The sequence below is a fragment of the Leucoraja erinacea genome, unplaced genomic scaffold (assembly GCF_028641065.1).
Source record: "Leucoraja erinacea ecotype New England unplaced genomic scaffold, Leri_hhj_1 Leri_168S, whole genome shotgun sequence".
In the NCBI taxonomy this organism is placed as follows: domain Eukaryota; kingdom Metazoa; phylum Chordata; class Chondrichthyes; order Rajiformes; family Rajidae; genus Leucoraja; species Leucoraja erinaceus.
This window is the reverse complement of record NW_026575990.1, coordinates 92,578-236,756: the sequence shown is the minus strand read 5'-3', so window position 1 is coordinate 236,756 and position 144,179 is coordinate 92,578. Positions and strand designations below refer to the sequence as shown.

Below are 144,179 nucleotides of genomic sequence, written 5' to 3'. Positions count from 1 at the left end.
CTCTCCTCTCCCCTCCCCTCCCCCCCCCCCCCCCCCCCCCCCCCCCCCCCCCCTCCCCTCCCCTCCCCCCTCCCCCCTCTCCTCTCCTCTCCCCCCCCCTCTCCCTCTCCCCTCTCTCCCTCCCTCTCCCCCCCTCCCCTCTCCCCTCCCCCCCCCCTCCCCTCTCTCTCCTCCTCTCCTCCCCCTCCCCCTCTCTCCCTCCTCTCCTCTCCTCCCCCTCCTCTCCCCCTCTCTCCTCCCCTCTCCTCCCCCCTCCTCCTCCTCTCCCTCTCTCTCCTCTCTCCTCTCCCTCTCTCCTCCTCCCCCCTCTCCTCCCTCCCCTCCTCTCCCCCCTCCCCTCCTCCCCCCCCCCTCCTCCCCCCCCCCTCCTCCTCTCCCACCTCTCCTCCTCTCTCCCCTCCTCCCTCTCCTCTCCTCCTCCTCTCCTCTCTCCTCCTCCCCTCTCCTCTCCTCCCCCCCTCTCCTCTCCTCCCCCCTCCTCTCTCTCTCTCCCCTCTCCCTCCCCTCTCCTCCCTCCCCTCCCCTCTCCTCTCCTCCCCCCCCTCCTCTCCCCCTCCCCCCTCCCCTCTCTCTCCCCCCCTCCCCCTCTCTCCTCTCCTCTCCCCCTCCCCCTCCTCTCTCCCCCTCCCCTTCCCCTCTCCCCCCCCTCTCCCCCTCCCCCCTCCCCTCTCCCTCTCTCCCTCCCCCCTCGCTCTCTCTTCCCCCCTCCCCCTCCCCCCCCTCTATCCCTGCCCCCCCCTCCCTCCCTGCTCCCTCCCCCCCCCCTCCCCTCTCCCCCTCCTCTCCCCCTCTCCCCCTCTCCTCCTCTCCCCCCCCCCCCCCCCTCTCCCCTCTCCCTCTCCCCCTCCCTCCTCTCTCCTCTCCTCCCCTCTCCCCTCTCCTCCCCCTCCCCCCCCCCTCCCCCTCCTCAGCTCGTTTCTCCTCTCCCCTCCTCTCCCCTTCTCCCTCCCTCCCCCTCTCCCTCCCCCCCCTCTCCCCTCTCCCCCCCCCTCTCCTTCCTCCCCCCCTCTCCCCCTCTCCCTCCCCTCCTCTCCTCCCTCTCCCCCCCTCCTCTCTCCTCTCTCCCTCCCCTCCTCTCTCTCCCCTCCTCTCCTCCTCTCCCTCCCTACGATGAGAGGGGGGGAGAGGAGAGGAGAGAGACCAATATATCTCTCCTCCCCTCTCTCTCTCTCCCCTCCCTCTCCCCCCCCCTCTCCTCCCCTCTCCCCTTCCTCCCTTCCCCCCTCCTCCCCTCTCCTCTCCTCTCCCCCCTCCCCTCTCCCCTCCTCCCCTCTCCTCTCCCCTCCTCCCCTCCCCCCCTCCCCCCCTCCCCTCCTCTCTCTCCCCTCTCCCCTCCTCCCTCTCTCTCCTCCTCCTCCCCTCCCTCCCCCCCCCCCCCTCCCTCCTCTCCTCCTCTCCCCCCTCTCTCCTCCCCTCTCACTCTCCCTCCCTCCCCCCCTCTCCTCCTCTCCTCCTCCCCCCCTCTCCCTCCCCTCTCCTCCCTCCCCTCTCCTCCCTCCCCTCCTCCCTCCCTCCCCTCTCCTCTCCCTCTCCTCTCCTCCCTCTCCTCTCCTCCTCTCCCTCCCCTCTCCCCCCTCCCCTCCTCTCCTCCCCCCCTCCTCCCTCCCTCCCCCCCCCCCCCACCTGGCCGGGGCCTCTGCCCCCTCCTCTCCTCTCCTCTATCCCCCTCTCCCCCTCCTCTCTCTCCCCTTCTCCCCTACACTCCCCTCCTCACTCCCCCCTCTCTCCCCTCCCCTCCTCCTCTCTTCCCTCTCCCTCTCCTCTCCCTCCTCCCCCTCCTCCCCCCCCCCCCCCTCTCCTCTCCTCCCTCTCCTCTCCTCCTCTCCCCCTCTCCCTCCCCCTCTCCCTCCTCCCTCCCTCCCTCCCCCTCTCCCTCCCTCCTTCCCTCTCCCTCTCCCCCCCTCTCCCTCCCCCTCCTCCCCCTCCCCTCCCCTCCTCCTCTCTCTCTCCTCCCCTCCCCTCCTCCCCTCCCTCTCCTCTCCCTCCTCCTCTCTCCCCCCTCCCCCCCCCCTTCCTCCCTCTCCTCTCCCTCCTCTCCCTCTCCCCCTCTCCCCTCCTCCTCCTCCTCCCCTCCTCTCCTCTCCTCTCCCCTTCTCCTCTTCCTCTCCCCCTCCTCTCCCCCTCCCTCCTCCTCTCTCCTCCTCCCTCCTCCTCCTCTCCTCCTCTCCCTCTCCTCTCTCCTCTCCTCCCTCCCTCTCCTCTCTCTCCCCCTCTCCCCTCCTCTCCCCCCCTCCCCCCTCCTCCCTCCCCCCCCCCTCTCTCCCCCCCCTCCCTCTCCCCTCCTCCCTCTCCTCTCCCCCCCTCTCCCTCCCCTCCCCTCCCCTCCCCTCCTCCTCCTCTCCTCCCCCTCCCTCCTCCTCCCCTCTCCCTCCCCCTCCTCCTCTCTACCCCCCCTCCTCCTCTCATTCTCTCCCTCCTCCTCTCTCCGTCTCCCTCCTCCTCTCACCGCCTCCTCCCCTCTCCCCCCTCCTCTCTCCTCCTCCTCCTCCTCTCCCCCCTCCCCCCCTCCCTCTCTCCTCCCCTCTCCCTCTCTCCTCCTCCTCTCCCCCTCCTCCCCCTCTCCTCTCCTCCCCCTCCCCCCCCTCCCCCCCCCCCCTCCCCCCCCCCGCCCCCTCCCCCTCCCCTCTCCCCTCTCTCCCCTCTCCCTCCTCCTCCTCCCCTCTCCTCCCTCTCCTCCCCCTCCCCCCCTCCTCTCCCTCCCCTCCCTCCCCTCCTCCCCTCTCTCCTCCTCCCCTCCCCCCCCTCCCCTCTCTCCCTCTCCTCCTCCTCTCCCTCCTCCCCCCCCCTCTCCTCCTCCTCCTCCTCCCCTCCCTCCTCCCCTCCTCCCCTCTCCCCTCCCTCTCCTCCCTCTCCTCCTAACCTCTCTCCTCTCCTCCTCCCCTCCCCCCCCCTCCCCCTCCCCCTTCTCTCTCCCTCTCTCTCTCTCCCTCCCTCCTCTCCCCCTCTCTCCCTCTCTCTCTCTCCCTCTCTCTCCCCTCCCTTATCTCTGCTCTCCCCTCACCCCCCTCTCCTCTCCCCAGCCTCTCCCTCTCCCCCCTCCCCTCTCCTCCCTCCTTCCCTCCCCCTCCCCCCCCCCCCCCCCTCCTTCTCCCTCCCTCTCTCACCTCCTCTCCCCCTCCCTCCCTCTCCCTCCTCATTCCTCCTCTCCTCCCCTCTCCTCCTCTCTCTCCTCCCTCCTCCTCTATCCTCCTCCCCTCTCCTCCCTCCTCCTCTATCCTCCTCTCCTCCCTCCCCCCCCCCCTCTCCCCTCCTCTCCTCTCCTCCTCCCCTCTCCTCTCCTCCTCCCTCTCCTCATCTCCCCCTCCTCCCCTCCCCCCTCCCTCCTCTCCCTCCTCCTCCCTTCCCCTCCCCTCTCCTCCCTCTCCCCTCCCCTCCTCTCCTATTCTCCCTACTCCTCCCTCTACCTCTCCTCTCCCCTCCCCTCCTCTCCCTCTCTCCTCTCGTGCTCTCCTCCCCTCCCCTCTCCCCTCCTCTGCCACTCTGCTCACCTCCCCCCCTCCCCTCTCCTCTCCTCTCCTCCTCCTCCTCCCCTCCTCCTTTTTCCTCTCTCCCCTTTTCATTCCTCCTCTCTCCCCTCTCTCCCCCCCCCCCTCCCTCCTCCCCTTTTCTCCCCCTTCCCCCCCCCTCCCCCCCTCCCCCTCCCCCCCCCCCCTCCCCTCCCTCCCCCTCCTCCCTCCCCCTCCCCCCTCCCCCTCTCTTCTCCCCCCTCCTCCCCTCTCTCTCCTCCCACCTCCCGCTCCCTCCCCTCTCCTCCCCCCTCCCCTCTTCTCCCTCCCCTCCCCTCCCCCTCCTCTCTCCTCCCTCCCCCTCCCCCCTTCTCTCTGTCCACTCTCCCCCTCCCCCTCCCTCTCCCCCCTCCCTCCCCTCTCCCTCCTCCCCCCCCTCCCTCTCCTCCCCTCTCCTCACCCTCCTCCCCCTCCCTACTCCTCTCCCCTCCCCTCCCCTCCCCTCCTCTCCTCTCTCTCTTCTCTCCTCCCCCCCTCCTTTCCCTCCCCCCCCCCCCCCCCCCCCCCCCTCCCCCCCTCCCCTCCCCTCCCCTCTCCTCCTCCTCCTTCGACCCTCCCCTCCCCCCCTCCCTCCTCCACCTCACCCTCACTCCTCCTCCTCCTCTCTCCCCCTCTCCCCCCCCATCTCTCCTCCTACCCCCTCATCCCTCCTCCCCCCTTCCCTCCCCCTCCCCCCCTCTCCCCCCTCCCTCCCTCTCCCCTCCCCCTCTCCCCCTCTCCTCCCATCCCTCCCCTCATGACATCTCTCTCTTGTCCCCTCTCTTGTTCCCCCTCCCCCTCCCTCCCCCTCCCCCTACTCCCGCCACCACACCTTGAGGGGTCGCTGCGCTCTCCCCTGCCCCCCTCCCTCTCCCCCCCCCCCCCCTCCCCTCTTCCCCCCACCCCCACTCCCCCCCTCCCCCCCCCCTCCCCCCCCCTCCCCTCCCCTCCCCCCCCCCTCCCCTCCTCCCCCCTCCCCCCCCCCCCCCTCCCCTCCCCCCCCCCCCCCCCCCCCCTCTCCCCTCCCCTCTCCCTCCCACCCCCCCTCCCCCCCCCCCCCCTCTCTCTTCTCCTCCCTCTCTTCCCTCCCCCTCTCCCCCCCCCCCCTCCCCCCTTCCCCCCCCCCCCCCCCCCCCTCTCCTCTCCTCCCCCCTCCCCTCCCCCCCCTCCTCTCCTCCTCCTCTTCCCCTCCCCTCCTCCTCCTCTCCTCCTCCCCTCCCCCCCCCTCCCCTCCCCCCTCCTCCCCTCCCCTCCCCTTCCCTCTCCCCTCTCCATCTCACCCCTTCCCTCTCACCTCCCTTCCCCCTCTCTCTCTCCCAACCCCTTCTCTCTCTCTCTCGCTCTCTCTCTCTCCCCCCCCCCTCCTCTCTCTCTCGCTCCCTCTCTCTCCCACCACGTCCCCACCCCCCCCCCCCCCCCCCTCCCCCTCTCTCTCTTCCTCCCCCTCTCCCTCCCCCTCCTCCCCTCACCTACCCCACCCTCCTCCTCTCCCCCCTCCCCCCCCCCTCCTCCTATTCCTCCCCCTCCCCCCCCTTCCCACCCCTCCCCTTCACCCTCTCCCCCCCCCTCTCACCTCCCCCTCTCCTTCCCCCCCTCTCCCCTTCCCCCCCTATTCCCTCTCCCCCCCTCCCTTTCCTTTCCCCACATCACCCGGCCCCCTCCCCTCCCCTCTCCCCCACAGCCTCCTCTTCGCACATCATCCTACCCCTCCCCTTCCCTTCCCCTCCCTTCCACTCTCCCTCACTCTCCCCCTCCATTGCCTTACCCAACTCCTCCTCCTCTCTCATCCTCACTCCTCAACCTCCCTCACCCCTTCCCCGTTCTCCCTCCCCACACTAACCTCCTCTTCTTCCCGTACCCCTTCCTCATCCCCCTCCCCTGTGGCAATAACCCCCACAGATTCCCTCTTTAACCTCCCTCACCCTCCTCCCCCTCCCCTTTCCCCCTTTAATTCTGAGACCTCCCCCTCTACCCCTTGACTTCCACCTCACCCCCTCCCCTCCCCCTCATCCGCTCACCTTCAAGCCTCACTATTCCACTTTTCATTGAGATCCCCCCCTCCCCTTCACCACCCCGTCCCTCTCCCCCCACCCCTCTCCGCCCTCCCCACACTCATCACACTCCCCTACCCTCACCCCTCCCTCAACCCATCCCCGCTACCCTTTTCCTTCTTCTAAACCCCGAGGTCCCTCTCCTTTCTGCGGCCATGGGCGAGACTACAGTACGGTGTGTTGCTTATCTGGTGCCAGATCTGAGCGGACACAGGACATTGGGTACTTTTCATAATGTCAGGCAGTGACTAGCGGAGTGCCGCAAGGCTCAGTGCTGGGACCCCAGTTATTGACAATAGATATTGACAATGTAGACAAAGGAATCAAATGTAATATCTCCGTTTGTATATGACACAAAGCTGGGTGGCAGTGTGTGCTGTGAGGAGGATGCTATGAGGCTGCACGTTGACGGATCGGTTGGGTGAGTGGGCAGATGCATGGAAGATTCAGTATAATGTGGATAAATGTGAGGTTATCCACTTTGATGGCAAGAACAAGAAGGCAGATTATTATCTGAATGGTATCAGGTTTGGGAAAGGACAGGTGCATCGAGACCTGGGTATCCTTGTACATCAGCCACTGAAAGTAAGCATGCAGGTACAGCAGGCAGAGAAGAAAGCTTATGGCATGTTTGCCTTCATAGCGAGAGGATTTGAATATAGGAGTAGACAGGTCCTACTGCAGTATACATGGCCCTGGTGAGAACACGCCAGGTGTATTGTGTGATTTATGTTCTCCTAATTTGAGGAAGGACATTCTTGCTATTGAGGGAGTGCAGCGGAGCTTCACCAGGATAATTCCCTGGATGGCGAGACTGACATATGATGCAAGAATGGACCGACTGGGCTTCTATTGACTGGAATTTAGAATAAGAGGGAATATGAAAGATACATATATATTTCTTAAGGGATTGCACAGGCTTGATGCATGAAAAATGTTCCCGATGTTGGGAAAGTCCAGAACCAGGGGGTCACAGTTTAAGAATAAGGGGAAGGCAATTCAGGACTGAGGTGAGGAAAACCTTTTTCACCCAGAGAGCTGTGAATCTGTGGAATTCTCTCCCACAGAAGGCAGTGGAGGCCAATTTACTTGATGTATTCAAGAGAGTGTTAGTTAAAGCTCTAGGGCTAACAGAATCAAGGGAGATGGGGAGAAAGCAAGAACGGGGTACTGATTTGGGATGATCAGCCATGATCATATTGAATGGCGGTGCTGGCTCAAGGGCCGAATGGCCTTGTCCTGTGCCTATGTTCTGTGTTTCTATGTTTCTATTTTGAAAGGGGGAGGTGAGCAGCCAGAGCTCATAGTCCATATTACTAGCAATGACACAGGTAGGGAGGGAGATGAGGCAGGGAGTGAGACAGGTGGTTAAAAGTAACTCCATTCTTATAATCTCACTCTGTGTAAGAAGGAACTGCTGATGCTGGTTTAAACCGAAGGTAGACACAAAATGCTGGAGTAACTCAGCGGGACAAGCCCCTTCTTCAGACTGAGAGTCAGGAGAGAGGGAGAGACGGAGATAAGGGATCACACAACCTGTGCCCCGTGTACAAGAGACAAGAAAGAGGAAGACAGTGCAGATCAGTAGGTGACTCAGGAGCTGGTGCAGGGGGTGGGGGCTTCAGACATAGAGTCATACAGCATGGAAACAGGCCCTCTGGCCCAACTTGTCCATGCCCATGCCCCATACACACGTACTACCAGCCTGTGTTTGACCCATATCCCTGTAAACATGAATTACACATGAATGTTCAATGTGACCATAGACTGCATCTTTGGAACTGATGTGTTACAATGCTGAGAGATACATTCTGCAATCTGTATCTTGCACTTTACCAGGACGCATGCGTAATGACTAAACATAGTAAGATTAGAGAAGAGGTACCAGTTAAGTATATGATCAGGGTGGGAGCGGAGGGCACGTAATCCCTCATCGTAACTCCTCATAAAATACTGATCAAACTTCAAACTGGTAAGTTCTCGTTTAATCTTACTATTTTACTTCGGAGTCACGTGAGTGACTACGTGAAGATTTTAAAGCTCTGTGATTTCATGTCGTGGAATGAGTCCATGCATCACGTCTGCCTTGACTGTTGGGAGGAATTGTGTTAACATAATTTGGACATGAATTCGACATTGAAATAACATTTTTTAACACAAGTTTATAACCCCTTTATATGGGTTTAAATTAATTTACAGAACTTAAATTGTTTCTGCAAACGTTTCAGGTTTCATTACTGGTTTATTACAAAATAATTGGAATGTTTTCCCCTCCAGACCATCTTGCTGCCTTGAGGATTTGGTCCATTGGTACATCCAACTGTATCACTGCTGATGTAGCTGCAGCCCTGGTGGAAAGAGATTTTTTAAATTTTAGTGTCCACCCTAGCCTGTGTTAGCAACTGTTTCAGCCATCTTGAGATGGTCTGGACCGTAACTCTTGGTGTGGTTGCTAGTGGCTGACCAAAATGTGCCTTTTCATTGCCTCTTAGGATATTCGTTTTCTCCATGTATAACGACAGATGTTTTATTATACACAGACGGTCATCTGTTGGGTATGACCTAATTGTATATTGAGGCCTGCTGATCCCTTTTCTGTTCTGCTTACTATCTCATGAATATGAAACGTAATATTTTCTGTTGAGAAAGTCATGTTGTCCAGTCTAGTTTTTGCAGTGACTGTATCCTCTGTGCCGTGACCAATACCATTAGCATGACTGTTTTAATGTCAGTCTGTGTAGGGACAGAACTGTTGCTGGAGACCAATTCCTGAGCATCTTCAGGATTATTCTCACATCCCATATATGGGAGTATCTGGCTCCCCTCATAGGTTTTGTACCAGTGGGTGAGTCCCAACAGTGTAATGGTCTGTCCCCTGCCATAGGTAAGTCGATAGGGCACTTCTGGAACAGTTGGTGGCACTGTAACTAAGCCCCTCACCATAGTGAGGGGCTTATAGAGAGAGAGTACAGAGGATATTTACTAGAATGTTGCCTGGGTTTCAGCAACTAAGTTACAGAGAAAGGCTGAACAAGTTAGGGCTTTATTCTTTGGAGCGCAGAAGGTTAAGGGGGACTTGATAGAGGTCTTTAAAATGATGAGAGGGATAGACAGAGTTGACGTGGATAAGCTTTTCCCACTGAGAGTAGGGAAGATTCAAACAAGGGGACATGACTTCATCAAAACTGATCACCAAACTCGGTAACCTGCGCATCGACCCTTCCCTCTGCAACTGGATACTGGACTTTCTAACCAACAGACCCCAGTCTGTTAGGTTAGACAAGCACACCTCTTCAACCCTCACCCTGAACACCGGCGTTCCACAGGACTGTGTGCTGAGCCCCCTCCTCTACTCCCTCTTCACCTACGACTGCACACCTGTACATGGTACTAACACCATCATCAAGTATGCAGATGATACAATGGTGATTGGCCTCATCAGCAACAACGATGAGTCGGCCTACAGGGAGGAGGTCCAGCACTTAGCAGCATGGTGCGCTGACAACAACCTGGCCCTTAACTCCAAGAAGACCAAGGAGCTCATTGTAGACTTCAGGAAGTCCAGAGGCGGCACGCACACCCCCATCCACATTAACGGGACGGAGGTGGAACGTGTTTCTAGCTTCAGGTTCCTGTGAGTCAACATCTCCGATGACCTCTCTTGGACCCACAATACCTCAACCCTGATCAAGAAGGCTCATCAGCGCCTCTTCTTCCTGAGGAGACTGAAGAAGGTCCATCTGTCTCCTCAGATCCTGGTGAACTTCTACCGCTGCACCATCGAGAGCATCCTTACCAACTGCATCACAGTATGGTATGGCAATTGCTCTGTCTCCGACCGGAAGGCATTGCAGAGGGTGGTGAAAATTGCCGGTTCCTCGCTCCCCTCCATTGAGTCTGTCCAAAGCAAGCGTTGCCTGCGGAGCGCGCTCAGCATCGCCAAGGACTGCTCTCACCCCAACCATGGACTGTTTACCCTCCTACCATCCGGGAGGCGCTACAGGTCACTCCGTTGCCGAAACAGCAGGTCGAGGAACAGCTTCTTCCCGGGCGGCTGTCACTCTACTCAACAACGTACCTCGGTGACTGCCAATCACCACCCCCCACCCCCCCCCCCCCCCCCCCCCCCCCCCCACTTATTATTATTTATTCAAATCAGTTGCTATGTCGCTTTCCAGGGAGATGCTAAATGCATTTCCTTGTCTCTGTACTGTACACTGACAATGACAATTAAAATTGAATCTGAATCTGAATCTGACTTGAGAATTAAGGGACAGAAGCTTAGGGGTAACATGAGGGCGAACTTCTTTACTCAGATAGTGGTGGCTGTGTGGGATGAGCTTCCAGTGAAGGTGGTGGAGGCAGGTTCGTTTTTATCATTTAAAAATAAATTGGATAGTTATATGGACGGGAAAGGTATGGAGGGTTATGGTCTGAACGCAGGTGTATGGGACTAGGGGAGAATACGTGTTCGGCACGGACTAGAAGGGTCATGATGGCCTGTTTCCGTGCTGTAATCGTTATATGGTTATATGGTTATAGTGGAGGCCTGCTAGATATTCCAGAACAGATGGGATGTTCATGTCTCTGATTCTATGTTTGATTCTGCCCTAGGGTCTGGTTCCTGTGTAACATAACTCGATAACTGGAACCTGATGTCTGCCACTGAATTTAGTCTTCCTGGTAGATAAGTGGTTGATATCCAAATATCTCTCTGGATACACCATTGCCAATTTGTATAGCAAGATTGTCACATGATGTTGATTTGTTTCTAATGTATGCTACCACGGTGGTATTGGTAATTGGTATTGGTGGCTCCGCACCCAAGTGTACTGGCATCAGTTTGTAGTACCATGGAAAGGTTACTGACAATGCTTGGATAGGAACAGGGCCAGATGTTATCTCTACACCATTTTAGTTCCATTTTAGCTTGATTGGTAGCTTCACAGATCTGTGAAAGTGACCTGCATAATTTAGAGTGCTTGTATTTTGCTCTCTGTGTGTTTTGGTAATGTAGAGGTCCAAATTGTGTGGCTGGAAAGGCAGCCATCATTATGCCAATTACTTTAGCTACCGATCTGATGGATGGTTTGCTGATGTCGGTGAGGTTATTATAAGCCTCTATTAAATCTCTAGCCTTTCCCTTTATGCAGAGTCACCTACATGTGAACTGAGTCAATGGTGAAACCCCAGGAAGTCCATAGTAGTGGAAGACGTTAGTTTAGATTTAACTGGATGAAATGAATCCCAGTTCCCCAAATAACTTTTTTGTGGCTGTTACAGTTTGTTTGGCCAATTCCAAAGTTTTGCCCATAATGAGTATGTCATCTAAATATGCCTTGACCATGTGTATATGTTTCCGTAGAAAAGCTAGGGCTGGTTTCATTTTTTTTGTGAACAGCCTGGGCTGATGATAACCCTTTTGGCAGTGCTTTATACTGTCAGAGTTGTCCCATCAAGTTGAATTTTAAGTAACATCTGTGGTCACCTCGTATAGGCACTGAATAGTAAGCATCTTTTAAAATCGATGCTGGCCATTGAAGTAACCTTTGGGAATTAATTGTTAAGCAGTAACAAAGGTATCTATTTTGTCAGATCATTGATGATGCGATGACCATCATTTTTTTTGTTTTTGATAGATATATTGGACACAAATTTTAATGGTTCGTGTTGAGTTTTCTCAATTACAACTTTTATGTGAAGCCGCTTCAGTTCAGCTTGCACTTTTGATTTCCCTTTATCAGAAAACACGAACATTCGGTACAGTATATGTTGAACTGGAGGGCTGTACTTGTGTATATCTTGTTGTATATCCCTGGATACTGCTTAAGATATAGATATCGGTTGTTATCATGCTCCATGTATTCAGAAAAGAGTGTAATCTCCACCCAATCTCCGTGCCCACTGTTTGTAGGGAACCAGACCCACTTACCTCCATAGTTACTAGTGGCAGGTTTACCTTTTTGTAGGTTCTTCGCTGTTGTTGTAGGGCTGGGGTCTGGATTTATGGTTTTGGTTGGCGTTGGAGGTCCCGCATCTTCCAAGAAGGCCGGCCTGGGCCATGGCCTCCTGCACACTTGTCTTTTCTTCTGCGGACCTCTCTTCCAGGTCAGCCCAGAACTGACCCGCAGTGCTTCCCTCTGATGGGGTAGAAGCACTGTGCAGCCCTGAAAGAGGTACTGCTGTGGGTTTATCATAGGGCCCACAGTGACCCGACTCCATCTCCCAGAGTCTGTCTGAGCAAAGCTCCATACACTGCTTCCTCCCGCTCCAGCGCTCTCGGGCACTTGCCGCCGGCGGTTATTCAAAGTCGGACTCCACGACCACGACCTTGTTTGTTTTGTGTCTAGCCTTTCCACCCGGCCGTGTGGATCTGGCCGGTGGGGAGGCGACATCGGGCACAGCTGATCCCACTACGGGTGATCCAAGTGCCGCTGGCTGCTGCTGGCTGCCCGCTGCTCCACAGTCCTCCTTCTCCAGCTTTGTCCTTACTGTCCTTCCGTGGAATGGATCTGGCCGGTGTGGAGGACATCTGGCACAGCTGATTCCATCTAGCCCTCCAGCTTTGTCGCAGCCTGTTGTTTCTGCACCAGCAATCAGCATGGTAATACAAAAAAGACCGCAGCTCTTACCTGCAGGTCCAAGTTAAAATTGTTGCTACGGGTGAGCGTCGTTCCACCCCGTCTGCTGCCGTTAATGACTGGTCAAAAGTCAACAGCCCCATTTGAATAGTCTCCCGCCCGGCCGTGGTGTTCTGGCCGGCGCGGGACCAAAAGTCGGCACTGCTCTCCTTATTACGGGAGATAAACGTGCCTTCAGCTGCTGCTGCCGGCTGCCTGCGATTCCGCTGTCTTCCCCAGCCAGCTTAACAAGCAGCACTTGTGGACACTCCTTTGTCCAGCTTCCCCTCCTGTACAGAAACATTAGTTTTTTCTCCCTCCCCCGCCCGGCCCGGTGCAGGAGCGAGTCGGGAGCGAAAGTCGGGCACAGCTATTCCCATTACGGGAGATTAGCGTGCCTTTGGTTGCTGCTGCCGGCTGCCCGCGAATCCGCGGTTATACCATGATGTGCCGACTCCGGCCACAGCCGTTTGTCCCCTGTTGCGCTTTGCTCCACCTGGCTTAGCCACGGCAGGAGCGCGGCGGTTATCCTTTGGTTCTTGCACCAGCTTTTCTCCTTTTGTCCCCTAATTTCAAAAAGGGGACAGAACACAAATACAACCCACTGTCTTGTAGGTTGTTGGCTCCGTTTTCCTCCACCCGTTTGGGGTGAAGTTTGGCACTCGCTCCCGTTATGGGAGATAGTGGTGCCGACATCCATTGCTGGCTGCCTGCTGCTGTTCAGTGGCAGCTCGGCAGCCTTTCTGCAATCAAGAAAAAGGTAAGGAAAATCTCTTACCTGTTGTTGCTGGTTCTCAACCTGCTGTTCGGGAGGAACGTCCTTCCTCCCGCTGTGATTTCCGCAGCCCCACAGACCCATGTAGCGTAGGTCCTTGGGGCTGTTGTCCGAGTTGTCGGACTGACGGCTCCGGAGTACTCCCTTGTCAGCGTTCTCTTCCCGGAGCTGAAGTCGCACGAACTCCCGCTAAGGGAGACTGTCGTGCCACCGGCTGTTGCTGGCTGCCTGCTGCTTGCAGACTCCTGCCCCGCCAGCTTTCAACAGCCTTCTGTAGAGAAAAGGTAAGTAAAGAACGATGTTCCCTTACCTTACTGTTGCAGGTTCGAAACCCTGCCGTTTGGGAGGAACGTCCTTCCTCCCGACAATGACGAGTTGCAATGCGTGTAGCGTAATGACGCGCATGCGTCCTGGCGGGCTTCTTAGTGGAAACATCCTCTCCCCATCCACTCTATCCAAGCCGTTCATTATTCTGTACGTTTCAATGTGGTCCCCACATTCATCTAAACTCCAGCGAGTACAGGCCCAGCGCCGATAAACACTGATCATAGGTTAACCTACTCATTCCTGGGATCATTCTTGTAAACCTCCTCTGAACCCTCTCCAGAGCCAGCACATCCTTCCTCAGGTATGGTGCCCAAAATTGCTAACAATATTCCAAATGTGGCCTGACCAGAGTCTTATAGACCCATAACATTATATCCCTGTTTTTGTATACAAGCCCTCTTGAAAAAAAAGCTAGCATTGAGTTTGCTTGTATAGACTTATCTGATAATATAGCATGCAAAGTAAAGCTTGACACTGTACATCAGTACATGGGCAGAGCATTAAATAGAAAAGGTGCATTCATTCTGATGGGATTCTGTAGGTTTCCCAAAAGCCAGCTGAGGAACAGCAGAGGAACTGTGACAAGTCTCAGGTGATGCTTTGCTATGTCATGAGCTCAGTAAATGATGGAGTCTAAATGATAGACCCGTTTACATCGGTGACACTAAACGTTGACTGGGCGATGGTTTTGCTGAACACCTTCACTCAGTCTGCCTGGACCTACCTGCTCTCACGGTTACTAAACAGTTTAATTCTCCTTCCAATTCCCACACTGACCTTTCTGTCCAAGGTCTCCTCCATTGTCAGAGTGAGGTTAAATACAAATTTGAAGAACCCAGTGGTATGAACATTGATTTCTCTAACTTTAAGTGACCCTTGCTTTCCCTCTCTCTCTATCCATCCCCCATCCAAGTCCCAACATGCAGCCAACAATGGCCAGTTTATCATCGTTACTTTTGACATAACTTTTAATTCATTGTTCTTTATTTCTCTAAAACATCGCCTATATTTCTCTCTTTTCTTATCCCAACCAGCCAGAAGAAGGGTCTCGACCCTAAACGTCACCCATTCCTTCTCTCCCAACATATGTAGCATATTTCCTACACCCTGCAGTGACTAGTGGGGTACCGCAGGGCTCAGTGCTGGGACCCCAGCTGTCTACAATATATATATTAATGATTTGGACTAGGGAATTGAATGCAACATCCTCTTTGCGGATGACACGAAGCTGGGGGGCAGTGTTTGCTGTGTGGAGGATGCTAGGAGGCTTCAAGGTGACTTGGATGGGTTGTGTGAGTGGGAAAATGCATGGCAGATGCAGTATAATGTGGATAAATGTGAGGTTATCCACTTTGGTGGCAAGAACAGGAAAGTAGACTATTATGTGAATGGTGGCCGATTAGGAAAAGTGGAGATGCAACGAGACCTGGGTGTCATGGTACACCAGTCATTGAAAGTAGGCATGCAGGTGCAGCAGGCAGTGAAGAAAGCGAATGGTATGTTAGCATTCATAGCAAAATGATTTGAGTATAGGAGCAGGGAGGTTCTACTGCAGTTGTACAGGGTCTTGGTGAGACCACACCTGGAGTATTGTGTACAGTTTTGGTCTCCAAATCTGAGGAAATACATTCTTGCCATAAAGGGAGTACAGAGAAGGTTCACCAGACTGATTCTTGGGATGGCAGGACTTTCATATGAAGAAAGACTGGATAGACTCGGCTTGTACTCACTAGAATTTAGAAGATTGAGCGGGGATTTATAGAAACTTACAAAATGCTTAAGGGGTTGGACAGGCTAGATGAAGGAAAGTTGTTCCCGATGTTGGGGAAGTCCAGAACAAGGGGTCACAGTTTAAGGATAAGGGGGAAATCTTTTAGGGCCGCGATGAGAATTTTTTTTTCACACAGAGTGGTGAATCTGTGGAATTCTCTGCCACAGAAGGTAGTTGAGGCCAGTTCATTGGCTATATTTAAGAGAGAGTTAGATGTGGCCCTTGTGGCTAAAGGGATCATGGGGTATGGAGAGAAGGCAGGTACAGGATACTGAGTCGGATGATCAGCCATGATCATATTGAATTGCGGTGCAGGCTCGAAGGGCCGAATGGCCTACTCCTGCACCAATTTTCTATGTTTCTATGTTTCTATCTACCCAGTCCAATCCTCGAAGAGTTTTACATGTGTCTACAAGATACCCGCTCATCCTTATGAATTCCAGCGAATACAAGCCCGGTCGACTCATTCTTTCATCATATATCAGACCCACCTTCCCGCCAAACCTGGCGAATCTATGCTGCACTCCCTCTATAGTAAGAATGTCCTTCCTCAAATTAGAAGGCCAAAATTGTACACAATACTCCAGGTGCGATCTCACCAGGGCCCTGTACAACTGCAGTAGGGCCTTCTTGCTCCTAAACTGAAAGCCTCAGACAGAGTATTGTGTAGAAGTTGGGAGGTCATCGTACAGTTGTATAAGACGTTGATGAAAGTACATTTAGAGTATTGTGTTCAGTTTTGGTCACCGTGCAAATATGTTGTCAAACTGGAAAGGGTGCAGAGAAGATTAACGAGGCTGTTGCTAGGATACGAGGGTCTGAGCTATATAGGGAGATTGTGTAGGCCAGGACATTATTCCTTGCAGCGCAGGAGGGTGAGGAGTGAATTATAGAGATGTACAAAATCATGAGAGGAATTGATCAGGTAAATACACAGTTAGACGAGGGAATTAAATAACGAGTTAGATGAGGGAAATGTAAATGACGATTTAGATGAGGGAATTTAATGTAACATCTCTACATTTGCGGATGACACATACTATAGCTATGGGACAGTGTGGGCTGCGAGGAGGATGCTATGAGGCTGCAAGGTGACTAGGATAGGTTGGGTGAGTGGGCTGAAGCATGGCAGATGCAGTATAATGTGGATACATGTGAGGTTATCCACTTTGGTGGCAGGAACAGGAAGGCAGATTATTATCTGAATGGTGTCAGATTAGGACATGGGGTGGTGCAACGAGACCTGGGTGTGTTTGCACACCAGTCACTGAAAGTAAGCATGCAGGTACAGCAGGCAGTAAAGAAAGCCAATGGCATGTTGACCTTCATTGCGAGAGGATTTGAGTTTAGAAACAAGGGGTCCTACTGCATTTGTACCGGGTCCTGGTGAGACCACACCTGGAGTATTGTGTGCAATTTCGGTCTCCTAATTTAATTTGAGGGAATGCAGCATAGGTTCACGAGATTAATTCCCGGGATGGCGGGACTGACGTTTGATGAAATAATGGGTCGACTGGGCTTGTATTCGCTGGAATTTTGAAGGATGAGAAGAGATTTTAAATAAACATATAAAATCCGGAGAGGGTTATACAGATGGATGTTTTCAAGATAGAGTTAGATTTAGCTCTGAGGTCTAAGGGAATCAAGGGATAAGGGGTAAAAAGCAGGAACGGGTACTGATTTTGGATGATCAGCCGTGGTTCTATTGTATGGCCGTTCTGATTCAAAGGGCTGAATGGCCTACTGATGCAACTATTTTCTATGGTTCTTTATTTCTATCTTTCTAGTCAGGAAACTTACAAAATGTTTAAGGGGTTGGACAGGCTAGATGCAGGAAGATTGTTCCCGATGTTGGGGGAAGTCCAGAATAAGGGGTCACAGTTTAAGGATAAGGGGGATGTCTTTTAGGACCGCGATGAGAATTTTTTTTTTCACACAGAGAGTGGTGAATCTGTGGAATTCTCTGCCACAGAAGGTAGTTGAGGACAGTTCATTGGGTATATTTAAGAGAGTTAGATGTGGCCCTTGGGTCTAAAGGGATCAGGGGTTATGGAGAGAAGGCAGGTACGGGATACTGAGTTGGATGATCAGCCATGATCATATTTAATGACTCATTCTTTCATCATATATCAAACCTGACATCCCGCCAAAGCTGGCAAATCTATGCTGCACTCCCTCTATAGTAAGAATGTCCTTCCTCAAATTAGAAGGCCAAAATTGTACACAATACTCCAGGTGCGATCTCACCAGGGCCCTGTACAACTGCAGTAGGGCCTTCTTGCTCCTAAACTGAAAGCCTCAGACAGAGTATTGTGTAGAAGTTGGGAGGTCATCGTACAGTTGTATAAGACGTTGATGAAAGTACATTTAGAGTATTGTGTTCAGTTTTGGTCACCGTGCAAATATGTTGTCAAACTGGAAAGGGTGCAGAGAAGATTAACGAGGCTGTTGCTAGGATACGAGGGTCTGAGCTATAGAGGGAGATTGTTCAGGCCAGGACATTATTCCTTGAAGCGCAGGAGGGTGAGGAGTGAATTATAGAGATGTACAAAATCATGAGAGGAATTGATCAGGTAAATACACAGTTAGACGAGGGAATTAAATAACGAGTTAGATGAGGGAAATGTAAATGACGATTTAGATGAGGGAATTTAATGTAACATCTCTACATTTGCGGATGACACATACTATAGCTATGGGACAGTGTGGGCTGTGAGGAGGATGCTATGAGGCTGCAAGGTGACTAGGATAGGTTGGGTGAGTGGGCTGAAGCATGGCAGATGCAGTATAATGTGGATACATGTGAGGTTATCCACTTTGGTGGCAGGAACAGGAAGGCAGATTATTATCTGAATGGTGTCAGATTAGGACATTGGGTGGTGCAACGAGACCTGGGTGTGTTTGCACACCAGTCACTGAAAGTAAGCATGCAGGTACAGCAGGCAGTAAAGAAAGCCAATGGCATGTTGACCTTCATTGCGAGAGGATTTGAGTTTAGAAACAAGGGGTCCTACTGCATTTGTACCGGGTCCTGGTGAGACCACACCTGGAGTATTGTGTGCAATTTCGGTCTCCTAAATGGATTTGAGGGAATGCAGCGTAGGTTCACGAGATTAACTCCCGGGATGGCGGGACTGACGTTTGATGAAATAATGGGTCGACTGGGCTTGTATTCGTTGGAATTTTGAAGGATGAGAAGAGATTTTAAATAAACATATACAATCTGGAGAGGATTATACAGATGGATGTTTTCAAGATAGAGTTAGATTTAGCTCTGAGGGCTAAGGGAATCAAGGGATATGGGGGAAAAGCAGGAACGGGTACTGATTTTGGATGATCAGCCATGGTACTATTGTATGGCCGTTCTGATTCAAAGGGCCGAATGGCCTACTCATGCAACTATTTTCTATGGTTCTTTATTTCTATCTTTCTAGTCAGGAAAATGTAGGTACAGCAGGCAGTAAAGAAAGCCAATGGCATGTTGACCTTCATTGCGAGAGGATTTGAGTTTAGAAACAAGGGGTCCTGCTGCATTTGTACCGGTTCCTGGTGAGACCACACCTGGAGTATTGTGTGCAATTTCAGTCTCCTAATTTGATTTGAGGGAATGCAGCATAGGTTCACGAGATTAATTCCCGGGATGGCGGGACTGACTTTTGATGAAATAATGGGTCGACTGGGCTTGTATTCGCTGGAATTTTGAAGGATGAGAAGAGATTTTAAATAAATATATCAAATCCGGAGAGGATTATGCAGATGGATGTTTTCAAGATAGAGTTAGATTTAGCTCTGAGGTCTAAGGGAATCAAGGGATATGGGGTGAAAAGCAGGAACGGGTACTGATTTTGGATGATCAGCCGTGGTATTATTGTATGGCCGTTCTGATTCAAAGGGCTGAATGGCCTACTGATGCAACTATTTTCTATGGTTCTTTATTTCTATCTTTCTAGTCAGGAAAATGTAGGTACAGCAGGCAGTAAAGAAAGCCAATGGCATGTTGACCTTCATTGCGAGAGGATTTAAGTTTAGAAACAAGGGGTCCTACTGCATTTGTACCGGGTCCTGGTGAGACCACACCTGGAGTATTGTGTGCAATTTCGGTCTCCTAATTTGATTTGAGGGAATGCAGCATAGGTTCACGAGATTAATTCCCGGGATGGCGGGACTGACTTTTGATGAAATAATGGGTCGACTGGGCTTGTATTCGCTGGAATTTTGAAGGATGAGAAGAGATTTTAAATAAACATATACAATCTGGAGAGGATTATACAGATGGATGTTTTCAAGATAGAGTTAGATTTAGCTCTGAGGGCTAAGGGAATCAAGGGATATGGGGGAAAAGCAGGAACGGGTACTGATTTTGGATGATCAGCCATGGTACTATTGTATGGCCGTTCTGATTCAAAGGGCCGAATGGCCTACTCATGCAACTATTTTCTATGGTTCTTTATTTCTATCTTTCTGGTCAGGAAAATGTAGGTAAACTGTTGACACTGAAGGCAGATAGATCCCCAGGGCCGAATGGCCTGTATCACAGAGTACTCAAGGAGGTAGCACTGGAAATCCTGGATGCTTTGGTGATCATTGTCCAATGTTCTATTAACTCTGGATCAGTTCCCGTGGACTGGAGGGGAGCTAATGTAACGTCACAGTTTACGAAAGGAGGGAGAGAGAAAACAGGGCATCATAGACAGTTAGCCTGACATCGGTAGCCCATGTTTGAATCCTCCCCCCCCTCTCCCCCCCTCCCTCCCCCCCCCCCCCCCTTCCCCCTCCCCCCCTCCCCCCCTCCCCCCCCCTCCCCTCCCCTCCCCCCCCCCCCTCCCCCCTCTCCCCCCTCCCCCCCCCCCCCCCCCCCCCCCCCCCCCCCCCCCCCCCCCCCCCCCCCCCTCCCCCCTCCCCCCCCCCCCTCCCCCCTCCCCTCCTCCCTCCCCCTCTCTCCTCCATCTCTACACCTCTCTCATCCCTCTCCCCCTCCATCTCCCCCCTCCCCCTCCCTCTCTCTAAGGCCCTCCCTCTGACTATCCCCTCCCATTCACTTCCTGTCCCCGTTCCTCACACTTCCCCTTCCCCTCCCCCCCTCTCCCTTCTTCCAACTTCCCTCTCCCCCCCTCCTCTCCCCCCCTCCCCCCCCCCCCCCCCCCCCCCCCCCCCCCCCCCCCCCCCCCCTCCCCCTCCCCCCCCCCTCCTCCCCCCCCCCCCCCCCCCCCCTCTCCCCCCCTCCCCCCCCCCCTCCTCCTCCCCCAATTCTCCCCTCCCCCTCTCCCCTCCCTCTCCCCCCCTCCTCCTCTCTCCCTCCTCCTCCCAACCCTCCCCCCCCTCCCCTCCCCCTCTCCCCCCCCCCCCTTCTCTCCCTCCTCCCCCCCTCCCCCCCCCCCTCCCCCCCCCCCCCCCCCCCTCTCCCTCTCCCCCCTCCCCCTCCACCCCCCCCCCCCCCCCCCCCCCCCCCCCTCCCTCTCCCCCTCCCTCCTCCCCCCCCCCCCCTGCCCCCCCCCTCTCCCTCTCTCCTCCCCCCCCCTCCTCTCCCTCCCCTCCCGCCTCTTCCCCTCCCCCTCTCCCCCCCCTCCCTCGTTATACAACAGTGGTTCATAGATTAAATACAAACATCACTACATACATGTAGCCCTCGCTCAGTGGACGTCAAGAAAGGCTTGGGAGTAGAGATGAGTTTTTAGTCTCGCCTTAAACCAGTCGATGGAGGGGGCAGTTCTGATGGGAAGAGGGATGCTGCTGTTCCACAGTCTAGTAGCTGCAACCGCAAAGGTACGGTCACCCCTGAGCTTATGCCCAGACCGTGGGATGTTCAGAAACCCCAAGTCGGCCGATCTGAGGGACCTGGAGGTGGTGTGGTGGGTAAGCAGACTTTTGATGTACTGTAGGTGGGGGCAAGCCCACTGAGGGCTTTGTAGACATAGAGAAGGATCTTGAAATGTATTCGGAACCGCACAGGGAGCCAGTGGAGAGAGGCCAGGATCGGGGTGATGTGGTCCCTTTTTCGGGTGCCCGTCAGGAGTCTCGCTGCGGCGTTTTGGACCAGTTGCAGGCGGGACAGGGAAGATTGGCTGATGCCAGTGTAAAGGGAGTTGCAGTAATCTAGGCGGGAGGAGATAAATGTGTGGATGATCTTTTCAAGGTCATCAAACTGGAGGAATTGTTTTATTTTAGCTATCGTCCGAAGCTGGAAGAAGCTAGCTTTTACCACGGCATTGACTTGTTTGTCAAATGTCAGTGCTGAGTCAAATATCACGCCAAGGTTTTTGACGTGGGGTTTGAGTAGTGGGGTAAGGCTTCCAAGGCTGCCTGCTATCATTTTGATTGAGTCCGAGGGGCGGAGAAGGATGACCTCAGACTTACTGTGGTTTAGTTGGAGGAAGTTCTGGGCCATCCAACACTTTATATCCTCGAGGCAGCGGATAAGGTTAAACAGATTTGATTAACCTGGTGACCCTACGCTGCACTCCCTCAATAGCAGGAATTGCTGTGTTAGGAATTGTCGTACATTAGACTCCTATCTATCCGCTATAGCTCTGCCTTCAACACCATAATCCCATCCAAACTGATCTCCAAGCTGCTGGACCTAGGAATCAGCTCCACCCTCTGCCACTGGATCTGAAACTTTCTGACCCTTCCAATCCGTGAAGATAGGTGTCACCTGTACAATTTAAGAATGTATCCATCTCTGCCTTAGTAATATCCGCTGACTTGGCCTCTATTGTGGCAAAACATCTACAAATTCACCACCCTCTGAATAAAGATATTTCTCATATCTTTCCCCAAAAGGCTTATTCTGAGCCTATGGCCTCTAGTGCTAAACTCCACCACTAGTGGAAACATCCTCACCACATCCACTCTATCCTAGTCTTTCTCAATTCTCTATGTTTCAATGAGGTCCCCCCCTCCTCATTCTTCTAAACTCCAGTGAGTACAGGCCCAGTGCCGACAAACACTGATCATGTGTGTGGAAGACAAACTCTTCAATAAGACTCATAGACGACTTGATTCACCGTCAGCAGTGAGTTTATTTTACAGGCACAAGGAGAGAAGTGTCACAGTGAAGGGGTGTGACCCCAACTCTAAAATTAAGTTGCTGCAGCAGAGCATTTCCCACCAAAATGATAATTAGTGAGGAAGTACAAGGATGAGGTAGATTGATATGTAAATTACAGAATCTATACTTTACATTACACAAAGGTCGAGACTTCTTGGCTCCGTACATAACCGGGTACACAAGGTCAGTATAATTAATATGTTAATAATTCTGACACTAGATGACAACCTGGCCCAACGGGATACATGGATAATGATGGTACACAACTGTACTCAATAGTGGTTTCCTGCTGGTGGTTTCTGACCCCAATGAGCTAAGGTCAGGACAATGAGTATGTTAACTGACGGTAGACAACAATGCTGGAGGAACTCAGCGGGTGAGGCAGCATCTATGGAGTGAAGGAAATAGGCGACCTTCTTCACACTGATGTGGGTGTGGGAGGGGGGAGGGGAGGAAGAGGTGGAGACTGTGGGCTGTGGGAGAGCTGGGAGGGGAGGGGAAGGAGGGAGAAAGCAGGGACAACCTGAAATTGGAGAAGTCAATGTTCATACCGCTGGGGTGTAAACTACCCAAGCAGAATATGAGGTGCTGCAGTGGGCCTCACTCTGGCAATGGAGGAGGCCCAGGACAGAAAGATCGGATTGGGAATGGGAGGGGGAGTTGAAGTGCTGAGCCACCGGGAGATCTGGTTGGCTATTGGGAACCGAGCGGAGGTGTTGGGCGAAGCGATCGCCAAGACTACGCTTGGTCTCACCGATGTAGATCAGCTGACACCTAGAGTAGCGGATGCAATAGATGAGGTTGGAGGAGGTGCAGGTGAACCTCTGCCTCACCTGGAAAGACTGCTTGAGTACTTGGATGGAGTCAAGGGGGGAGGTAAAGCGACAAGTGTAGCATTTCCTGCGGTTGCGAGGGAAAGTGCCAGGAGAGGGGGTGGTTTGGGTGGGAAGGGACAGATTGACTAGGGAGTTATGGAAGGAGAAGTCTCTGTGGAATGCCGACAGGGGAGGAGATGGGAAGATGTGGCCAGTGGTTGGATCACGTTGGAGTTAGCGAACATGTTGGAGGATAATTTGTTGCATGTGACGGCTGGTGGAGAGGAAGGTGAGGACAATGGGGACTCTGCCCTTGTTACGAGTGGGGGGATGGGGGAGTTAGAGCAGAGTTACAACATGTAGAAGAGACCCTGGTGAGAGCCTCATCTATAGTCGGAGAGGGGAACCCCCATTCCCTAAAGAGTGAGGACATCTCCGTTGCTCTGGTTTGGAACACCTCATCCTTGGTCTAGATGCAACTGACGGTATTAGCTGGCATCTGTGGAGTTTGGTGCGTAACGGAACACTAAGGTAAGGGAACGATGTGTTCATGGTTTGTACGTCAGGGTCGGGTTGTAGTGGAGATAGCGATTGGTGTTGGAACTCGCTGCAGAACCCAAGAGATGCAGCAGAGGGAGCAGCAGAGTTGGGAATGGTCTCGTGACATGGAAGGTGACTTTATTACATATATTTAATGAATAAAGAACCTTCAACAGTTTTGGGATTTCCACAGATACCAAGGTACATTTATACTACAATTATGTTAAGGGTTATGCCATTAATTGTGTATTTTGTGCTTACATTTCAACAGCTAAAGTGCAACATCTCAGTTACTCAGAATAAACAGCGTCTGCTATTTCCACCCCCACACCCCCATTTCTGACCCTGATTCAGGATCTAATTGATTACTGCTCAAACACCACATCAGTGGTTATCTCGTGCAGGTGGCAGTGAGTACAGTAGCGAATACATTTTGAAGTGGGCCCTTTTGACCAAGTTGAGGAGGTTCCAATTCGATTCCAAGGTTCACCAGACTGATTCCTGGGATGTCAGGACTTTCATATGAAGAAAGACTGGATAGACTAGGATTGTACTCGCTAGAATTTAGAAGATGGAGGGGGGATCTTATAGAAACTTACAAAATTCTTAAGGGGTTGGACAGGCTAGATGCAGGAAGATTGTTTCCAATGTTGGGAAAGTCCAGAACAAGGGGTCACAGTTTAAGGATAAGGGGGAAATCTTTTAGGACCGAGATGAGGAAAACATTTTTCACACAGAGAGTGGTGAATCTCTGGAATTCTCTGCCACAGAAGGTAGTTGAGGCCACAATTCTTTGGCTATATTTAAGAGGGAATTAGATGTGGCCCTTGTGGCTAAAGGGATCAGGGGGTATGGAGAGAAGGCAGGTACAGGATACTGAGTTGGATGATCAGACATGATCATATTGACTGGCGGTGCAGGCTCGAAGGGCCGAATGGCCTCTACTCCTGCACCAATTGTCTATGTTTCTATGTCTATGTCTAGTTGCTCAATCCCCTTTTTGACCATAATCTCCATGTCACTGTTTTCTGAGACAGCCTCCTTCACATTCCACAACCCCAGTAAACAAGTACTTTAGTTCTGTCTTCACTAAGGATTAAAACCTTCATTGTGAGAGGATTTCAGTTTAGGAGCAAATAGGTTCTACTGCAGTTGTACAGGGCCCGGTGAGACCGTACCTGGAGCACTGTGTGCAATATTGGTCTCCTAATTTGGGGAAGGACATTCTTGCTATTGATGGAGTGCAGCGAGGGTTCACCAGGTTTATTCCCGGGATGGCGGGACTGACATGTGATGAAAGAATGGATCTTGTGTTCGCTGGAGTTTAGATGAGAACTGTAGAAACATAAAACATTCTTGGAGGATTGGCCAGGCTAGACACTGGAAAAATGTTCCCGATGATGGGGGATTCCTGAACCAGGGGTCACAGATTACGAATAAGGGGGAGGCCATGAGGACAGTGATTACCCAGAGAGTTGTGGATCTGTGGAATTCTCTGCTATAGAGGGCAGTGGAGACCAATTCACTGGATGTTTTCAAGACAGAATTAGATTTAGCTCTTAGGTATCAGGGAATCAAGGGATATGGTGGAAAAGCTGGAACCGGAGACTGATTGACTTGGATCAGCCATGATCATACTGAATGGCGGTGCTGGCTCGAAGGGACGAATGGCCTTGTCCTGTGCCTATGTTCTTTTCTATGTTTCTATGTTTCTGTCTCTAAAAGCACAAACAAACTCCTAGAAAAACTAGGGGACCGAGGATCTCGCGGGAGGGAGGAACTGAAGATCATCCACATTAGACAGGAAATGGTGTTAGGAAAACTGTTGGGAATAAAGGCAGATATAACGGCAGGGTCGAATTGTTTACATCCCGGAATATTCTAGGATGTGGTCCTAGAAATCGTGGATAATTGGTCATCATTTTCCAATGTTCTTTTGACTGCATCACTTCCCGTGGGCTGGAGGGTAGAGAATGTAACGCCACTGTTTATGAAAGGTGGGAGAAATAAAACAGGGCATCATAGACTGACATCCGTAGTGTGGAAGATGCTGGAGTCCTGCTCCTTCTCCCTCTCCCCTTCCCTCTCCCCCTCCCTATCCCTCACCATCTCCCCCCCCTCTCCCCCCCCCCCCCCTCCCCCTCCCCCCCCCCTCCTCCCCCTCCCCCTCCCCCTCCCTCCCCCCCCCCCACCCCCCCCCCTCCCCCCCCCCCCCCCCTCCCTCCCCCTCCCCCCCCCCCCCCCCCTCCCCCTCTCCCCCCTCCCCCCTCCCTCTCCCTCTCCCTCCCCCTCTCCCCCTCCCTCCCCCTCCCCCCCCCTCCCTCTCCCCCTCTCCCCCTCCCCCCCCTCCCCCCCCCCCCCCCCTCTCTGTCCCCCTCTCTCCCTCCCTCTCTCTCTCTCTCCCTCCCTCCCTCCCCCCCTCCCTCCCATACCCCTCCCCCCTCTCTGCCTGTTTCTCAGAAGGATAATAGACACTAGACCACAGGTGCAGGAGTAGAGGCCATCCCGGCCCTTCCAGCCAGCACCCCCCACTCCCCCCCCTCCCCTCCCTCCCCTCCCTCCCTCCCCCCCCCCTCTCCTCCCCTCCCCCCCCCTCCCCCCCCCCCTCTCCTCCCTCCCTCACCATCTGCATTCCTCTATAAAACATTGCTCCACCCCCTCTCCCTCTCCCCTCCCTCCCTCCAAGTCCCCCCCCCCCTGTACCCCCCTCTCCCTCCTCCCTCCCCCCCCATACTCCCCCCTCCCTCCCTCTCTCCTCCTCCCCCTCCCCCCCCTCCCCCCCCCCTCCCCCTCCCCCTCCCCTCCCTCCCTGTCTCCCCTCCCCCTGCACTGTTCTCCCCCCTCCCTGTACCTCCCTCTCCCTCTCCCTCCACCAACTGCTACTCCCTGCACCTCCCCCTCCCTGTACCTCCCTCTCCCTCTCCATCCACCAACTCCCTCTAGCTCCCCCTCATCCCCCTCCATGTCCCCCTCTGGATACACAGTCTTTTACCCAGTGGGGGGGAATCAATGACCATAGGTGAAGGGGAAAAGATTTAATAGGAATGCGAGGGGCAGATTTTCCACACAGAGGGTGGTGAGGTGTATGGAACAAGCTGCCAGAGGAGGTAGTTGAGGCTGGGACTATCCCGCCATTCATGAAACAGTTAGACAGGTACATGGAGAGGTGTCAGGATTGTAGGGTTATGGACCAAGCGCAGGCAGGTGGGACTAGGGTAGCGGGAACATTGTTGACCAGTGTGGGCGAGTTGGGCTGAAGGGCCTGCCTCCTTCCACATTGTAACACTCTATGACTCTATGACTATCCCCTCCCCTCCCTCTCCCCTGAACCCTCCACCCCATTCCTCACTCCCACCCTGTCCCCCTGTCCCCAGTCCCATCCCCAGGGGATCTGCCTCCCCCCCCCACTGGAGTTTAGAAGCTGAGCTCTGCCTTCTTGAAACATACTGAATAGGGACTGGCTTGGATCTCTAGGTGAGTGGATGTGGAGATACATCAACCTACCACCCTCTCTGACTCTACCTCCTTCTCCTCAGAATTCATTCCCGTTCATTTAGGATAAAGTCTTTAGTGAATCCTGTGGAATCTCTCTTGGAGGCCATCTTCCCCTCTCTCTAAAGCAGAGACAGATGGATCCCCCCTGTATATAGTACATCACAGAGGTCTCTCTCTCTAGAAGACAAGAAGCATAGACAATAGGTGGGAGTAGAGTCCATTCGATATTTCGAGATGCAATTGGGAATGCTGGTGCAGGATTCCCAACACGTTAATCTGCAAGTTGAATCGGTAGTAAAGAAAGCAAACTCAATGTTAGTATTTATTTCAAGAGGACCTGTCTATAAAAACAGGGATGTAATGTTGAGGCTCTATAAGGCGCAGGTAAGGCCACATTCAGAATATTGTGAGCAATTTAGTGCATCATATTTGAGGATGTGCTGGCTATGGAGATGGTCCAGAGGAGGTTTACAAGAATGTCCCCAGGAATGAGTAGTTTAACCTATGATGAGCATCAGTTGGCACTGGGCCTGTACTCGATGGAGTTTAGAAGAATGAGCAGCGACCTCATTGAAACATACGGAATAGGGAAAGGCTTGGATAGAGTGGATGTGGAGATGATTTTTCCACTAGAGTCTACGACTACAGGTCATGGCCTCAGAATTAAAGAACGTTCATTTAGGATAAATGTCTTCAGTGAATCTGTGGAATTCTTTGGAGGCCAGGTGAGTGGATATTGTTAAAGCAGAGACAGATGGATTCTTGATTAGTACAGGTGTCAGAGGTTATGGGGAGAAGACAAGAGAATTGGGGATAGGAGGGAGATATAGATTAACCATGATTGAATGGTGGAATAGACTTGATGGGCCGAATGGCCTAATTCTATTCCAATTCCTTATGACCTCATGACCTTATGACAGGTTGTTCAAAAAGGAATACGAGTCTTATATTCTCACAGTGTAGGAAGGAACTGCAGATGCTGGTTTAAACTGAAGATAGACACAAAATGCAGGAATAATTCAATGGGTCAGGCAGCATCTCTGGATGGATGGAGTGAGTGATGGAGACACGGAGATAAGGGATCGCACAACCTGTGCCCCGTGTTCAACAGACAAGAAAGAGGAAGACAGTGCAGATCAGTAGGTGACTCAGGAGCTGGCTGCAGGGTGGGGGGCTTCAGACATAGAGTCCCATGGAAACAGGCCCTCTGCCCAACTTGACCATGACACTCGTACTACCAGGGAAGATATGTAAACTTGGGATCCATGTACATGTACACATGACAACCTGTGATGTGTTACCGTGTTCACTGCAGTTGTACAAGACTTGATTGTGTTTACGTTCAGAAGACAGATGCAGAAACAAAGCTTGACACTCTACCTTTTTGTGACAGAGCTGTCTCTCCTGGTGCTCCCAGGGGGAAGGGGGCTTCAGACATAGAGTCATACAGCATGGAAACAGGCCCTCTGGCCCAACGTGTCCATGCCCATGCCCCATACGCTCCTACTACCAACCTGTGTTTGACCCATATCCATGTAAACTTGTCATATCCATGTACATGTACACATGAATGTTGAATGTTATCATAGACTTTGTCTTTGGAACTGATGTGTTACAATGCTGGGAGATATATTCTGCACTTTTGCTCATCTGTGTGTGTACTCCAGTTTGTTGCACTTGATTGTTTAAGGGTCAGTATAGCACCTTATCTCTCACCAACCTGATTATTGATGTGACCAAAAAACGCAGAGTCAAAACAAAGGCATTTTACAAGCTAGGCTGCTCTGGAAGGTAAGGTTGCAAGGGATCCAAGGAGAGATAGCTGAATGGATAGAAACTTGGCTTCATGGAAGGAAGCAGAGGGTGATGGTGGAAGGTTGTTTTACAGACGGGAGGCCTGTGACTAGTGGTGAGAACGTACACGGCATGAGTAGAACATTTGCTGCTGACACTTATTGATTAGTAGGACTGGATGTTACAATCCCTAAGGTTTTTCACTACAATTGACATTTGATATTCTTGGGGGTGACCACTAGGTGATTTTGCTACCAACCAGACACATCTTTAGTTGTGTACCTCAACGTCACTGGGTGTTTCGGCCTTTTATCACAAGACACCCATAGTCGAGGCAGGCCCACCGCAGGGTGATCAGCCCTGGGTGTGTGTCTTATGGTTAGCCTCTAGATGGTCAGTCGCGTGGCAGCCCAGGCAGCATCTTTTCTCTTCTGCCACGGCCAGTCACTGCTCCATTCCCTTCCATCTTCCTCTCTACCGCTGACTGCGGCTGGTTGGGCTCTGGACTCGTGTCCGTTGGTGGGACAGTACTTGGTTGAGCTTGGCCTGGGATGCTGATACCCTGTGGACTGTGGTAGTTAACCTGCCACTGGGCTTCACTCGACTGATTTGGCCTACCTCTTAGAAGGTCATGGTCAATGCGAGGCCCCACACCAAGCTCTTCCAGGCACTTTTCCCAGCCCTGGTGGATCTTGAGACCCTTCTCTGATGTTATATTTTCCCAGTCACAGATGCAGCTTCATAGCGTATGTCCTGCCGGTGCTGCTGCTGCTATTATTCATAATTGATTCGTTCAGTAGCAACATCAGGGTGGATCCACAACGCTGATTAGCGATGGATCTTGCTGGCATTGAGCAGCTAGCCCATGCCAGCCCCTATCTCCTCCGGTCAGCAGGGTTGAAGCTCTTGGAAGTGCTGTGGAGCAGAGGGATCTATGAGTGCAGTTACATCGTCCCTTGCAAGTGGCATGGTGGGTAGATATGGTGATTAAAAAGGCATTTGGCACATTGGCCTGCATCAGAGTATTGGGTAGAAGTTGGGAGGTCATGTTACAGATGTATGACGTTGATGAGAACACAGTTAGAGTATTGTGTTCAGTGTTGGTCACCGTGTTATAGGAAATATGTTGTCAAGCTGGAAATGGTGCAGATATGTTTTACATGGCTGTTGCCAGGACACGAGGGCCTGAGCTATAGAGGGATATTGGGCAGGCTAGGACATTATTCCTTGGAGCGCAGGAGGGTGAGGAGTGATCTTATAGTGATGTAGAACATCATGAGAGGAATAGATCAGGTAAATACACAGTCTATTGCCCAGAGTAGTGGAATCAAGAACCAGGGACATAGGTATCAGGTGAGGGGGGAAAATATTTAACAGGAACATGAGGAGTAACTATTTACACAAAGGGCGTTGTGTATATGGAGCGAACTGCCAGAGGAGGTAGTTGAGGCAGGTACTATCATAATACATGAGATATATCTGTGCAGGTACATGGATAGGATAGGTGTAGAGTGAAATGGGCCAGTTGACATAGTGTAGATGGAGCATGTTGTTTGTAGTGGGCAAGTTGGGTTGTAGGGTCAGTTTCCATGTTGTATGACTCCATGCCCATTGACCATTAAACATCTGCTAATCCACCACACCCCCTTCACCTGTATCCACCCACCACTCATCAAGGTTTGTCCTGACCCTCTCTCCAACTTTCTCACCCCCCCCCCCCAACACAATCAGTTTGAAGAAGGGTCCCAACTAAAACACCACATATCCATGTTCTCCAGAGATGCTGCCTGACGCGCTGAGATACTCCAGCACTCTGTGTCTTTATTTTAAACCAGCATCTGTAGTTCTTGTATCTCCTGGATACTGTTAAAGATTTAAGGGACATCGCTCGATATGTTTGCATCAGACAGAATCCCGGTGCACATGTTCATAATACATTGTTCATAAATGTAATTCCAATAAAGATAGATATCTCTATTGAGGGTGAAGTTTACCATTACTACACATTGACCCCGGTTCCATCCACTCTTCGGGTGCTGTCTATGTGGAGTTTGTATGTTCTTCCTGTGACTGTGTGGGTTTTCTCTGGGTGCTCCGGTTTCTCCACCAGACAGAGGGTGGTGGGTAGATGGAACCAGCTGCCATAGGAGGTAGTTAAGGCAAGTACCATATCAACAGTTGAAGTACATTTGGACAAGGATACGAACAGGAGAGTGTGAGAGGGACATGGGCCAAACACGGGCAGGTGGGACTAGTGTAGATGTGGCATCTTGGTCAGAATGGACAAGTTGGGCCGAAGGGTCTATTTCCGTGCTGTGTGACTCTATGCAAGGTTCCTTACAAGTGGCGAGTCAGGTGGACAGGGTGGTGAAGAAGACACTTGCCTTCATGGGCAAGCGGGCTGAACACAAAGGTTGGGGCATCGTGATACATCTGTACAACTCGTTGGTAAGACCACACTTGGAGTACTGTGCACAACTCTGGTCACCAAGCCACAGGAAGGATGCCATTGTATTGGAAAGGCTACAAACAAGATTCACCAGGAATGTTACCTGGGCTGGCAGACTTGATATGGGGAGAGATTAGATAATCTGGGGCCTTTTCCTTTGCAGAGTGGGAGGATGAGGTGTGACCTTATTGAGGTGTACAAGTTCACGAGGAGCATGATTTAAACTACCATTCACGTAAGGTATGTGCGGTAATAAGCATCGGGCAGTGGCTCTGACATCCACCATCATGAAGTGCTTTGAGAGACTGGTGTTGGCGAATATTAACTCCAGTATCCCAGCCAGACTTGATCCATTACAGTTTGTTCATCAACGCAGCCTGTCTCCAGCAGTGACCATCTCCCGGCCCGAAACCCATCTCTGGAATACATAGACAACAAGGTGGCATAGAAACATAGGAAACAGGTGCAGGAGTAGAGGCCATTCAGCCCTTCCAGCCTGCACCGCCATGCAAAATGATCATGGCTGATCATCCACTATCAGTACCTCATTCCTACTTTCTCCCCATATGCCTTGATTCCGTTAGCCCTAAGAACGATATCTAACTCTCTCTTGAAATCAGACAGTGAAATATGCCTTCCGTGGCAGAGAATTCCAGAGATTCACAACTCTCTGGGTGAAAAAGTTGTGTATGTTCTCTGTCCTAAATGGCCTATCATTTATTCTCAAACTGTGACCCCACTGCTTCTGGACACCCCCAACGTCAGATAGCAGATAGATGGGAGTCTAACATAGGACAATTCCTAACGTACCAATTCCTGCTATTGAGGCAGTGCAGCGTAGGGTCACCAGGTTAATTATCCTCGATGGCGGGACTGACAAATGATGAAAGAATGGATCGACTGAGTTTATGTTCACTGGATTTTAGACAGATGAGAGGGGATCTTATAGAAACATCTACACTTCTTAAGGGATTGGACAGGCTAGAAGCAGGAAACAAGCCTGTCCAATCCTTTAACAATGTTATATGTTTTTATTAGATTTCCTCTCATCCTTCCAAATTCCAGTGAATATAAGCCCAGTCGATCCATTCTTAAATCATTTGTCAGTCCAGCCATCCAGGGAATTAACCTGGTGATCCTACGCTGCACTGCCTCAATAGCAAGAATTGCTACGTTAGGAATTGTCCTACGATAGACTCCTATCTATCCGCTATTGCTCTGCCTTCAACACCATAATCCCATCCAAACTGATCTCCAAGCTGCTGGACCTTGGAATCAGCTCCACCCTCTACCACTGGATCTGTAAGTTTCTGACCCTTCCAATCGGTGAAGATAGGTGACAGAATCTCATCCGCAATAATCATCAACACTGGTGCCCCGCAAGGATGCGTTCTCAGTCCTCTAATACACTCCCTATACACATGACACCAAGGCCCAATGTGGATCTAATTCCATCTACATGTCTGCAAACGACAACACTGTGGTGGGATGAATCACGACCAATAACGGGATGGAGTACAGGAAGGATATGTCATAAGGTCATCAGTGATTGCAGTAGAATTAGGCCATTCGGCCCATCAGGTCTACTCCGCCATTCAATCATGGCTGATCTATCTCTCCCTCCTTGCCCCATTCTCCTGCCTTCTCCCCTTAACCTGACACCTGTACAAGTCAAGAATCGATCTATCTTGCTTTAGTAATATCCACAACCCCCGTAAACATGTACTTTAGTTCTGTCTTCACTAACAATAAAGCCTTCATTGCGAGAGGATTTGAATTTAGGAGCAAGGAGGTCCTACTGCAGTTGTACAGGGCCCTGGTGAGACCACACCTCGAGAAATGTGTGCAATTCTGGTCTCCTAATTTGAGGAAGGGCATTCTTGCTATTAAGAGAGTGCAGCGTGGGTTCACCAGGTTAATTCCCGGGATGGCGGGACTGACATATGATGAAAGAATGGGTCGACTGGTCTTGCATTCGCTGGAAGTTAGAACAATAAGAGGGGGTCTTACACTGTAAATATATAAAATTCTTCGAGATTGAACAGGCTAGATTCAGGAAAAATGTTCTGTTGTTGGGGGATTCCAGAACCAGGGGGTCACAGTTTAATAATAAGGGGTGGGCCATTTAGGACAGTAATGAGAATAAACGTTTTCACCCAGAGAGTTGTGAATCTGTGGAATTCTCTGCCACAGAAAGCAGTGGAGAACAATTCACCGGATGAATTCAAGACAGAATTAGATTTTGCTCTTTGGGCTAAGGGAATCAAAGGATATGGGGGAAAAGCCGGAACGGTGGACTGATTTTAGAGGATCAGCCATGATCATATTGAATGGCGGTGCTGGGTCGAAGGGCCGAATGGTTGCGGTCCAGTTGCGATCTAGTATCAGAATTATTAACATATTATTTATCCTCATTACTGAACCTGAACTATATGCCAGTGTATACTGAGAGCCTCCCTCACATTCCACAACCCCAGATGTAAAACGGATACACTTTAGTTCTGTCTTCACCAAGGGACACACAAGCAATCTCCCATAAAAACTAGGGGACCAAGGGTCTAGCGGGAAGGAGGAACTGAAGAAAATCCACATTAGTCCACCAGGAAATGGTGTTATGCAAACTGTTGAGACTGAAGGCAGGTAAATCCCCAGGGCCTGATGGTCTGCATCCCAGAATACTCAAGGAGTGGTCCGAGAATTTGTGGATGCATCAGTGATTATTTCCTAATGTTCTATAGACTCTGGATCAGTTCCGGTGGACAGGAGGGTAGAGAATGTAAACCCACTTTTTAAGAAAGGAGGGAAAGATAAAACAGGGAATTATAGACCAGTTAGCCTGATGTTGGTAGTGTGGAAGATGCTTGAGTCGATTGTTGAAGATGTAACAGCATTTGGAAAGTAGTAACAGGATCGGTCAAAGCCAGCATGGATTTATGAAGGGGAAATCAAGCTTGACTAATCTTCTGGAATTTATTGAGAATGTAACAAGTAGAATGGATAAGGGAGAGCCAGTGGATGTGGTGGATCTAGACTTTCAAAAAGCCTTTGACAAGGTCCCACACAAGAGATTAGTGAGCAAAACTAGAACACATGGTATTGGGACAAGGTATTGACATGGATACAAAACTGATTGGCAGACAGGAAGCAAAGAGTAGGAATCAGACACAGATGGGAAGTGACATTGTTAGTCAGTCAGTGAGTCCAGAGTTGTCAGTACTGATGAGCTGTAACCAAGGGAAACATGTGAATTGAGTGTAAAACAGAGGGATCTAGGACAATAGCAGGTACATAGTGGTTTGCAAGTAACATCACAGGTAGATAGGGTGGTCAAAAGGCTTTCGGCACATTAGCCTTCATGTGACAGAGCATTGAATATAGACACTGGGAGGCCATGTTGCAGTTGTATAAGAGGTTGGTCGGGCTGCATTTAGAGTATTGTGTTCAGTTTTAGGCACATGGGTATCGGAAAATGGTGTCAAGCTGGAAAGGGCGTGGGGAATGTGTAGGAAAGAAGTGCAGATCTGGTTTTAATCGAAGGTAGACACAAAATCCTGGCGTAACTCAGCGGGTCAGAAAGGGTCTTGACCCGAAATGTCACCCATTCCTTCTCTCCAGAGATGCTGCCTGACCCACCCGCTGAGTTACTCCAGCATTTTGTGTCTGAGGCGTAGAGAAGATTTACGAGGATGTTGCCAGGACACGAGGGCCTGGTCTAGAGGGAGAGGTAAAAACTTTGTTATTTTAATTTCAAATGTTGGACTTTAAAGGGTTAACGCAGGTTCAGTATCCATAATGAATCACATCTGTAATGAGCACTGATTCCATCTTGCTGCTCTATCTATCCACGCTGGTAAACACGGCAAGTGTAGATGTATTAATTTGTTATTTTCATCTTCATTAACAGTAGTTTAGTGTCTCTCTCTCTCCGGCATTTAATGTAAAGAATAACACATAATGCTGAATATTAAAAGGGGGTGGGAGTGCCGGGGGGGGGGGGGGGGGGGTGGGGGGAAAGAGTTGAGGGGGTGGGATAGGGCCCAGTCTGTGTGAAGTTGCGGGGAGGTTTACAATGTTTCTTATTTAATGTCCCTTGTCTAGTCTGAAATAAAGTTCATCATTGGATCAGAAGAAATATAATTGTGTGTGTTTTATGATTATATACATTTATATCACATTCATGTATGTGTGTTTATAAACATTTTATTCTTTAACAAGAATTAACAGAATTATGAACTAACAGAATTATGAATCTAACCCTATATCACACACAAAAACTGTTCCCCCGCAATGTCAATCACCCTGCGAGTCGGGTCGGCTCCAGTTACTACAAAATCAACTCAAACACTGCTTGTGAGCCATTTAAAAAGAAATGATTTAAAAAACATTAAAAAAGACAATCACCAAAGTCAAATTGGATTCTTGACAAGAAGTATGAACTGACAGAATTATGAATCTAACCCTATGATCACCCACATAAACTGTTGCCCCACAACATTGATTACACTGTGAGTCGGGTCGGGTCAGGTTACTAAAATGGGCGGGGAAAAATGCCCAGGATCCCCTCTGTAGCTACTACACGTGACGTCAGCCCATTGCATTTCGCAGGAGTGGCCCATCTTGCTCTGCTCTAAGATCTTTGCTTCTTACTGCTTCCCCAGGCTCAAGCCTCACACAATCAGCTTCAGACCAGCAACTTTCCTACAACTTTCAGGTGTTTGAACAACCAGCATAACCCTAATCCTGACTTGGCAGCGGAACATTTCGGACCACTTCTTGCAATGCCATGAATTCGTTTTGCTCCTTGTGAACACCGATGTCCTGCTTTTTATTTTTTTTAAATTTTGTTCTTGCCTTTTATCTCTTGAAGAGGAAGTCAGAAATGTTCTCACGGAAGTTCAAGACCCAGTTTTACTTCGTGCTGTTCATGATGTCAATGGCCAAACCAAATAACTTTTACTGAATATTTTAATTTTTTATAAAAATGAGTGTCAAGTTTATTTCGGCTGAAGAAGCGTCTGATTACGTTGCACACGGAACAGGTGTGCGTGTAGAATGAGTGGGTGTGCCATTATCTAATGACAAACATGCAGAAGGACAGTGGAACTGGAAGAATACGACTTCCCAATCAATGTTTGAAGCATTCATTCGTGCTAAATGTGACCAGGTAATACCAACAGCAATCTGTCTCCTGCAGATAATTTCAAAGCTTCTCGAAATCAATGAAAAGAAAATAATAGTAAGATTAAACGAGAACTTACCAGTTTGAAGTTTGATCTTTATTTTATGAGGAGGAACGTTGAGGGAATACGTGAAGAACCCCGCTAGGACGCATGCGTGTCATTCTTCAAAGCAGCGGTGTGAAATCACAGATAACTATAATGACTAAACATAGTAAGACTAGAGAAGAGATACCAGTTCAGACTATGATCAGGGTGGGAGCGGAGGGCACGTAATCCCTCATCGTAACTCCTCATAAAATAAAGAACAAACTTCAAACTGGTAAGTTCTCGTTTAATCTTACTATTTTACTTCGGAGTCACGTGAGTGACTATGTAAAGATTTTAAAGCTCTGTGATTTTATGCCGTGGAACGAGTCCATGCTTCACTTCTGCCTTGATTGTGGGGAGAATAGTGTTAACAGTATTAGATATCAATACAATCTTGATACAACAAAAAAAAAGAAATGTTTTATTAAATCCAAATCATAACCCCTATTTGTGGGTAAAGCATAGTACAGAATTTAAAAGTGTTTCTGCAAACGTTCCAGGTTCTATGACCGGTTTATGATAAAAACGTTGGAACGTTCGTTCCATTGACCATCCTGCAGTCTTGAGGATTTGGTCCATTCAGTTGTTTTGCTGCTGATGTAGCTGCAGCCCTGGTGGAGTGAGTTTTAAAAACGTTAGTGTCTACTCCTGCATTCATTAAGACCTGTTTTAGCCATCGCGAGATGGTCTGGGCTGTTACTTTTTTATGTGGCTGTTTGTGGCTAATTAACAGCCATTTTTTTCCCTCGGATGATTCTAGTATGTTCAATGTATAGCAGTAAAGTAGTTACTATACAGAGGCGGTCATCGGTCGGGTAGGCCCTGAATTCTATTATTTGCCCTGTTGTTCCTGGTCTGTTCTGTTTTATTAAGTCATGTATTAGAAAAATCAGATTTCCAGATGAAATGGTCAAGTTGTCCAGCCTTAGTTTTTGTAGCGACTGGACCCTTTGTGCCGTGAGCAAAGCCATCAGCATGACAATCTTCATAATAAGTTTCTCTAGGGACAGAGCTGTTGGTGGAGACCAGTTCCTCAACATGGTCAAAACAATACTCACGTCCCAAATTTGGGTGTACCTGGTTCTTGGGTGATTTGTGTTGAAAATGCCCCTCATTAGTTTGATTACCAGGGGGTGAGTCCCTACAGAATGCCGCTCTGTTCCTTCCCACAGGTAGTTTGACAGAGCACTTCTGGCACAGTTGATGGCACTGTAGCTGAGCCCCTCATCGTAGTGTAGACTGGCCAGAAATTCCAGAACAGACGGAATATTATTGGATCTGTGATGGAGGTTATTGTCGTGACAGTACTTTCCCCATTTCTTGATGTGCACCAAGTACTGTTTTTTGGTGGACTGTCTGTGGGCCGATGCAATCATGTCCATAGTTCGGTTCGTCAGTCCCATGTCTTGTAGCGGCGCTTTCAGACTCTACAAATTAATAAGTTGGTATGTTTATGACATGGGTGACTTTCCTGAGTTACTGGATGGACCAGCAAATTTGGTCTATGTTGAATTGTGATGCATGGTTCTAGTGCCATGTCTAGTATCACCGGGAACCATGGTTGAGTAGGCCAATCGGGTACTATAAGAATCCCAGATGCAGAATCCTGTTGTATTTTCCTTAGTACCCGACTGATGAGGCAGAAAGGAGGGAATGCATAAATGAACAATTTCCCCCAATGCAGTGAAAATGCATCTGTAGCTGCTGCCCCAGGGTCTGGTTCCCATGAAACATAACTTGGTAATTGGTGATTGAGCCTGGATGCAAACAGATCGATATCTGGTGTTCCATACCATGTTGTAATTTCAGCAAATACACTTTTATCCAACATTCATTCCGTGTTTTCATTGAATTTGCGTGACCTGGTGTCTGCCACTAAATTTAGTTTACTTGGTAAATAGGTAGCTGATATCCAAATATTCCTCTGGATGCACCATTGCCAAATTGTGTTGGCCAAATTGTCACAGGATGTCGCCTTATTTCCACCCATATGGTTAATATATGCTACCACGGTGGTGTTGTCCATTTGTAATCTAACATGCTGGTGATTTAATCCCGAACAATGTGACTTAAGGCCATGGAATGCACTTAACATCTCTAGGTAATTAATACCTCGCGCTTTTAACAATGATGTCTCCTGTGCATTCCATCTCCCTCCGCAGCTCGAGATGGAATTGGTGGCTCCCCAACCAAGTGCACTGGCATCAGTTTGTAGTGTCATAGACGGGTTGCTGATAATTAGTGGGTTGGAACAATACTTGATGTTGTGTTCCCACCATTTTAGTTCTATAATGGCTTCTGTAGGTAGCTCCATTGGCCTATCAAAATGGCCCCTGTTAATTTTGAGTGCTCTAATTTTTGCTCTCTGTAAATTCCGATAATGTAAAGGTCCGAATTGTGTGGCTGGAAATGCGGCCACTATTTTCCCAATAGGGACAGAAGTTTAGGGGTAATATGAGGGGGAACTTCTTTACTCAGAGTGGTAGTGGTGTGGAATGAGCTTCCAGTGGAAGTGGTGGAGGCAGGTTCATTGGTATCATTTAAAAATAAATTGGATAGGCATATGGATGAGAAGAGAATGGAGGGTTATGGTATGAGTGCAGGCAGGTGGGACCAAGGGGAAAAAAAATTTGTTCGGCACGGACTTGTAGGGCCGAGATGGCCTGTTTCCGTGCTGTAATTGTTATATGGTTATATGGGTAATTATCCTGGCTACCCGTCTAATGGAGGGTTTCGTGATGTCAATGATTTCGCTGCAAGCCTCTTGTAAGGCTGTAGCCTTTTCTATCGGCAAAGTCACTGACATGTGAACCGAGTTAATGGTGAACCCCAAGTAATCAATTTTAGTTGAAGGCGTTAATTTAGACTTAACTGGATGGATGGTGAACCCCAGTTCTTCGAACAGTAGTTTCGTGGCGGTTACTGCTAGTTTAGCCAATTCGAAAGTTTTGCCAACAATAAATATTTCATCCAGATATGCCATTACCATATGTTTTTGTTTCCGCAGTAACGCCAAGGCTGGTTTCAAAATTTTTGTGAATAACCTGGGGGCTGAAGTTAGCCCATTTGGCAGTGCCCTGTATTGCCAGCGTTGTCCCATCCAGTTGAATTTCAAATAACATCTGTGGTCACCCCTGATGGGTACTTTATAGTAAGCATCTTTTAAATCCATGCTTGCCATATAGTAGCCTGCTGAAACTAATTGCTTAACAGTAACAAAGGTTTCCATTTTGAAGTGAATATATTGTACAAATGTATTTAAAGTTGCCAAATCGATGATGATACGACAACCACCATCTTTCTTGTTTTTTATAAAGATATTGGACACAAATTCCTGTGATTCGTGTTGGGTGTGTTCAATTACTCCTTTTTTATGTAGTCATTGTAGTTCTGTATGTGCTTTAGATTTTTCTATGCCTGTGAGCACGAACGTTCGGTCGGGTGCATGCTGTACTGGAGGGTTATGTTTTAGTATGAATTCTATGGTATAGCCCTGGATACTGCTTAGAATGTAAGTGTCTAGAGTTATCTTATTCCATGCATCCAAATAATATCGTAACCTCCCACCAACTTTCGTGCTCCCTTTCATTTGTAAAGAACCAGACCCACCTACCTCCATGGTTACCGGTGGTGGGTGTGTTATTTCCTCGTTATCTTCTTTGGATGTTGCGGCTCCGTTGTTTTGGTCTGCTGTTGGGGTTGAGGCTGGCGCATTTTCCAGGGCGGTCGTCCTGGGCCATGCCTTAAAAAAGACCGTTGTTGGGTGCCCCTGGTTTTTGCGCTCCCTGCGCTGTATGTTCTCCGTCTGGGAGGTCCGTAGGGCTGACATTTTTTGCCAAAGTATGTTTTGGTGGCTGCCTTTATTAGCCCCAGCGTTTTTGCCTCTTCATCCAGTTCCTTTACTTGTTTGGATAAATCCCCTCCAAACAAAAGAATCGGTGGTTTGGAGGTTCCCGGTTTACAAAGGTCGGCAAATTTGGGGTCCAGTGCTGGTTGGATTGCACTTTTCCTAATGTTATTTAACTCATACAGTGAGTTGCACAGTAGAGCCATGCATCCTGGTGGTCTCGGGTCATTTCTGTCTCCTTCAACATACAGGCAAAAGCTGTTATGCCCGCCGTCAATCGTTTTAGGACCTTTTGAATTTTCAAATCTTGGGTTCGAATCCCTGACCCCACATGCTTCCAGATGCACTGGTTTACAATTGGCACATGTAGAGATTTGCAGTTACCATGAGACAAATGCCGTGCCATGGTGTCTGAAAGAGCCTGTGTCTGCAATTGATGAAAGGACATGTAATCTATACTTGCCGCTATCTTAGGCTCAAGGTCTGCCCCGGTTTGGTCTGGCTGGAAGAACTAGGTTACCATGTCCAGCATGTTTTCGTTTACCCCAAGCTTACTGGGGGTATGTAGTTCTGTGTCCTGTTCAGGGTCAGCTCAGAACTGATCCTCCATGTTCTCCTCTGAGGAGGAAGAGACACTATGCAGCCCCACAAGGGGTACTGCTGTGGGGCTTATTGATTGCCCACTGTGGCTAGCTTCCATCTCCCGGGGTCTGCCACTTTGGAGGATCTCCTCCAGCAACCACTCCAACCGGCCACGGTGCTCACGGGCACTGGCCGCTCGCGGCTGTTCCAATTCCTGCAGCCGGTCCAACCTGCTCCAATGCTCCCGGACACTGGCCGCTCTCGGCTGCTCACTATACTGCAACCGCTCCAACCGACCCCGGTGCTCACGGGCACTGGTCGCTCGCGGTTGTTCCTCGTCCTGCAGCCGGTCCAACTGGCTCCAATGCATTTGGGCACTGGCCGCTCCCGGCTGCTCGTTATACTGCAACCGCTCCAACCGACCCCGGTGCTCACGGGCATTGGTCGCTCGCGGCTGTTCTTTGTCCTGCAGCCGGTCAAACCAGCTCCAATGCTCTATGGCACTGGCCGCTCCCGGCTGCTCGTCATCCTGCAGCCGCTCGAACCGGCCCCGTGCTCACGGGCACTGGCCGCTCGCGGCTGCTCAAAGTCAGACTCGTCCGAGTCCGGCATATGATGCGTCTTTTGCTTCGCCTTCCCGCCCAGCCGAGGAGTGGATTTTGCCGGTGCAGGAGCGAAGTCGGGCACAGCTGATTCCACTGCAGGAGATTCCCGTGCCGTCGGCTACTGCTGTTGCTGCTGGCTGCCCGCAACTCCGCGGTGCTCCCCCTGCAGCTTTTTGGCAGCCTTCTTTCTGGTCACTCTGTCCATTTTTCCTCCTGCAAAGTAAGTTGGAAAAACGCAGAGTCGCTTACCTGCTATTGTCGGCTTTTAATTCTGCCGCTTAAGGGGACGTCGTCCCTCTGCTGTGACTTGTTGCAATGCGTGTAGCAATATATGACACGCATGCGTCCTAGCGGGGTTCTTCACGTAGTCACTCACGTGACTCCGTAGTAAAATTGCAAATCGCAGGTAAATCAACGCCGTCGCGAACTCGTTTATCTTCGTGGGCTTAAGCTCCTGGGCTCAACTCCACTGGGTCCTAGTGCCTGTCTGCCCAGCCTTGCTAACCTCAGTGGCTGTTCCACTGACTCTCCCCCATCCCCCTCCAACCATGTCACCCCCACTCTCCCCCACCCACATTACAGCCCTCTCACCCCCCCACCCCCTGACCACCCACCACCCCCGCAACACCCACAAACCCCCCCCCCCCCCCTACACATTGCTCCGTCCCCAGTCCACCCACCTGCCTTTCTCTGGCCCCAACTCCCATCCCTGCCGGATGTTCACCATCTCCCCCGACCTCCCCCTCTCCCACACCGAACGGTCTGTCATCAGCAGAGGTCTTACCTTTGTCCCCCTCCATCCCCATCTCAGTTCCGCGCCCACCATGACTTGGAGCGCTTCTACCGTCGCCTCCGCCTCACTGCGTACTTCCATGGGAAGGAGTCCTCGCCCCCCAATGATGATCCTTTTTCCCGTCTCCAACGCACCCCCTCCTCATGGAACCCCCCTCGTAACGTCCCGGCTCTGGAACTCTTTATCCAGAACTGCCGCTGCGACGTCAACCGCCTCAACTTCTCCACTCCCCTGTCTCACTCCAATCTCTCTCCCTCTGAACGCACTGCCATTGAATCACTCCGCAAAAACCCAGATTGGGTTATCAAACCAGCCGACAAGGATGGTGCGGTGGTAGTCTGGCGCGTCGATCTCTACAAAGCTGAGGCCACGCGCCAACTCTCGGACACCTCCTCCTACTTACCCTTGGACCATGACCCCACTGACGAGCACCAGGCCACCATATCTAGCACCATCACCGACTTCATCAACTCCCACACCCTGCCCGACCAAGCTTCCAACCTCATCGTTCCCCAGCCCCGCTCGGCCCGTTTTTACCTTCTCCCCAAAATCCACAAACCCGGCTCTACCGGCAAACCCATTGTCTCTGCGTGTTCGTGCCCCACCGAACTCATCTCCACATACCTTGACTCCATACTATCCCCCTTGGTCAAATCCCTTCCTACCTATGATCTAGACACCTCAGACACCCTCCACCGCCTCCGCGCATTCCATTCTCTAGGCCCTCACCCCCTCATCTTCACCATGGATGTCCAGTCACTCTACACCTCCATCCGCCACCAAGATGACCTCAAAGCCCTCTGGTTCTTCCCCGACCAGAGGAGCAACCTATACCCAGCCACTGGCACTCTCCTCCACCTAGCGGAGTTGGTCCTCACCCTTAACAACTTTACGTTTGACTCCTCCCATTTCCTCCAAACACAAGGCGTAGCTATGGGCACACACATGGGCCCCAGCTACGCTTGCCTCTTTGTCGGGTACGTTGAACAATCCTTGTTCAATACGTACCAGGGCCCCATCCCCGACCTCTACCTCCGTTACATTGACGACTGCTTTGGGGCCACTTCCTGCACCCACACACAACTGACCGACTTCATCCACTTCACCACCAACTTCCATCCGGCACTCCAATACATCTGGACCATTTCCGACACTTCCCTACCATTCCTTGACCTCACCATCTCCATCGCAGGGGACAGACTCCTGACCGACATACACTACAGACCCACTGACTCACATGGCTATCTGGACTACACGTCTTCACACCCTGCCCCCTGTAAAGATTCCATCCCCTACTCCCAATTCCTCCGCATACGCCGCATCTGTTCCCAGGATGAGATGTTCCACACCAGGGCATCGGAAATGTCCTCGTTCTTCAGGGAACGGGGATTCCCCTCCGCCACCATAGATGAGGCTCGCACCAGGGTCTCATCCATATCCCGCAACACTGCTCTCTCTCCCCATCCCATCACTCGCAACAAGGGCAGAGTCTTCCTAGTCCTCACCTTTCACCCCACCAGCTGGCAAATACAACACATAATCCTCCGCCATTTCCGCCACCTCCAACGTGACCCCGCCACTCGCCACATCTTCCAATCTCCCCCTATGTCTGCCTTCTGCAAAGACCACTCCCTCCGCAACTCCCTTGTCAATTCTTCCCTTCCCTCCCATATCACCCCCTCCGCGGGCACTTTCCATTGCAACCGCAAGAAATGCAACACCTGTCTCTTCACCTCCCCCCTCGACTCCATTCAAGGACCCAAGCAGTCGTTTCAGGTGCGACAAAGGTTCACCTGTATCTCCTCCAACCTCATCTACTGCATCCGCTGCTCTAGATGTCAGCTGATTTACATCGGGGAGACTAAGCGGAGTTTGTGCGATTATTTCTCCGAACACCTCTGCTCAGTCCGCAATAACCTACCTGAACTCCTGGTGGCTCAGCACTTCAACTACCCCTCCCATTCCCAATCCGACCTCTCTGTCCTGGGTCTCCTCCATTGCCAGAGTGAGCAACACCGGAAATTGGAGGAACAGCACCTCATATTCCGCCTGGGTTGCTTGCGTCCGGATGGCATGAACGTTGAATTCTCCCAATTTTGCTAGCCCTTGCTGTTCCCTCCCCTTCCTTAACTCTCGAGCTGTCTCCTCCCATCCCCCCGCCCTCAGGCTCCTCCTCCTCCTCCCTTTTTTCTTCGTTCTCCCCCCCACCCCCCATCAGTCTGAAGAAGGGTTTTGGCCCGAAACGTCGCCTATTTCCTTCGCTCCATGGATGCTGCTGCACCCGCTGAGTTTCTCCAGCATTTTTGTGTACCCTCGTTTATGTTATTATGTTTTAGAATCAAATAAACTGTTCGTGCCTGAGAAAACACCCTAGCGATAAAAGCAGATACAAGGGACCGCAGATGCTGGTTGACGAAGTAAAAGACACGAAGTGCTGGAGTAACTCAGCGGGTCATGCAGCATCTCTTTAGAACTTGGATAGGCGATGTTTCTGGTCGGGACCCTTCTTGTGACTGATTGTGGTGTGAAGGGCTTTTTTTGAGGGTAGATATTGTTGCCCCTAGAAACAGTATATCAGACCAACCACCACCATAACCTCTCCAATCACCACAGTCAGTGTGAAGAAGGGACTCGATAACAAACTCCATCTTATTGATGTTCTCCAGAGATGCCTCCAGATAAAAGCTGCGGCTTTGAATTCTCGGAAGTAAACTGGTCAATGGAGTGCTGATTCATAGAACTATTAATGCATGTGTTTTCGACAATATTTATAGCACGGGGCAGATCATAGATTGGCTTTCACGATGAATGGCTTAACGCTAAATCAATATCACAGGTTGATCAATAAATCCGATGACGGGCGGAAAATTGCGGAAGATGCAAGCGGATGTTTTACCCATTGTCTTCATGGGTTCAGGGACAAGAATAGTAGACTATATTGACATTGGAACCAAGTGCTAAACTTGAGAGCTTCAGCAGAAGTCATGTAACGCGACGGCCGGGTGACCATTTTCTAACAGAACACTGTACTTAACGTAGTGAAGAGACAATTACATACGAAACATAACTAACTTCATACCAACGATATTCCTCCAGTCCTTTGCCACAGTTTTACTCCCACTGTCATTTTGTAAAGTTCCAGTGAGGAGGTACCCAGTGAACTCACTGTGGTGGATGTTAATTTGTGTTTATTGTGTGTTTTGTTGTTTAGTATTATTTGTACGACTGCAGGCAACGAAGTTTCGTTCAGACCGAAAGGTTCTGTGTAAAGTTAATGTGTGAAGTCACGGGCGAAAACTCTCGAGCTCTTCATTGTTTTCTAGTTGTAGATGTACACGGGAGTGCGGGGGGCCTCCAACATGGACAAACAAGCTACAAAAAAACCCACTCGTGTCAGACGATTCCTGATTGTGGCGTTGCTGGCACTGGCATTGGTGTTTCTAAATTTGCGGCATATAAAGGTGCGTAGAAACATAAAACTAACGCTCATGCCACCAAGCATTAAATTGATAACTGTGTAAAATGGAATTGATTAAACGAGAACTTACCGTTTGAAGTTTGATCTTGAAGTGCCAGATGGGCATCAGCTTGGGGTGGGATGTAAACTTCGGTCAGGATGATGGAGGTGAATTCCCTCAGTAGGGAGAAGTGACAGCACTTCACAGCCAGATGTTTGAGGTGTGGAGAACAGGAGTTGGATTGGACTGCCACGTCTGAGCACCACTCAAGAGCTGACCATGAGGCAGATACCCCCTCCTCTCCCTTTCCCAGATGCCAGTGTACGGTCCATATGGTGGATGGAGAACCCTTCAGGGTGGACCGCTGAGTCAGGGGAGCTGGGGGTGAGCTATGTCTCTGTGAAAGAGAACAGAGCATTCCCTCAGCTCCCTTTGGTAAAGCAGCCTTGCCCTTAATGCCTCCACTTTATTTTCAAGGGACTGTACATTGGCCAGTAGGATAGAAACATAGAAACATAGAAATTAGGTGCAGGAGTAGGCCATTCGGCCCTTCGAGCCTGCACCGCCATTCAATATGATCATGGCTGATCATCCAACTAAGTATCCCGTACCTGCCTTCTCTCCATACCCTCTGATCCCCTTAGCCACAAGGGCCACATATAACTCCCTCTTAAATATAGCCAATGAACTGGCCTCGACTACCCTCTGTGGCAGAGAGTTCCAGAGATTCACCACTCTCTGTGTGAAAAAAGTTCTTCTCATTTCAGTTTTAAAGGATTTCCCCCTTATCCTTAAGCTGTGACCCCTTGTCCTGGACTTCCCCAACATCGGGAGCAATCTTCCTGCATCTAGCCTGTCCAACCTCTTAAGAATTTTGTAAGTTTCTAGAAGATCCCCTCTCAATCTCCTAAATTCTAGAGAGTATAAACCAAGTCTATCCGGTCTTTCTTCATAAGACAGTCCTGACATCCCAGGAATCAGTCTGGTGAACCTTCTCTGCACTCCCTCTATGGCAATAATGTCCTTCCTCAGATTTGGAGACCAAAACTGTACGCAATACTCCAGGTGTGGTGTCACCAAGACCCTGTACAACTGCAGTAGAACCTCCCTGCTCCTGTACTCAAATCCTTTTGCTATGAAAGCTAACATACCATTTGCTTTCTTCACTGCCTGCTGCACCTGCATGCCTACCATGACACCCAGGTCTCGCTGCATCTCCCCTTGTCGGCCACCATTTAGATAAAAGTCTGCTTTCCTGTTTTTGCCACCAAAATGGATAGTGGATAGTAGGGAGAGGGGATCGAAGTCCCCTGCGCTTCAGTCTCACCTGAAATCCTGCCCGTCGACCACGTTTCCGGACACAATTTAGCAATGTTACAAAATGTTGAGATTTAAAAAATCAAGTCTGCAATGTATCCCATCAGATTAATCATAACACGAAGTTTAATTTGACACCTAACTCACTTTCATATATTCAGTATTAAAAGAGTTATGGCCATTTTCATACTTGGAAATTAGCATCTTGTTCCCTTTTGTTTTTGCATTGACTTAACACAAAAGCTGTGATCGAGGACAGTCAAAAGCCCATAACTTTCTTAAAAATTAAGAGAACTGAATGAAATTTTCAGTTATTATAGATTGAAGCATTCTGAAACAAATATAAAACATCTTACTTGGATGACCTGAAATTAAAGCATATAATTAGTTAATTACCTAATTGTAGCTAATTACAAAATAGTTCATTGTGACGGAAATAGTAATAAACACCCAGACTGCCTTGAAAATTCAAAAATGTGATATTCTCAAGATTAGAACTTTAATATTTTTTAAAAGTGTTGGGAGAAGAGAACCCCTTAGGGAAGGAATTAAAGCAAAGAAAAGAAAAGAAATAAGACCCAAGAAAGAAAAGAAAAAAAAGAAGAAAGGAAAATCAATCGCTCTATTGTAACACAAAACTCCGCAAAAAAGGATATACCAACCATGTTTTTATTAAAAATGTATTTTATACCCCCCATTACCAGGTCCTGGTAGCCTTTATGTTTTAACTTATTATTGCACTTTATGTTTGTAATAGTTCCATAAATGCAGACCACGTCTTTTGGAAGTGATCTGCTTTGCCTGCTAGGAGGAGTTTCATCTCTTCCAAGTGTAGTGTTTCGAACATGTTTGAAATCCACATTTTTGTTGTTGGTATTGGAGCATTTTTCCAAAATTTAAGTATAAGCTTTTTGCCCATTATTACTTGGATAACCTGAAATTAAAGCATATAATTAATTAATTACCTAATTGTAGCTAATTGCAAAATTGTTCATTGTGACGGAAATAGTAATAAACACCCAGACTGCCTTGAAAATTCAAAAATGTGATATTCTCAAGATTAGAACTTTAATATTAATGTATTATATCTGTATGTCTGTAACAGATAGGTAAATAAATTACATTTCTAGCAATAGACCAAGTCTTTATGGAGAAGATCAGTTGCTAGCTGGTATATTGGTATATCATAATCAGTAGCATCATCATAGTCCTCAGACCGTAACTCTGTACACTTTGTTTTTCCTCAACTTTTCAATTTTGGCATTGTAAGCTACAAGTTTTTGCTCTTCAAACCACGCATGACATGTCTTTCTGCCCACTACTTTCCCCATTAAGAATGTCCTGTAGATTCCATTTCTTAAGAAAAGGATTTTTTTTAAATAGCCTAAGTATACAAATAACAAACTAATCCCATTCACACAAGAATTCATTATATAACATGATTTTTAAATCTCACTGTCATGAATTTATATGCCAGATGGAAGGAATTTGACGTTTAATTCCCATAAATTAATGTAGAAACATCCACTCAATATAATCAACATTTTAATTTTTTTTGCACAATACACGTGACTAAAACTGATATTTAGTATAAAAATATTGACTATGGGTAGACGATAACACAAAATATAGACTATTTAAACAAAGACAAAGACTATATTGACATTGGAACCAAGTGCTAAACTTGAGAGCTTCAGCAGAAGTCATGTAACGCAACGGCGTTTAGACAAAGAGTTCCCACGGTACTCGGCATTTCTGTTATTTGTGCGAGTGACTTGTCCATCTCCCGAGCTTTCCCATTAAATCTTGAATGACCATTGTAAACTGTCAAGTGTAACTAAATCGTCACGTGGAACAAATGATGGGGGTGAGAGAGAGAAATGAGGGGAGACGTATATACACACACACAGCAGAGGTTTACTGTGTATGTGGGAGACACAGATGGACTGAGCACAGTACCTCGGTCTTACTGTGTGTGGGAGAGGGGGAGAAAGAGACGTACACTCACAGAGGCAGAGTCTCTCAGCCTGTGTGAGAGGGAGGGAGGGAGAGAGAGAGAGGCACACACAAGGTGGATGTAAAATCTCACCTGCCTGTTTCAGTGACAGACACCCGCCGCCAGTAAATGAAGACACCCCCATCTGTCTCCCCCTCCTCTCCCTCGACTCCCCCACCTTTCCCTCCCAACTCCCGTCCCGACCCCCTGGGAAACTGAAGGGAGCAACAATTAACTGCTGCCTGCCCGCTGAGTTAAAGAGTTCCCACGGTAGTAAGACGATGTTAGTTGCGCCCAAGTTTAAATTTCCAACGTGTGTTTCAGAGTAAAGTGTCAGCGCAGAATCCTTGATAATCAAAAACTGTCTGAATCAGCAAGTTAGACACAAAATGCTGGAGTAACTCAACGGGCCAAGCAGCATCTCTGGAGAAAAGGAATAGATTCCATTTTTGGTCGGGACCCTTCTTCGGGATGATTGTAGGGGGGAACTGGAAGCAAGAAAAGACCGGGACAAATCAGGGCCAACAACAGATGACCTCAGCAGGGTATTTTGAAGAGGGGTCCCGACCCGAAATGTCGCCTAACCCTTTCCTCCAGAGATGCTGCCTGACCCACTGAGTCACTCCAGCACTTTAAGTCTACATTTTGTTCCCTGATAGGCCAATTGTTGGCTAGGGATAGTGTGATCCCGCGAGGGAACCATCGTTGCAAACCTTGGACTGGTAAAACCAACATTTACTGCATGGGGGGGGGGGGGGGGGGGGGGGGGGGGGGGTGGGGGAGAGAGAGAGAGAGTGTAAGTTACTTAAAATTAAATAATTCAATGTTCATAGTGAACACAGACACAAAATGTTGGAGTAACTCAATGGGTCAGGCAACATCTCTGGAGAAAATGAACAGGTGGCGTTTGTGTCTATCTTCGGTAAAAACCAGCATCCGCAGTTCTTTCCTGCACAATGGATCTCAGTGTCAGTCTCTGACTCCCGTTGGCAGGCCATTCGGCCCACGGCCCACAGCGATGACTAACCCATGTCACAGGGGGATGGTGTGAAGGCGGAGTTAGACAGAGCTTGATTAATGTTATGGTTGGGGAATGGGCCATAATATGGCCAGGGAAACGCTGTTATTTGTGACGCCCCCTCCGCCCTTTCCCAGCTGTTCTCAATCACACCCCTGGCCACACAAAAATTTATACTTCAAGAAGGAATACACGGAACATGTAAACTCAGAACGCTTCTAACAGTGAGCCATGTGATCACTTTGATCATTCTCCCTGTATTTGCATTTGACAAAATAGTCAGAAAAAAATGTTTAAAAGTGTTCATACCTTTTGCTATGCCTAATTGGCCCTTACCTCTGCGAAAATAGTCTGATATTCGTAGGTGAAATGTCACCAACAATAATTGATTCTATTATTAATTGACTAATAATTGACTCTATTAGCGGAAAGATGCAATTCTGATCTAATATTATAAGTGCCTCTGTCTTTGGGAGCAACACCAGCAATTTATTAAATCTGACTACATGCGGCACAGTGGTAGAGTTGCTGCCTCACAGCCTCAGAGACCGGGGTTCGATCATGACCATGGGTTCACCGGTTTCCTCTCACACTCCAGAGATTACAGGTTTGTAAGTTAATCGGCTTCGGTAACATTGTAAAATTGTCCCTGGAGTGTATAAGAATAGGTGGTCGGCGCGGACTCGGTGGGCCGAAGGGCCTGTTTCCGCGCTATATCTCAAAAATCTGAAGTTAGGTAATGTCTAAAGGAACTGCAGATGCTGGTTAATACGCACAAAAGGACACAAAATGTTGGTGTAACTCAGCAGGTAAGTCAGATCTGTGAAGAAAAACATAAAAAGCTGGAATAAGTCAGCATGTCAGGCAGCATCTCTGGAGAAAAAGAATAGGTGGCGATTCGAATCGGAACCCTTCTTCAGACATCCTAATCGGAATTGAGTCTGAAGATGTGTCTCTTCCCGAAACATCACCTATTTTTCTCCAGAGATGCTGCTTGACTCGCTGAGTTACTCCAGCTTTTTGTGTCTGTCTTCGTTTTAAACCAGCATGTGCAGTTCACTCCTTTACACGGGTCTCTGGAGAACATTGATTGGTAGCGTTCCGGACCCTGCTTCGGAAAGGCATCGATCGCTGGTTGGCGAGGACTCCGAACTGTACCTCTCAAAGAAGTACATGTGAAAAATTTCTCACGGACCATAAAAATTTTTGTGGCAAAAACAGGGAGGCAGATTATTATGTAAATGGTGTCAAGTTGGGAAAAGGGGAAGTATAACGGGATCTGGGGGCCCTTGTTCATCACTCACTGGAAGTGAGCATGCAGATACAGCAAACAGAGGAGAAAACGAAATGCATGTTGGCCTTCATAACAAGAGGAGTTGAGTATAGGAGGAAAGAGATCGTCCTGCAGTTCTACAAGGCCCTAGTGAGATAAGACCTGGAGTATTGTGTGCAGTTTTGATCTCCAAAATTGAGGAAGGACATTCTTGCTATTGAGCAAGTGCAGCATAGGTTCACAGGTTAATTCCCGGGATGGCAGGACTGTCATATGTTGATAGATTGGAGCGGCTGGGCATGTATACTCTGGAATTTAGAAAGATGAGAGGGAATCTTATTGAAACATAAGATAATATGGGTTTGGACATATTAGAGGCAGGAAACGTGTTCCCAATGTTGGGGGAGTCCAGAACCAGGGGCCATAGTTTAAGAATAAGTGGTAAGCCATTTAGAACGGAGATGAGAATTTTTTTTTTCACACAGAGAGTTGATAGTGTGTGGAATTCTCTACCTCAAAGGCGGTGGAGGCTGGTTCTCTGGATGTTTTCAAGAGAGAGTTAGATCGAGATCTTAGGGAGTATAAGGGATATTTAAATTAAGGGATATGGAGAGAAGGCAGGAACGGGGTACTGATTGTGGATGATTAGCCATGGTCACATTGAATGGCGGTGCTGGCTGGAAGGGCCGAATGGCCTACTCCTGCACCTATTGTCTATTGTCTATCTTTTGTTTCTTTATGATTTAATCTATTGAGTACTGTTGCAAACCTGTTGTGCTGCTGCTGCCAGTAAGAATGTCATTGTTCCGTTCTAATACATATGACAAGAAAACACTCTTGAATCTAGAATAATAATATTCTAATCACGTAAAAATTCTGTGATTGAAACTAAAATCTGAATAGCTTGATGATTATAAATGCTGTAAAACAATTTGAAAAAAAAAAATAATTGAATTTGCTGTTTTCCATAGTTTGCGCAATTTTCAATTTCCGGAGCAAAGTCAGTGTGGATCAGATACCCAGCTGCGAAGAATCATTCCACACTACAGCAGGAAGTAAAAATGCCGAAGACTGAATGGATCCACAAGCTGATGAAGTATGGCTATCAGACTCATAGTTTCACCCTTGAAGAAAGAACAGAGGGGACAGTACTGATGAAAATGATTGAATGGCCAAAGACTCCCGATACCAGTGTGCCCTTTAGGAAAAGCAGCGACCCATTGCATACTTGCTTTATCATTTTAAATCCTGAGAAGACTTTCCACGTTGGAGATCAATTGCAGGTGATGCTGCAAATGTTTGACTTTGACGGAAATCCAAAATGACTGTGCTGGGACCACCACCGTCTTCTCCGTATGATGTAGATGTGTTGGATGAAGTATTTCGGGAAATTCTGGGCAGGCCCTTTGTTCATCACACTGGACAGTTTGAGCCATGCAGAAGGTTTGTGCCTTTGATCTTACCAGCAAAAACAGAGGAGAAAATTATGTAAATGCGTGCATGTTGGCTTGCATCACCCTCGTCACTGGACAGGGTGCTGATGCACAATATGGAGGTGGCTATCTGCAAGCGCGGATTCACACCCCAGAGTTAAAGGCTGGTTCAGCAGGGACAGTTATAGATAACCAAAATGGATTTTTATTACATTAATTTTACTTTATCCTGGCCAGGAGAAGTCCAAGTGTCAGTTTCCCTAATTCATCCCAGTGAAGGGATCAAAGTACTAAAACGGCTGCGTGAAGAACGACCAGATCGAATTTATATGAAAAGCACTTTCAAGGCTGGAGCAATTTCAAAGACTACTGTTTGCCATTTGTTTTTAACTCCAACTAAACCACTATGTAACTTTACCGATCTGAGGACAGGTGAGCCTTGGTTCTGTTACAAACCAGAAAATCTTCCGTGTTCTACTCGAATCAATCATGCTGGACGTGGATATTTGACAGATGTTTTAATTGGAGAAGAGAGGCTGTTTATCCAAAGGTATGCCACCTACATTTTATCTTTTATATTTTGATATTTCCATTTAATGTTTTCTGTTTTAATTTCAGATATCTAGCATCTGCAGCTTTTTGCTTTTAAGTTACAATTCATTTTGGTTCTTTATTTATTGTTCTTATTGATTTATAGTATTTATTAACTTATTTAAAAACATTTAGGTAGTCCAGTTTCCTCTCGTATCCCAAGTACACGCAGGTTGGTAGGTCAGTTGCTTATTATTCAGGCTGCCTTAAAACATATAGGTGGATAAATCCCTGGAGCCTGACCGATTGTATCCTAGAATATTGTGGGATGGGAGGAAATAAATTGCAGGGGTTCGGGCAGAGATATTTAATTAATCGTTAACCATAGGTACGGTATTGGAAGACAGAAGGGTGGCTAAAGTTGTGCCTTTATTTAAGAAGAGGATAGGCTAGGGAACTATAGCCTGGAGAGCCCAACAGTGGTGGGAAAGTTACTGAAGGGAATTCTGAGAGATTAGATCCAGCAGCATTCGGAAAGTCAAGGATTGATATATGGATAGCCAGCTTTATGCATGGGAAATCGCATCTCCTATATTTGATTGAGTTTTTTTCAAGAGGTGGCAGTGGATTGACAAGGGCAGTTTAGTAGACATTGACTGCAGGGTACTTAGTGAGGTCTTTGATGAGCTTCCACATGGTAGGCTGGTCTTGAAGGTTAGATCACATAGGATCCAGGGTGAACTGGCAAAATTGAATACAAAATTGGCTTGGTGGTAGAAGTCAGAGAGTGATAGTGGAGTGTTGTTGATCAAATAAGCGGCCTGTGACCAGCGGTATTCCACAGGGATCTGTTGTTTCTCAACTATAACCATATAACCATATAACCATATAACAATTACAGCACGGAAACAGGCCATCTCGGCCCTACAAGACCATGCCGAACAAATTTTTTTCCCCTTAGTCCCACCTGCCTGCACTCGTACCATAACCCTCCATTCCCTTCTCATCCATATGCCTATCCAATTTATTTTTAAATGATACCAATGAACCTGCCTCCACCACTTCCACTGGGAGCTCATTCCACACCGCCACCACTCTCTGCGTAAAGAAGTTCCCCCTCATATTACCCCTAAACTTCTGTCCCTTAATTCTGAAGTCATGTCCTCTTGTTTGAATCTTCCCTATTCTCAAAGGGAAAAGCTTGTCCACATCAACTCTGTCTATCCCTCTCATCATTTTAAAGACCTCTATCAGGTCCCCCCTTAACCTTCTGCGCTCCAGAGAATAAAGACCTAACTTATTCAACCTATCTCTGTAACTTAGTTGTTGAAACCCAGGCAACATTCTAGTAAATCTCATCTGTACTCTCTCTATTTTGTTGACATCCTTCCTAAAATTTGGCGACCAAAATTGTACCCCATACTCCAGATTTGGTCTCACCAATGCCTTGTACAATTTTAACATTACATCCCAGCTTCTATACTCAATGCTCTGATTTATAAAGGCTAGCATACCAAAAGCTTTCTTTACCACCCTATCTATATGAGATTCCACCTTCAAGGAACTATGCACGGTTATACCCAGATCCCTCTGTTCAACTGTATTCTTCAATTCCCTACCATTTACCATGTACGTCCTATTTTGATTTGTCCTGCCAAGGTGTAGCACCTCACATTTATCAGCATTAAACTCCATCTGCCATCTTTCAGCCCATTTTTCCAAATGGCCTAAATCACTCTGTAGACTTTGTAAATCCTCTTCATTATCCACAACACCCCCTATCTTGGTATCATCTGCATACTTACTAATCCAATTTACCACACCTTCATCCAGATCATTGATGTACATGACAAACAACAAAGGACCCAACACAGATCCCTGAGGCACCCCACTAGTCACCTGCCTCCAACCCGATAAACAGCCATCCACCATTACCCTCTGGCTTCTCCCATTCAGCCACTGTTGAATCCATCTTGCTATTCCTGCATTTATACCCAACAGTTGAACCTTCTTAACCAACCTTCCATGAGGAACCTTGTCAAAGGCCTTACTAAAGTCCATATAGACAACATCCACTGCTTTACCCTCGTCAATTTCCCTAGTAACCTCTTCAAAAAATTCAAGAAGATTAGTCAAACATGACCTTCCAGGCACAACTCCATGTTGACTGTTCCTAATCAGACCCTGTTTATCTAGATGCTTATATATATTGTCTCTAAGTATCTTTTCCATTAATTTGCCCACCACTGGTCAAACTAACAGGTCTATAATTGCTAGGTTTACTCTTAGAACCCTTTTTAAACAATGGAACAACATGCGCAGTACGCCAATCCTCGGGGACTATTCCCGTTTCTAATGACATTTGAAATATTTCTGTCATAGCCCCGGCTATTTCTACACTAACTTCCCTCAATGTCCTAGGGAATATCCTGTCAGGACCTGGAGACTTATCCACTTTTATATTTTTCAAAAGTGTCAGTACTTCTTTTACTTTGAACCTCATAGTATCCATAGCTACTCTACTAGTTTCCCTTACCTCACATAATTCAATATCCTTCTCCTTGGTGAATACCGAAGAAAAAAAATTGTTCAATATCTCCCCCATCTCTTTTGGCACTGCAGATAGCTGTCCACTCTGTCTCTCCAATGGACCAATTTTATCCCTCGTTATCCTTTTGCTATTAATATAGCTGTAGAAACCCTTTGGATTGACTTTCACCTTACTTGCCAAAGCAACCTCATATCTTCTTTTAGCTTTTCTAATTTCTTTCTTAAGATTCTTTTTACATTCCTTATACTCTTCAAGCACCTCATTTACTTCATGCTGCCTATAATTATTGTAGATCTCCCTCTTTTTCCGAACAAATGTCCAATTTCCCTTGAAAACCAGGGCTCTTTCCAATTTTTACTGTTTCCTTTCAACCGAACAGGAACATAAAGATACTGTACTCTTAAAATTTCCCCTTTAAATGTCCTCCATTTCTCTTCTACATCTTTCCCATAAAACAAAATGTCCCAGTTCACCCCTTTTAAATCATCTCGCATCGCATCAAAGTTAGCCTTTCTCCAATCAAAAATCTCAACCCTAGGTCCAGTTCTGACCCTCTCCATAATTATCTTGAAACTAATGGTATTGTGATCACTGGACCCGAAGTGCTCCCCAACGCATACCTCCGCCACCTGTCCCATCTCATTTCCTAACAGGAGGTCCAGCACTGCCCCTCCTCTAGTAGGTACCTCTATGTATTGCTGCAAAAAACTATCCTGCACACATTTTACAAACTCCAACAGAATGTGTTTCCCAGTCTATGTGTGGAAAGTTGAAATCTCCCACAATCACTACCTTGTGCTTACTACTAATATCTGCTATCTCCTTACATATTTGCTCTTCCAATTCTCGTTCCCCGTTTGGCGGTCTATAATACACCCCTATAAGAGTTGCTACACCTTTCCCACTTCTCAATTCCACCCAAATAGCCTCCCTAGATGAGCCCTCCAATCTATCCTGCCAAAGCACTGCTGTAATATCTTCCCTGACTAGCAATGCAACACCTCCACCTCTTGCCCCTCCAATTCTATCATACCTGAAGCAGCGAAATCCTGGAATATTTAGTTTCCAATCACAGCCCTCCTGCAACCACGTTTCACTGATCGCCACAACATCATACTTCCAGGTGTCTATCCAGACGCTAAGCTCATTAACCTTTCTTACAATGCTCCTAGCATTAAAATATGCACATTTAGGAAAACCCCCATCTCTTATTCTCTGTTTATTTCCTTTTTTTTCTTTCTCCTCTTGTGTCCGAGTGCTTCCCATTTCTGCTTCCTGCCTCCCATTCTGTCTACTACCTTTCGCTATTTGAGTCCCTCGCCCCAACCATTCTAGTTTAAAGTCTCCCCAGCTGCCTTTGCAAATTTCCCCGCTAGGATATTGGTCCCCCTCGGGTTCAAGTGCAACCCATCCTTTCTGTACAGGTCCCACCTTCCCCAAAAGAAGAATCCAGGAACTTGAATCCCTGCCCTCTGCACCAGTCTTTCAGCCACGCATTTATCCTCCACCTCGCTCCTTTCCTACTCTCACTGTCGCGTGGCACAGGCAGTAATCCTGATATGGTTACCTTTTTGGTCCTTTTTCTTAACTCTCCTCCCAACTTCCTAAATCCTCCCTTCAGGACCTCTTCCCTTTTTTTTCCTATGTCATTGGTACCTATATGTACCACGACCTCAGGCTCCTCTCCGAATATGATTTGACTGAACGTGTAGGTGGCATGGTTACTAAGATTATGGATGAGACCAACATTTTTGGTGTAGTGAAGTGAAGAAGGTTATCTAAGATTACAACAGGATCTGTATTAGCTTGGGCTGGGGACTGACAGATGGAATTTAAGTCGGACAAGTGCAAAGTATCTCGCCCTGGAAAAAGATTCTGATAATCTGGCCTATCATTATCTCTCATACAGGTAGTTGATACTGGCCACCAGCATGGTCTGCAATGGTACTCCTCATTGCGGTGGTCCGCAAATTTGGTGACCACTCCCAGTAGGTCCTTAGGATCCTGCACCCCCAGCACACTGTCGTTATCTTCAGCCACATCCCCTTCTTCAGGACCAGCCCAGCCCTGGCCCACAATGCTCTCCTCTGTCGAGGGAGATGCATTGGACAGTCCTGGATAAGGTGCTGTTATGGGAGTGCGAAGACTCCCATAGTGAGCATGCTCCCTCTCCCGGAGCAAGTCACGTTGGAGCATTTGCTCCATCAACTGATTCATGCGGGAGAGGCGGCACCTTTGCTGCACTCGAGCAGTGCGTCCTCCCAGCCGGACTCATCTGAGTATATCGGCCGGACCGACTCCTGCTGGGCTTTGCCTCCAGCCCGCTGCACTGATTCGGGCTGTACAGCTCACGGCGCTGGACTCAGCTGTGCAGAGTTGACGTCGGTGACTGTGGACCGTAACAACCGCTCCAGACAGTCACTTCCACTGCTCTCGGGTAGCGCGTCCTGCTGGCCGGACTTGTCTAAGTCTATCGGCCGGACCGACTCCTGCTGGGCTTTGCCTCCAGCCTGCTGTGCTTGTTCGGGCTGTACAGCTTGCAGTGCTGGGCTCAGCTGTGCAGAGTTGACGTCTGACTGTGGACCACAGAGAGTGTGGTCCAGGTGCCGCTGGTCGCCCTCAGCTGTCGGAACTTTCACAGTCCCCCGCAGCCATACGAGACGCGACCCATTTTACTTCCCCTTGTCCATAGTGCTACAACAGAAAGCACAACAAGGGGCGGAGATAGAAATATAGAAACATAGAAATTAGGTGCAGGAGTAGGCCATTCGGCCCTTCGAGCCTGCACCGCCATTCAATATGATCATGGCTGATCATCCAACTCAGTATCCCGTACCTGCCTTCTCTCCATACCCCCTGATCCCCTTAGCCACAAGGGCCACATCTAACTCCCTCTTAAATATAGCCAATGAACTGGCCTCAACTACCCTCTGTGGCAGAGAGTTCCAGAGATTCACCACTCTCTGCATGAAAAAAGTTCTTCTCATCTCGGTTTTAAAGGATTTCCCCTTTATCCTTAAGCTGTGACCCCTTGTCCTGGACTTCCCTAACATCGGGAACAATCTTCCTGCATCTAGCCTGTCCAACCCCTTAAGAATTTTGTAAGTTTCTATAAGATCCCCTCTCAATCTTCTAAATTCTAGAGTGTATAAACCAAGTCTATCCAGTCTTTCTTCATAAGACAGTCCTGACATCCCAGGAATCAGTCTGGTGAACCGTCTCTGCACTCCCTCTATGGCAATAATGTCCTTCCTCAGATTTGGAGACCAAAACTGTACGCAATACTCCAGGTGTTGTCTCACCAAGACCCTGTCCAACGGCAGTAGAACCTCTCTGCTCCTATACTCAAATCCTTTTGCAATGAAAGCTAACGTACCATTCGCTTTCTTTACTGCCTGCTGCACCTGCATGCCTACCTTCAATGACTGGTGTACCATGACACCCAGGTCTCGCTGCATCTCCCCCTTTCCCAATCGGCCACCATTTAGATAATAGTCTGCTTTCCTGTTTTTGCCACCAAAATGGATAACCTCACATTTATCCACATTATACTGCATCTGCCAAACATTTGCCCACTCACCCAGCCTATCCAAGTCACCCTGCAGTCTCCTAGCATCCTCCTCATAGCTAACACTGCCCCCCAGCTTAGTGTCATCCGCAAACTTGGAGATATTGCCTTCAATTCCCTCATCCAGATCATTAATATATATTGTAAATAGCTGGGGTCCCAGCACTGAGCCTTGGGGTACCCCACTAGTCACTGCCTGCCATTGTGAAAAGGACCCGTTTACTCCTACTCTTTGCTTCCTGTTTGCCAGCCAGTTCTCTATCCACATCAATACTGAACCCCCAATGCATTGTGCTTTAAGTTTGTATACTAATTTCCTATGTGGGACCATGTTGAAAGCCTTCTGGAAGTCCAGATACACCACATCCACTGGTTCTCCCCTATCCACGCTACTAATTACATCCTCGAAAAAATCTATAAGATTCGTCAGACATGATTTACCTTTCGTAAATCCATGCTGACTTTGTCCAATGATTTCACCATTTTCCAAATGTGCTGCTATCCCATCTTTTATAACTGACTCTAGCAGTTTCCCCACTACCGATGTTAGACTAACTGGTCTGTAATTCCCCATTTTCTCTCTCCCTCCCTTCTTAAAAAGTGGGGTTACGTTTGCTACCCGCCAATCTTCAGGAACTACTCCAGAATCTAAAGAGTTTTGAAAGATTATTACTAATGCATCCACTATTTCTGGAGCTACTTCCTTAAGTACTCTGGGATGCAGCCTATCTGGCCCTGGGGATTTATCGGCATTTAATCCATTCAATTTACCCAACACCACTTCCCGGCTAACCTGGATTTCACTCAATTCCTCCAACTCCTTTGACCCGCGGTCCCCTGCTATTTATGGCAAATTATTTATGTCTTCCTTAGTGAAGACGGAACCAAAGTAGTTATTCAATTGGTTCGCCATATCCTTGTTCCCCATGATCAACTCCCCTGTTTCTGACTGCAAGGGACCTACATTTGTTTTAACTAATTTCTTTCTTTTCACATATCTATAAAATCTTTTGCAGTCAGTTTTTATGTTCCCTGCCAGTTTTCTTTCATAATCTATTTTTCCTTTCCTAATTAAGCCCTTTGTCCTCCTCTGCTGGTCTTTGAATTTCTCCCAGTCCTCCGGTATGCTGCTTTTTCTGGCTAATTTGTACGCATCATCCTTCGCTTTGATACTATCCCTGATTTCCCTTGTTATCCATGGATGTACTACCTTCCCTGATTTATTCTTTTGCCAAACTGGGATGAACAATTTTTGTAGTTCATCCATGCAGTCTTTAAATGTCTTCCATTGCATTACCACCGTCAACCCTTTTAGAATTAATTGCCAGTCAATCTTGGCCAATTCACGTCTCATACCCTCAAAGTTACCTTTCTTTAAGTTCAGAACCATTGTTTCTGAATTAACAATGTCACTCTTCATCCTAATGAAGAACTCAACCATATTATGGTCACTCTTGCACAAGGGGGCACGTACAACAAGATTGCTAACTAACCCTTCCTCATTACTCAATACCCAGTCTAAAATAGCCTGCTCTCTCGTTGGTTCCTCTACATGTTGATTTAGATAACTATCCCGCATACATTCCAAGAAATCCTCTTCCTCAGCACCCCTGCCAATTTGATTCACCCAATCTATATGTAGATTGAAGTCACCCATTATAACCGTTTTGCCTTTGTCGCACGCATTTCTAATTTCCTGTTTGATACCATCTCCAACTTCACTACTACTGTTAGGTGGCATGTACACAACACCCACCAGCGTTTTCTGCCCCTTAGTGTTTTGCAGCTCTACCCATACCGATTCCACATCCTCCAAACTAATATCCTTCCTTTCCATTGCATTAATCCCCTCTCTAATCAGTAACGCTACCCCACCTCCTTTTCCTTTCTGTCTATCCCTCCTGAATATTGAATATCCCTGGATGTTCAGCTCCCAGCCTTGGTCACCCTGGAGCCATGTCTCCGTGATCCCAACTATATCATAGTCATTAATAGCTATCTGCACATTCAACTCATCCACCTTATTACGAATGCTCCTTGCATTGAGACACAAAGCCTTCAGGCTTGTTTTTACAACACTCTTACCCCTTACACAATTATGTTGAAAAGTGGCCCTTTTTGATTTTTGCCCTGGTTTTGTCTGCCTGCCACTTTTACTTTTCACCTTGCTACCTATTTCTTCTACCCTCATTTTACACCCTTCGGTCTCTACGCTCACACATTTAAGAAACCCTTTCCCTTTAACTCCATCCTCCACTGTCCCATTCAACACCCCACCCCCCTTATTCAGTTTAAAGCCACCCGTGTAGCAGTGGCAAACCTGCCTGCCAGAATGCTGGTCCCACACCTGTTAAGATGCAATCCGTCCCTTTTGTACAGTTCCCCCCTTACCCCAAAACAGATCCCAGTGATCTAAGAATCTAAATCCCTGCCCCGTGCACCAGATCCTCAGCCACACGTTCAGGTCCCGTATCTCCCTGTTCCTGCTCTCGCCAGCACGGGGAACTGGAAGCAAACTGGAGATAACAACCCTGGAGGTCCTGCTTTTCAACATTTTTCCGAGCTCTCTAAAGTCACGCTGCAGAATATTCATCCCCTTCTTTCCGACATCGTTTGTGCCGACATGCACTACCACTTCCGGATGTTCACCTTCGCCCTTGAGGATTTTCTGCACTGTCCATGACATCCTGGATCCTGGCACCGGGAAGGCAGCACACCATCCTCGCATCCCGTCTGTTGCCGCAGAAACCCCTGTCCGTACCTCTCATGATGGAGTCTCCCACTACAATGGCCTTGCCTGCCTTAGGCCTTTTTGGTTTTGGCTCAACAGCCCTATTCGCATCACAGGCCAGTCCGCCGCTCACGTCTTCTGTCCCAACAGCTTCTAAGCGGATGAACCTGTTTACAAGAGGTACATCACCCGGGGACGTTGGCATTCCATGCTTCCCGCCCTTTCTCACTGTCTCCCACCTTCTCTCTTCCAGTACCTTAGGTGTAACAATCGTACTGTAGGACTTGTCGAGGAACGACTCCGTTTCTCGGACGAACCGGAGGTCACCCACTTGCTTCTCCAGTTCCCCAACACGGCCCTTCAGGAGCTCTACCTGGATGCATTTTTCGCATTTGTAGCAGCCAGAGGCACCAGCGGTGTCCTTGACCTCCCACATACTGCAAGCATCGCACTGAATCAGCTTGCCTGACATCTCCTTCTTTCGTCTCCCTCTCAAGCGTATTGCGTGGTCTCCTCTCCGAAGACTCTCGAGCCAAAGACTCACACTTTTCTCACAGGGCACTTCCCTCACTAGGCCGCTCACTCACTGCCGCTCGCAAAGAGCTGTCCTGCTTAAATTGACTGATAAATTGCCTGATTTACCAATTTACACAGCCAATTCCTCAGTTTTCAACTGTTTTCACCCCTCTCCTCACATTTGGGCTAGAGCCAATCAGTGGTATCTCTTGCTAATCTGTTGCTGCTGTTGTTCCTCCCAAATCTACAGCAGTACTCCTTGATACGACCTTAGAATAAAATTTCTTACCTGTTGGTTCGTTTTTTCAAATTTGCCGCGGGAGAGCTCTTCTCCCGCCCGTCGCTGGTGCGATGCGTGAGACGATATGCCACGCATTCGTGCTGGCGGGATCTTCACGTAGTCATTCATGTGACTCTGAAGTAAAATATGTAGCCTGCATTTGCCCCACAGTGACACGCAAGCCATGGATCTAGCCGATGTGTTCACAAACAGAAGTAATTTCCATGGAGAGCGATGTCCGAACAAGGCCACATTGTTGCTCCAAAACGTTTCATAGTCTTTCTCACCACAATGTTGCACCTTATCACCAACAGCCATCCAGTTGGAATGCAGCAAATCTAGTCTTTGCAGGGATAAGTTTATACTGGCAAACCCTTTTGACTGTTAATCACAGCCTTACTTTATTAACTTTGTTGTCTGACCCCTCTGTCAAAGCAAGGCAAGGCAAGTTTATTTGTATAGCACCTTCCAACAACAAGGTAATTCAAATTGCTTTACATAAAATAGCAATGTTACAACATTTTGAGATTTAAAAAATCAAGTCTGCAATTTATCCCATCAGATAAAGCATAACAATAAGTTTAATTTGACACCTAATTCACTTCCATATCTCAAGTAATAAAAAAGTTATGGCCATTTTCATACTCGGAAATTAGCATCTTGTTCCCTATTGATTTTAACCATATAACCATATAACAATTACAGCACGGAAACAGGCCATCTCGGCCCTACAAGTCCATGCCGAACAAATTTTTTTCCCCTTAGTCCCACCTGCCTGCACTCGTACCATAACCCTCCATTCCCTTCTCATCCATATGCCTATCCAATTTATTTTTAAATGATACCAATGAACCTGCCTCCACCACTTCCACTGGGAGCTCATTCCACACCGCCACCACTCTCTGCGTAAAGAAGTTCCCCCTCATATTACCCCTAAACTTCTGTCCCTTAATTCTGAAGTCATGTCCCCTTGTTTGAATCTTCCCTATTCTCAAAGGGAAAAGCTTGTCCACATCAACTCTGTCTATCCCTCTCATCATTTTAAAGACCTCTATCAGGTCCCCCCTTAACCTTCTGCGCTCCAGAGATTTTCTATGGACATAACAAAAAAGCTGTGATCGAGGACAGTCAAAAGCCTATAACCTTCTTAAAAATTAAGAGAACTGAATGAAATTTTCAGTTATCATAGATTGAAGCATTCTGAAACAATTATAAAATAATCTTAATTGGATGACCTGAAATTAAAGCATATAATTAGTTCGTTACCCAATTGTAGCTAATTTCAAACTTCATTTACTAGATCTAAACATCTATCCATTTCTTAATAAATGATTAACATTTTTAAATAGCCCAAGTGTCCAAATAATATTCACAAATAATTCACAATAAAACATGATTTTTAAATCTCATTTACATCAAAGTATAGGCCAAATGGACGGAATTTAGTGCTCATTTGCTGTAAATTAAAGTCAATTTAAATCGGCTTTCTAGTGGGTTCCTGTGAACGCGCTGGTTTAGAACGTTCACATTGCGCTGGATTTGTGCCCTCAAGTGCCCAGAAAAAATACTGCGGGATATAAAGAGCCCAAAATGAACCACTCGCTATAGAAAACTTTATTTACAAGGTTATATACAAGCCCCATTTAATGTAAAAATAAGGTACATACCTTTAATTGTTTGCTTTATAAAACCCTGGGGCTGCGAGAGGTTGCGGAGTGAGAGAGTGATTTTTAAACTACTATAAATATTATACAAGGCCATAAAAACTAATAATACCTTTTGCGACGGGGTCTTTCAGCGATTTTCCGTTAATGATTTACTAGGCTGAACATTTTCGATTGGAACAGCCTAGTAAAAATCGCGTTTTAAACCCGCCCCCTCTAAACAGCGCCAAAATCACACATACGGGGTAGGGCAGATGCTCAGCCACGATTCAGGTAGGTTTTGTAACATACCTACATAAAACATTAAAAGCATTGGAAAGAAACACATATAAAATGACATTTAGATGTAAAACGATTATTAGATTATTCAGATAAAACAAAGGGAAACAAAGGGAAACCTAGACACACTGCTAACCTAACAAACCTAATACCTATTCCCTCCAAACCAAAACCAACCATAAAGCCTATCAATAATACCATCAGGATGGGTCTGCTTAATGTTAGGTCTCTTAATAATAAATCATTTTTAGTCAACGATTTTATTACCACCTCTAAACTGGATTTTATTGTCTGACCACTTCTGTGTTTTCTTTAATATATCTTTTATTCCCGACATACAGACAAAATCAAATACTGTCAAAAAACAGTATATAAATGAACATTCTAATGTACTCTTTAAAAATACCATCTCCTTGTTACCACCTCTAAACCCATGTTCTGCTGATGATCTTGTAGATAACTTTAATTCCAAAATTGTGACAGTTATAGATGTCATTGCACCTGTTACAGTTAAAACGATTTCTGGTAAGCAAACGGCATCCTGGAGAAAAGCTGCTTTTGTAACAGCCCAGAAAAGAGAATGCCGGAAAGCTGAACGCATCTGGCGGAAAACAAAACTTCATATTCACCATGACATCTATTACAATTTAGGTACACCGTGCCTACAATTTAGACTTAAAAAGTGCTAGAGAAACATTTTCCTCCAATATCATTAACAACAACACTAATAAGGCAAAAACCCTATTTGCAACTGTTGACAGACTGACCAACCCCCCAACACAAATACCACCTGAACTCCATTCCACGCAGAAATGCAACGAGTTTGCATTCTTTTATACAGATAAAATTGAAGGCATCAGACGTGCCATCAATATCTCCGCTTCAAACAATAATTTTGGATCACCACCCTGTTTAGGCAAAAGTAACGTGGCAATGATGACATGCTTTTATGTCATCTATCTATATCTATCTATCTATCTATCTATATCTATATATCTATATCTATATCTATATATATCTATAAAACTCTGGGGCTATCCGTCCTGCTGCCGTCCGGATCCCTTTCTGCCTTTTGATTCGTGCTCGATACTCGCAGATGTCCAATCGGAATGGCCAATGCTCGCAGACGTTCAATCGGATTGGATCCATTTGCATGTACGGCTGCCGGCTGCATTTCTTCCTTTGATTCATTGCCACGCCCAATCCAGACGCTCAATCTCCGAGATCTTTTCCATTTCGGTAGAGATTTCGCTTTTCTTTCTAAGTATCTGCTCCTCATTACATTTTGTCGTGTTGAAGTACACGTTTTTAATCAAATCCTTCTCCCCCCCCCCCCCCCCCACCACCCCCAAAGTTGCAAGACAGGAACACTGAACTTTTCACTGCTGCAGCAGGCAGGGGAGGTGCCATTGGATTTTTTTTTAATCCACTGCTGAGGGATGCAGGGCAGTGCTGGAATCTTACTTTTGAGAACGGCTTCAGTTCCATTGGAGGAGACGGGTGTTTGGTGGAATATTGGGTTGGGGGATCACACCATTGGGGGAGCAGACCCAACGGGTCTGCACTTGGTCTAGTAGACTCTAAAACTCTTGTGGAAACGGTGACACAATTAAGGCCACCCACCTGCTGCCTTGATGCTTTACCTACCAACTTCTTTAAGAATGTTTTTGACTGCCTAGTAATAGACACACAGCAAATAGTTAACAGCTCTCTTCAATCAGGCAATTTCCCAAAAGCCTTGAAAACTGCAGTTATTAAACCCCTTTTAAAAAAGTGGAGCCTAGATGCCTCTATTATTAACAACTATAGGTCAATATCAAACCTATCTTTCATAAGTAAAATCATTCAGAAAGTTGTCCTCCAGCAACTTAATCACTTCCTGGCTTCAACTGGCTGCTACGACAACTTCCCATCAGGATTTCGACCTCGACCATCCTTATTAAAGTTGTAAACTACATCCGTCTTAACGCAGACTCTGGCAAAGTTTCAATATTAATGCCGTTAGACCTGAGTGCTGTATTCAACACTGTGGATCACTCAATACTTTTGGACAGGTTGGAAAAATGGGTGGCACTTTCAGGCACAGTCTTAAGTTGGTTCAGGTCATATCTACAAGATAGGAACTATTTTGTTTCCATTGGCGACTTTGTATCAGACCCAACAAACGTGACTTGTGGAGTCCCGCAAGGTTTGATCTTAGGGCCCTCTTTATTCAACATCTACATGCTCCCACTAGGGCAAATCATGCAAAATAATAGTATTGATAGGAAGTAAAAATTGGAAAGAGCCCTGGTTTTCAAGGGAAATTGGACATCTTGTTTGGAAAAAGAGGGAGATCTACAATAATTATAGGCAGCATGAAGTAAATGAGGTGCTTAAGGAGTGTAAGGAATGTAAAAAGAATCTTAAGAAAGAAATTAGAAAAGCTAAAAGAAGATATGAGGTTGCTTTGGCAAGTAAGGTGAAAATAAATCCAAAGGGTTTCTACAGCTATATTAATAGCAAAAGGATAACGAGGGATAAAATTGGTCCATTGGTTAGACAGAGTGGACAGCTATCTGCAGAGCCAAAAGAGATGGGGGAGATATTTGAACAATTTTTTTTCTTCGGTATTCACCAAGGAGAAGGATATTGAATTATGCGAGGTAAGGGAAACTAGTAGAGTAGCTATGGATACTATGAGGTTCAAAGTAAAAGAAGTACTGACACTTTTGAAAAATATAAAAGTGGATAAGTCTCCAGGTCCTGACAAAATACTCCCTAGGACATTGAGAGAAGTTAGTGTAGAAATAGCCGGGACTATGACAGAAATATTTCAAGAGTCATTAGAAACGGGAATAGTCCCCGAGGATTGGCGTACTGCGCATGTTGTTCCATTGTTTAAAAAGGGTTCTAAGAGTAAACCTAGCAATTATAGACCTGTTAGTTTGACTTCAGTGGTGGGTAAATTAATGGAAAAGATACTTAGAGATAATATATATAAGCATCTAGATAAACAGGGTCTGATTAGGAACAGTCAACATGGATTTGTGCCTGGAAGGTCATGTTTGACTAATCTTCTTGAATTTTTTGAAGAGGTTACTAGGGAAATTGACGAGGGTAAAGCAGTGGATGTTGTCTATATGGACTTTAGTAAGGCCTTTGACAAGGTTCCTCATGGAAGGTTGGTTAAGAAGGTTCAACTGTTGGGTATAAATGCAGGAATAGCAAGATGGATTCAACAGTGGCTGAATGGGAGAAGCCAGAGGGTAATGGTGGATGGCTGTTTATCGGGTTGGAGGCAGGTGACTAGTGGGGTGCCTCAGGGATCTGTGTTGGGTCCTTTGTTGTTTGTCATGTACATCAATGATCTGGATGAAGGTGTGGTAAATTGGATTAGTAAGTATGCAGATGATACCAAGATAGGGGGTGTTGTGGATAATGAAGAGGATTTACAAAGTCTACAGAGTGATTTAGGCCATCTGGAAAAATTGGCTGTAAGATGGCAGATGGAGTTTAATGCTGTTAAATGTGAGGTGCTACACCTTGGCAGGACAAATCAAAATAGGACGTACATGGTAAATGGTAGGGAATTGAAGAATACAGTTGAACAGAGGGATCTGGGTATAACCGTGCATAGTTCCTTGAAGGTGGAATCTCATATAGATAGGGTGGTAAAGAAAGCTTTTGGTATGCTCGCCTTTATAAATCAGAGCATTGAGTATAGAAGCTGGGATGTAATGTTAAAATTGTACAAGGCATTGGTGAGACCAAATCTGGAGTATGGTGTACAATTTTGATCGCCCAATTATAGGAAGGATGTCAACAAAATAGAGAGAGTACAGAGGAGATTTACTAGAATGTTGCCTGGGTTTCAACAACTAAGTTACAGAGATAGGTTGAATAAGTTAGGTCTTTATTCTCTGGAGCTCAGAAGGTTAAGGGGGGACTTGGTAGAGGACTTTAAAATGATGAGAGCGATAGACAGAGTTGATGTGGACAAGCTTTTCCCTTTGAGAATAGGGAAGATTCAAACAAGAGGACATGACTTCAGAATTAAGGGACAGAAGTTTAGGGGTAATATGAGGGGGAACTTCTTTACTAAGAGAGTGGTAGCGGTGTGGAATGAGCTTCCAGTGGAAGTGGTGGAGGCAGGTTCATTGGTATCATTTAAAAATAAATTGGATAGGCATATGGATGAGAAGGGAATGGAGGGTTATGGTATGAGTGCAGGCAGGTGGGACTAAGGGGAAAAAAAGTTGTTCAGCACGGACTTGTAAGGCCGAGATGGCCTGTTTCCGTGCTGTAATTGTTATATTTGTTATATGGTTATTGACCACCACTGCTATGCCGATGACACTCAAATCTATGTAGCACTATCAACAAATGTCCCATAGATCTGCTGTGCCAGTGCATTGAGCAAGTCAAAGACTGGATGTGCCAAAATTTCCTCCAACTAAATAAGGACAAAACGGAGATAATTGTTTTGGTGCTAAAAAAGAAAGGCTTAAAGTAACCCAACAGCTTCACTCTCTGTCCCTGAAAACGTCAAACAAAGCCAGAAATCTTGGGGTCATTATGGATTCAGATTGACATTTCGACAGTCACATCAAATCAGTAACAAAATCGGCCTACTATCACCTCAAAAACGTAGCAAGATTAAGAGGACTCATGTCAGCTCAAGACTTAGAAAAACTTGTACATGCCTTTATTACTAGTAGGCTAGATTATTGTAACGGTCTACTTGCAGGTCTTCTGGAAAAAAACTGTCAGGCAACTTCAGCTTGTTCAGAAAGCTGTTGCTAGAATTCTAACAAGGACCAAAAAATTTGAACACATTACACCAATTCTTAAATCCTTACATTGGCTCCCTGTACGTCAGATAATTGATTTCAAAATCCTGCTGCTCACCTATAAATCACTACATGGTTTAGGATCACTGACATGCTTCCACTATATAAGCCTTCTAGACAGCTAAGATCTTCTGAGACCAATCTGTTAGTGATTGCCAGAGTAAATACAAAACATGGGAATGCAGGATTTAGTTACTATGCAACAAATAGCTGGAATAAACTTCCTGAAGATTTAAGACTTGCCTCAACTTTGACCAATTTAAAAACAAGACTGAAAACGTTTATGTTTACTTTAGCTTTCAGCTAAATCTTAACTACATTGCACTTTTAACTTTTGCACTCTTTATAATGCATTTTTAATTTTGCTTTTCTTTTCTTAATTCCTCTATTTTATTTCATTTTATTATTTCATTTTATTCTATGACATTTTTTTATGTGAAGCACTTTGAGTTTGCCTCATGTATGAAATGTGCTATATAAATAAAGTTGCCTTGCCTTGCATTGCCTAAAATAATTACAAAATTAAAAGCAATCAAATAAAATATTAAAAATAGAATTAAACCAGGAATAGAAGTTACAGTGCAGTATAGGTAATTAATAAATTGTATTGTTTACTGAAAGGCAGCGGCAAACAGAAAAGTCTTCAGTCTAGATTTAAAAGAGCTGAGAGTTGCAGCAGACCTGCAGTTTTCTGGGAGTTTGTTCCAGATATGTGGTGCATAAAAACTAAATGCTGCCTCTCCATATTTAGTTCTGACTCTGGGGACACAGAGCAGACATGTCCCAGACAATCTGAGAGGTCTGGGTGGTTTCCAGCTAAGCAGAAGATCAGAAATGTATTTTGGCTCTAAACCATTCAATGCTTTGTAAACCAACAGTAGTATTTTGAAATCAATTCTTTGACAGACAGGAAGCCAGTGTAAAGACCTCAGAACTGGAGTAATGTGATCTACTTTTTTGGTCTTAGTGAGGACTCGAGCAGCAGCGTTCTGAATTAACTGCAGCTATCTGATCGACTTTTTAGGGAGACCTGTAAAGACACTGTTACAAAAGTCGAGCCTGCTGAAGATAAATGCATGGACACGTTTTTCCAAATCCTGCTGAGGCATAAGTCTTTTAATCCTTGATATATTCTTTAGGTGATAGTAGGTTGACTTTATGACTGTTTTTATGTGGCTGTTGAAGTTTAGGTCTGAGTCCATGACTACTTCTAAGTTTCTGGCTTGGTTTGTTGTTTTTAGCATTACCATTTCAAGCTGGCTGCTAACTTTTAATCGTTCTTCCTTGGCTCCAAAAACAATTATTTCAGTTTTTTCTTTGTTTGATTGGAGAAAATTCTGGTTCATCCAATCGTTGATTTGCTCAATGCATCTACTCAGTGCTTGTATTGGACTATAGTCTCCTGGTGATATTGTTATGTAGATTTGTGTGTCGTCTGCGTAACTATGGTAACATATTTTGATGTTTTTCATGATCTGAGCCAGTGGAAGCATGTAGATGTTAAACAAAAGAGGCCCCAGAATGGAGCCCTGGGGAACTCCACATGTAATTTTTGCACGCTCAGATGTGTAATTACCTATAGACACAAAGTAGTCCCTGTCCTTCAAGTAGGATTCAAACCATTTTAATGCTGTGCCCGAAAGTCCCATCCAGTTTTCCAGACGGTCTAGTAATATGCTGTGATCGACTGTGTCGAATGCAGCACTGAGATCTAGTAATAGTAAGACTGAAATTTTGCCATTGTCTGTGTTTAAGTGAATATCATTGAAGACCTTAACAAGAGCTGTCTCGGTGCTGTGGTGTGGTCTAAATCCTGACTGGAAGACATCAAAACAGCTGTTCATTAAAATGAAATTGTTCAGCTGCTTAAAAACAGCTTTTTCAATGATTTTACTGAGAAATGGGAGGTTTGATATTGGTCTATAATTGTTCAGTAGTGAAGTGTCTAAGTTGTTCTTATTTAAGAGAGGCTTGATAACAGCAGTTTTCAGGGCCTGTGGGAAGACACCTGAGAGAAGGGACATGTTTACAATCTGTAGAAGGTCTGAGGTCATGCAGTTTGATACACCTTTGAAAAGGCCTGTTGGTGGAATATCGAGGCAGCAGGAGGAGGATTTCAAATGTTCTATAATGTCCTCCAAGGTTTTATGGTTAAGAACATAAAATTGTGTCATGGTATTTGAATTGATTATAAGTGGACACATGGACAACACATGTTTGAGTTGCAGGGAAGGTATACTGAGCACTGCTTGAGGCTGACTTGCAGAGTTTACGCTAACTCATCCAGCTTTAACTAACAAGTTCTCTGCAATTCCTTTTTGTTGTTAAGATATCTGCGTTGTAATGATGAGATGATCACTTGACATGTCCATCCAAGGATGCTGACTGCAATGTGGGGGCTCAATTGATGTGGTGACAAAGAAGGCACTGACACAACTCAATCTTTATTAATATTCATATCAGTTTTAAATGAGTTAAACTGTAATAAAGACAGCTAGATCTAGGTCTTAGGGCTAAAGGAATCAAGGGATATGGGGAAAAAGCAGCAAAGGGGTACTGATTTTAGATGGTCAGCCATGCTGGTGCTGGCTCGAAGGACCGAATGACCTACTCCTGCACCTATTTTCTATTTTTTCTATGTTCTATGTTTCTAAATTTGCAGACATTCAACAAGAGCTTTGTAACTCTTAATCACCTAATTTACTGATATAGCTTTTCCTATTTTGCTGCCCAATAATTGAAACAACACTTGGACTTGGATTCCAGATGTAAGATGAACTGGTTGGGATTACTTCAATGGGTTGTAATCTTCTCTGAGTTAAGATGTCAGGGTTCGCCTTCTGTGTCAGATGTCCTCGAGTAATATCACTCACTCCTGGTGTACTTTATGTTTTCTTTGATGTTTTCACATCAATCCTCTAGAAGGCTGGGGGTCCTCAAATCCCAAATGAGACAATTGGAAATTGGAGCTTGGATTTGTTTGCTCCTGACAATATTCTCACATGGGTATCATAACTAAGTCTTCCTACATTGCTATTGTGTATTGTATTGTATTGTATTCAAATTTATTGTCATTGGCTCAATTAGAGACAACAAAATGAATTTCCCTTTACAGTCAGTATCATAAAAATAATAAATAATAAAACATATTAAAAATAAAATAGAATTTTTAAAAAAAAGCACAAACACAGAAAGTCCACGACGCAACATAACACAATGGCACCAAGGTGAGAAAGGCCAGCCTCCCCTCCGATCTTCCCAGATGTTCACCCGTGGTCGGGGCCTTCCGAGCACCCAAGGAGGAACAGCTTCTTTCCGGCGGCTGTCACTCTACTCAACAACGTACCTCGGTGACTGCCAATCACCACCCCCCCCCCCCCCCCCCCCGACACTTATTATTTTCTTTCTATTCAAATCGTTTGTTATGCCGCTCTTCCAGGGAGATGCTAAATGCATTTCGTTGTCTTTGTACTGTACACTGACAATGACAATTAAAATTGAATCTGAATCTGAGTCGCCGCCCCGGCGGCCCGATGCTCAGGCCCTCTCGCTGATGGAACGCCGACGCCGAACCCCGACGGTGAAAATCCTCCTCAGCGGCCCGGACCTCCCGATCAGCCGCCTCCCACCAGAGTCCGCAGCTCCCGAGTCCGCAGCTCCCAAGTCCGCAGCTCCCAAGTCCGCAGTAGCCGAGCCGAGCAGATTCGCAGGACCCCACGATGTTTGTCAGCGCCGCCCGCGTTGGGAGTTCCGCGTACCACAGCTCCAGGATGTCGGTGCCGCAGGCCCAGCACTCCAGGCACCAAACGGCGATCCCCGGTAAGGCATCGCCAGCCCCGCGATGTATCAGCGCTGTCCCGCCGCTGCTGGAGCTCTGGTCAGTCCAGGCAGGAAAGGCCGCGCCAATCCAGTAGGTAGGCCGCTGGGGGGGGGGGCGAGGACGCGACTCGAATAATAGTCGCTTCCTCTCCAGGAAGCGACTGAAGGATGGTATCCCCCTTACCGTACCCTCTTCCCCCACATTAAAACATTAAAAAAAACATAAAAAACACACTTTAACATAACAAAAAAAACGAAAAAACAAAAAGATATCGGGCTGAAGGTGGAGGCAGCTGGCACCAGCGCCACCGGAAGTACATAGTTTTAACCTGTACATCTGGTTATTCCTTATTGCCATAGTGATAAAGCCCCTTTTCCTAAGTTTGATGCCTTCGTTACTACGGATTTTCTTGCCTTAATACAACTAAATGGTCACTGTTGTGTTTTCACTTCATTTTGCCTCTGAGCCTGGAAACCCTGTGACAATGATGAGAAGGTAGACTGTTACTTGCTTCTGCTTTTCCTTCTATCATGAAGATCTGATTACAGTCTGTCCCACATAGTGTAATCGCCATCGCTGGCCTTTTGCAACAGTTCCTGATTCTCTATTCTGTATCAATATTCTTCCACTTAAATTATTGTTAATTATTTTGGTCTTCTCGGTGAACTTTATAGACCATGAGCTGAGCATGTGTGAAGTAATCAAATGGAAAATAATGTCCATTCTATGTTTCATGTTTGAGACCCTGCATTAGTTTCAATCTGAGACGACTATCACTTTAGCTCCACAGATGCTGCTTGACCTGCAGAGTTCTTCTAGCAGTTTATTTTTTTGTTCCAAATTCCAGCATCTACCATCGCTTGTGACTACCCTCTGTTCTGGAATGATTATTTTCAACAGTTGTCTCACATTAACTTGCTTTGTAGAAGTGTAGTTGCTAGCCATGTGGCTACAATAGAGACATACAGCTGCTCATACTTAACTACATTAAACTCCATTAGCAAGCCCTGGGCACATTTGCTCAGCTGATCAACACCCTGCCATAGTTCTTGATAATCATCTTCATTGCTTATGAAACTACCTATTTTAATATCATTTGCAAACTCGCTTATCAGGCCTTGTACATTCTCATCCAAATCTCAAGCAGACGACAAACAGCGATGGACCCCATACTGATCCCTGAGGCACACTACTATTCATAGACCACCAGTCCCAAAAGCAACCTTCTACCACCATCTTCTTCCTACCATGAAGCCAATTTTGTTTCCAGTTAGCTATCTCTCCCTAGATCCCGAGCGGTCTACTCTTCCAGCGCAGACGACCATTGGTTAACCTGCTACAGAGGCCTTGATAAAGTCTATATGGTCTACATCTACAACCTTGCCCTCATTAACCTTCATAGTTGCTTCTTCAAAAAAAGGAGACCGAGGGGTGATTTATTTGAGGTGGATTAAATTATGAAGACCCTTGAGGAGGAAATAGAAAGAGACACTTTTTTTAGCAGACCATAAAAATGTAAAAGAGTTACTGGAACAATGACTGGATATGAGCAGTTTTGTCACCCACATGTGCATGAAAAGCTATGACCTGCCAGGCTTCGGACCTTGTTCTAGAAAACGGGTTTTGCTTGAATTGTGAATAATCTCTGATTTTACTTCGGAGTCATGTGAATGATTCCGTAAAGAAGCCCGCCAGTGCGCATGCGCGTCATTATATCTAGCGCATGGCGCAGCGACTGACTGGCAGGTGCGCTGCTCTGTCCAGCGGTAAGTTTTAAAACTTATTTCCAGGTTCTGTGTTTTGTCTTTGCTGGAAGCTCTGTTACAGAGTTTTCCCGCTGGATTTGATTTTGGGGTGAAGTCCGGACGGGCCGCGGGGAAACGGGTTATGGACAGTGGGGATATCCCGTTCCGGACCGCGGAAGTGCGGGTAGCCGGCGGCCGTCGGGTTCGCTACCGAAGTCGCTGACAATGGGGTCAGCGGCTCCCAGACCGCTATGGTGCCCCAGAAAGGGGGTAAAACCAGAAGTCGGTCTCGCCACCCGAGTCGCTAACAGTGGCTCCCAGACCGCTATGGTGCCCCAGAAAAGGGGTAAAACCAGGAGTAAGTCGGTCAGGCCTTAGGATTCGGACAAGTTGGTTCCCCGCCTTCAATGGATAGCGTCTACGGACCTCTCAATCCACATGGAGCACCTGATGGAGAGTTTGCTCCACAATGATACTCCAAAGGAGGGAGTTATCAGCGCGGGTCTCCTCGGGGGTCCGTGGCAGCGACACCTGTTTCAGGGCTGCACAATGTCTCCCTCTCTGAGGAGGGGAGCATTTGGGGTCAGTTCCTGTCTGACTCAGAGCAAAAATCCTGATATAGGTCCGTAGGAGGGGTAAAGTCAGTGCAGGTATCCTCAGGGGTCTGCGGCAGCACCTGTTTTCAGGGCTGCCTACGAATCTCCCTCTCTGTGGAGGGGAGTGCGAGTGGTCAGTGACTGACTTCAAATTCGAAAGTATGTCCATGGAAAATACTGGAGCACATGCATATGGCTCCAAGGAAATACTCGCAAACGAAGGGGTTACTGCCGGAAGAGGTGGTTCCAGCCTTTGGCAGAAAACCAGGACGGGGCCAGAGATCCCCTCACGCTACAAGTGCCGGCAGTGAACAGCGCTATCAGGGGTGACATTGGTGGCATGAAATCCAGGAAATGAAACCAGCCACCGAATCTTCTCTTCAGGTAAGATTTATCCAACAAGTATACCTGGATGAGGAAGCAAAAGCTGTCGGGCTGATCAAGGTACCAACGATGAACAAAGCTTCATCGTTTCGGCGACAACACACTCCACGCCTCATCGGCAGTAAGCAGATCACTGAAGCTGGTGGCAGCTTGAAAGCAGGGCAGAGGTCTTTCAGGCCAAGGCCCAAGCCGGTCTCAGGAAATATGGAATCCACACACCCCACCTCTCCAATCAAGGACGGGAATAGAACCCACATCAGGGGCCTTTGTGCTTACCATAAGACCACTGGTAACCATGGAGGTAGGTGGGTCTGGTTCTTCAGAAACATGGGGTATGTGGACCATTTACAAGTTGGTAAAATTGACACTTGTTTTTTGTGCAAATGACAATGATAACATGAGATTCAGATCCGTTTATAAACTAAATGATAACATGTGATTGGTTTATTTTGCACAGTATACAAGGATTCCAAGCATGGCTTGGAATTGGGGCCAGAGTTGTCTTTCGAGGCAGGCTCAGTATTAAGTCCAGGATTGCCTTCCGAGACAAGCTCGGAAATATGGCCAGAGTTGTCTTTCGAGGCAGGTTCAGAATTATGGCCGGAGTCGTCTTTCAAGGCAGGCCCAGTACTATGGCCAGAGTTGTCTTTCAAGGCAGGCTCAGTATTATGGCCTGAATTACCTTTCGAGACAGGCTCGGGAATCTAATCAGAGTTGTCGTTCGAGGCAGGCACGGAATTATGGCAGGCGTGGCATGTTCGTTGTGAACAATGGTGGATGTCGGTTCATCCTTTATTTAACTCGCATGTGCAACATAGACTTTTCAGAATATAGAATTTCATTACTGTTAAACAACTCATTTCCATTCTCAGGGATCACCGGAGACATTTGAAATTTATCTGGATGGGACAATCATAACAGTTAAAGGGTTGCAAAATGTGCTAACTTCAGCTCCCAGGTTATTTACAAAATTACTAAACTGGTGCTTGGACTGCCAATAGCTCAAAAACACTTGTTCTGGCTTATCTGGATGATATTCTAAACGCTGTGTTTTGCTAAAATCAACTGTTTTGAGAAATTGAGGTTCCTCATCCATCCAGTTAAATTTAAGTTGATACCAACTAGCATTTTTGATTATTGGGATTATTGGGATTTACCTTTAATTATTAATTTGTCTGTGACTCCGCCCTGGGGCAAAAGATTGGAAACAATAGAAACCTGTAACAACCTTATTGTTATGAAGCAGCCTTCTATTCATCAAGTGTAATTGGCAATATAGCAGCTGTGTTTCAGCTGTGCAAATGGGGCCTTTGCATTATCAGAACTTACAACGTGCAAAGTAGTAACTTCTCAGGTGCCATGTAGGTCATTGTCACAATTGTGGACGAACAGTAATCAGCATTGCTCCGGTAGGTTTTGGTCACTAAATCTTCAGTTATACTTACAAACTGATGCTAGTGCTCAAAGATTGAAAATTATGAATGTCATTTCTAGTCATGGAGGCAGATGGGATTTGCATGAGTTACCAATTCCCCAGTTATTGGTATCAACTACCTAAAGACACTAAAGGATTATTGTGCGAATATGCATAATTTGCATGCTCAATTCCAAGTTGATATACACTGTGGTGGTAGCATATGTTAGTCACATGGGTGCAATCCAGTCAAAGTATCCTGTCACATTTACCTAACCTCATTTGACGCTGGTGTATCATCACGTAAAATCAATGATAACACAGAATGGATGTTGGATCACTAAGTATTTTATGACATTATGGCTCAATGGAACACCGAATATCGATATGTTTGTCTCCAGGCTCATTCACCGGTTGCAAAAATATGTGGTTCACAGTGGCAAGAGATACATTCTTGCTACATGGGGGAGGCAGGTGGGACTAAGGGGAAAAAAAATTTTGTTCGGCATGGACTTGGAGGGCCGAGATGGCCTGTTTCCGTGCTGTAATTGTTATATGGTGGTTATATGAATGTTATTTTATGTCTTTTCGCCATTTTGCCTCATCAGTCGGTTATTGCAATAAAATCAGCAAGAAACCGCTTCAGGGTTTTTCGTACTGTCTGATTGGCCTATGCAGCCATGGTTCCCGCTTATGTTGGGAATATAATAGAACCTTATATGGTTATTCTAAACATAAAACTTTGCTGGTTCAGCCTGTGACTCGGGAAACCAGCCCCTGCATGATAAAATCAATTCATTGACTTGCAGACACTGAGAAGACTGCTCCTGCCGCTCGGATTGTCAGACCGATACATGTGTGTGCTCACTGCAGAGTGCAGGGATGGCACCAAAAAATCAGTACATTTCCCCTTCAGGAGATGGGAAGCGTTTTGTTTAAATACTATGTTACATATAATATGGCACGGATTACTGACGTCTTGGAGTTAATTTCAAATCAGTCTTTGACAATAAATTGTTATAAAGCCATTAACTTAGCCCAACGTGCCTTCTCATCATATTTGCTGTGGCGAGCGGGACCCACTCTGTCGTGTCTCACCCTCTGATATCCAGTTTATAAAGGATATCTTTAACACAAGTTCTCCCAGGCCCAAGCACACGGAAGTATAGGATATTGACGTTGTGTTAACACTACTTCACCAGGGGGCTCCAGCTACATCCTTATCTTTGGCCTGGCTCTCATGAGGTAGTTATCCTCAGGGCGCTGGTCTCAGCACAACGAGTCCAGTCACTACATAAATTGCGACTGGACAGGATGGTTACACTTGCAAATAATATAATATTTTAAGTTTATGATTTAGTTAAGTAGAGTAACCCAGGGGTGTCGGGTCTCAAACTAGTTCTCATGGCATACCCCATGGACCTTCGGTTATGTGTGGTCACATATTTACATCAATATGTCAAGGTCAACTAGAGCCTTAGAGGCTCTGATACTAGCAATGTTCGTCAGTTCCAAAAAACCTCATAAGAAGGTATCGGTTCAAACCATCTCCAGGTGGTTAAAATGGGTTTTTGGCTTATGCAGTAGATACTAATATTTTCTAATCTAACTCCACCAGGGCTGCTACAACACCAGCAGCAAGGGTTATGTACGTTCCGCTGGACCACATACTAGTGACTGCAGGATGGTCTAACGAACGAGCTTTCCAAACATTTTATAATATCCCAGAGCCAGACCGGGGGTACTTGCCAACTCTATTTTAGGTTCTATGTTATAGTTCCTCCCAGGTTACTATTATTATTATTTGTTCATTAAATAGCATCAGCATGTTTTAAATCCATGTCATGTCTGTATGCGTTATCAATGTTTCCCTTATCTGTGGTCAACTGATGCAGTCGTGTTTGGGTGGACTTTTCCACGGCATGAAATCACAGAGCTTTGAAATATTCACGGAATCACTCATGTGACTCCGAAGTAAAATAGTAAGATTAAACGTGAATTTACCAGATTAAAGTTTGATGTTCATTTTATGAGGAGTTACGATGAGCGATTACGTGCACTCCGCTCCCAACCCTCGTATCATAAAGGTCATCTGATAATTCTAGGTTTCTTTAATCTTACTGTTACTTCAACTACTGTTAACTGTGATTTCACACCGCTGTTTTGACGATTGATGTGCATGCCCACTGGTGGGCTTCTTCACGTAATCCCTCATCGTAACTCCTCATAAAATAAAGATCAAACTTCAAACTGGCAAGTTCTAGTTTAATCTTACCATTATCCTCTAACCTGATGTTTTAGTTGTTAGTTAGAGTCTGATATTTTAAGAAAATCAATTTTTACCAGTAGAAATGTAATTTTAACGTAGATTAAGTTGGATTTAGATGGATTTTGTTAAATTACAGGTTCTATACAGTTCAAAAGATGACATTTGAAGCTAAAATTGTGGAAGCTACGTTAATTACGATGTGCTAGGTTGGATAAGTAGATTATTTGATGACTTTCTTGGACTGTCCTTTGTATGCATGTTATATTGACACAGTGACTTAATGAATGGTATTAACATTTGCAGTAAAGTCAACGTCAACATGCCCATATTACCCTGTGCCATGGGTTATATAATCGTAGAGCCGTCACCTCAACCAAGTAAGATCATTTTCAATCATGTCTAAAGAAATTATAGTCTAGTGTATTAGAGGAAATAATAATAGAATAGTGAAGCAGTTCCTTGCTATAAATATGTAGACCTTACAAACAAAATATAACTTTACAGCACATGTAGTTCTTTCTTGAATTTGAAGAACATTTAAGTTATAATTTAATTAGCAAAATGTATTATTTTCCATGGCTAGTATTGATTCAATATTATGCACCTGTCACTTCTCAACCAATACAATCCATTTATTCTTATAGGAGATATGGTTGCCAATTGTATTTTTATAATTTTAATAGATGGTTGAAAATATAACATAAGATTTTTCTGGGACTGAAACCTCTTTCCTGGTGTGCTCCATCAGTAGTGGAGGCAGATCATCACCCAATATACATCTAGTCAGTGTTCAAGAAGGAACTGCAGATGCTGGAAGATCGAAGGTACACAAAACGCTCGAGAAACTCAGCGGGTGCAGCAGCATCTATGGAGCGAAGGAAATAGCGACGTTTTGGTCCGGAACCCTTCTTCAGACTGATGGGGGGTGGGGGGAGAGAAGGAAGGAAAAAGGGAGGAGGAGGAGCCCGTAAAAGGGAGGAGGAGGACGGGGGAAGATGGGAGGAGACAGCTCGAGGGTGACGGAAGGGGAGGAAACAGCAAGGGCTAGCACCAGGGTCTCATCCATACCCCGCAACACTGCTCTCTCTCTCTCCCCATCCCCGCACTCGCAACAAGGGCAGAGTCCCCCTAGTCCTCACCTTTCACCCCACCAGCCGGCAAATATAACAAATAATCCTCCGCCATTTCCGCCACCTCCAACGTGACCCCACCACTAGCCACATCTTCCCATCTCCCCCTATGTCTGCCTTCCGCAAAGACCGCTCCCTCCGCAACTCCCTTGTCAATTCTTCCCTCCCGTACCACCCCCTCTCCGGGCACTTTCCGTTGTAACCGCAAGAAATGCAACACCTGTCCCTTCACCTCCCCCCCTCGACTCCATTCAAGGACCCAAGCAGTCGTTCCAGGTGTGACAAAGGTTCACCTGTATCTCCTCCAACCTCATCTACTGCATCCGCTGCTCTAGATGTCAGCTGATTTACATCGGGGAGACTAAGCGGAGGTTGGGCGATCGTTTCGCCGAACACCTCCGCTCAGTCCGCAATAACCTACCTGAACTCCCGGTGGTTCAGCACTTCAACTCCCCCTCCCATTCCCAATCTGACCTCTCTGTCCTGGGTCTCCTCCATTGCCAGAATGAGCAACACCGGAAATTGGAGGAACAGCACCTCATATTCCGCCTGGGTTGCTTGCGTCCGCATGCCATGAACGTTGAATTCTCCCAGTTTTGCTAGCCCTTGCTGTCTCCTCCCCTTCCTTCACCCTTGGGCTCCTCCTCCTCCCTTTTACCTTCCTTCTCCCTCCCAACCCCCATCAGTCTGAAGAAGGGTTTCGGCCCGAAACGTCGCCTGTTTCCTTCGTTCCATAGATGCTGCTGCACCCGCTGAGTTTCTCCAGCATTTTGTGTACCATACGTCTGGTCAGTGCAGCTCTTCCATTGAGTTCACGGAGCCAGATCTCAACAGCAACTGTACCAATAAATGAAGGTGTTAACTTTTTGAACAGAAAAGATATGGGCTTGAAGTACTATTGGTTAACCTGCTACTAATCACTTTGGCGATATGAAATTTTAAAGTAGCAATTCTGTGACCTCCTGGCAGTTCATTCCAGATGTGAAAAATATGCCTCTGAGATCTTTCTTACCCTATGCTCTCTAACTTTAGAATCCTCTAAGTTGGGATAAATACTGGGTGTTCACTTTATTGCTGCCTCTCATAATTTGATATGCTTTATCCGTAATAACTCCATCTGCACCATTTTACAAGGTTGTACTATTTACTGTGCAAATCCTGCCCTGGTTGACAGACCATAATGCAATTTATCACACCGATCACAGTTAAATCCCATTAGCCAGTCCTTAGCTCACCTCCCCAACTGATCTATTCTGTTGTGTACTTCAATATTACTGTGAGGTTTGAGAGAGCATAGGGTAAGAAGGATCTCGGGCATCATTCTCACTCTGGAATGAGCTGCCAGATAAGGCTACAGAAAAAGATACAATTGCTACTTAATAAGATTGAAGTGGATAGGAACGGTTTTGACAGTTATAGGCTAAATGTGGGCAAATGGGACTAACTCAGAATCCCAGAATGATCATCATGGACAAAGTAGCCCGAATAATCTGTTTCCATGCTCTATAGCTCTGTGATTCAGTAGAATATGGAGAAAATGAGCTCTGTTGTGTAAGTATTACTCACTGTCCACCATATCAGCAATTTGGGTATAAATTTACTAACAATGTTAACTAACAGCTGTGGATCCACACTGATCCCAGCCATGCACAACTGGTCACAGGCCTTTAATCAGAAAAACAACCTCCACAACTACCCTTTGTCCTCCAAACCAATTTTGAATCCAATGTCTAGCCTACCTTGGAATCCATATGATCTGATCTTGCAAACAAGCTTACCAATGTGTGATCTTGTTAAAGGCTTTGCTAAAGTCCATAAAGAGAACATTCACTGCCCTGACCTCATCAGTCGTTTGTTCACATCGAAAAAAACCTGACAGATTCATGAGACACGATTTTCCACAACCAAAGCCTTAGTGACTATTCTCACCAATTCTGTCCCCTAGAATCTCTTCCAACAACTCTCCCACCACTGGCAGTTGGCTCGCTGACCTGATTTGTCCTAGAGCCTTTCCCAAATAATGGTGCAACATTAGCCACCCTCCCAGCTTTCAGAAATTCATTTCTTGGCTAATGGATCTTAATAAAGGAACCATCCACCCAGCTGGCAACCTAATTGACACAACATTGTTCACGTACTGCTCAGATTAGTTTACTTTGTACATTCTGTCCATGGAAATTATACCTAACCACTCAAAAATGTATTGATAGCCAAAGGGAAAATGTTTCTCTTTAGATATGTTAAGGGAAAAAGAGTAGCAAAGTCAAATATGGGTCCCTTGAAGGCAGACACGGGTGAAATTATTATGGACAACAAGGAAAGGGCAAAAGAGTTGAATAGGTACTTCGGATCTGTCTTCACTAAGGAAGACACAAACAATCTCCCACATGTACTGGAGGACAGAGGATCTAAGGGGATAGAGGAACTGAAATAAATTTTCATTAGGTGGGAAATAGTATTGGGTAGGCTAATGGGACTGAAGGATGATAAATCCCCTGGGCCCGAGGATAGCTAATGTTATCCCACTTTTCAAGAAAGGAGCGAGAGAGAAAACGGGGAATTACAGACCAGTTAGCCTGACTTCAGTGGTGGAAAAGATGCTGGAGTCAATTATTAAAGAGGTAATAATGGGGCATTTGGATTGCAGTAAAATAATTAGTCCAAGTCAACATGGATTTATGAAAGGGAAATCATGCTTGACTAACCTTCTGGAATTTTTTGAGGATGTGACAAGTAAAATGGATGAAGGGGTGCCATTGGATGTAGTTTATCTAGACTTTCAGGAAGCCTTTGATAAGGTCCCGCACGGGAGACTGGTGACTAAAATTAGAGCACATGGTATTGGGGGTAGGGTGTTGGCATGGATAGAAAATTGGTTGGTAGACTGGAAGCAAAGAGTAGGAGTGAACGGGTCCTTTTCAGAATGGCAGGCAGTGGTGAGTGGAGTGCCGCAAGGCTCGTTGTTGGGGCCGCAACTGTTTACCATATATATTAATGATTTGGATGAGGGAATTAGGAGCACCACTAGCAAGTTTGCGGTTGACACAAAGCTGGGTGGCAGTGTGAACTGTGAAGAGGATGTTAGGAGGTTGCAGTGTGATCTGGACAGGTGGAGTGAGTGGGCAGATGCGTGGCAGATAATATAGATAAATGTGATGTTATCCACTTTGGTGGCAAAAACAAGAGGGCAGATTATTATCTCAACGGGGTTAGGTTAGGGAAGGGGGAGGTGCAGCGAGACCTGGGCGTCCTTATACACCGGTCACTAAAAGTTGGCTTACAGGTACAGCAGGTAGTGAAGAAAGCGAATGGAATGGTGGCCTTCATAAGAAGAGGATTTCAGTATAGAAGTAAAGAGGTTCTTCTGCAGTTGTATAGGGCTCTGGTGAGACCACATCTGGAGTATTGTGTACAGTTTTGGTCTCCTAATTTGAGGAAGGACATCCTTGTGATTGCAGCGCAGTTTCATGAGATTGATCCCTGGGATGGCGGGACTGTCATACGAGGAATGATTGAAAAGACTAGGCTTGTATTCACTGGAGTTTAGAACGATGAGGAGGATCTTATAGAAACATATAAAATTATAAAAGGACTGGACAAGCTAGATGCAGGAAAAATGTTCCCAATATTGGGCGAGTCCAGAACCAGGGGCCACAGTCTTAGAATAAAGGGGAGATTATTTAAGACTGAGGTGAAAAAACACTTTTTCTCCCAGAGAGTTGTGAATCTATGGAATTCCCTGCCACAGAGGGCAGTGGAGGCGAAATCACTGGATGGATTTAAGAGAGAGTTAGATAGAGCTCTAGGGGCTAGTGGAGTTAAGGAGTATGGGGAGAAGGCAGGCACGGGTTATTGATAGGGGACGATCAGCCGTGATCACAATGAATGGCGGTGCTGGCGCTAAGGACCGAATGGCCTCCTCCTGCACCTATTTTCTATCTTTCCATGTTTCTATGTTTCCCCTTATATTCAGCCACAGTTCTTGACGAATGTGTCCGGGGAAAACCAATGTCTACACCATCTGGCTTTTATTATAAGGACCAGTGGATGCCACTGACCTGCAATATTCGTCGCTTTAAGACTCCTGCAAAAGTTACCGAGTGCCTTCGAAGAAAAAAAGTTCATCTGTTTGGAGATTCCACTATGCGTCAGTGGTTTGAATACTTGACTGCATTTGTTCCAGGTTAGTGTGACTTATCACTCTATACAGATTTGTCTGGCTTATTTGCCTATCAATTTTATATACAAATACAAAACTGAAATAAGGAAAAGAGTTAAATGAGAAAGGAAATGAGAAATTTCAGCAATTGTGTGAGTAGCCAGTCTTAAATGTGGTGCTAAAAGAGTGCAAGTGGATCAGTTAAATGAACCAAAGTAATTATAACATATAACAATTACAGCACGGAAAAAGGCCATCTCGACCCTTCTAGTCCGTGCCGAACACATAATCTCCCCTAGTCCCATATACCTGCGCTCAGACCATAACCCTCCATTCCCTTCCCATCCATATAACTATCCAATTTATTTTTAAATGATAAAAACGAACCTGCCTCCACCACCACTGGAAGCTCATTCCACACAGCTACCACTCTCTGAGTAAAGAGGTTCCCCCTCATGTTACCCCTAAACTTCAGTCCCTTAATTCTCAAATCATGTCCCCTTGTTTGAATCTTCCCTACTCTCAGTGGGAAAAGCTTTTCCACGTCAACTCTGTCTATCCCTCTCATCACTTTAAAAACCTCTATCAAGTCCCCCCTTAACCTTCTGCGCTCCAAAGAATAAAGCCCTAACTTGTTCAACCTTTCTCTGTAACTTAGTTGCTGAAACCCAGGCAACATTCTAGTAAATCTCCTCTGTACTCTCTCTATTTTGTTGACATCCTTCCTATAATTAGGCGACCAAAATTGTACACCATACTCCAGAATTGGCCTCACCAATGCCTTGTACAATTTTAACATTACATCCCAACTTCTATACTCAATGCTCTGATTTATAAAGGCCAGCACCCCAAAAGCTTTCTTTACCACCCTATCGACATGAGATTCCACTTTCAGGGAACTGTGCACAGTTATTCCCAGATCCCTCTGTTCACCTACATTCTTCAATTCCCTACCATTTACAATGTACGTCCTATTTTGATTTGTCCTGCCAAGATGTAGCACCTCACACTTATCAGCATTAAACTCCATCTGCCATCTTTCAGCCCATTCTTCCAACTCGCATAAATCTCTCTGTAGACTTTGAAACTCTACTTCATTACCCGCAACCCCACCTATTTTAGTATCATCTGCATACTTACTAATCCAATTTACCACACCATCATCCAGATCATTGATGTACATGACAAACAACAGTGGACCCAACACAGATCCCTGTGGCACCCCACTCATCACTGGCCTCCAACCTGACAAACAACCATCCACCATTACTCTCTGGCATCTCCCATTCAGCCACTGTTGAATCCATCTTGCTACTCCACCATTAATACCCAACCATTGAACCTTCTTAACCAACCTTCCATGAGGAACCTTGTCAAAGGCCTTACTGAAGTCCATATACACAACATCCACTGCTTTACCCTCATCAATTTCCCGAGTAACATCTTCAAAAATAGACAATCATCTTACTGAAATAGTGTGGAACAGGGCGGAGATGGATGTAGAAGTGATTTAGAGAAGTGAAATGCCAAGGACCCTAACGTTATGGTGTAGAAAGTTATATGACCTCAGGAGCATAGTCAAGGTCAGATGGACAATAGGTGCAGGAGGAGGTCATTCGGTCATTCGAGTCAGTACCGCCATTCAATGTGATCATGGCTGATCATCCACAATCAGTACCCCGTTCCTGCCTTCTCCCCATATCCCCCGACTACACTATCTTTAAGAACCCTATCTAGCTCTCTCTTGAAAGTATCCCGAGAACCGGCCTCCACCGCCCTCTGAGGCAGAGAATTCCACAGTCACAAGTATTTTCTCATCTCCGTTCTAAATGCTTTACCCCTTATTCTTAAACTGTGGCCCTTGGTTCAGGACTCCCCCAACATCGGGAACATATTTCCTGCCACTTGCGTGTCCAAACCCTTAATAATCTTACATGTTTCAATAAAGTATCCTCTCATCCTTCTAAATTCCAAAGTATACACGCCCAGCCGCTTCATTCCCCCAACATACAACAGCCCCGCCATATTTACCTTGTGATAGTGTATCCTCATCTAATTCCTAATCACGTCATTCCTAATTCTTCAGTTCACATCCCACTTGATCCTCAACCTATAACTTCTTTTAATTTACAATGGTATAGATGGTTTCCCAGTACAAACCTCCTTTTTCTCTTCATGGACAACTAAGAAGTCAAGGCTAGCCAAGGCTAGACAGCTGAGATGGATTCACGCCGCCACTTGAACTTTCACCAGTTTAAATACCGTTGATGTGTGCGTTAGATGTGGTATTTGCATCTAGCAAGTCAACAGGCATACAGTATGTAGTTTGCAGCCAGACGGGGAGAAATGGTAGCCAGGACACACCTTGCTGCAGAGGACTTTACTGAAGACAGCAGTGGGGCAGCTTGTAGAAATGCAGAAGAAGATAGACACAAAGTGCTGGCATAACTCAGTGGGCCAGGCAGCATCTCTGGTGAAAAGGGTGAGTGACAAACTGAGTGGGGAACCTTCTTCAGCCTGAGAGTAGGGGTAGGTGTTATGAAGACCTGGAGCCAAGAAAAGACCAGGACCGATCAGGGCTGGCCACAAATGACCCTCAGACAGGGCGGTACCCTGGTAGGCCCATTTTTGGCTAGGGAAGGTGTGATCTCAAGAGGGAAGCAATGTGGAGACTGGAGAACTGGTTAAATTACTAGGTTGAGGAATCAGGGGAGAGGGGAGTGGAGTGGAGTGAAGTATAAGTATAAGTTACTTAAAATTACGAATCATCATTCATACCACTGGGATGTAAGCTATCCAAGTGAAATATGAGGTGCTGTTCCTCCAATTTGCGAGTGGCCTCACTCTGGCAATGGAGGAGGCCCAGGACGGAAAGGTCAGTGTGGGAATGGGAGGGGTGTTGAAATGGTTGGCAATCAGGATATCCTGTCGTCTCAATGGATCGAGCACAAGTATTCAGCAAAATAAGTCTACGTTTCGTCAAGTATAATAAGTATAATAAGTATGTTAAGTCGCGAAGTCTACATTTGCTTTCACTGATGTACATTTGAGCCCACATTGGGAACGCCAGATGTAATAGGTGGGGTTAGAAGAAGTACATGTGAACCTCTCTCGGATGGTAGGACTGTTGGGGTCCCTGGACAAAGCCAAGGTTATAGATGCAAGGACATTTGCGGAGATCTATATCGGCTATAGGCAGTCGGGATCAAGCAAATCCCTCAGTGAGTACAAGAAGCGCAGGAGTTTAATGAAATCAATCTGAAAGGCAAAAAGAGGACATAATCTGGCAGTCAAGATAAAGGCTAATCCAAGAAATTCTACAGGTGTATTAAGAGGAAAAGGGAGGCAAGAGGGAAAATATTACAATAGGTATTAGCACAGCCATTTTTGTGTAGTGCCTCAAGAGTTGAGGTAGGTATTAAATGAAAATGTCTAATCAGTTTTTTTACTGGGGAGAAGGTCGTGGAAGCTAAAAATTGGGACATAGATGTTGATGACTTGGACCATATATGATTTATCAAAGAGAAGGTATTGATAGTTTTAAAGCACTTAAAGGTGGATAATTCCCAATAGCCTGACCAAGTACATCCCCTAGGTGGAATATAGATGCCTCTGGTGTAATGGCAGTGTTAGATGGGGAACATAAAGATGGTTGCATCACTTTGAGTTTGGTACTTCAAACGCTCAAGAACGAAGGAGGATGCAGTAAGTGGTGGACATTATTTAGCCCATTACAGATACTGTCCACCCCACCATCCCCACTGTGAAAATTATCTCCCTTTGTTCAACCTTTACCTTGGGTGGCAGGTAAATTGACTTTGGTATTGTTGTTTGGATTAAAGTGCCTATCCCAGTTTCTTCAATATTAACATTGCCAATATTGTGACTTACCAATTTAAGTGTTCAGATATTTTTCTGTTTAGGTATTAGAAGGTTTGACCTTGGTACTCCAATATTGACTGGCCCTCTGTGTGCCTTCGACATGCAAAACAACATCATGCTGGAATATTTTACTCATGGCCCGCCAATCCAATTCGGCACAATTTCAAGGCAGCATCTGTACTACATTTCAAATAAACTGAATGAAATTGAAGGAGGGAAAGACACAGTTATTAGCATTGCTATATGTGCCCATTTCAGCACTTTCCCAGCAGAATGGTACATCAGAAGGCTGCAGCATATTCGAAGATCGATCCTACAGCTGCTCAGCAGGAATCCAGATACGGTGGTCGTTATAAAGACTGCGAATGTACGGGCCCTTACACAAGATGTAATTCTTAACTACAGTGACTGGTTCACTTTTCAACTTGATTTACTGATGAGAAGGATGTTTGCCGGCATCAACGTAGCATTTGTGGATGCATGGGAAATGACCATAGCCCACTACCTGCCCCATAACATGCACCCTCTGCAAATCATAATAAAGAATGAAATAGATGTATTTCTTTCACACGTGTGCCCTTCCAATAAGAAGTAACAACATTTGCTTCCCATGCATCACCACAATTACATTACAAATCATATCTATCTGTCTAAAACTGAATGTAATTTTAAATATTTTGAAAGTTTTGATTTCTAAGTTTTGAATTCATATTTGTCACTATCTTTTGATTTAATTATATTAATTTAATTAGTTATAATTCTTAACTATTACCTGACATTAATAATGTTAGCTTTGATGTTAAATCTTTGTTTGTGTGGAATAAATTAATTTGTAGGGAAATTAATGAAAAACCAGACTAAGTGGGACCCGTCGGGTCCCAGTCACACGGGGGCCTGGTCCACCGACGCAAACCGTTCCCCAATGGGGGGGCGGGGGTATGTGGGGAGTGCAGGGGATGTGGGGGAGGTGATGGGTGTAGGGGAGGGAGGGTGTGTGGGAGAGAGGGGGTATGGGGGAGAGAGGGGGTATGGGGGAGAGAGGAGGGTTGTGGGGGAGGAGAGGTTGTGGGGGAGGGGAGGGGGATTGTGGGGGTTGTGCGGGAGGGGGGACATGTGGGGGAGGGAGCACGTGCGACAGAGGGGGGTGGGGGGAGATGGGTTGTGGGGGAGGCTAGGTGTGGGGAGGGGGTGTTGGGGGGGTCTGTGGAGAAGGGGGTGTGTGGGAGGAGGGGGTTGTGGGGGAGGGGGTGTGTGTGGGGGAAGGGGTGTGGGGGAGGGGTTGTGTGGGGGAGGGGATGTGTGGGGGGGGAGGGGATGGTGGGGGTGGGGGGTGTGTGTGGGGGTAGGGGGTGTGTGTGGGGGTAGGGGGTGTGTGTGGCGGGAGAGGGTGTGTGTGGTGGGAGAGGGTGGTGGGGGGTGTATGGGGTGCGCGGGAAAGCAGTCAAGATGATCTAAGACCTTTCCCACCCAAGTCAACATGAACTACTGCTCGTCCATTGAGAGCCTGCTGACATGCTGCATTACAGCATGGTATGGCAGCTGCACCATGGCAGAAAGGGAGAGGCTTCAGAGGGTAGTTACGGCAGCACAAAAGATCATTGGCTGCCCTCTCTCCTCTCTGATGGACATTTACAACTCCCGCTGCCTCAGCAGGGCGAAGAAAATCATCAAGGACGGCTCCCATCCTGCATTTGGCCTGTTCGACCTGCTGCCCTCAGGGAGGCGCTATAGGTGCATTAGAACAAGGACAAACAGATTCAAGAACAGTTGCTTTCCAAAAGCCATAACCTCCCTGAACTCACACATGTATTGACTTCACAGCCAAACCCCCGGACTTCCATCTATCCACCTACTGTAATTTGTACTGAAACTGTATAGAGGAATCCTATTTATTCATTCTATTAGAAACATAGAAATTAAGTGCAGGAGTAGGCCATTCGGCCCTTCGAGCCTGCACCGCCATTCAATATGATCATGGCTGATCATCCAACTCAGTATCCCGTACCTGCCTTCTCTCCATACCCTCTGATCCCCTTAGCCAGAAGGGCCACATCTAACTCCCTCTTAAATATAGCCAATGGACTGACCTCAACTACCCTCTGTGGCAGAGAATTCCAGAGATTCACCACTCTCTGTGTGAAAAAAGTTCTTCTCATCTCGGTTTTAAAGGATTTCCCCCTTATGCTTAAGCTGTGACCCCTTGTCCTGGACTTCCCCAACATCGGGAACAATCTTCCTGCATCTAGCCTGTCCAACCTCTTAAGAATTTTGTAAGTTTCTAGAAGATCCCCTCTCAATCTCCTAAATTCTAGGGAGTATAAACCAAGTCTATCCGGTCTTTCTTCATAAGACAGTCCTGACATCCCAGGAATCAGTCTGGTGAACCTTCTCTGCACTTCCTCTATGGCAATAATCTCCTTCCTCAGATTTGGAGACCAAAACTGTACGCAATACTCCAGGTGTGGTCTCACCAAGACCCTCTACAACTGCAGTAGAACCTCCCTGCTCCTATACTCAAATCCTTTTGCAATGAAAGCTAACATACCATTCGCTTTCTTTACTGCCTGCTGCACCTGCATGCCTACCTTCAATGACTGGTGTACCATGACACCCAGGTCTCGCTGCATCTCACCCTTTCCCAATCGGCCACCATTTAGATAATAGTCTGCTTTCCTGTTTTTGCCACCAAAATGGATAACCTCACATTTATCCACATTATACTGCATCTGCCAAACATTTGCCCACTCACCCAGCCTATCCAAGTCATCTTGCAGTCTCCTAACATCCTCCTCACAGCTAACACTGCCCCCCAGTTTAGTGTCATCCGCAAACTTGGAGATATTGCCTTCAATTCCCTCATCCAGATCATTAATATATATTGTAAATAGCTGGGGTCCCAGCACTGAGCCTTGCGGTACCCCACTAGTTACTGCCTGCCATTGTGAAAAGGACCCGTTTACTCCTACTCTTTGCTTCCTGTTTACCAGCCAGTTCTCTATCCACATCAATACTGAACCCCCAATGCCTTGTGCTTTAAGTTTGTATACTAATCTCTTATGTGAGACCTTGTCGAAAGCCTTCTGGAAGTCCAGATACACCACATCCACTGGTTCTCCCCTATCCACGCTACAAGTTACATCCTCGAAAAATTCTATAAGATTCGTCAGACATGATTTACCTTTCGTAAATCCATGCTGACTTTGTCCAATGATTTCACCACTTTCCAAATGTGCTGCTATCCCATCTTTAATAACTGACTCTAGCAGTTTCCCCACTACCGATGTTAGACTAACTGGTCTGTAATTCCCCGTTTTCTCTCTCCCTCCCTTTTTAAAAAGTGGGGTTACGTTTCCTACCTGCCAATCCTCAGGAACTACTCCAGAATCTAAAGAGTTTTGAAAGATTATTACTAATGCATCCACTATTTCTGGAGCTACTTCCTTAAGTACTTTAGGGGACAGTTTAGGGGTAATATGAGGGGGAACTTCTTTACGCAGAGAGTGGTGACGGTGTGGAATGAGCTCCCAGTGGAAGTGGTGGAGGCAGGTTCATTGGTATCATTTAAAAATAAATTGGATAGGCATATGGATGAGAAGGGAATGGAGGGTTATGGTACGAGTGCAGGCAGGTGGGACTAAGGGGAAAAAAATTTGTTCGGCATGGACTTGTAGGGCCGAGATGGCCTGTTTCCGTGCTGTAATTGTTATATGGTTATATGGTTATGGTTAGTACTCTGGGATGCAGCCTATCTGGCCCTGGGGATTTATTGGCCTTTAATCCATTCAATTTACCCAACACTACTTCATGGCTAACCTGGATTTCACTCAATTCCTCCAACTCCTTTGACCCGCGGTCCCCTGCTATTTCCGGCAAATTATTTATGTCTTCCTTAGTGAAGACGGAACCAAAGTAGTTATTCAATTGGTCTGCCATATCCTTGTTCCCCATGATCAACTCACCTGTTTCTGACTACAAGGGACCTACATCTGTCTTAACTAATCCTTTCTTTTCACATATTTATAAATACTTTTGCAGTCAGTTTTTATGTTCCCTGCCAGTTTTCTTTCATAATTATTCATAATCATCTATTTTTCCTTTCCTAATTAAGCCCTTTGTCCTCCTCTGCTGGTCTCTGAATTTTTCCCAGCCTCAGGTATGCTGCTTTTTCTGGCTAATTTGTACGCATCATCCTTCGCTTTGATACTATCCCTGATATCCCTTGTTATCCACGAATGTACTACCTTCCCTGATTTATTCTTTTGCCAAACTGGGATGAACAATTTTTGTAGTTCATCCATGCAGTCTTTAAATGTCTTCCATTGCATATCCATGTATTCATCCATTGTCTTTTTATGGATATGTATGTTGCGCCGCAGAATTGTGCACCTTATCCCCCCCCCCCCCCCCCCCCCCCCCCCCCCTTTGTTTTGTTTTTGATTAATTACATGTCTGCACTGAGTAGGAGCTGCTTTTAATCTCATTGTACACTTCCAGAGAAGGATTCTGATTCTGGTGGAAGCCTCTGATTGGTGGAAGAGGACCAGTGGAAGCAGCTGATTGGCTTGTATTGTATTTGTATTGTAATTGTAAGGCTTTATTGTATTTGGATAAGGGGGAGAATGAGGGCCAGGGCAGTTTACTGTTCTGGATGTCAGATGTGGGAGGTCATGGAGTCGGAGTGCCCTCCAGACGTCCACATCTGCGCAAGGTGCGTCGAGATGGGGCTCCTAAGGGACCGTGTCAGGAACCTGGAACAGCAACTCGTTGACCTCTGTCTGCTCAGGGAGAGCGAGGAGGTCATAGAAAGGAGTTACAGGGAGGTGGTCACTCCAAGACCACGGGAGACAGAAAACTGGGTCACAGTTAGGAAGGGCAACGGGCAGAGGAAGGGACTGGTGAGTACCCCGGTGGCTGTACACCTTGAAAATAAGTACTCATGCTTGAGTAAGGGTGGGGGAGACAGCCTACCTGGGGGCAGCAACAGCGGCCGGGCCTCTGGCACAAAGACCGGTTCGGTTGCTCAGAAGGGTAAGGAAAAGAAGGGGAGGGCAATTGTAATAGGGACTCTATAGTCAGGGGGTCGGATAGGCGATTCTGTGGACGCAGACAGGAGTCTCGGATGGTAGTTTGCCTCCCTGGTGCCAGGGTCGGGGATGTGTCTGAATGTGTCCAAGAGGGCGAGGAGCCTGAGGTTGTGGTGCATATAGGTACCAACGACATAGGTAAAAAAAGAGAAGAGGTCCTGAAAGAAGAATTTAGGGAGTTAGGTAGAGAGTTAAGGAGAAGGACTGGAAAGGTAACAATCTCTGGATTACTGCCTGTGCCACGCGACAGTGAGAGTAGGAATGGAGCGAGGTGGAGGATAAATTCGTGGATGAGGGACTGGTGCAGTGGGTATGGATTCAAGTTTCTGGATCATTGGGACCTCTTTTAGGGAAGGTGCGACCTGTACAGAAAGGACGGGTTGCACTTGAACTCAAGGGGGACCAATATCCTGGCGGGGAGATTTGCAAAGGCTACTGGGGAGACTTTAAACTAGTATGGTTGGGGGGAGGGACTCAAATTGGGAAAGCTAGCAGTCAGTGTGTGAAGCAGGGGGCAGAGAATGGTAGCACTCCAACCCAAAATGTAGGGGAGAGAGAAGAAAAATAGAATAATCAGAGAATAAGAGAGAGTGGGTTTCTTAAATGTGTATATTTTAATGCTAGGAGCGTTGTAAGAAAAGTGGATGAACTTAGAGCCTGGATTGACACCTGGAAGTATGATGTTGTGGCGATCAGTGAAACATGGTTGCAGGAGGGCTGTGATTGGAAACTAAATATTCCAGGATTTCGTTGCTTCAGGTGTGATAGAATTGGAGGGGCAAGAGGTGGAGGTGTTGCATTGCTTATCAGGGAAGATATTACAGCAGTGCTTTGGCATGATAGATTAGAGGGCTCGTCTAGGGAGGCTATTTGGGTGGAACTGAGAAATGGGAAAGGGGTAGCAACACTTATAGGGGTGTATTATAGATCGCCAAATGGGGAGCGAGAATTGGAAGAACAAATATGTAAGGAGATTGCAGATATTAGTAGTAAGCACAAGGTGGTGATTGTGGGAGATTTCAATTTTCCACACATAGACTGGGAAACACATTCTGTAAATGGGCTGGATGGGTTGGAGTTTGTAAAATGTGTGCAGGATAGTTTTTTGCAACAATACATAGAGGTACCTACTAGAGAAGAGAAGTACCTACTGGACCTCCTGTTAGGAAATGAGATGGGTCAGGTGGCAGAGGTATGCGTTGGGGAACAGTTCGGGTCCAGTGATCACAATACCATTAGTTTCAATATAATTATGGAGAGGGACAAAACTGGACCTAGGGTTGAGATTTATGATTGGAGAAAGGCTAACTTTGAGGAGATGCGAAAGGATTTAAAAGGAGTAAATTGGGACAGTTTGTTTTATGGGAAAGATGTGGAAGAGAAATGGACTACATTTAAAGGTGAAATTTTAAGAGTACAGAATCTTTATGTCCCTGTTCGGTTGAAAGGAAATCGTAAAAATTGTAAAGAGCCATGGTTTTCAAGGGAAATTGGACACTTGGTTCGGAAAAAAGAGGGAGATCTACAATAATTATAGGCAGCATGGAGTAAATGAGGTGCTTGAGGAGTATAAAGAATGTAAAAAGAATCTTAAGAAAGAAATTAGAAAAGCTAAAAGAAGATATGAGGTTGCTTTGGCAAGTAAGGTAAAAGTAAATCCGAAGGGTTTCTACCGCTATATTAATAGCAAAAGGATAACGAGGGATAAAATTCCATTAGAGAGTCAGAGTGGACAACTATCTGCAGAGCCAAAAGAGATGGGGGAGATATTGAACAGTTTCTTTTCTTCAGTATTCACCAACGCATTGAACGATTGGAGCTGCGGTTGGATTCATACTGGAGCATCCACGACGCTGAGAAAGTCGTGGACAGCACGTACAGTGAGTTGGTCACACCGCAGGTAAAAGGTAAGAGGACGGAAGGGGAACGGGTGGCCAATAGTCAGCAAAGCAGTAGGCAGGTAGTGCAGGAGTCCCCTGCGGTCATCTCCCTCCTAAACAGGTATACCATTTTGGAAACTGTTGAGGGAGATTGCTCATCAGGGGAATGCAGCAGCAGCCAAGTTCATGGCACCATGGGTGGCTCTGCGGCACATGAGGGGGGGAAAAAGAGTGGAAGGGCAATAGTAATAGGGGATTCAATTGTCAGGGGAATAGATAGGCGTTTCTGCGGCCGCAAAAGAGACTCCAGGATGGTATGTTGCCTCCCTGGTGCAAGGGTCAGGGATGTCACTGAACGGCTGCAGAACATTCTGGAGGGGGAGGGTGAACAGCCAGTTGTCGTGGTGCATATTGGCACCAACGATATAGGTAAAAAAAGGGATGAGGTCCTAAAGGATGAATTTAGGGAGCTAGGAGATAAGCTTAAAAGTAGGACCTCAAAGGTAATAATCTCTGGATTACTACCAGTACCACGGGCCAGTCAGAGCAGAAATAGGAGGATATTGCAGATGAATACGTGGCTTGAAAAATGGTGCAAGGGGGAGGGATTCAAATTTTTAGGGCATTGGAACCAGTTCTGGGGGAGGTGGGACCAGTACAAACAGGACGGTCTGCACCTGGAATGGAATGGAACCAATGTCCTTGGGGGGGTGTTTGCTACTGCTGTCGGGGAGGATTTAAACTAATGTGGCAGGGGGATGGGTACAAGAGCAGAGGGGCAGGGGGGTGTAAAATGAAGGTAGAAGCAATAGGTAGCAAGGTGAAAAGTAAAAGTGGCAGGCAGACAAAACCAGGGCAAAAATCAAAAAGGGCCACTTTTCAACATAATTGTATAAGGGGTAAGAGCGTTGTAAAAACAAGCCTGAAGGCTTTGTGTCTCAATGCAAGGAGCATTCGTAATAAGGTGGATGAGTTGAATGTGCAGATAGCTATCAATGACTATGATATAGTTGGGATCACGGAGACATGGCTCCAGGGTGACCAAGGCTGGGAGCTGAACATCCCGGGATATTCAATATTCAGGAGGGATAGAGAGAAAGGAAAAGGAGGTGGGGTAGTGTTGCTGGTTAGAGAGGAGATTAACGCAATGGAAAGGAAGGACATTAGTTTGGAGGATGTGGAATCGGTATGGGTAGAGCTGCGAAACAATAAGGGGCAGAAAACGCTGGTGGGTGTTGTGTACAGGCCACCTAACAGTAGTAGTGAAGTTGGGGATGGCATCAAACAGGAAATTAGAAATGCTTGCGACAAAGGCAAAGCAGTTATAATGGGTGACTTCAATCTACATATAGATTGGGTGAATCAAACTGGCAGGGGTGCTGAGGAAGAGGATTTCTTGGAATGTATACGGGATAGTTATCTAAACCAACATGTAGAGGAACCAACGAGAGAGCTGGCTATTTTAGACTGGGTATTGAGTAATGAGGAAGGGTTAGTTAGTAGTCTTGTTGTGCGTGGCCCCTTGGGCAAGAGTGACCATAATATGGTTGAGTTCTTCATTAGGATGGAGAGTGACATTGTTAATTCAGAAACAATGGTTTTGAACTTAAAGAAAGGTAACTTTGAGGGTATGAGACGTGAATTGGCCAAGATTGACTGGCAATTAATTCTAAAAGGGTTGACGGTGGATATGCAATGGAAGGCATTTAAAGACTGCATGGATGAACTACAAAAATTGTTCATCCCAGTTTGGCAAAAGAATAAATCAGGGAAGGTAGTGCATCCATGGATAACAAGGGAAATCAGGGATAGTATCAAAGCAAAGGATGATGCGTACAAACTAGCCAGACAAAGCAGCATACCGGAGGACTGGGAGAAATTCAGAGACCAGCAGAGGAGGACGAAGGGCTTAATTAGAAAAGGAAAAATGGATTATGAAAGAAAACTGGCAGTGAACATAAAATCTGACTGCAAACGTTTTTATAGATATGTGAAAAGAAAGAGATTAGTTAAAACAAATGTAGGTCCCTTGCAGTCAGAAACAGGTGAGTTGATCATGGGGAACCAGGATATGGCGGACCAATTGAATAACTACTTTGGTTCCGTCTTCACTAAGGAAGACATAAATGATCTGCCGGAAATAGCAGGGGCCCGCGGGTCAAAGGAGGTGGAGGAATTGAGTGAAATCCAGGTTAGTCGGGAAGTGGTGTTGGGTAAATTGAATGGATTAAAGGCTGATAAATCCCCAGGGCCAGATAGGCTGCATCCCAGAGTACTTAAGGAAGTAGCTCCAGAAATAGTGGATGCATTAGTAATAATCTTTCAAAACTCCTTAGATTCTGGAGTAGTTCCAGAGGATTGGCGGGTAGCAAACGTAACCCCACTTTTTAAGAAGGGAGGGAGAGAGAAAACGGGGAATTACAGACCAGTTAGCCTAACATCGGTAGTGGGGAAACTGCTAGAGTCAGTTATTAAAGATGGGATAGCAGCACATTTAGAAAGTGGTGAAATCATTGGACAAAGTCAGCATGGATTTACGAAAGGTAAATCATGTCTGACGAATCTTATAGAATTTTTCGAGGATGTAACTAGTAGCGTGGATAGGGGAGAACCAGTGGATGTGGTGTATCTGGACTTCCAGAAGGCTTTCGACAAGGTCCCACATAAGAGATTAGTATACAAACTTAAAGCACATGGCATTGGGGGTTCAGTATTGATGTGGATAGAGAACTGGCTGGCAAACAGGAAGCAAAGAGTAGGAGTAAACGGGTCCTTTTCACAATGGCAGGCGGTGACTAGTGGGGTACCGCAAGGCTCAGTACTGGGACCCCAGCTATTTACAATATATATTAATGATCTGGATGAGGGAATTGAAGGCAATATCTCCAAGTTTGCGGATGACACTAAGCTGGGGGGCAGTGTTAGGTGTGAGGAGGATGCTAGGAGACTGCAAGGTGACTTGGATAGGCTGGGTGAGTGGGCAAATGTTTGGCAGATGCAGTTTAATGTGGATAAATGTGAGGTTATCCATTTTGGTGGCAAAAACGGGAAAGCAGATTATTGTCTAAACGGTGGGCGATTGGGAAAGGGGGAGATGCAGTGAGACCTGGGTGTCATGGTACACCAGTCATTGAAGGTAGGCATGCAGGTGCAGCAGGCAGTAAAGAAAGCGAATGGCATGTTGGCTTTCATAGCAAGAGGATTTGAGTATAGGAGCAGGGAGGTTCTACTGCAGTTGTATAGGGTCTTGGTGAGACCACACCTGGAGTATTGCGTGCAGTTTTGGTCTCCAAATCTGAGGAAGGACATTATTGCCATAGAGGGAGTGCAGAGAAGGTTCACCAGACTGATTCCTGGGATGTCAGGACTGTCTTATGAAGAAAGACTGGATAGACTTGGTTTATATTCTCTAGAGTTTAGGAGATTGAGAGGGGATCTTATAGAAACTTACAAAATTCTTAAGGGGTTGGACAGGCTAGATGCAGGAAGATTGTTTCCGATGTTGGGGAAGTCCAGGACAAGGGGTCACAGCTTAAGGATAAGGGGGAAATCCTTTAAAACCGAGATGAGGAGAACTTTTTTCACACAGAGAGTGGTGAATCTCTGGAACTCTCTGCCACAGAGGGTAGTTGAGGCCAGTTCATTGGCTATATTTAAGAGGGAGTTAGATGTGGCCCTTGTGGCCAAGGGGATCAGAGGGTATGGAGAAAAGGCAGGTACGGGATACTGAGTTGGATGATCAGCCATGATCATATTAAATGGCGGTGCAGGCTCGAAGGGCCGAATGGCCTACTCCTGCACCTAATTTCTATGTTTCTATGTTTCTAAGGAGAAGGATATTGAATTATGTGAGGTAAGGGAAACAAGTAGAGTAGTTATGGAAACAATGAGGATCAAAGAAGAGGAAGTGCTGACACTTTTGAGAAATATAAAAGTGGATAAGTCTCCAGGTCTGGACAGGATATTCCCTAGGACATTGAGGGAAGTTAGTGTAGAAATAGCAGGGGCTATGGCAGAAATATTTCAAATGTCATTAGAAACGGGAATAGTGCCGGAGGATTGGCGTACTACGCATGTTGTTCCATTGTTTAAAAAGGGGTCTAAGAGTAAACCTAGCAATTATAGACCTGTTAGTTTGACGTCAGTGGTGGGCAAATTAATGGAAAGAATACTTAGAGATAATATATATAAGCATCTGGATAAACAGGGTCTGATTAGGAACAGTCAACATGGATTTGTGCCTGGAAGGTCATGTTTAACTAATCTTCTTGAATTTTTTGAAGATGTTACTCGGGAAATTGATGAGGGTAAAGCAGTGGATGTTGTGTATATGGATTTCAGTAAGGCCTTTGACAAGGTTCCTCATGGAAGGTTGGTTAAGAAGGTTCAATGGTTGGGTATTAATGGTGGAGTAGCAAGATGGATTCAACAGTGGCTGAATGGGAGATGCCAGAGAGTAATGGTGGATGGTTGTTTGTCAGGTTGGAGGCCAGTGATGAGTGGGGTGCCACAGGGATCTGTGTTGGGTCCACTGTTGTTTGTCATGTACATCAATGATCTGGATGATGGTGTGGTAAATTGGATTAGTAAGTATGCAGATGATACTAAGATAGGCGGGGTTGCGGGTAATGAAGTAGAGTTTCAAAGTCTACAGAGAGATTTATGCCAGTTGGAAGAGTGGGCTGAAAGATGGCAGATGGAGTTTAATGCAGATAAGTGTGAGGTGCTACATCTTGGCAGGACAAATCAAAATAGGACATACATGGTAAATGGTAGGGAATTGAAGAATGTAGGTGAACAGAGGGATCTGGGAATAACTGTGCACAGTTCCCTGAAAGTGGAATCTCATGTAGATAGGGTGGTAAAGAAAGCTTTTGGTGTGCTGGCCTTTATAAATCAGAGCATTGATTATAGAAGTTGGGATGTAATGTTAAAATTGTACAAGGCATTGGTGAGGCCAATTCTGGAGTATGATGTACAATTTTGGTCGCCTAATTATAGGAAGGATGACAACAAAATAGAGAGTACAGAGGAGATTTACTAGAATGTTGCCAGGGTTTCAGCAACTAAGTTACAGAGAAAGGTTGAACAAGTTAGGGCTTTATTCTTTGGAGCGCAGAAGGTTAAGGGGGGGACTTGATAGAGGTTTTTTAAAATGATGAGAAGGATAGACAGAGTTGACGTGGAAAAGCTTTTCCCACTGAGAGTAGGGAAGATTCAAACAAGGGGACATGGCTTGAGAATAAAGGGACTGAAGTTTAGGGGTAACACGAGGGGGAACTTCTTTACTTAGAGAGTGGTAGCTGTGTGGAATGAGCTTCCAGTGAAGGTGGTGGAGGCAGGTTCGTTTTTATCATTTAAAAATAAATTGGATAGTTATATGGATGGGAAGGGAATGGAGGGTTATGGTCTGAGCGCAGGTATATGGGACTAGGGGAGATTATGTGCTCGGCACAGACTAGAAGGGTCGAGATGGCCTGTTTCCGTGCTGTAATTGTTATATGTTTATTATACATGTGTATAGTGACAATAAAATGACATTCATTCATTCAACTAAGACCTTTCCCACCCAAGCCAACATAATCTAAGACCTTTCCCACCCAAGCCATTCATTCTTATCCTCACTCGGGCAGAAGACACAGAAGGTTGAACACGCTCACCGCCATTCTCAGGAACAGCTTCTTCTCCTTTGGTATCAGGAAAAACCTTCCATAGGCTGGGGAACTGTCTAATTCCCCTCTACCTCATAGCAAACATTGAACCGTGTCTCTGGAACGGGTGCACTACAATGCTGAAAACTATATCCTGCACTCTGGATTTTTCCCTTCACTTATTGTACTTGAGTTTGGCTTGATGGTATTGATATGTAATATTATATGATTTAATTGGACAGCATTTAAAATAAATCTTTGCACTGTACCTTGGTACATGTGACAATAATGAACCTTACCTGACCTGATGGCATACTTTGCAATTCTGTAATGGTACAGTATGTGAAGTAACATGGATGATGGCCATTTAGTAACAGTCAAGGTCTTGGTCACTGGGTAGTGTTGAATGTTGTTCCTACTGTAGTGTACTGCTTAATGACTGCACTCTATCCCAGTGCCATAAACAGTTTCTCCAGGCCTCTGAGTATTTCTTCTGTATTTCCTAAAAATGACACGTCTCATTGAAATCACCTTTTAATGTGTAATCTCCAGTCATACCCAGACGTAACCCTGATGAGTCTTTCATCCCATTTATTTCAGATGTAGAATTAAATTGTAGCTCATAAGGAGCAGAACGGCACGATGCCAATGAATAAACAATTAACAGGGTGGTTCTCAAAGTGGCAGCTGCATCCCTGGCAGGCAGGATACAAGTGGGAGTAAAAGAAGAGGGGGAGTTGTTTTATTGATTGAGAAGAACATCAAGGAAATTGTCCAAAGCGACATTACCGTGAGGCTTTCTGGGTGGATATGAGAAATAAGAAGGGAATGATCACCTTGCTGGGAGTTGTACTTTTGACACCCGAATAGTCGACAGGAATTAGAGGGAAAAATGTGCAGGGGAGATGGCATGGTTAGTACGTATGCAGATGACACTAAAACAGGTGGTCTTAGAGTACTTGAAATAAATCCATATGGTCGTGTGGAGTATGTTCAAACTCGAACCAGAGATGAGGTCTGGCTTGCTGGAACAGTGAACTGGAACTGCATTATCTTGGTAGTTGGCAGCTATTCCACCAGCTGTCTAGCTTGGTGAGCTGGAGATACATGGGAGGTCACAAACTTTTGGTTTGTACGCACAACATGTGCAGATGTTCTTGGAAACAAAAATGTCACTGGGATCCTGGGAGGAGACGCAAGCTAGAGCTATATGGCCAAATGTGATCAGTGAAAAACAAGAATATCACAATCAGTAAGACTGGTGAGTCTATCAATACCACAGACAAAGGGCAAGGCCTTTTTATAAGAATCTTGCAAAACCTTTGAAGTGAGATTTAATAGAGAAATTAAACAAGAATTTACCAGTTTGAACTTTATTTTATGAGGTTGCGATGAGGGATTACGTGAAGAAGCCCGCTAGACCGTATGCGGGTCAATCTTCAAAGTAGCTGTATGAACCCACAGGATAGTTGCTGACCTAAACTATAGCGAGATTGACGGCTAGAATTACCGAATGATCTTGATCAGAATAGGGTTGGGAGTGGAGGGCACATAATCCCTCATCGCAACTCCTCATTAAAATAAAGATCAAACTTCAAACTGGTAAGTTCTCATTTAATCTCTCTATTTTATTTCGAAGTCCCGTGAGTGACTATGTGAAGATTTCAAAGCTCTGTGGTTTTATACTGTGACATAATCTGTGTGTGAAACACCAAACAGGTAAATCATTAATGGCAGGAAAACATGAGGTATTAATATCACAACACTAACTTGCATACATGGCCATTGCTCTAAACTGGCCTGTAGTTCCAATAAACTGTTGAGTTAGACAATAACTTATGCAACAATGTGCATAATTCTATCTGGAAACATCCAGACATATTCCACCAAATTTTATAATTTATTAAGCTGCATTATGTAAACCTCATGCTGTATGATGAAAATGACCCATTGTATTGGCTGCTAATGAGCCATCAGCAATATCTTGAGAGTATTGAAAGAAAAGAACTATCATATCATATGCACTAGCAACTTAGTGCACTTGTATACCTAATGACATCCCTGATCTCTGTTGTGGTGGGTATGCTGTCAACCTCAAATGCACACAATCCTGCTCATTTGCTTATGAGATTATTTCTATAACAAGCTACCCTAATGTCAGTATGACGTGGAGACTAAGCCAGAGATTGAGCAAGGATGACACATCTGCACTTTAGTCTGTTTTGACTATTTTACTGTTGTAATGTTCTTTGTACAAACCATGTTCTCGGGGGATCTAAACCTAAATTTTAGTAGTTACTTAAGTTATGATGTCAGATGGAAGCTGCACACCCAAATCTCATTGCACTTACGTGCAATGACAATAAAATATATTATTATTATTATTATTATTATTATTATTAACTGTGCCTATGTGTATAGATATGACAGAGTATGCAACTACAAGATCAATTACTCTTAAATTGCAGACACCCAATCATCCATCTTGTACTGGGTAAGTGAACCCACAATTTGATTAGCTTAATGCTAACCCGATTAGGCCTGCATCATATTTCTGTAATCTTGAGAAATATACCCCTCTAGTCCTAGGTCAGACCACACATCCTCGGATGAGTTGTCACTGAATGTACTTGGAACCGCTGTTCCTCCGTAGGTCCTACGGACGGAATCTTTGTGGGGCTCCCCTACCCACGAAAGGTGCATATCTAGCTATTCATACATATTGCTGATTTTATATAATAGTAAGATTAAACGAGAACTTACCAGTTCAAAGTTTGATCTGCATTTTATGAAGAGTTACGATGAGGGATTACGTGAAGAACCCGTCCAGCACGCATGCGCGACATACTTCAAAGCAGCGGTGTGGAATCACAGAAGACACAATAATTGAAATAAACATAGTAAAAGGAGAACTTAAATACCAGTTGATCTCTATAATTGAGGGTGGGAGCGGAGGGCACATAATCCCTCATCGTAACTCCTCATAAAATACAGATCAAACTTCGAACTGGTAAGTTCTCGTTTAATCTTACCATTTTACTTCAGAGTCACGTGAGTGATTACGTGAAGATTTTAAAGCTCTGTGATTTCAAACAGTGTAACAGTTCATACTTCACTCGCTGCCGAAGTCATTCGAGGGAGGAAGTATGTTATCGTAATCAACCATGAATCTGTTTGTAAAAACAATAATGGTGTTATTTAACCAATAACCATATTGTCCAATCATAGTAGATGGAAGGACTGGACTCTCTGTGCTGAGACAAGTGTCATTAGCATGACCATCTTCAGGGTTAGCTGTTCCAGGGCGAGGGACCTGGCTGGTGACCATCCCCTAAGGTATGTCAGGACCACACTGACATCCCAGATTTGGGTGTACCTAGGTCTGGGGGAACAGAGTTGAATATGCCTCTCATGAGTTTGATCACCAACAGTTGGGACCCTATGGCCTGTTGTCCTGGTGCCTGAATTAAGTAGGCTGACAGAGCACTTCTGGCTGTGTTAATGGTGTTGTCGCTGAGTCCTTCATTGTGGTGAACGCCAGTACATTGGTTATTGTAGTAGTTGAATATGTAGTTCCTGTATTCGAACAGTATCTTTCCCACTTCTTGATGTTCGACAAGTATTGTTTCCTTGTGGACATGCGGTGGGATGCTGTCATCGTGTTGATAGTGCTGTCTGACAATCCCAGGCCCAGCAATGGCCTTTTCAAAATCTGCAAACCCAGTAGTTTGATTTTATCATCGCATGGGTGGCTTATGCCTGATACCGGGTGAGTTAATAAGTCTGGTCTACTGGGAAAGTCATTGGGGTTTTGATGGACACGTCGAGGACCTCTGGGGAACCATGGCTGTGTAGGCCAGTCGGGTACTATCAAAATACCTCGAGCAGAGTCCATCTGTATTTTGCATAGCACCCGACTAATGAGGCCGTAGTACCTGATTGATGTAAAACGAGGGGTGAAAACATAGAGATTAGATCCCCCCCCCCCCCCCCCCCCCAGTTCAGCGAGAATGTATCCATTGCCGCTGCCTCAAGGTCTGGTTCCCATGCGACATACGTCGGTACGTGGTGATTCAATCGGAATACAAAGAAATCAATATCTGGTGTTCCATATTGCTTTGTAATTTCAGCAAATACTTTGGTTTAATATGTCTGCCACAGTATTTAGCTCACCTGGTAGGTAAGTTGCTGATAGTCGAATATGTTTGACGACATACCATTACCAAATTGGAAATCAAATTTGTCACATGATATTCATTTGCTTCTGCCCATATGATTTAGTATATGCCACCACTGTGATATTGCCAATTTATAAACAAACATGCCGAATGGTGCAGTATTGAACAATATGCATTTAACTCATAGAACGCACCCAACATTTCCATTGGGTTTTATGTCCAGTGTCTGTAATGATGATGACTCCAGATTAGTCCATTTACCACCCGTTCTGGATATGGGTTATTTTGTTTAAACACGAGCACATTAGCTCTAATGGAAAGGTCCAAGTTAACTAGCTGGTAATGCTGCTGCTAATTTCCCAATCACTCTTGCCACTGTCGAATGGTTGGTTGATTGTTAACCATTTATTTGTTAGGTTTGTGTTAATTACGCTGACTCTCCTTTTGGCAACGTTATAAACAAGTGGATTGAGTTATTAAATACCAGATAGTTCATAGCTGTGGATGGTGTCAACATAGATTTATCTGGATAGTGTGACAGAGCCCAGGCTAAATAAGTTTATAGTAGCTAATGCTGCTGATTTAGCTATTTCCATGGTTTTTGTTTGTCGTTAAATATTCAATTCAATTCAATTCAACTTTAATGTCATCGCACAAATAAAAGTATGAGTACAACGAAATGCAGTTTTGCGTCAGTCCGTAGTAGTTGTACATAAAGGAAAAAAAAATAGAAAGAGAGAAGATACAGAATAATCAAGAAATACAGAATAATTAAACAATGGGGACGGAGGGACCAGAGAAATCTATCGGCGGGACTCCGAGTTCAGCAATGTGACTGTATTGTTGTAGAAGCTGTTCCTCATCCTACTAGTACGTGACCTGAGGCTCCTGTACCGCCTCCCTGATGGGAGGAGGGCAAACAGTCCATGGTTGGGGTGTGAGGGGTCTTTGATGATCTTCCCAGCCCATCTCAGACACCGTTTTCGGTGGAGGGCATCCATGGCAGGGAGCGGGGCACCGATGATGTGCTGCGCGGTTTTCACCACCCGTTGTAGTGCCTTCCTGTCCGCAGCAGTACAGCTGCTGTACCATACCGTGAAGCAGGTGGTCAGGATACTCTCTATTGTACAGCGGTAAATGTTGGTCAGGATCCGGGGGGACAGGTGGGCTTTCTTGAGCCTCCTCAGGAAGTAAAGGCGCTGCTGTGCCTTTTTGATCAGCTTGGAGGTGTTGAGGGACCAGGACAAATCATCCGAGATATGTACTCCGAGGAATTTATAGCTGGAGACGCGCTCCATCTCAGTCCCATTTATATGGATGGGGGTATGACTGCCTCCTCTGGTCTGCCTGAAGTCAACAATAATCTCCTTCGTATTTTTGGAGTTGAGGACGAGGTTATTGTTGGCACACCAGGCTGTTAGGTGCAGGATCTCCTCCCTGTAGGCTGACTCATTGTTGTCGCTGATCAGTCCTACTACCGTGGTATCGTCAGCAAACTTAATAATGGCGTTGGATCCGTACTTTGGGATGCAGTCGTGGGTGAAGAGGGAGTAGAGGAGAGGGCTGAGCACACAGCCCTGTGGCACTCCGTGTTCAGTGTTATAGTGGAGGAGGTGAGGTTATTGACCCTAACAGACTGTGGTCTGTTAGTGAGGAAGTCCAGTGTCCAGTTGCAGAGGGAGGTGGAGATGCCAAGTCCACTGAGTTTGGTGATCAAGCTGGCGGGGATGACGGTGTTAAAGGCAGAGCTGAAGTCAATGAACAGCAGCCTGATGTAGGAGTTGTTGTAGTCCAGGTGGGTCAGGGCAGAGTGTAGGGCCGCCGATATGGTGTCCTCTGTAGACCTGTTGGTCCGGTAGATGGGAGTCCAGTGTCCATGTGGGGGGGGGGGGGGTGTGGGGGGGGGGGGGGGGGGGGGGGGAGGCAGGCTTTGAGGTGAGCCAAGATCAGCTGCTCAAAGCACTTTGCAATGACAGGGGTGAGTGCCACTGAGCGGAAATTGTTGAAACTCCCTGTAGCTGACTGTTTGGGCACTGGCACGATGGTTGATGTCTTGAGGCAAGTGGGGACAACACCCTGGGCCAGTGAGAGATTGAAAATGTCGGCGAGGACTGGGGATAGTTGTCCAGCACATGTCCTAAGCACCCAGCCAGGGGTGCCATCGGGGCCGGCAGCTTTGCGCTCATTCACCTTGCTCAGTGCATCTTGTACAGCAGAGGTGGAGAGGCTGAGAGGTTGTTCATTCGGGGGTGGAGCAACTTTAATGGCTGGGGTTTTGTTGTCCCGGTCAAAGCGAGCATAGAAGTGGTTTAGCTCGTCAGGCAGGGTGGCGTTGTCTGGGGGAGGGGTGTTAACTTTCTGATAATCGGCAAGGGATTTGATTCCTTGCCACATGCGCCTGGGGTCAGAGTTGGTATGGAAATGCTCCTCAATCCGCCGTTTATGATTGAGTTTAGCAGTCCTAATTCCCATTTTCAGATTGGCCCTGGATGAGCTGTATCTCTCAGCGTCGCCAGATCTGAAAGCGGCATCGCGAGCCTTCAGTAGCAGTCTGACCTCCCTGCTCATCCACGGCTTCTGGTTAGGGAAGGTCTTTATCTCCTTGTGGGTAGTGACATTATCGGTACAGAATTTTATATAGTCCAGAACTGTTGAGGTGTACGAGTTGATGTCCACTTGTGAATTGAAGGTGGACTCAGTAGCAAAGAGACTCCAGTCTGTCTGCTGAAACTTCTCCAGTAAGTCAGAGACAGCCCCCTCAGGCCAAACCTTCACTGTCCTCATGGTAGGTTTCACACGTCTGATCAGAGGTGTGTATTTGGGGAGCAGGAACAGGGAGAGGTGGTCAGACTGTCCAAGGTTGGGGAGGGGGAGGGCTTTGTAGGCTTCAGTAATATTAATGTAAACTAAGTCCAGAACATTGTTTCCTCTGGTTGGGCAGGAAACATGCTGATGGAAACTGGGGAGTACAGTTTTAAGGTCGGAGTGGTTGAAATCACCCGCAACAATAAATGCCCCCTCTGGGTGAGCAGATAGATGTTTGCTGATAGCAGCTTGCAGCTCTTCCATTGCTAGCCTGGCATTAGCGTCCGGGGGAACATAGACTGCAGTGATAACAGTCGATGTGAATTCCCAGGGCAAATAGAAGAGCCTGCACTTTAACATCAGGTATTGCAGGTCAGCAGAGCAGTGACTACCAATCTTAACAACGTCCGTGCACCATGTGTTATTCACGTAAATGCATAGTCCGCCGCCCTTGGTCTTACCGGAGTCCTTCACTGATCTGTCGGCCCTGAATACAGTGCGTCCCTCCAGCTCAATGGCATTGTCTGGGATGTTGTCCTTGAGCCATGTTTCAGTGAATACCATGGCGTTGCAGTCGGCGATCCTTCTGTGTGTGGTGATCCGCAGCCTTAGTTCGTCTATTTTACTCACCAAGGACCGGACATTCGCGAGGAAAATGCTGGGCAGAGCTGGCTGGTGAGGATTTGATTGCAGCCTAGCTCGATGGCTTCCCCGCTTCCCACGCCTTTGTTTGCGGTCCCTGCGCTGCCTCCGGACACTTCCTGTCGGGGGCGCAGACCCGCTAGACCACGGTGTCCTGGTGATCTCCGGCGGCAGTTGAGAGTCGCTTCTGGGGCTCGTTGTGCAGAGACGGCCGAGCTCCAGGAGCTCCTGACGGCTGTACAGAATCTTCGCTCGAGTGCTCCGGGCGAAAACTAAGGTAATTATTAACAGAAAAAAAACGAAATTGCAAAAACTACGGAGACGCAGAGCCTCGCGTTGTGCACGCGACGCCATCTTGGAAACCATTGCGATATGCCATGACAATATGTTTCCTTAATAGTGTCAGGGCTGCTTTGAATATCTTGGAAAACAATTTTGGCTCATATTTAGCCCATTAGTCAATAATTTATACTGCCATTGTTACCCCATCCAGGTAAATTTTAGGTATCTCCGAAGATCTTTGTAATTGGGTACTGAATAGTATGCATCTTACATTGATGCCTACCATAAAGTAACCTAAGGAAATCCACGTTTGGCAGTTACAAAGTTTTCCATTGAAGTGTGTATACCTGGTGAAAATATTCAAGTGGTTAAGTCAATGATGGTGCGACATTCACCATCTTTTGGGTGTTTTGGTAAATTTAATACGGTTCCAAAGGTTCATATTTAGACTTCTTTATGACCCTTTGGTATGTCTTCTCCAGTTCAGCTTGTCCCTCATGTTTCCTTTTTAATGGGAGGGAAAAACTGGTGGCAAGTTTTCTTAATTCAAATGTTGTCCTTGAATACTACCAAGTGTGATAGTTCTTCATGCTTCCAAATCCAGGTGCGGTCCCCCCCCCCCCCCCCCCCCCCCCTTGGCGAGCTTGCCCCAGCCCCCGAGGCAAGTCTCGCTGGAGTTTTTTGCTCCATGACCTTTGTCTAAGGCTTGGAGACAGACATTTTCTCGCTTTCGCGGTAGAAGTGCCAGCTCTCTGAATGAGCCGCGCTGTCCATCTTCTGTGTGTCTGTCTCCAGCCCGATAATTGGTTTCCAACTTTGCTCAGCAGCTGCCTGTTCTCGGGCAGCGAGTCTCCTTGTCGGTGTTGCAGGGATTACCGGCCGTCTTGAAGTTGATTTCCCTCCAGTCCGCTGCTGTTGGTCAGGCAGCTCTTGCGGACTGGGCTTCGGCTCGGTACCCGTGTCTGTGGACCGCAGCGTGTGCGGTCCAGGTGCCGCCTCACGCCCCCTCCACTGATGGGACGCTCCTTCCCTGGAGTCGAACGGGGCTGTTTTCCTCTGTGCTGCTTTGCTCTTTCCAGTTTTCCCCTGGAGCACAAAGAAGAGCAAGTTTGGCAATTCAAACGTGTGGGTAAGTACTTACCTAATGGTCCATTCTTTCAGCTTGTAGCGGGAGCGCCCATACTCCCGTTCGTCGCTGTTCCACTGCGTGAACACTCATGTCGCGCATGCGTGCTGGACGGGTTCTTCACGTAGTCACTCACGTGACTCTGAACTAAAATCAGTAGCTAATGACTAGAGCTGACCCACAGTTTCCCTTCGATGTGAGAAAACTAGTTCCCTGTCAACTCTTGACTAAGAGCCATGATGAATACGTAGCGTTTCCCTTCAGTGGAGATTAGCATAATGCAAAGCTGAATCAAGAATTACCTCGCAGACCTTTGACTGAGACCACATGTCTAAATCTCCAGAGTGCACAACACAATCTGTTCAACGCACCATTCAATCAGGAATACTGGTATTGAGAACGTATGGATTATTATGTATACATTGTTGATTCACAACATGAACCTGCAGGTCAGTTAAAGTTATGATATATGCCAAACGAGCTTCCTGCTGGTTACTACCTGCCCCAGAGAAAATGGCATTGAAGATTCCAATGAACCAGTAACTCTTCTATTGACCAGTCTGATAACCTCTCATAGATGATGAAGCAGAGCTTCTCTGGTCACTATGACTCGTATAGCCAGCCAGTTTCATGATGGTCTATCCCGATCCAGGGTAACCAAACTGTTCCTACTAGGAGCTTACAGGAAAATGCGAACCTTGAAACCAGTACAGCTGCAGGCATATGACTTGAACTGCCTGTGTATGCTTCCATAGTACGGGCATAATATATATGGGTCCATCTTCATACTTCATACATCCGAATGGGAGGACTTATGCAAACCTGAACCTGGAGCTGCCTCAGGCATATGTGGATATACTGTAGCACCATCTCCACCACTCCATTCATTTGAGTGGGAAGAAATTTGCAACCCTGAACCAGGAGCTACTGCCTGACATGCCTTCATAAGACGGAGCATTCCCTGTGTTTATAATTTGATTCATCAGATGTTTGCAATTGAGGCAAACCCCAATCATGTCCGATATCGATGCCCAAGACTTGGCTGTGACTTTGCCCCGACTTGGGGTTGTCAGGCTGCTCCCTTCAGCAGCCGAACCGGGACTAGCTGTGCAGATCGATGCTCTGTTGGTATCATCATTTACCAAACAGGCTGCACCTGCTAGTGACTCAGAGTCCTGCTTCCTTCTGGTGCCAACGGAGTATTACAGGGAAGGACTGGAGCACCTCTGGCCCCCATACGTCAGACAGAGTGGGAGAAATGCTGCAACCCTGCCAGGTGTTTGTCATAGGCAATATTGTTTACATGACTGAACGAACCCTATCCCTATTAAATCAGGGATTTGATCACTTTATTGATACGCATAAAGTTGTCGTCTATTGGAAAGGAATCTTCCACAGTCCCCTCTAATGAGCGGAAATTACCATGATGTCACCAGGTGTAGCTCACACATGTGACTGATAGGCCCAGCTGAAACAAGGCTTCCCACGCTAGGGGCTCTGGACTGCCACGGCAATTACACTACACCTTTTTATTGGTGTAAACATAGAAACATATAAAATTAGGTGCAGGAGTAGGCCATTCGGCCCTTCGAGCCTGCACCGCCATTCAATATGATCATGGCTGATCATCCAACTCAGTATCCTGTACCTGCCTTCTCTCCATACCCCTCGATCCCTTTAGCCACAAGGGCCACATCCAACTTCCTCTTAAATATAGCCAATGAACTGGCCTCAACTACCTTCTGTGGAAGAGAATTCCAGAGATTCACCACTCTCTGTGTAAAAAATGTTTTTCCCATCTCGGTCCTAAAAGATTTCCCCCTTATCCTTAAACTGTGACCCCTTGTTCTGGACTTCCCCAACATCGGGAACAATCTTCCTGCATCTAGCCTGTCAAACAACCTTTAGAATTTTGTAAGTTTCTATAAGATCCCCCCTCAATCTTCTAAATTCTAGCGAGTTCAAGCCGAGTCTATCCAGTCTTTCTTCATATGAAAGTCCTGACAGCCGAGGAATCAGTGCAAGTGATAATAAATGTTCCTTGTAATTTTTCTCTTTTAAAACAAAAACTAAATTGGCATGATACTACATATTTATGATATTGCCAAGGATAAACCTGAACTGACATTATAAACCAAAGAATACCAGCACAATGGTGCAGCTGGTAGAGCCGATGGCAGAGACCTGGGTTCACAGCATCAGAGACCAGGCTTTGCTCCTGACCACAGATAGATCTGTGTGGAGTGAGTTCATAGAATGATATCGACTATGATAGTCACAAACGTGACCCTGTGGCAACTGTTATATATGCCAACTCTATTATAGCCGTCCAATTAAAAGAATACACTATATGTGGCTATAGCATAGCTGTAGCAGCAACTCTGTTAAATTTGTTTGGTGCTACAGCAGGCTGAACTTACCCAAGCGGTATTTTTAAAATTCACCTGCTGCTGGAAATCTCCTGCAGTAACAGTCCCGCAATTTACGAATGTAAGTTCCTGAATTTGTAACTCTGGCTGCCTGCTCCCGAATGGAGCTGTGATGTCGGCAGCCTCTATATTTAGGGCCGTCTGCTGAAGACTATAACGGCCACATCCGTAAACCCAGCTTTTAACGAGCCTATCGGTCTCTGAACTGGGTCGCTCCCTGCCATGCAGACTAACGGCAAACAGCTGCATGAAGCCCTATAACTTCAGCCACTTGCTCACGTTGGAGACTGTGGTGAAAATATAACCTACGCTAGTTCCAGTGGAGCGGCTACTTTTTTGGGGGCCCTCTATAGAACGGCCAGAAGAAAACTGACTTACCTTGCTGAGCAGCGCGGGAACTACTCTGACTAGCGCCATGCGCTGGTCGTATTGACGCGCATGCGGTCTGGCGGGCGTCTTCATGTAGTCACTCACGTGACTTTGAAATAAAATACAATGCCCTCAGAGATTTTCATGAGTTTCACATCTGACATTCACTAGCAGAACTTAAAGAAATGGTTAGTGACTGGAAGGTCATGCTCAAAACTGGTTAAACAGTGCAACTTCAAGTTGTTTTCTTTTCATTGGGCGCTGAGGAATCAGTTAAGGTTTAGTTTTTTAGAGTTTAGATACAGTGTGGAAACAGGCCCTTCAGCCCACTTAGTCCGCACCTTGCTCCAATACAATAATGTTTTATAAGCAATTATGCTGAGAACAGAAGATCATTCTTAACAGAATATATTCATAGATTCATGGACATGACAATCTCTTTACCGAATATTTACGCCTCCAAGGTTTAATGGATCTCCCGGTTGCTCTACATTTCAACTCTCTTTCCCGTTCCCACATTGACCTTTCTTTCCAGGCCTCTTCCACTGCTAGAGTGAGGCCACATGCAAACTGGAGAAACAACACCTTATATTCCGTCTGGGCAGGTCGAAAACCAATGGCATGAATATTAAATTCACCAATTTGAGGTAACTAACCCACAAAGCCCCCTTTCCCTTCCCCGTTTCCCCCCTCCCCACACTACCCACACTCCTTCCCCTGAACCCTGGCTATTCTTGTTTCTCCCCTCTCCCTGTCCATTTCTTTGCATCCCTTCTGGCTACACAATTCAAAATGTTACTATCCCCAAGTTTCACAATTCAAAACCATTCATCCCGTTAGAGCTCACATTTGTCTTCATTCTGACCTTTGTCCAACAATTTGCCTATCAAAGAAAACTATCATCTGTGATAGACAAATCCCCTGAGCCTGAAGATATATATCCAAGGACACTGTGGGAAGCTAGAGCGGAAATTACAGGAGCCCTCTCGGAGGTTTCTGAGTCATTGTTAAATACAGGCGAGGTGCCAGAGAATAGAATAGAATAGAATAGAATAGTTTCTTTATTGTCATTGTAACATGGACCATGTACAATGAAATTTAAAATGTCAGCCAGTCAGTACAGCATTCAAACATTTCTAAAGCTAACGATACATACACGGTAAAATAATAAAGATAAACAACTAAATAAATATCACGGACAAAGCACGCATACACACCCAACCCTCCATCCTTCTGTCGATTTCACAGTTACCACAGTCCCTTAGTCTGTATCGCCCCTGCGTTCCTTGGCGGCTACATTTAGTGCTTTTATAGCAGTGGGGTAAAAACAGTTTTTTAGTCTATTTGTCCTTGTCCTTGTAGATCTGTACCGTCTGCCTGACGGCAACAGTTCAAACAGGGAGTGTCCAGGGTGGGAAATGTCCTTTATGATATTCTGGGTTTTTTTGGTGCAGCGGGAACTGTGTAAGTCCTCCAAGGTAAGGAGAGGGCAGCCGACAATCCTCTGGGCGTTGTCAATGGCCCTCTGGAGCGCTTTCCTCTGAGCCGCTGTGCAGCTGGTGTACCACACGCCTACACAGTATGTTAGTATGCTCTCAATGGAGCACCGATAAAAGGACAGCAGCAGTCTCTGAGTGATGTTGTTCTTCCTGAGCACCCTCAGGAAGTGCAGTCTCTGCTGGACCTTTTTCAGCAGCGCAGTGGTGTTCACGCTCCACGTCAGGTCCTCCTCAATATGGATTCCCAGGAAGCGGAAATCCGCCACCCTCTCTACACAGTCCCCTCTGATAGTCAGTGGTACCATGTCCGTTTTGTTTTTCCTGAAGTCTATTATTACTTCCTTTGTCTTTGAGGTGTTGAGGAGCAGGTTATTTTCTTCGCACCACACTGTCAGCTGCTCCACCTCATCCCGGTAGGCGTACTCGTCCCCCCCGGAGATGAGTCCCACCACTGTAGTGTCATCCGCAAATTTGACAATGGTGTTGCTGTGGTGGGCGGGGGTGCAGTCATGTGTGTAGATGGTGTAGAGCAGGGGGCTCAGTACGCAGCCCTGTGGAGAGCCGGTACTGAGGCTGAGGGCCGTGGATGTGTGATGGCCCACTCTGACTCTCTGGCTGCGACCCGACAGGAAGCTATTTATCCATGTACAGGTGGAGTGTGGAAGTCCCAAGTCCCCCAGTTTGTCCACCAGTTTGTGGGGAAGGATGGTATTAAAAGCAGAGCTGTAGTCCACAAAGAGCATCCGCACGTAGCTCCCCTGCTGCTCCAGGTGAGACAGTGCAGCATGGAGAGCTGTGGCTACAGCGTCCTCTGTGGATCTATTTGCTCTGTACGCAAACTGGTGGGGGTCAAAGCTTCGGGGCAGAAGTGATGTGATATGACCCCGGACCAGTTTTTCAAAACACTTCATCACCACTGGTGTGAGTGCGACTGGCCGGTAGTCGTTGAGGCTGGAGATGTTGGTTTTTTTGGGCAAGGGGACTATGGTGGAGGACTTCAGACAGGGTGGGACAGTGGACTGGGCCAGAGACTGGTTAAAAATCCTTGTAAAGACTCCAGCCAGCTGGTCTGCGCAGTCCTTCAACACGCGTCCAGAGACGCCGTCAGGACCAGTAGCCTTCCTTGGATTGATGGCCCGCAGAGTGCGCCTCACCTCATGCTCCTCTATCTTGAGGGTTAGGCTGCTGTGGACCATGTGCTGTGATGTGGCTGTCTCGGGTGGCTCCACTTCAAAGCGAGCAAAGAAGTGTTTCAGCTCCTCTGCCAGCGAGGCGTCACCTTCAACAGCTCCAAGGTTGGTCTTATAGTTGGTGAGATACTGGATCCCCTGCCACACCTGCCTGCTGTTATTACTGTCCAGGTGGTCCTCTATCTTCCTCCTGTAGTTTGGCACAGAGGACTGGAGGGTGGCAAATGTTGTGCTTGTATTCAAGAAGGGTTGCAGGGAAAATGCTGGAAACTATAGGCCAGTGAGCTTAACATTTGTGGTTGGAAAGTTACTTGAGAGCATTCTGAGGGACAGGCATTTCGATGGACAAGGGCTGATTTGGGATAGTCAGCATGGTTTTGTACATGGGAGGTCGTGTCTCACAAATCTGATTGAGTTTAGAAACATAGAAAATAGGTGGAGGAGTAGGCCATTCGGCCCTTCAAGCCAGCACCGCCATTCAATATGATTATGGACAGGAGGCCATACTGTGACTAGGGGTGTGCCTCAGGGTTTGATGCTGGGCCCATTACTGTTTGTCATCTATAGCAGTGATTTGAATGAGAATGTACAAGGCTTGGTTAGCAAGTTTGCAGATGACACAAAAGTAGGTGGTATTGTGGATAATGAAGGAGGATGGCAAAAATTGCCACAGGATATTGATCAGTTCAGCTGGTGGGCTGAGGAATGGTTGAAGGAATTTAATACAGAGAAATGTGAGGTGTTACACTTTATTCAGAAACTGCCTGTGGTTATTATCAGACTCATATCATCCATTCTGGAACATTATAGTATTAATGTTTAGTTTACAGATACAGCGCGGAAACAGGCCCTTTGGACCACTGAGTCCGCACCGACCAGCGATCCCCGCAAATTAACACTATCCTACACATAATCGGCACACTTTATTATTTTACCTAGCCAATTAACCTATATACCTGTACATCTTTGGAGTGTGGGAGGAAACCGAAGATCCCGGAGAAAACACACAGGGAGAACGTGCAAAACTCTGTACAGACAGCAACCATAGTCGGGTTCAAACCTGGGTCTCCAATGCTGCAAGAGTTGTAAGCCAAAAACTCTACCGTTGCGCCACTGTGCTGGCTTGTGTGGAAATTACTGAGCCAGCCTGCGATAATTGCATTGATTGCATTCATTTCTCTGAAGTTATTTAATTTGTTAGAATGAGCAGCATCAAAGATTTCATCCAGTTGCTCTTCTGTGTGGAAACTGGGGTTGCATTGGTTTGCGCCATTTTATATTAATTCATAGTTCTAACAGCAAAGCAAATTGAAAATCCCAGAAACAAAGTGAAAGGAAACTCCTAGTTCATATTTCCAGTAATTGATAGTAAGATTAAATGAGAACTTACCAGTTTGAAGCTTGATCTTTATTTTATGAGGAGTTACGATGAGGGATTACGTGAATAGAAGGCCGTTAGCGTGTGCGCGTCAATCTTCAAAACAGCGGTGTGAAATCACAGATAACATTAGTTGACCTAAACATAGTAAGATTGGAGAGAAACTAGAAACTACCAGCTGAACATTTTATGAGGAGGGTGGGAGCGGAGGGCACATAATCCCACATCTTAACACCTCATAAAATAATGATCAAACTTCAAACTGGTAAGTTCTCGTTTAATCTTACTATTTTACTTCGGAGTCACGTGAGTTACTACGTGAAGACTTTGAAGCTCTGTGATTTCATGCCGGATACGTCCAGGCGTCACACACTGCATCAATTGACCATGGACGAGTGAAAAAGATTAATGCATTCAGCCATGACATAGTTTGTTAAAAATGCTAATGCTTTAATCATCAAGGAAAATAATAGTGACCCATACCATCCTGTGGGAAACTATGAAACAAAACATAAATGGAATTTGGCAAAAAAAAAAAACAGTCTGGCAATGGGTTATTGTAAAATGTTGGAAGTTCATTCGTTTGACCATCCTGCAGCCGCTAGGATGTGATCTAGTGGAACATACATAACCCTTGCTGCTAATATTGTAGCAGCCCTGGTGGAGTGAGATAGAATATTAGTATCTACTACTACATAAGCCAAACTCCATTTGACCACCTGGAGATGGTCTGGATTGATACCTTTATGAGGTTTTTAGTAACTAACAAACATTGCTAGTGCAGAGGCTCTTGGTAACCTTGACATATTGTTGTAAATGTGTGACCACAGATAACCAAAGATCCATGGGGTATGCCATGAAAATTGTTTTGGACCCGATGCCCCTGGTCTGCTCTGCTTAACTACATCATTAACATAAATTATTATATTATTAACAGATGTAACCATCCTGTCCAGTCACAATTTAAGTAGTGGCTGGACCTGTAGCGCTGAGACTGGGGCCATGAGCATAACCACTTGTTTGACCAGGGATAGAGATGTAGCAGGGCCCTACTGGCGAAGCAGTTTAGAACAACTACTAACATCCCATATCTCTGAGTACCTTGGGCTTGGGAGAATTTACATTAAAGATATCCTTTAGAAATCGGAATATCGGAGGGTGAGACCCGACAGAGTGGGTTTCCGATTGCTGCAGCAACTATGATGGGAAAGCACATTGGTACAGGTAATGGTACTGTAACTTAATTAATTATCAAAACCCATCTGAAAATGAACTCCGAGACATTAGTTATCCATGCCGTATATATGCAACATAGGCATTAAAATAACACACTTCCCATCTCCTGATGAGGATAAATGTGCTGCTTATTTGTTGGTGCTATTCCTGCACTCTGCAGTGAGCATGTACATAGATTAGTCTGGCAACTCGAGCCGCCGGAACGGTCTCTCGGAGTCTGCAAGTCTATAAATTGATTTTATCATGCAGAGGATGGTTTCCTGAATCACAGGTTAATCCACAAAATTTTAGTGTTTAGGATAACCATACAAGGTCCTATATTATTCCCAATATTTAGCGGGAACCATGGCTGCATAGGCCAGTCAGGCAGTACGAAATGCCTGAGGCGAGATCTTGCTGGATTTTGTGCAAGACCCGACTGATGAGGCAAAATGGAGGAAAGACATAAAGAACATTCCTCCTCAGTGTAGCGAGAATACATCTATTGCCACTGTGCCACATATTTTAAAATGGTGATTTAGCTTGGATGTAAACATATTGATATTCGGTGTTCCATCGAATCACAATGTCATTAAATACTTTGTGATACAACATCCATTCGGTGTTGTCATAGACTTTTACGTGATGATATACCAGTGCCAAATGAGGTTAGGTAAATTATCCCAGGATAGTTAACTTGACTGCACCCATGTGATTAACATATGTCCACCATAGTGAATCAATTTGGAGTTAAGCATGCAGATTATATTCGTACAATAAACTTTTAATCCATAGAATACACCTAGTGTCTTATAGGTAGTTGATGCCATATAACTGAACAATGGTAACTCATGCAAAGCCCATCTGCCTGCGTAAATAGAGACGGTATAGTAATTTTTCATCTTTGAGTACTAGCATCAGTTTCTAATATAACTGAAGAGTTACTGGGCAAAAAGTTACAGGAGCAAAGTTTAATACTGTTAGTCCACCATTGTAACTTTGATAGCTTCAGGTGGTAATAGCATAGGTCTGTTAATAATAACTTATATGGCACTGAAGTTACTCCTTTGCACATTGTAAGTTCTGATAATGCAAAGATCCAAATGCACAGCTGAAAACACAGCCACTATATTGCCCACTTGATGAATAGAGGCTGCTTTATAACAAGTTTGTTATAATTCCAATCTCTTGCCGCAGGGCAGAGTCACAGTAAATTAATAGAGTTAAAGATAGATCCCAATAATCAATAACTCTAGTTGGTATCAATTTCAACTTAACTGGATGGATGAGAAACCCCAATTTCTCAAATATAGTGTGCGGCCGAAAAAGTTAATTTTAGCAAAATACAGCGTTTAGAATATCATGTAGATAGGCCATAATACGTGTTTCTTGAGCTTTAAGCAGCCCAAGCACCGGTTTTAGTAATTTGGTAAATAGCCTGGGAACTGAAGTTAGCATATTTTGCAACACTTTATCTGTTATCATTGCCCCATCCAGCTAAATTTCAAATATCTCCGGTGATCCCTGTGAATGAGAACTGAACAGTATGCATTCTTGAGATCAAGGCATACCATAAAGATCCTATGGAATCAGTTGTTAAACAGTAACAAAGTTTGCTATGCTGAAAATGTCTATACTGCACATGCGAGTTAATCAAGGATGAACCGACATCCTGCATCTTACCCAATGATCAGGCCATGCCTGCCATAGTTCCGAGCCTGCCTTGAAAACACTCTGGTCTCAAAAGGCAAACCAGGCCATAATACTGATGTTGCCTTGAAAGACGAACTGGTTGCTTCGAAAAACTCTGGCCACAATTCCATTCCTGCTTGGAATCCTTGTATACTGTGCAGTATAAACTAATCACATCTTCACTTTACCAACTTGTAAATGGTCCGCATACCCCATGTTTTGGAAAGAACCAGACCCACCTACCTTCATGGTTACCGGTGGTCTTGTGGTAAGCCCAAAGGCCCCAGATGCGGGTTCTATTTCCGTCCTTGACTGGAGAGTAGGACTGGTACGTGGATTCCATATTTTTCCTGAGAGCGACTTGGGCCCTGGCCTAAAAGACCTCTGCCCAGCTTGCTGGCTGCCACCAGCTTCAGTGAACCGCTTACTGCCGATGGAGTTGTGGGGTGTGTTGTTGCCGAAACGATGAGGCTGTACTCGTAGTTCGACAATTTTAGCTCCCTTTTATTTTATTTATTTTTTCATGCAGGCCCACCTGTTGAATAGGCTTACCTGAAGAAGATTCGGCGGCTGGTTTCCTGGGGTTCCATGCCCCTCCAAAGTCACCCCTGATAGCGCTGTTCACTGCCGGCACTTCCAGGAACAATTTACAGGTGCATGGTATCTCACAGCCGTCACCTGTTCCTATTATCACGTGACGTGAGGTTTTTGCTGCCAACGGCTGGAACCACTCTTTCTGCAGCACTCTTTCGTTTGCAAGGATGTCGCAAACCTGGATGTCATGATAGACATTTCTGTACCTCACACACGTACTCCAGTATGTTCCACAGACATACTTCCCAGTTTGCAGTCAGTTACACACTGACCCCTCGCACTCCTCTCCATAGCAAGAACGATAGTAAGCAGCCCTGAAACAAGTGCTGCCACAGGCCCCCGAGGAGACCTGCACCGATATGGCCCGTCCATGGACCATACCCTTCGTACCTCGTGGTACCGAACTCCGAGTCAGACAGAACTGACCCTGACTGCTCCCCTCCTCAGAGAGGGAGACACTGTGCAGCCCTGTAAACCCCGAGGAGACCCGCGGTGATATAACTCCCTCCTTGGAGCACACAATTGTAGAGCACCTCTCCATCAGGTGCTCCATGTGGGTTAGACGTCCGAAGACGCTAGCCATTGAAGGAGGGGATCCTCTCCATCAGGAATCCTCCTGGCCCGACTCATTTGAGTTGCAGACTTTCTTCACGGCTACCCTCCAAGCGGGTTTGCCAAGGTGCTACCGGCACCAATCTGAAGGCGCTGGCTCCACCCCCAGCGATGCGGAAGGCGAATTTTGTCCGCCGCCCGCTACCCGCACTATCCGCGGTCTCCGTAGCCGGTTCCCCGAGGTCGTGACCGGGATTCCCCACGGTCCATGACTGCGATAACCCCGCGGTCCATAAAGGTGTCCCCGCGGCCCGTACCAACTTCGCCCCGAAATCAAACCGGAAACTCTGTGAGAAGAGATTCCTGTAATAGAAAACATAACCTGGGAAGTTTAAAACTTACCTGCAGGTCTAAACTTACCGCTGGTGGAAGCAGCGCCTGCCAGTCAACTCGTTGCGCATTGCGCTAGATGTAATCGCGCGCATGCGGGCTGACGGCCTTCTATTCACGTAGTCACTCACGTGACTCCGAAGTGAAATCCAAAATTAATGTCTGTGTTTCAGCGATTCTTACAGTTCTGAACAAGTGACCCGAATTGAAACGTCGCATATCCATTCCCTCCAGGGATGCTGTCTCACCTGCTGAGTTATTCTAGCAATTTGTGTTTTGCTTATGATTCCAGCGTCTGCGGTTCCTTGTTTCTCCATTCCAGCAGTTTGACATCACCCTTGACAATGCCTGAATACACATTTAGAATGGGATATAGGTAACTGGACTATTGTTTGTGTATATTTATGTGGAGTGTTAGCTTTGGAGGGTCATGTTATTTGGTGGGTTATGTTATTTATATGTTATTAATGAAACAGATTAGTGTAAAAACATTTCTTTTACACTTTTTTTTGTGATGGTATGTGGTGATATAATGTTCCCCTACAATGTTGAAAACTACATTTTCAGATAAAACTAAACATTAGAAAAAGATTACTAAAGTTTAAAATATATATATTTAAAATTAAATTAGGCAATCAGGCACTTAAACAGCTTTAACAGCAAGTAATGCTACCTGTATCTGTACTTTTATGTCTTCTAAAAAAGCACTGATTTCATAACTTCCTTCTCAAAGTGATAAAATGAATGTGATCCAAGCCTGTTCGAGGAACTATTTGGCTCTTGGGGATTTCTGTGTTTTTCTTGGAAATATCTAAACATTTTCTAATATGAGGGTAGTGCCCTGTGAGAAAAGTGCGAGTCTTTGGCTCGAGGGTCTTCAGCGAGAAGAATACGCAAAACGCTTGAGAGGCAGAGACGAAGGAAGGAGATATCAAGTAATCTGATTCAGTGTGATGCTTGCAGAATGTGGGAGGTCAAGGGCACTGCTGGTGTCTCTGTCTGCCACAAATGTGAGAAGTGCATCCAGGTACAGCTCCTGAAGGACCGTGTGGGGAACTGGAGAAGCAAGTGGATGACCTCAGGTTCATCCGAGACACTGAGTCGTTCCTCGACAAGTCCTACACTAAGATTGTTACACCTAAGGTACTGGAAGAGAGAAGGTGGGTGCCGGTGAGAAAGGGAGGGAAACATAGAATGTAAATGACCCCGGGTGTTGTACCTCTTGTACACAGGTTAGCCCACTTAGAAGCTGTCGGGACAGAAGACGTTATCACACTGAGCGGCGGACTGGCTTGCGAAGGAAAAAGGGCTGTTGAGCCAAAACCACAGAGGCCAACGTCAGTCAACACCATTGTAGTTGGGGACTCCATTGTGAGAGGTATGGACAGGGGTTTCTGCTTCAACAGACGGGATTCGAGGATGGTGTGCTGCCTTCCTGGTGCCAGGATCCAGGATGTCATGGACAGAGTGCAGAAAATCCTCAAGGGCGAAGGTGAACAGCCAGAAGTGGTAGTGCATGTCGGCACAAACGATGTCGGAAAGCAGGGGATGAATATTATGCAGCGTGACTTTAGAGAGCTCGGGAAAATGCTGAAAAGCAGAACGTCCAGGGTTGTTATCTCCGGTGGGCAGGGGTTTATATTCTTAGATCACTGGGATCTGTTTTGGAGTAAGGGGGAACTGTACAAAAGGGACTGATTGCATCTTAACAGGTGGGGGGCCAGTATTCTGGCAGGCAGGTTTGCCACTGCTACACAGGTGGTTTTAAACTGAATAAGGGGTGTGGGGTGTCAAATGGGATAGGCGAGGATAGAGTTAAAGGGAAATAGAGTAAAGGGATGGTTAATGACCCCAGAATTAACGGGGAAGGAAGCTCACAGAGAGATAGGAGCATATGGCCAAGTGTAATAGGGATCGATGTGAAAGTTCAGATGCATAAGGAATTAAAAGTATTGTATATGAATGCGCGAAGTATAAGAAGTAAAGTAGATGAGCTTGAGGCTCAGTTAGAGGTTGGTAGATATGACATTGTAGGGATTACTGAGATGTGGCTGCAGGAGGATCGGGCCTGGGAACTTAATATTCAGGGTTATACATCCTATAGAAAGGACAGGCAGGTGGGCAGAGGAGGGGGGGGGGGGGGTAGCTCTGCTGGTGAGGGAAGGAATTCAGTCCCTTGCGAGGGAAGACATAGGGACTGACAAGGTATAGTCACTGTGGATTGAGTTGAGGAACTGCAAAGGCAAGAAGACTTGCTGCTATTGGTGTTATCTACAAACCCCCAAATAGTAGCCCGGATGTAGGGTGTAAGTTGCAGCAGGAGTTAAAACTGGCATGTAACAAAGGTAATGCCACTGTGGTGATTGGGGATTTCAATATGCAGGTAAACTGGGAAAATCAGGTTGGTTCAGGACCCCAAGAAAGAGAGTTTGTAGAATGCCGCCGAGATGGATTCTTAGAGCAGCTTGTAATGGAGCCAACCAGAGAAAAGGCAATTCTGGATTTAGTGTTGTCCAATGAACCAGATTTGATAAGAGAACTTGAGATAAAGGAACTGCTTGGAGGTAGTGATCGTAATATGATTAGTTTTAATCTGCAATTTGATAAGGAGAACTTTAAATCGGAAGTTGCAGTGATGCAGTTGAACAAAGGAGACTGTAAAGGCATGAGAGGGGAGCAGGCCAAGGTAGACTGGAAAGGGATCCTAGCAGGAAAGACGGTGGAACAGCAATGGCAGGAATTTCTGGGTATAATCCGGAAGACGCAGACGTACTAGTAGGATGAGGAACAGCTTCTACAACAATACAATCACATTGCTGAACTCGGAGTCCCGCCGATAGATTTCTCCGGTCCCTCCGTCCCCATTGTTTAATTATTATGTATTTTTTGATTATTCTGTATCTTCTCTCTTTCTATTTTTTTTAAATTTCTTTATGCACAACTACTAAGACTGACGCAAAACTGCATTTCGTTGTACTCATACTTGTATTTGTGCGATGACATTAAAGTTGAATTGAATTGAATCATTTCATTCCAAAAATGAAGAAATAATCTAAGGGGAGTAGGAGGCAACCGTGGCTGACAAGAGAAATTAGGGATAGAATAAAACTAAAAGAAAAGATGTATAACACAGCAAAGAGTAGCCGGAAGCCAGAGGATTGGGAAACGTTCAATTAAAATTAGGACAACAGAAGGAAACAAAACGGGTAATACGGGCTTAAAAGATGAAGTACGAAGGGAAGCTGGCCAGGAATATTAAGGACAGTAAAAGCTTCTTTAGATATGTTAAGGGAAAAAGAATCACAAAGTCAAATGTGGGTCCCTTGAAGGCAGACATGGGTGAAATTATCATGGGCAACAAGGAAATGGCAGAAGAGTTGAATAGGTACTTCAGATCTGTCTTCAATAAGGAAGACACAAACAATCTCCACTTTTCAAGAAAGGCGCCAGAGAGAAAACGGGGAATTACAGACCAGTTAGCCTGACTTCGGTGGTGGGAAAGATGCTGGAGTCAATTATTAAAAGGTAATAATGGGGCATTTGGATAGCAGTAAATGTACTGGAGGACAGAAGATCTAAGGGGGTAGATGAACTGAAATAAATTTTCATTAGGCGAGAAATAGTATTGGGTAGGCTAATGGAACTGAAGGATGAAAAATCCCCTGGACCTGATGGTCTGCATCCCAGGGTCCTCATGGAGGTGGCTTTAGAAATAGTGGACGCATTGTTGATCATTTTCCAATGTTCAATTGATTCAGGATCAGTTCCTGTGGAATGTAGAATAGCTAATGTTATCACACTTTTCAAGAAAGAAGCCAGAGAGAAAACGGGGAATTACAGATCAGTTAGCCTGACTTCGGTTGTGGGAAAGATGCTGGAGTCAATTATTAAAGACGTAATAATGGGGCATTTGGATAGCAGTAAAATAATTAGTCCAACATGGATTTATGAAAGGGAAATCAAGTTCACGTTCACGTTCAAGTTTATTGTCATGTGTCCCTGATAGGACAATGAAATTCTTGCTTTGCTTCAGCTCACAGAACATAATAGGCACTGACTACAAAACTCATGATTAAATAAACTGATCAAGTACAAATAACAAATAATGGGTAATTAATGTTCAGAGATTTGTCCGAGCCAGGTTTAATAGCTTGATGGCTGTGGGGAAGTAGCTATTCCTGAACCTGGTCATTGCAGTCTTCAGGCTCCTAAACCTTCTACCTGAAGGTAGCAGGGAGATGAGTGTGCGGCCAGGATGGTGTGGGTCTTTGATGATACTGCCAGCCTTTTTGTGGCAGCGACTTCAATAAATCCCCTCGATGGAAGGAAGGTCAGAGCCGATGATGTGCTAGGCAGTGTTTACTACTTTTTGTAGTCAATCATGCTTGACCAATCTTCTGGAATTTTTTGAGGATGTGTGATGTAACATGGATGAAGCGGTGCCAGTGGATGTAGTGTATCTAGACTTTCAGAAAGCCTTTGATAAGGTCCCGCACGGGAGACTGGTGATTAAAATTAGAGCACATGGTATTGGGGGTAGGGTGTCGACGTGGATAGAAGATTGGTTGGCAGATCGGAAGTGAACGGGTCATTTTCAGAATGGCAGACAGTGGCAAGTGGAGTGCCGCAAGGCTTGGTGTTGGGGCCGCAAATGTTTACCATATATATTAATGATTTGGAAGAGGGAACTAGCAGCAACACTAGCAAGTTTGCAGATGACACAAAGCTGGGTAGCAGTGTGAACTGTGAAGAGGATGTTAGGAAGTTGCAGGATGACCTGGACAGGTTGAGTGAGTGGGCAGATCCGTGGCAGATGCAGTATAATATAGATAAATGTGAGGTTATCCACTTGGCAGCAAAAACAAGGGGGCAGATTATTATCTCAATGGAGTTAGGTTAGGTAAGGAGGAGGTGCAGCGGGACATGGGCGTCCTTGTACACCAGTCACTGAAGGTTGGCGTGCAGGTACAGCAGGCAGTGATGAAAGCTAATGGAATGTTGGCCTTCATAACAAGAGGATTTCAGTATAGGAGTAAAGTGGTTCTTCTGCAGTTGTATAGGGCACTGGCGAAACCTCTTCTGGAGTATTGTGTACAGTTTTGGTCTCCTAATTTGAGGAAGGACATCCTTGTGATTGAGGCAGTGCAGCATAGGTTCACGAGATTGATCCCTGGGATGGCGGGACTGTCATACGAGGAAAGATTGAAAAGACTAGGCTTGTATTCACTGGAGTTTAGAAGGATGGGGCATCTTATGGAAACATAGGAGGTCATTTTAGACTGAGATGAGAAAAAACTTTTTCACCCAGAGAGTTGTGAATTTATGGAATTCCCTGCCACAGAGGGCAGTGGAGGCCAAGTCACTGGATAGATTTAAGAGATAGTTAGATAGAGATCTAGGGGCTAGTGGAGTCAAGGGATATGGGGAGAAAGCAGGCACGGGTTATTGATTGGTGACGATCAGCCATGATCACAATTAATGGCTCTCTTTCTCTCTCTCTCTCTCTCTCTCTCTCTCTCTCTCTCTCTCTCTCTCTCTGTGAAGGGGCGCTGAGAAGATTTACGAGGATGTTACGAGAGGTTGGGGCAGGCTGGGACTCTAGTCCTTGGAGCGCAGGAGGATGAGGGGTGATCTTATAGAGGTGTCCAAAATCACCAGAGGAATAGATCGGGTAGATGCACAGAGTCTCTTGCCCAGAGTAGGAGAATCGAGGACCAGAGGACATGGTTTTAAGGTGAGAGACGCGGGGGTGGGAAAAACTAAATAGGAACCTGAGGGGCAACTTATCCACACAGAGGGTAGTGGGTGTATAGGGAGTGTGCAGGTAAGGTCACTGGGTCATAGGGCTTGACATAGGGAGCCGCTCAATCCGTCTGGACATCCGTAACCTCCAGTATATGTTATTAATGCAAGAAACAAGTACTTTCCTACCTGTTAAAAGCCGCCAAAATGTTGAATTTCTGCGCTGTAAAAAATTTTGAAGTTGGCGTAAGTGTGTGAGACATGTACCCAACTTTAGAATTCCAAAAGTGAAGCGAAATGTAGGTAAAGAGAAGCGAGAGCTGAAGGGACAAGAACAGTTAAAGTGCTTGGCGAACATTGGCTGTGCAGCTATCGGAATTGAAAATATTGGGAGGGACAAACCAAACTTGCGCCAAGTACAAACCAAGAAAATATTGGTGTAGAGCAGTTTGATCCAGGTTCGGATTCCCTCCCCAAAACACATTTTGGAGAGCACGTCCCTCATGTACGTGTGCGATATCCTGTCGAAGGCCTTCTCCTGATCCAAGCTGACTAGGCAGGCATCCACCCATCTGTCCTGCAAGTAGGCGATGGTATCTCTCAGCAGCACTAGGCTGTCTGAGATTTTCCTGCCAGGTACAGCACAGGTTTGGTCCGGGTGGATCACCCGTCCCAGAGCAGACTTGACCCGGTTGGCAATGGCCTTTTTTGAAGTTTGACATGCTGCCGGCTAGAAGCATGTCGTTGTACACTTGCAGCAGGTCTGGGCCCACCCAGTCCCACAGAGCCGAATACAACTCGGCCGGTAAGCCATCGCTCCGGGAGTTTTACTCGAGTCAAAGGAGCGGATGGAGCCAGTCAGCTCCTCTAGGGTCAATGGTTGCTCCAGACTCTCCCGCTTGCTGTCCTCCAAGACCTCCGTGATAGAGGACAGGAAGTTCTGGGAGGCAGTGCTGTCTGTGGCCTTTTTGTCATACAATTCTGTGTAAAAGGATGTGCAGATCCTCAGCACGTCTGTCTGCAAAGATGCTACCGAGCCGTCCTCCTCCCTAAGGCTGTTCATCACAGAGCTCCCCCTGTGAACCTTATTGAAGAAGAAACATGAACACGTCTCATCCTGCTCCACATGGCGGACCCTGGATCAGAAGATGATCTTGGAGGATTCAGAGGTAAAGAGCCGAGCTTGCCGGTCCTTCACCTCTCTAAGTTCCTCCCTCACATACACCCCTCTCGACTGCAGAAGGAGCAGTTGTTGCAAATCTGTCTGGAGTTGGCACAATTCCCTCTGACTGTCTTGCTCTCTGAACCCCTTTAATTATGAAGAACCTCTTAATGTTCTCCTTTGTTGCTTACCACCAGAGTGTCGGGGAGTCAAAGAGGTGCTTCACCGTTCTCCAACGTGCGTAGTCCCTCTTTAGCTCCTCAATGTTCTCTGGGCAACAGCTTCATGTTTAAATTCCCTCTGCCTGCCTTCTGGTCCTCCTGTAGATGACAGGAAACCTGAAGGAGGCAGTGGTCAGAGAAGAACACCGGCATGAGGTTGGTGTGTCTCACCGGGACAGCCTTCGTCATGAAGACAAAGTCTATCCGGGATCGGGCTGAATTGTCCGATCTCGACCAGGTGAACTGCGGCTGGGACCCACCTGCAGGGTCGCTGAAGGCGTCGTGCAGCTTTGCATCTTTTACCATTTCCATCAGGAACTTGGACGTGCTGTCCAGTCTGTTTTTGGCACTGCCGGATCACCCAGCCGCATCAATGAAGCCAGAACGAGCTGCCGGGACGTGGCCAACAGTGCTGGGAGTTGCTGGAGAACGTCCAGCTGCGCGCTCTGCACGGGTGGGACATACACATTAATCAGCCGGAGCGGAGAACCACAGTACATAACATCCACCACCAGGAGACGCCCCCCAACCACCTCCCTGACCTCAGTGATGGCGAATTTCGCTCCCCGCAGCAAGATCCCCAGGCCGGAAGCACGACAGTTATTGCCCCCCGACCACACCGACAGTCCGTGGGGCCACCATCGCGACCACCTCCGATAGCAGCAGAGGCGCGGCAACCCACACTCCTGGAGAAAAGTCACATCTGCCTTGACCTTGGCCAGGTACTGTATGGCATTAACACATCGTGCAATGCTCTTCATGAGCCAATCAAATTAGCCGGTCAGCCTTCGACTGCATGTAAGTAAATAGTGACCCCACTCCACTGGCTTTGACCAAACAGCAACCTACTTTTAGTCGAGGCTGGTTTTGAATTTGTTGAAATAATCGCAGGAAAATAGAAGCCTCAACCACTTTTCACCATTAGGGAGAGTGACCAAAATCTCCGGGAACCTCACAGAAACCTTGGGTGGGCGCAAGGTCACCAGAGGTTTCCGTTCAGATTTCCTAAGTGGGACAGGGGCTCCCATCCCTTACTCCTCCAAGCTGGCTTGGCTCCCACCGCACTGTCACGGGCTGTGGGTCGGCAGCGCACACACACACACACACACACACGGGACGGGTGGAGTGGAGCCGCAGCTCCGGGCAGCGGTCATACAGGGTCATAAATCCAGCAACATCCCCGTCAGCTGCAGCAGAGTTGAGGACAGTCTGGTCCCTCCATCACCCAGAGTCACTGACCACACTGCACCAGCACCACGACCCCCACACTGGGGTGATTCACCCCACCCCCCCCCCCCCCCCCACCCACACACCGGGGTGATTCACTTCCCCTCCCGACCCACACACACGGGGTGATTCACCCCAATCCCCCCCGACCCACACACCGGGGTGATTCCCCCTCCCACCCTCGACCCCCACATGGGGTGATTCATTCCCCGGACACCCACATGGGGTGAATCACTCGGGTGCCGGGCTGTCTGTAGCCCCGCAGCTGCGGTTCAGCCGCCAAACACCAAACGATATTGCCAAGTGCAGGAACTATCTTTGAAGTAATGGGGAGGTATGCGACTGCCCTACGGCTACAGATATGCACGGAGGTGAGAATAATTGTTTTATCATTTCTGGAGATGGTTGGCATTTCCTTTCATTATTGATAGTGTAACCTGAATTCTGAAGAATTCCAAAGAGCACAGTTGTCAAAGTTCGTCTCTTAAAGAAAGCAGACAGCAACAAAATTGTTAAAGGTAAACCAAAGCAATCTTTTAATCAATTTGCCAGACGGGGGTGGCTGGGGAGATTACAAAGAGCACACACGTTGCTCAGTGCTTCTCGTGCTTCACTCAAAGAACAAAGGAAAGTTAGAGTAATTATACATTTTCTTATCAATAAAACACCTTCTAAATCTGAGTAAAAGATCCATAGCCTAAAGGGCCTGTCCGACGTTCGTGTCCTTGGCATGCAAATTACGCGACCTCATCGTCGCACTGAGGTGCACGGGCATCATGTGGCCGCGCGGGGCCGGTCGCAGTGAGAAGCGCGGATGGGTATGGAGTTGTGTGCGGTATCACGCGGCGCTACGAAATTTTGTAGAGAATGAAATCTTTGTGCACCAACAGCCTGTCGCGTAACTGAGGGCCAAAGTGGGACAGACCCAAGACCCTGGCGCGACGCAACGTCTCAACTCCAACATCAGCAGAAGCAGACAAGCGATCGCTGAGCTCGGCCTGAGGCTCACGGCCGTTGTGGTCCGGGTCCGCCCCCACTTCTACTCCCAGAGCTGGGCCAGGAACATTGAAGATAGACACAAAATACTGGAGTAACTCAGTGGGACTGGCATCTCTGGAGAGAAGCAATGGGTGATGTTTCGGGTCAAGACCCTTCTTTCAGACTGAAGAAGAGTCTCGACCCGAAACATCATCCATTCCTTCTCTCCAGAGATGCTGGCGGTCCCGCTGAGTTACTCCAGCATTTTGTGTCCATTGTCAAATGACGTCACGCGCTCCAGGCGGCTGTGCGGATGCATGGTCGTGCACGACCTTCGCGGCTCAACGTGACCATGAGGTCGCGTAATTCGCGTGCCAAGGACAGGTAAGTGGGACAGGGGCTTAAGGGAAACAAGGGAGGCTGGACCCATATGTCAACCTTATTCTCAAATCTTGGCACAGCTTCAGTACAGCTGCCCATTCCGGAAGGACAACTAACTCCATTTTGTTTTCAAATGACTTCCATCTTGGTTCCAGAATGGGCATCCGTCTGTGAACTAAAACAAGCTTGTAAGACTTGGATGAAAGCCACTACCTTGTCCTTAGCTGGGACAGGCAGTTCAGACAGATATCTAATATGGTGCTGTGCCAACACAATACATCTCTATGTTAATACATTGTTTCAATGATTAGTATAAACCAAGCTTCTAAGATTTTCCCAGACTTTATTCTGCTGGGAAAATTCTCTTTTAAATTTGACTGCTTTCTGTTTTTCAGCAAATCTCCATTTTTAATTTACAGACCAAATTAAATTCTTTCACAGTGAGGTCAGGATAAACTTGCTTTATTTGTTACGTAAGGCACAAATGCGTCAAAAACTTTAGTTAAAACAACACTTGATAATGCCTAAGAAGGAACTGCAGATGCTGGAAAATTGAAGGTAGACAAAAATGCTGGAGAAACTCAGCGGGTGAGGCAGCATCGATGGAGCGAAGGAAATAGGCAATGTTTCGGGTCAAAACCCTTCTTCAGACTGATGTGAGGGTGGGGGAGGCGGGAAGAAGAAAGATAGAGGTGGAGCCCGTGGGCTGAGGGAGAGCTGAGAAGGGGAGGAGAAAGTCGGGACTACCTGAAATTAGAGAAGTCAATGTTCATACCGCTGGGGTGCAAACTGCCCAAGTGCAATATGAGGTACTGTTCCTCCAATTTACGGTGGTCCTCACTCTGGCCATGGAGGAGGCCCAGGATAGAAAGTTAGGATTGGGTGTGAGACAGGGAGTGACTCCGAGTGAGCGAGGGAATGTGTGAGAGAGAAGAGGTGGGCACGAGAGGGTGGAGTGGAGATAATTTGTGTACGGGTAGGGGGGAGAGTGTAATGGGGAGAGGGTCAAGCGAGGAATGCTTATGTGCAGCTTTAAGGGACATTGGTCAGGTAGCATTTGGAGTATTGCATACAGTTCTGGTCACTCCATTACAGGACTGATGTGGAGGCATTGGGGAAGGTGCAGAGATGGTTAACCAGAATGGTCGTTTTTTTTAAAAGGAACTGCAGGTGCTGGTTTACAAAAAAGGACACAAAGTGCTGGAGTAACTCAGCGGGACAGGCAGCATCTCAGGAGAGAAGGAGTGGGTGACTGAAGAAACGACCCGAAACATTACCCATTCCTTCCAGCATTTTGTGTCTACCTAAACAGCGCCTATCTATCCACGGGCAGTATGGGCAGTCGTAGGGCTGGCCACTGGTGTGCATGTGCTGGTGTGACAGGGTTTGGGAGGCCTTGACAATGCGCTCGCTACACACCGGGCTGGTGACAGGACGGTCGCCGGTGTGTACACACTGATGCAACAGCAGCCTGGAGAAGCAGATGAAGCCCTTGCCACACTGGGCGCAGGTGTAGGGACGCTCCCCAGTGTGGTTGCGCTGGTGCTCCATAAGGTTGCCGGACTGGGTGAAGCTCTTGCCGCACTGGGCGCAGGTGAAGGGCCTCTCACCGGTGTGCACTCTGTTGTGCCGCAGCAGGTTTCTGGAGCTGGTGAAGCTCTTGCCGCAGCTGGAGCAGGTGAAGGGCCTCCCACTGGAGTGCATGCGTTGGTGCTGGAGCAGGTGGTTGTAGGTGGTGAACCTCTTTCCACATTCCGAGCAGTCAAATAGGCATTCTCCCGTGTGAACCCGCCGGTGGATCTCCAGTTCACTCAGGCACTGCCAGGCCTTGCCACACACGTCACACTCATAATCTTGTTGTGCCCCGTCATGTGGACCTCCATCCAAGCACAGCAACTCGAAGCTCAGCCCGCACACCGAGCAGATGGGGGGGGGGGCTCACCGGCACCCTGGCCACCCTCAATGGCCGCTCACGCCCCGTCGTCTCCGTCCACAGCAACGGCTCCTAAACGCTGCAGGAGGGGAGCACAGAGGGTCAACAAGCTGGCAAACAGGACATTACTAGCACATATTGGGTGCGTTTATGGCGGAGGAAACCGTTATATAATTCTGCGCGGCACAGTGGCGCAGTTGCTGCCTCACCGCCAGAGACCCGGGCTCGATCCTGACTATGGGTGCTGTCTGTGTGGAGTTTGTACGTTCTCCACTTGACCTGCGTGGGTTTTTACTCCGGGTGCTCCGGTTTCCTCCAACATTTCAAAGACGTTCAGGGTTGTAGATTAATCGGCCTCCGCAAAATTGTTAAATTGTCCCTAATGTGCGTAGGATAGTGCTATTGTACGGGGTGATCGCTGGTCGGCGCAGACTCCGCGGGCCGAAAGTCCTGTTTCCGTGCTGCATCTTTAAACTAAACTGAACCAAAGAAGGGTCTCGACCCAAAATGTCATATCCACTCCTATTCTCCACAGATGCTGGAGTTACTCCAGCATTTTATGTCTATCTTCTCCACATATAACAACCCTATAAAGATTAGTGGCGGTGTGGCTCTGGCTGCAGCGGCTCATCGGCAGTCCCGTTTGTTTTGTGTTTTTTGTGTTGTAATTTTTGTTTGGTTAGTCTAGCTTTTGTTTTTTTTTTAGTGGTGTTTTGTGGGGGGGGGGGGGGGGTGAAACGGGGTGTGCAGTCTCTCCCTGCGGGGGAATGCAACTTTTCTGTCGCATTCCCTTTCTCTGCCTCCGTTGGCGCTGAGGCCTAAATGGAGCTGGCGACCTCGACGTTCCGGAGGCAGAGACCGTCAAGACTCGCCCTGAGTTCGCTCCCGTGAGGGCGGTCCGGCGCAGGAGAGGAGCGGCCAGCCCGAGATGAACGAGACTCCCGTCGGAGCGGCCGAGCTCTGGGAGGTGCGGCGCTCGCAGCCTGAGGGAGGTTCGGCGCCCATGTTGGGGCGGCCCGGCCGAAGGGAGGAGCAATGCCCATGTCGGGGTGGCCCGGCCCGGGGGAGGTTCGGCGCCGATGTCGGGGCGGCCCGGCCCGAGGCTGAAGTCGACAGATACTCACGTGAGGGTGGCTGGGACGATGTTTTGGCGGCGGTGGCTCGAGTCCGGGGTTCGGCCGTGGGCCAGCGGCTGCAGGTCTGGGTGGGCAGCAGCTACGACCACCCCGGGCCGCGGTGTTGAGCCGCGGGACTGTTATAACATCGCCGGGGGGGTGGGGAGAGGTATCGCCTCAGCACAGAGGGAGAAGAGGAGGGAAGAGACTGCAGACCTAAGACTTTTGCCTCCATCACAGTGAGGAGATGTTGGGTGGTCTCACTGTGGTGGATGTTGATATGTGTTTATAGTTGTTTCTTTATTGTATGTATGACTGCTTAAATTTTGTTCAGACTTCGGTCTGAATGACAAATAAAAGGCTATTCTATAACCATATAACAATTACAGCACGGAAACAGGCCATCTCGGCCCTTCAAGTCCGTGCCAAACACTTATTCTCACCTAGTCCCATCTACCTGCACACAGACCATAACCCTCCATTCCTTTCCTATACATATACCTATCCAATTTATTTTTAAATGATAAAATCGAACCTGCCTCCACCACTTCTACTGGAAGCTCATTACCCACAGCCACCACTCTCTGAGCAAAGAAGTTTCCCCTCATGTTACCCCTAAACCTCTGCCCCTTAATTCTCAAGTCATGTCCCCTTGTTTGAATCTTCCCTACTCTCAGTGGGAAAAGCTTATCCACGTCAACTCTGTCTATCCCTCTCATCATTTTAAAGACCTCTATCAAGTCCCCCCTTAACCTTCTGCACTACAAAGAATAAAGACCTAACCTGTTCAACCTTTCTCTGTAACTTAGTTGCTGAAACCCAGGCAACATTCTAGTAAATCTCCTCGGTACTCTCTCTATTTTGTTGACATCTTTCCTATAATTTGCTGACCAAAATTGTACACCATACTCCAGAATTGGCCTCAGCAATGCCTTGTACAATTTTAACATTACATTCCAACTTCTATACTCAATGCTCTGATTTATAAAGTCCAGCACACCAAAAGCTTTCTTTGCCACCCTATCTACACGAGATTCCACCTTCAGGGAACTATGCACAGTTATTCCTAGATCCCTCAACTGCATTCCTCAATTCGCTATAATTTACCATGTATGTCCTATTTTGATTTGTCCTGCCAAGATGTAGCACATCACACTTATCAGCATTAAACTCCATCTTTCATCTTTCAGCCCACTCTTCCATATGGCCTAAATCTCTCTGTAGACTTTGAAAATCATTCTTCATTGTGATGTATGTAATATAATTAGCATATGTTATGTCTTGTGTGAGGGGTCGCAGTCGCTGGGGAGACTCAAGGTGGCATCCTGCAATAAAGAAGCTTGTTTACTCCTGTATCTGAGAGTTCTTTTAAGTCAGTTCCAAGTACCCAAAATACACTACAATTGACGACGAGGATGGGATAGAGTTTGTGAACTCACCCGCAGGACTGTTTTGCAACACACAGGATTGTTTAACAGTTTGAACTGTAGATACGGAGTTGTGTCGCAGTTGTTTGCGAGCTGGAAAAGAGAGGCTTGCAGATCCCTCTATGCCGGGGACTACATTTAAAACATCAGCTGTACAAGTCCGCGAGTTTTGTCAGGCTATCTCTATGTTGTGTCTACGTGGCAAGATGTCGTCCTTCAGATTGTTACTCATTTTAGACCGAGTTGTTTTCTTTTTGTCAAATTCCTTAAGCTGAATAGTCTTAGTATAAATATTAGGTGAATTGTTACACCAAAGCACACAACAACAGCACGAAGAGGATAAAAGAACAGAAAAGGAAGGAAGAAGGACTGTCAGAGAAATAAAAAGGTTGTGTTTGGAAACAAAGTGGAACAGCACCAAGCCAAAAGATTTGGCGCCAAATGGTTTTGAATTGGCGCCAAAGAAAAGAAAGGTCGGAATAGGAAGCAAGGAAAACAAGTGGGGCAGTAAGTAAGTGTCACCGAAGAATGCAGCCGAAAGCTGGAAGCCTAACCAGCAGGAAAGCGACAGTGTCAAGTTACCTGGAACATTTTCCAGGCCTGTGCAGCCAAGGCAAAGGGGGGAGAAGAGGCCCAGCAGCTGCCACCGACTTCGGACATTTTCCAGGGCTGTGTAGCCAACAGCCAGGTCCAGGAGCCACCAACGACGTTGAGTGAGGGCCTAGTACCGGGTAGGTCACGGACAGGTCCAGTGAAGCCACCAACGAAACTGAGTCAGCCCGGCTGGGAGAAGAGTCAGCCCAGTTGAGGGAGAAAGCCGTCCGCATGAGAAGCGGACCAGCAGAGTAAAAAAAGCAAAAAAAACTGGCGGCGAGAGAAGCGGACCGGTCATGAGAGAAAGCCCGGTCGTGAGAGAAAGCCCGATCGTGAGCAGAGAAAGCCCGGTCAGGAGCAGAGTCAGCCCGACCGCAAGCAGAAAAGAGGGTCCAGCCGCACAAGAGAAGCAGACCGGCCAAGGGGGAAAGCCCAGACGTGAGAGGAAGTCCGGCCCCGAGCAAAGAGTGGGTCCGCACGAGAGAAGCAGGACACAGCACTCAAGCACTTCAGCCCGGTTGGGAGTAGAGTCAGCCCGGTCGTGAGCAGAAAGTGGAGAAAGCCCGGTCGCGAGAGAAAGCCGGCCATGGGAGAAGCGGGTCCACGTGAGACACAGCGCTTAGCCAGCCCCCGACGGCTGGGCACAGTCCTGACGCTTAGAACAGCGGGGACTAGCAGCAGTAACTAGCAGCGACACACCTTCCGCAGGGTGTCCACGGAGCCAGCAACGAGCCGAGCAGCGGGTCCAGTAGCAGCCGGGAGGGCTGTGGAGCCAGCGGGCAAGCAAGTCGGCTGAGCAGCGGTAGTCGACTGGGCAGTGAGCCAACGGCAGCAAAAGTAACGGTGAAGCCCGAGGGAGTCAGCAAAAGCAGCAAAAGTGGAGGTCTGGTGAGTCCGGCAGCAAAAGTACTGGTGGGGACAGCTCGAGAGGTCGAGAAGGCACCGGAGTCCATAGGCCGACAAGCTGGACCGGTGAAATCCTTCAAAATAAAAGCAGGACTGTAGAATGTAATGCATTGTTCACTATATTCCTTCACAGTAAAAGCGGGACTGTTTGGATGTAATGCATTGGTCACTGTTGTTAATAGTAAATCTGTGTGCCTAGCAGGAATATGGTTAAAATGTTCTAAATGTCTATTAACATAAAATGTTGGTTAATAGTATACATCTATTATTATAAGAATTAGTAATAGTCAGTGGGATGGATCACTTCTTAGCGTGTAGAAGGATTAAGTCTCGTGCAGAATACACAGTGAGAGAAAATAAGATAGTGCACCTGAATAGCAACAGGTAGTATGGCTTTTCAAATTGGAGGAAACGTGCCCCAGTTAGATTATGGGTGTAATTTTGAGAAATGGACCAAAGTCTTGGAGGCTTGTTTCATTTCCAATGATATCGCTGCAGAGGAGAAGAAGAGAGCATGGTTCATATTAGGCTTAGGAAGAGTGGGTTATCAAACCTTACGTATGTTACTGCTGCCAGCAAAGCCCACAGATAAAATGTATGAGGAGTGTAAGGAGATATTAACGGCTCGTTTCTCGCCAAAACCTCCAAGGGTATCCAGAGGCAAGGAGCCTGAACTAAAGATGGCAGAGAGTCTCTCAAAGGACCAAGGTCAAGTGCAAAAGGACAAAGGTCAAGTGCAAAAGGACAAAGGTCAAGTGCAAAGTGACGTCAAGTGCAAAAGGACAAAGGTCAAATACAAAAGGACAAAGGTCAAGTGCAAAGGGACACAAGTCAAGTGCAAAGGGACACAAGTCAAGTGCAAAGGGATACAAGTCAAGTGCAAAGGGACACAAGTGTCAAGTGCTAAGGGACAAAGGGCAAATGCAAAGTTGCAGGTCAAAGGCAAAGAGAAATTGCCATCCAAAGGGCAACCCCAGCTATTCAAGCTGCATTATGAATGTACGGAGAGAAATCCGGAACAAACAGAAGGCGGCAACGGTAATACAAGCAGCATTTAAAAGGCACAGATACCGTCAATACAAGGCAATGAGATTGGCAGCTATAATAGTACAAATCCATTATAGGGCACACCTTCAAATGGAAAGTGATCGCAAAACTTACATGGAGGTATACAGCAGTTGTAGTGCAGTATCACTGCCGTGCTTATGTAGTAAGAGAAATATACAGAGCGCAAATCAAAGCCACTGCTGTATTGCAAGGACAGTATAGATCCTACTTCTTGATGAATAACCAGAAAGGTGATTTAAGAAGACAAATAGACGAACAGCAGTAAAGGCTTAAATGTTGCAAAGAACGGTTAAATACATGTGTGACAATGAGCAAAAAGCTGTTAACAGAAAAGTCTAAAGAAGAGAGGCTTGTCGGTCAAGACAAAGGTATGCAGGACCGATTGTGATTAGGACACTTCAGTATAGTCCAGCATGGAGCTTCCTTCACTGAGCAATGGATAAATGTTTATGCCTTGCAGAATGTCATTATACAACAAGAGCAGATAAATAGGTAGCGACAGTAAATGGAGCGACAGAGAGCGACTGAAAAACGAAAACCTGCAGTCATGTGTCAGATCCCACCTACAAATAAAGAACAGAAACAGAGGAAATGTTAACTTTAGCAGAGTATCAAGAACAGGAAGAAACCTGCAAATTACATTAGGATATTTAAAAAGGGCAGAGGCAGAGATACAGGTAGAGCTAGAGTGATTAGAAAGATGAGTGGAATGAACCATTATAAGTGCTAAGTTTTAGTACGATTATTACAGTTATGAGGATGTAATGTAAGATGACTGTAATAATATAATTGTGCAACAGTGTGTTAATCAATTATATTTAACGTACTAGAAATGGTGTTATTCGCCTCCAAGCTAAATGGGGAGCAGTGTAATGTATATAATGTAAATGGTGTAACCTGCCTCCAAGTTAAAGGGGGAGCAGTGTAATGTATATAATGTAATTAGCATATGTTATGTCTTGTGCAAGGGGACGCATGCGCTAGAGGAGACTCATGGTGGCGCCCTGCAATAAAGAAGTTTATTAGTTTACTCCTGTATCTGAGAGTTCTTTTAAGTCAGTTCCAAGTACCCACAATGCACTACTTGCATTTTCAAAGCAAGCCTTTGGCATTTTCAAAGCACGTTTTGCATTTCCAAAGTAAACCTTTTGCATTTACAAAGCATGCCACCTTTCGCATTTTCGAAGCAAACCACCTTTTGGCATTTTCATGGCAAACCTTTTGAATTTTCAAAGAAAACATTTTTCATTTTCAAAGCAAACCACCTTTTTGCATTTTCAAAGCAAACCTTTTGCAGTTTCAAAGCAAATCACCCTATGCAATTATCAAAGTAAACCCTATGCATTTGTTCAAAGACAATCTTCTTTTTGCATTTTCAAAGCAAACCATTTTGCATTTTCAAAGAAAACCACCTTTTACATTTTCATAGAATAGCAGCTTTTGCATTTTGAAGGCAAACCTTTTACATTTTCGAACCAAACCTTTTGCATTTTCAAACCAAACCTTTTGCATTTTCATAGCAAATATTTTGCAGTTTCAAACCAAATCCTTCGCATTTTCCAACCGAACCACCTTTTGCGTTTCCAAAGTAAACCACCTTTTGCATTGTCAAAGCAAACCATACTTTGCATTTTAAACGCAAACACTTTTGCATTTACAAAGCAAACATTTTGCATTTTCAGAGTAAACAATCTTTTGCATTTTTAAAGAAAACTACCTTTTGCATTTTCAAAGCAAACCATCTTTTGAGTTTTCAAAGCAAACCACCATTTGCATTTTCAAACAAAACCTCTTGCATTGCCAAACCAAATCTTTTGCAGCTTCAAAGAAATCCACTTATAACATTCAAAGCTAACTACATTTTGCATTTTCAAAGCATAGCATCTTTTGCATTTTCAAATAAAACCTTTTGTCACAGTCTGTCCTCTCCTCATTCTCATCCACTTCACCTCCCAGTACTTTTCCACCGGCCCCTCCTTCTCCTCGCCTGCCACTCCCCTCTCATCAGCCTAACTCTCCTCACCTGTTGCACTCAGTTGCCTCTGATCACCTACTAACCCGGTATTTAGACTCTCCTCACCGTTCACACAGTGCCAGATTGTTCTCAGCATTCATGCAAGACTCTCCAGCGATTTCACGACTGCCTAAATGGATTAGAACCTGCCTGCCCCTGACCGTACCGTCCTGTCATCTTCCCGGATAGCACCTCAGCCTCCTGTCCTTGACCTCCTGGTTTCTGTCTGCCTCTCTCCTGGGCTGTTTGGTGTATCCCTGCAACGGCTCCTCGACTACCTGCCTGGCTTCGACTCTCCTTTCGTCTGTCCCTCACTGGTTTGTTTGCATCGTGTGTTGGATCTCCTGGTTACTGGACCTTCCGCTACCCCGACTACGTCTTCTGCCTGCCCCTCTTCGGAACCCTCACTCAATCCTGAGCCTCTGTGTGAGTACGGTGTACCCATTCCTGTTTTTCTACTCTGGGTTACGGTAGCGTAATAAAGTTCATTACCAGTTATACCTGCCTGATTCTGTGCTGCTATTGGGTCCAAACTATACCCGTTATAGTACAATCTGGCCAACAATGGACTCAGCGCACACAACGTCTCCGTCAAACCGCATCGAGAGGATTGAGCACACGCTCCTGCAGCATGAAGCTATGCTCACTGCCTCCAACTCCGAGGTTCGACAGGCTGTGTCAAACCAAGAGCAGGCATTGGTTGCACTAGCCACCCAGGTCCAACAGCTGATGTCCACCTTCGCCCAGGCTACACCCCATGCTTCGCCTCCGGCTCCAACAGCACCAGCTCCCGGTCCGCCAGGACCATCACCTGAGCCCCGGGTGGGAACCCCGGAGCACTACGCTGGAGACCCGGAGGGCTGCAACCCATTCATCATGAACTGTTCCATTCTCTTCGCCCTACAGCCCTACACCTTTGCCCAGGAAACGGCGAGAGTGGCATTTACCATTAATTACCTGACTGGCAGAGCTCGGCTGTGGGGAACGGCTGAATGGGAGCGATGCACGCTGGCTTGCTCCTCTTTCCAGGCCTTCACCGCGGAGCTTCGCAAGGTGTTCGGTGAGGTTTCGATGGGTCCGGACGCTGCGGGAGGTCTGCTGGGGTTGAGCCAGGGGAACCAGACAGTCACTGACTTCGCCATCGACTTTCGCACCAGGTCAGAGTGATTGGAACGCCCCTGCCCAGTGTGACGCTTTCTTGCTGGGCTTGAATGACGATATCAAGGATGAGTTGGTCTCCCACGACCTTCCTTCTTCTCTGGATGGGCTTATCGAGCTAACGATCAATCTGGACCGACGCATCCTGGAGAGACGTCGGGAGAGGCGACAGGGACAGGCGGTCCGCCAGCTATCCACCCAAGCTCGTTTTCCTCCACAGACTGGACTACCATCGTCGGGGCAACCGTCGAGGCAGCCCGAACCCATGCAGGTGGGTCGCACCAGTCTCACCCCCGAGGAACGGGAACGTTGGCGTCGGGGGAGCCTCTGTCTCTACTGTGGCCTGGCGGGTCATTACATCTCCAAGTGTCCAGTAAAACGGCCAGACTTGCCAGTAGCGGATGAATTACTGGTTAGTCGAACCTCTGAACTTTCCTCTGCCTGACACCCTCTTTGTCATGCCCGTCTGCTGTTGTCTGATGGTTCTCACACCCTTGCCACCTTCATAGACTCTGATTGTGACATTGATCTTATGAACATGGGACTAGCCCGTCAGCTAGGCATCAGTTATGTTCCCCTGCCTAAACCTGTTCCCGCCAACGCCCTAGACGGCCATCTCCTGGGGACTGTTTCTCACCAGACGGTCCCAGTGTGCATGCTCCTGTCTGGTAATCACCATGAGACCATCCAGTTCCACATCCTGCAGTCTCCCCGTCTTCCCCTCATCCTGGATTACCCCTGGCTTTGGCGACACAACCCCAACATCGACTGGAGGACGAGGGTCATCTTGGGTTGGAGCCCTTCCTGCCACCAAGTGTGCCTGAAGCAAGCCTCAGCTCCTCAACAGGGCACCTGCTCCAGTTCTGCTCCAGATCTGACAGGGGTCCCAGCCGAGTACCATGACTTTGGGAAGGTTTTTAGCTAATCTAGGGTCACCTCCCTTCCTCCTCATCGGCCCTATTACTGCGCCATAGACCTCCTGCCTGGTTCCGCTCCTCCTAGGGGTCGCCTTTACTCCTTGTCCGCCCCTGAGAGAGGCGCCATGGAGAAATACATAGGCGACTCCTTGGCTGCTGGTCTCATCCGTCCCTCCTCGTCTCCTGCAGGGGCTGGGTTCTTCTTCGTGGAGAAGGACAAATCTCTGCATCCCTGCATAGATAACCGGGGGCTCAACGGCATCACGGTGAAGAATCGCTACCCTCTCCCACTCATCTCCTCTGCTTTCGAGCTCCTGGAGGGGGCCACCATCTTTTCAAAGTTGGATCTACGCAACACCTACCACTTGGTCCGCATCAAAGAGGGAGATGCGTGGAAGACCGCCTTCAACACTCCCACGGGACATTATGAATACCTGGTGATGCCCTTTGGCCTCACCAACGCCCCGGCCATTTTCCAGGCTTTGGTCAATGACGTTCTCAGGGACATGTTGAACAAGTACATGTTCGTCTATATTGATGACATCCTCATCTTTTCACGGAACAAGGAGGAACACGTACACCACGTCCAGGCAGTTCTACATCGGCTCCTGGAGAACTCGCTCTTCGTTAAAGCTGAGGTGCGAGTTTCACTCCCCGTCAGTCTCCTTCCTAGGATACATCGTTGGTCAAGGGAACATCAAGATGGACCCCGCCAAGGTCTCTGCTGTCACCACCAGGCCTGTTCCTGACTCACGCAAGTAGCTCCAAAGGTTCCTGGGGTTCGCCAATTTTTACCAACGGTACATCCTTGGCTACAGTACTGGCCACACCCCCGCACGGCACTCACCTCCTCCAAGGTTCCGTTCCGGTGGTCTGCCGCGGCCGACGAAGCTTTTCAGACACTCAAGACACGGTTTACATCGGCCCCCATCCTCCAAGTTCCGGACTCAGAGAGACAGTTCGTGGTGGAGGTGGACGCCTCCGATGTGGGGGTGGGAGCTGTTCTGTCCCAGCGGGCTGCCGGGGACCAGAAGCTCCATCCATGCGCCTTCTTCTCCCGACGCCTGACCCCTGCTGAGAGGAATTATGACATTGGCAAACGAGAACTGTTGGCGGTTAAGTTGGCGTTGGAGGAATGGCGTCACTGGTTGGAGGGAACCGAGCAGCCTTTCTTGGTTTGGACTGACCACAAGAACCTTGAACACCTCCAGTCAGCCAAGAGGCTCAACTCTCGTCAGGCCCGCTGGTCTCTCTTCCTCACCCGCTTCAA

At 46.9% G+C, this 144,179-nt stretch overlaps 1 pseudogene; it reads left to right on the top strand.

Moving 5' to 3' along the window:
- Positions 1-44,720: 44,720 nt before the first annotated feature.
- LOC129716109 (NXPE family member 3-like) lies at positions 44,721-89,939 on the top strand (annotated as a pseudogene).
- Positions 89,940-144,179: the final 54,240 nt, after the last annotated feature.